This window comes from Mobula birostris, chromosome 32 (genome assembly GCF_030028105.1).
Source record: "Mobula birostris isolate sMobBir1 chromosome 32, sMobBir1.hap1, whole genome shotgun sequence".
NCBI lineage: Eukaryota > Metazoa > Chordata > Chondrichthyes > Myliobatiformes > Myliobatidae > Mobula > Mobula birostris.
The window spans coordinates 15,997,076-16,141,254 of record NC_092401.1 but is presented as its reverse complement, the minus strand read 5'-3'; the positions used below and the strand labels follow the sequence as shown (position 1 = coordinate 16,141,254).

Genomic DNA, 144,179 nt, shown 5'->3' with positions numbered 1-144,179 from the left:
AAAACGTTGTCTCATTTTTACTGTGTACTGTACCAGCAGTAATGGTTGAAATGACAATAAAATGTGACTTGACTTGACTTGACTTGACACCCTGGACCCTAGCACCTGACAAGCAAGATCACTCCGCTTGGCGGGTGAAGCATGTTACTGTGAAATCAATCTCACGTTCGGGGGCCTCCTCCATGGTGGTTGTAGGCGTTGACGCTGCGACTGTGGGAAGTGGCTCTGACAGCTGTGGACACCTTTCTTCTTCTGCCTTTGTCTTCTTCTCATTTGTGCAGTTTGGTCTTGGGAAGGTGCGTTTAGTTCACTGGAGTATTCTCTTATCAATCCTTCTATTGCTCCCTTTATGATCTGATCTCTCTTCTTGGTTTATCATCCACAACATCGCCTGATGAATCCTCTATTGACTCCTTTCTGTTTGGCCTTCCATTCAGCCCGCTGGGGCTTAGTCTTTGCATCTACTTTTTGTCTCCTACTTGAACTTCATGCAATAACCTTAATGCACACAGAATAGATTCTGGTTCTTTATACTCACAGTTGGACCACTGATTTTGTCATTTACACGTTTTCTCCGAGCAGCATGGTCCTTCCTTGGTCCAATATGCTTTCTAACCAGAGGCACAGAGGTTGGCACCAATACATGTTTGTCATCTGTTGGGCAATGATTCATGGTGTACAGCATGTAGACTGTTTTGGCATCATCCAGTACCTTTCCTAATTTGCTTTCATGTGGTTTCATTACAGGGGATGTGGCATGCAAATAGTGGATGGGTCTCCAATCAAGTTGTAGTTGTCACAGCCAATCATGTCCCCATAATGCTGGTCCTTCTGTTTTTACCACATACACGCCCAATGTGGCTTGTTGTTGTTACGAATGACATTCCCACAGGAGTTATTCTTTCTCCAGTATAAGTTCTTAGTTGGATATCTGCAGACTTCAGTTTAGTAGCCTTGTGATGCCATTCAAACTTATTTTGTGGAATTACTGAAACAGCTGAACCAGTGTCTAATTCTATTTTAATTAATTTGCCGCTCACTGCTGGTGTAAGCCATATTGCTTCTATATTGTTAATTTTCCCACTGTAAACCTCAAGGCTACGCAGTCCTATGTCATTTTCATCATTATCAGATTTTTCATCAACAGTGTGCAGATCAGTGCTCTTTTTGAAATTGCAGCTTGACTTTTTAGTTTTTTGTCTTCTCTGTGCAGTCTATTTATTTTTGTCTGCCTGACATACTCTTTGTATGTGTCCTACTTTGTTGCATTTTCTGCAAGTTTCACCTTGAATCCTGCATTTGTTTGGTGTATATGAGCCTCGCCACATGGTAATACAATTTGTTTGTCTAGTCTGGCTTCTCTTTAGACACTGCAGTTTTATTCATGCTCACTTTCAATCCTGACTCCAACTCAATTGCGTCTTTGTCTGAGGTTGCCATTGAAACAACAATTTCAACTGCTCCTTTAAATATAAGTTGTGCTTCAGTTAGGAGTCATTTCTGAATGCTTTCTTTTAAGTTTCCATAAAATAAATGATTTCTTAATGCAACTTTAAGCCCATTACCGAACTGGCAATGCTCAGCTGGTCTCTTCAAATCAGCCACATATGCTGAAAATCTTTTCATTTTTCGATTCTGCTTATGAAACCTAATGCGTTCTGCAATCAACAATGGCTTCAGCTCTAAGTGTTCCTGCACTACTTTGGCAATATCAGCAAAGCTAGTTTCTGCTGGTTTAGCCGGAGCCATCAAACTTCAAAGCAATCTGTAAGCCTTTAAACCCAATACTCTTAGCAAAATTGGTACTTATTTCTCATTGACTATTTTTGTTGCTTCAAAATATTGTTGAATAAGCTCAGTATACATATTCCAGTTATCTTTTGTGTAAGGAAATGTGTCAATTTTTCCAGTGTAGCCAGTCATTTCAACCTTTTTTTGATTACCAATGTCCCCTCTAATTTCTAATGACCAGTGTGTGCAAAAATCTTGTGTTGTGCAATTTTTTTGTCCAGTGACAACAACATGTGCGCACTGGATAATTTCTTCAATAAGAAGAGTATAAATAAGCCAGTTCTAACATTTACACTCATTGCAAACGCCATGTTGGCAACACCGTCCACATCAGAAACCAAAAAAGGAAATGTGTTTGTGTACGATTGTGAAGTATACTTAACATGCCAACGAGGTAGTGGGCGACAACCTTTTGTGCACAGTTTAAATTCCTTTGTGCTCTTGTATGCACACGCGCACACACCTTAAGGGAACATTGCTCGGTACTGTACTCACACTTTATTAACCATGCATTCCCCTGTTCACTGTCTTTTTAAAAAAAAAATCAGTCATGTATTCCCTTCTGAAGATTAAGTGCTGCACTACTTTAAAAAAACACTTGACTGTGTCTGCATGTGCTGGGCTGTATTTTTTTCACTCACTGTTGCTCTTGCTGCTTCAGACATGCTACGCTTTAACAGGCCAGTTGCCATCTCAGGTTTGTTTTTGAAATACCTCATCCCCAGTGTTATGTTTTGTAACTTTTAAATATTAAATTAATTCAAAGGAAAACATGGCAGTCCAGGAATGTGTGTCTAATGTCAAGTTTACTTTAAGTGAGGTGCACACAGATCACGTGGTAGCGTGATAACATATGCAAATAAAATATTTTTACATATAACCTGTAAGTAATTATTTAAACAAATAAGAATACTTAATCAAAGAATATGCTTACCACATTACTGAAATATTACTTAAATATTAAATACGGAACAATTTCCACAAAGAATTCCAAAAGATTTATCAGGCAAAATTTTCTCCTAAGCAAACCATGCTGACTTTGGCTGTTTTATCATGTATCTTCAAGTACCCCGAAACCACGTTCTTAATAATTGACTCCAACACCTTCCCAACTACTGAGGTCAGGCTAACTGGCCCATAATTTCCTTTTTTTCTGCCTCCCTCCCTTCTTGAAGAGTGGAATGACATTTGCAATATCCGTTCCTCTGGAACCATGCCAGGATCTATTGATTCTCGAAAGGTGCCCCCACACCCACTTCAGCTACCTTTCCCAGAACTGTGGGGTGTAGCACGTCTGGTTCTGGTGACTTACCTACTTTCAGACCTTTCAGTTTCCCAAGCACTTCCTCCCTAATAATACCAACTGCACTCACTTCTGCCCCCTGACACTTACAAACTCCTGACATACTGCTAGTGTCTTCCCCAGTAAAAACTGGTGAAAAATACTTATTCATTTCATCTGTTCTTTCCTTGTCCCTCATTACTACCTCTCCAGCACTATTTTCCAGCTTTCGCCTCTAGTTTTGCTCTTTATACATCTGAAAATAACTTTTGGCATCCTCTTTGATATTATTGGCTAGCTTTCCTTCATATTTCGTCTCCCCACCCCCTATGACTTTTTTTTTTTAGTTGCCTTCTGTTGGTGTTTGTGTGCATTACTCAAAATTTCCAGCATCTGCAGAACCTCTTGTGTCACCGAGAGACTGAGTGTGTTGATTTTGTTGAGTTAAGGTCTGTTGCAGTTTCCAAATGCCAGGGTAGGATGTGGAATGCATTAATCATGCAAGTGGTACTACACAAGCATTAAAGGAATTCTTCTACACCCTCTACCTTGATCTGCAAACTCCTTGGCCAGTCTTCAATTACTTGGAGTAATCTTCAGCTAAGTGGTAGAAGTCATCATCAATGGTGAGATCAAGCATCACCTACACACCAGCGGCTTGCTCACTACTGTCCAGTCTGGGCTTCGCACAGATCTCTCGGCTCCAGACCTCATACAGCTGAAACGTGGACCAAAGGCAACAGCCCTTGAGACCAAGGCAGCAGCTAACCACCTGTAATGTCATAAAGTTGGAAGTCAATGGGCATGGTGTGAGCAGAATTATCTGCAGCTTAATGTGAAAAAGGCTAAGGAGCTGGTGGTAGACCTGAGGAGAGCTAAGGTACCGGTGACCCCTGTTTCCATCCAGGGGGTCAGTGTGGACATGGCGGAGGATTACAAATACCTGGGGATACGAATTGACAATAAACTGGACTGGTCAAAGAACACTGAGGCTGTCTACAAGAAGGGTCAGAGCCATCTCTATTTCCTGAGGAGACTGAGGTCCTTTAACATCTGCTGGACGATGCTGAGGATGTTCTACGAGTCTGTGGTGGCCAGTGCTATCATGTTTGCTGTTGTGTACTGGGGCAGCAGGCTGAGGGTGGCAGACACCAACAGAATCAACAAACTCATTCATAAGACCAGTGATGTTGTGGGGATGGAACTGGACTCTCTCACGGTGGTGTCTGAAAAGAGGATGCTGTCTAAGTTGCATGCCATCTTGGTCAATGTCCCCCATCCACTACATAATGTACTGGGTGGGCACAGGAGTACATTCAGCCAGAGACTCATTCCTCCAAGATGCAGCACAGAGTGTCATAGGAAGTCATTCCTGCCTGTGGCCATCAAACTTTACAACTCCTCCCTTGGAGGGTCAGACACCCTGAGCCAATAGGCTGGTCCTGGACTTATTTCATAATTTACTGGCATAATTTACATATTACTATTTAAATATTTATGGTTCTATTACTATTTATTATTTATGGAGCAACTGTAATGAAAACCAATTTCCCCCGGGATTAATAAAGTATGACTATGACTATTAAAAGGAACATACCAGAGTCATACCTCACACACGGAGAAAGAGGCTGCGATTGTCAGATTGATCATCATTACAAGTGTCCACGGCCCCTCTTCCTTCAGCTGATGACTTTCCTTGCATTATATGGTCAGAAGCAGGGACATTCACAGACAATGGTTCAAGTTTCAATTCCATTGCAACTCTGCAGATGAAGGAGCATGTGGAGGAACAGTCTTGCACAATATTCAGACATGCACTGATAGGTGACAATCTCGCATGGGTAGATAATGTTCTTGCCACAAAAATACCAGGCAGTGGCCGTCTCCAACAAGAGGGAGTCAAACCACTCCCATTGAAAACAATGAAAGCGTTGCTTTCAGTGACTTCCACACTATCAATATCGTGGCCAGGTCATTGACCAATATTGAACCAGCTACTTTGGCTGCAAGAACGGAAATTTTTCTCTTGTCAGAGCTAGAAGACCCACATCTTCCCTTCTGACATCAGATTTCTGAACGATCCATGAACACTACCCCACGATTCCCCTTTTCCACTGTTTGCTTATAGTCATAGACTTATAGAAAAGTACAGGCCCGTTGGCCATTCTAGTCCACACCAAACCATTTAAACTGCCTCTTCCCATTGACCTGTCCTCCATGCCCCTATCATCCATGTACCTATCCAAACTTTGCTTAAACGTTGAAATCGAGCTCTCATGCACCATTTGTGCTGGCAGCTAATTCCACACTCTCATGACCCTCTGAGTGAAGAAGTTTCCCCCTTATGTTCCACTTAAACTTTTCTCCTTTCACCCTTAACCCATAACCTCTGGTTGTAGTCCCACCCAACCTCAGTGGAAAAAGCCTGCTTCCACTTATGCTACCTATATCCCTCATAATTTTGTGTACCTCTATCAAATCTCCTCTCAATCCTCTATATTCTAAGGAACAAACTCCTAACTTACTCAATCTTTCCTTATAACTCAGGTCTTCTAGACCTGGCAATATCCTTGTAAATTTTTTCAGTACTCTTTCAATCTTATTTACATCTTTCCTGTAGATAGGTGACCAAAACTGCATGCAATACTCCAAATTAGGCCTCACCAACATCTTATACCATTTTCAGCATAACATCCCATCTTCTGTTCTCAGTACATAGATTTATGAAGGCCAATGTGCCAAAAACTTTCTTCATGACTCTATCTACCCGTGATGCCACTTTCAATAACTTATGGACCTGTTTTCACAGATCTCTTTGTCTATCACACTCCTCTATGTCCTACTGTTCACTGTGTAAGACCTACTCAGGTTGGTCCTACCAAAGTGCAAAACCTCAAAATTGTCTGCATTAAATTCCATCTGCCATTTTTCAGCCTATTTATCCAGCTGATCCAGATCTATCTGCGAGTCACAATAGCTTTCCTCACTCTTCACTACACACCCAATCTTGGTGCCACCCACAAATTTGCTGATCCAGTTAACCACATTACCATCTGGATCATTGATATAGATGAAAAAACAACAGCGGACACAGCACTGATCCCTGCCGCATTCCACTAGTCACAGGCCTCCAGTCGGAGAGACAGCCATGTACTACCACTCTCTGGCTTCTTCCACAGATTCAATGTGCTGTCCAATCTACTACCTCATCCTGAATGTCAAGCGGCTGAGCCTTCTTGACCAACCTCCCATGCGAGACGTTGTCAAATGCCTTGCTAAAGTCCACTTAGACAACATCCACTGCCCTGCCTTCATCCACTTTCCTGGCAACTTCCTCAAAAAACTCAAGATTGGTTGGACATGATGTACCGTGTATGTATATTATGTATGTATATATGTATGTATGTATGTTTGTATGTACTGTATATATGTATGCATGTATGTTTGTATCCATCTATGTATCTCAAACACGAGAAAATTGCGATGAAGGGTCTCAGCTCGAAACATTGACAGTTTATTCTTTGCGTAGATGCTGCCTGGGCTGCTAAGTTCGTCCTGCACTTTGTGTGTGTAACTATGTATACATTTATTGGTGTTCGTCCATCGTCAACGTCGATGAGGACCTCGACACCATTATTAACCAGGTGAGGGTAGCCGACAGAATCAAGGCAGCTGGAGATGGGAGTAGGCGCAGTGGATGACCAGGACGCCTTCTGTGCCTTGTCCTGCTCTACACATTCCACGACGCTTGCAGAGACCGCCTTCTTGACCGTTGAACCTTCCACTGGTCTCGTCCGCTCAATCCGCCGGAGTCTGTCTTCACATGCTGGGATAGACAACTCCCTATCTCACCGAGGGTTTGAGACCCGTCGGCTGCCCTCACCTGGTTTAGCCAGCTTGTCAAAGCCGTTGCCCGGGGTGTGGCCGTTGTCGCATGCAAACAGCTACGGGGAGCCGCAGGTGAGAGCTGAGTGCCAGGTGGGGACAAAAGATGGACTAACCGCCCTGAAAAGGACGCGACATGTTCCCCCACCAGAGGTGCTACCCCTCCCTGACACCCCGTACACCCCATAAATGTATCCATTTATTAGTGTAACCTAAAATAATCTTTTATATGTATTGCACTGTAAAGCAATGATTACTGATGGACACGGATACTGCCCTTGCCAGTCAATTTAAAACAAAAGCTTTATGAAGCTTTCATTATGTGGCTGGGCCCCTGAAATACTTGTCCCTGGTCTATTAGATGGATCTGGAAGAGAGCTGTCCACTGTCACTGGTTTTCACAGAGGAAATAGACGTTCAGCAAAAGGATAGGTGTCTAGTGCAGGTCTCCATAACTAAAGAGAAGGCACTGAATAAGGTCTTGGTGCATTTAAACATAGAACACAGAACAGTTCAGCATAACCCACTCTGTCGTGCCAATCTTTTAACCCACTCCAAGACCAATCTAACCTTTCCCTCATACATGGCCTGTAACCCTGCGTTCTTCTTTCATTGGAAGGTGGATAGATCTCCAGAACCAGAGGGAATTTATCCCAGGCTGCCATGTGAGCGAAGCAAAGAGATTATTTGAGTCTGGCTGAGATTGTTAAATCTTCTCTGACCCGAAGTGTGGTTCCAGAGGTCTGGACGACACCAAACGCGGGCCTGCTTTTCAGGAACATAGGAGAGAAAGACTTGATAACTATAAACCTATGTGTCTGGCAACAGTGGTAGGAAGTATACTGGAAAGTGCTGAGGGAGAGGGTTAATGATCAATTGGAAAAGCAGGGATTAACCAGAGGAAGCCAGCATAGCTTTATCAGGTATAAATCCTGTCTGACCAATCTGATTGAATTCTTTGAAGAGTAACAATGCCTATCAATGAGAGTAGGGCAGCATATGTGATTTATATGAATTTTAGTAAAGCCTTTGACAAGGTTCCTCATAAGATCTAGGTTAAAGAATCTTGGCCTCGAAGGATTCATGGCAAGTAAGCAAATTGGATGTAAAATTCAGAGATAGAGGGGGTCACAGTTTGGTACAGAATCTGCACTGTGGCAGACAGGGGAAATGGACAAGAGGTCGTTAAAGTAGTCCACGTATCACCGACAGCAGTTTACCTGCATAGACATTCAATGGTCACTTTTTTAGGTACACCTGAACTCGTTAATGCAAATATCTAATCAGCCAGTTATGTGGCAGCAACTCAGTGCATCAAATCATGCAGATATGGTCAAGAGGTTCAGCTGTTATCAGGATTGGAGAAAAAAATGTGCTCCAAGTGACTTTGACAGTGGAATAATTGTTGGTGCCAGACAAGGTGGTTTGAATATCTCAGACACTGCTGATTTCCTGGGATTTTCATGCTCAACAGTCTCTAGATTTTAAAGAGAATGGTGCAAAAAGACAAAACCATCCAGTGAGTGTCATTACTGAGGGCAAAATGTTCTCCAAATGAGAGATGTCAGAGGTGAATAGCCAGATTGGTTCAAACTGAGAGGAAGGTGACAGTAGCTTTGATAATTATGACAGTGGTGTGCAGAAGAACATCTCTGAATGCACAACACATCGTACCTGGACGTGGATGGGCTACAGCAGCAACGGTCCACGAACATGCACTTAGTGGCCACTTCAGTTTGCACAGGAGGTACCTAATAAAGTGGTCACCTGAGTTTATACAGAAGGGAGCCAGAGAAAGGCCAGTAATATGCAGGATCCCACCCTCCCTGCTCATGGACTGTTTGTTTGACTACTCAGCATCCACACCAAGAACATCAGACTCAAAAACAGTTACTTCCCCCAAGCCATCAGGTTGATCAACACCTCCACCCAGTAACCCACCTCACCACTCCCCGCCTCCAGCACTGCATACACATCACCTAGCGTCACTTTGTGTACGTAATATCACTCTATGTATAGAACTGCTACTTGTACATTCTGTTTTATAGGATTGGTTTTGTATTTATATTTGCTGTGTTTTTAGAAGTTGTGCTCTTTATGCTTTTTGTGCTTTTCTGATGCTGCACTGGATTGAGAGTAACACACATTTCATTCTCCATCACACTCATGTATTGAAGATTGTCAATAAACAATCTTGAATCGAAGGTCGTTTTCACGATTGGATGTGACCAGTGATGTTCTGCAGGGCTCAGTAATGGGACTCTTGCTGTTTGTAATACATAAGAATAACTTAAGTGTGTGGGAGACGCATCAGCAAGCTCACACGTACCAAAGATTAGTGGAGTTGTTGATAGTGTGCAGGGTGCACTATGATATAGGTGTCTTGATGACATGGTAGGTGGCGTAACAAAGCAAGGGCACACAGCATGAATGGTGAGATCCTCAGGAGCATTGTGGAATGGAGGTACCCTGCAGTACGTCCTCAGGTCCTTGAAGGTGGCAACACAGACAATTTGGTTAGGAAGGGACATAGCATCCACATCTTCATTAGACAGAGCACCAAATATAGAAGTAGAGAAATGATGCACCAACTTTATTGTATATTTGTCAGACTTCAGCTGCGGTAACACATACAGTTCTGGTCAGCGTGCTGGAGGAAAGGTGTGACAGCACTGCAGAGGGTGCTAAGGAGAACCACCATTGTGTTACCAGGAATGGAGAAGTTCATTTCTGAGGAGATACTGGAGAAGATGGGTCTGTTCTCCCTGGAATGGAGGAGGTAAAGAGGTGACCTGATTAAGATACATAAAATTATGAGGGATAGACTGTAGATGGGACAGACTTCAGGAAAGTCTTTCTCTTGTCAGAATTAATAATGCTAGAGCATATAGATTATGGGTAAGGGGAAAGAGATTTAGAGGGGTTCAGAGTGGTCAGTACCTGGAATGCACCACTGGAGAGAGTGGTGGAAGCAGAGTTGCTCTGGCACAGAGGATTATGGACCAAGGTTTGGGAGATGGGATTAATAGAGGTAAGTGTGGCTGAGTTGAGCTGAGTGGCCCGTTACTGTACTGTATCCCTCTGTGTGCCTCCTCGTGTTGTGTATTCTGGACATCCAGTTTCTCTCTGGCATGCCAGGTGACCTATGGGGAAGGTTAGAAGCGAGACGGGGCTTTTAATAATAGGATTAACCACAATGCCCAAACATGGAGAAGAGCACCAAGTGGTAGAGATGCTGCCTCAGAGTTTTAGAGTCCTGGGTTCAATCCCAACCATGGGTGTTCTCTCTGTGGAGTTTGCACGTTCTCCCTGTGACTAATGGATACATCAGTGCCCCCACCTAAATCACAAGGCCATGAATATTGTTAGGTTAACTCATCACTGTAAGCTCCCCCTGGTGTGTGGCTAAAGAGTAGAATCTGGGGAAAGTGGATGAGAATGCAAAATGGCTGAAGTAAGTGGATAGATGCAGACTAGATGGGCCAAAGGTCAGCTGCTTCCACATTGAGTCTCTCACTGTGACTTCGTGGCCCGGAACAAAGAGTAACAAATGCTGGAGGACAACTGGAAGTACAGCACTGGGATCTGAGGTGAATGAGATTGGACTGGAGAAGGGGATCGATGCAGAGGCTGAAGGATCGATGTAGCGAAGGAGCGGAACTGTGAGGTCGGGGAGGGAGAGAAATGAATGGAGTGAATGGTTGAGAGAAATGAAAAGGTCTGCTTCCCTTGTGAGGTCATTAAATCTCCTTCACTGTTGTAGTTCTTGAGTGTAACACTTTAGCCATTGAATCTCCACAACCTCTGTCCAAGACTCAAAGATGGTCCCACAGGAGCTATGGAATAGTGCTTCCCACTTTGCCCCAAGAAAGACTCCAGGGCAGTCGGCAAGCTTGGCAAAGTTCAGTCTGTTCTACTCCTATCCAGGAATCTGGACCAAGTCTTCCACAGACCCCGAGGACAGACAGTAAAACATTTCAGGAGGCTGGCAATGCATGAAATGTTTTGTGAAGCCCACCATAAACCGTGCTGCAGAAGTGGAACACTGATTATATCCCTACTTATTTATTAGGGCACAGAGGGAGACCATTCAGCCCATTGGGTCTTTGCTGGCTCCCAAGGAGAGGTCCCATCAATCACATTCTCTTTCTCTTTATTTTTCCATAATCCTGGAGCAGCTCACCAAATCTCCTTTTGCCAGTTACCAGAATCAGAAACAGGTTTAATATCACTGGCATATATTGTTGTTTTGTGGCAGCAGTACATAATAAAAATTTATAATTGACAATAGGAATATATAGTATATAATAATAGGTGGAAGAGAAGAAACTTCCAGAAACGTTGAGCGTGTGTACCTCCTCTTTGAGGGTAGCAATGAGAAGACAGCACGTGCTAGGTGATGATGGATGTTGCCTTTTGAAGATGTCCTGGATGCTGGGGAGGCTAGTACCCATGATGGAGCTGACTAAGTTTACAACTTTCTGCAGCTTTTTCCAGTGCTGTGCAGTGGCCCCTCCATACCAGACAGTGACGCAACCAGTAAGAATGTTCCCCACAGTACATCTGTAGAAATTTGCAAGAGTATTTGTTGGCATACCAAGTCAACTAAAACGCCTAATGAAATATAGCCGCTGTCACGCCTTCTTTGTAATTGAATCGGTATGTTGGGCCCAGGATGGGCTTTCAGAGATGTTGACACCTAGAAACTTGAAGCTGCTCACTCATTGCACCACTGATCCCTCGATGAGGACTGGTGTGTGTTCCCACTTCTCCTTCCTGAAATACAGGATCAATTCCTTGATCTTACTGACACTGAGTGAAAGTTCTTGTTGTGGGACCACGCAACCAGCTGATCTACCTCACTTCTGTACACCACCTCATCACCATCTGAAATTCTGCCAACGATAGTTATTGTCATTGGCAGATTTAGAGATGACGTTGAGCTGTGCCCAGCCACACAGCCGAGGGTGTAGAAAAACACGCATCACACATCCTTGAAGTGTGCCAGTGTTGATTGTCAGTGAGGAGATGTTACTTTTGATCCACGCAGACTGTAGTCTCCCGGTGAGGAAGTCAAGGATCCAGTTGCAGAGTGGGGTACAGAGACCCAGGTTTTGGAGCTTGCTCTTTGTGTTGAACGCAGAGCTGTAAGTAGTAAACAGTAGCTTGGCATACGTATTTCTATTTTCCAGGTGACCCAAGGTGGAGTGGAGAGTGATATGCAAATTACAGTGGGTCCAGGTCATTGCTTAGGCAGGAGTTGGCCAAACTCTCAAAGCACACTTCATCACTGTAGGTGTGAGTGCCATGGGCAAAAATCATTGAGGCAGCTCACCTTTCTCTTCTTGGCACGGGGATGATTGTTGACCTTTTGAAGCAGGTGGGAACCTCCAACTGCAGGTTGAAGATGTCCCTAAACACTCCCTCCAGTTGTTAGGCACAGGTTTTCAGTGCCCTACTAGGTACCCCATCAGGGCCTGAGGCCTGGCAAGGGTTCACCCCCTTGAGAGATGTTCTGACGTTGGCCTCCGAGACAGAGATCACAGGGTCACCAGATTCCGCAGGGACTCGCTCAGGTGTAGCTTTATTCTCCCTTTCAAAGCGTGCACAAAAGGTGTTGAGCTCATCTGGGAATGAAACATCACTGCCATCCATGATGTTAGGTTTTGCTTTGTAGGAAGTAATGACCTACAAACCCTGGCAAAGCTGATGTGCATTTATTCTGTCTCTAACTTCAGTAAGAACTGTTTTTTTTTGCTCTTAAATTAGTCTGCTGTAGTTGTACCTGGACTTCTTGTATTGTTCTGGATCACTGGTCTTGAATGCCTCAGACCTAGCTCTCAGTAGACTACGAATTTCCTCGTTCATCCATGGCTTTTGGTTTGGGCATGTCTGGTATGTTCTCAAAGACACACACTCATCCGCACAGATCTTGTTGAAGTTGGTGACGACTGTGGCATATTCATTCAGATTCAAAGATAAATCCCTGAATGTTGCCCAGCCCACTGACAAAAAGCAGTTCTGCAAGCCTCCCTCACTGGTGCTGCAGTCTTTAGACTCTGCCTACACATTGGGAGTTACTGACACTTGGGGCAACTTACAGAAGCCAATCCAACCTCCAGAATGTCATTGAGAAGTAACTGGTACACCTGCAGGGAGAACATGCAGACTCCACACAGAGAGCACTGTGCCATGCTGCTGCAGCAAGGACTGTTAGGAGATCTGCGAAACATATCCAGTTCACCAACTTTGCCCTCAAGGTACCAGTTTCAAAACTTTAATGAAACTAGAGCGACGTGGAGGGGACAGGAGAAGGAGGAGTGCGGGGGAGAGTAGTGAGGGGATGAGGTATAGGGAGGAATGGGAGGGAATTGAAGGGGAGAGGGGTGAGAAGGAACAGGATGGGAGTTAAGTGAGGAGGAGTGAGGGGAAGAAGAGGAGAGGAGGAAGGGTAAGGAAGCTTTGGGGAAGTGAGGGGGAGGGGAAAGAGGAATGAGGGGACCTAGAGAGGAGTGAGGGGGATAGGAGTGAGGAGGGAGAAGTGAGGGGGAGAGGTGTGGGGGGAGAGGAGTGAGGGGAAGAGGAGTGAGGGGGAGAGGAGTGGGGGGATGGGAGTGAGGGGGATGGGAGTGAGGGGGATGGGAGTGAGGGGAGAGGAGTGAGAGGGAGAGGAGTGAGGGGGATAAGATTGAGGGGAAGGGAGTGAGGAGAGAGGAGTGTGGGGGATAGGATTGAGAGGAAGGGAGTGAGGAGAGAGGAGTGTGGGGGATAGGAGTGAGGGGGATGGGAGTGAGGGAGATGGGAGTGAGGGGAGAGAAGTGAGGGGGAGAGGAGTGAAGGAGATGGGAATGAGGGGAGAGAAGTGAGGGGGAGAGGAGTGGGGGGAGAGGAGTGAGGGGGAGAGGTGTGGGGGAGAGGAGTGAGGGGAGAGGAATGGGGGAGACGAGTGAGGGGGGGAGTGAGAAAGGTTTCATGAGGTGGATGATATTGAGGAGAGTTTGAGTGACGTGAGGAGGCAGAGGTTTAACCGAGCCACTCTCCCCAGAACCTCACTGTGGGAGATTATAGAACACTGTGTTACTGTTTAACATTAATTTTCTGTCTCAGGACCTGTAACTTCCCAATGCTGTGATTGTTCTTTAGTTACACCTTTGCACCAATATAGCTGGTGAAGCTGTGTGTTCCTGTAGGTTATTTCCTGTGGAAAGAATGAGAGAAGGTGTCGTGTTTGCTCCTGGTGTGGCTGATTCATTGTTTTCACTCTTTCCCAACTCCACACTTTATTTGCCCGTCCCCAGTGATGCTAGGGAAAATGGGGCTGAGTCACCACCATGACCCAATCAGTCTCGCGAGTGAAGGTGCTACACAGCGCTGTTAGGGAGGGAGGGAGTCCCGGCATTTAGACCCAGTGATGGTGAAGGAGCAGCAATACGATTCCAGGTTAGAATGGTGTGTCCCAGGTGTCCACTGGTGGTAGGGATGGAGATTCAGGAGGTGCTGTTCGAACAGAATGGTTGAGTACTGTAATACATTCTGTGGTCTGTAGATACTGCAGCCACAGTGTGCCAGTGGTGGAGGGAGTGAATATTCAAGGTGGTGGATGGGACATTCATCAAGTGGCCTGCTTTGTCCCAGGTCAGCATAGAGTCAGAGAGAGTTAGAGAGAGTTAGAGAGAGAGAGAGAGAGAGAGGTAGCACAGAATCAGGCCCTTTGTGTGATACCCCATCTCAGCGATATCTTGTTCAATGGATACTCCATCTTAAAAATACAGGTTGACGACCCCATGTCCGAAATTCCAAAACATGCAAACCTCTAATATCTGAATTTTTTTGAGCGCTGACATGACGTCACGGTGCTGGGAAGGTTCCCAGGTGATGCCCAGGTCTCTGCACACAACTGCTCTGAGAAGTGACCTCACATTTGTAATGAACAGAAGTTAACGAAAAATAGAAAAGTGCTGCATAAAGTGAAAAATGAAGTTCTCGATTGTGTGTTGAAAGAGTGGATACAACAGTGTCAGAGTGAACATTTGCCACTTAGTGGCATCCGTCAGTCTTGCGAGACCATGGATCTGCGCCTGGAAAGTCTTCACTCTCCAAGGTGCAGGCCTGGGCAAGGTTGTACAGAAGACCAGCAGTTGCCCACGCTGCAAGTCTCCCCTCGCCACAATACCAATGTTGTCCAAGGGAAGGGCATTAGGACCCATACAGCTTGGCACCAGTGTCGTCGCAGAGCACTCTGTGATTAAGTGTCTTGCTCAAGGACACAACACGTTGCCTCGGCTGGGGTTCGAACTCACGACCTTCAGGTCGCTAGTCCAATGCCTTAACCACTTGTTGATCAAGAACCAAGCAGAGATCTATCACAAAGAACTGAAAATTGAAGGTAACTGTGAATATTCAGGAGGCTTTCTGCAGAAATTTAAGAAAAGGCATGGCATTAAATTTTTAAATATTTGTCGTGATCAGGCATTTGCTCATCACAAAGTGGCAGAGAAATTCATTGATGAGTTTGCCAAGATGCCGCTGATGGAAATCTAACGCACTGAACAGCTGCATCAGTACATATGTGTATATGTGTACATATGTACACATCAGTACATATGTGTGATGAGCAAATGGAAGACAAAGACTCCTTACTGGTAGCACATACATTCAGACTTGGAAATAGAAACATAGAAAATAGGTGCAGGAGTAGGAGGCCATTCGGCCCTTCGAGCCTGCACTGCTATTCAGTATGATCATGGCTGATCATCCAACTCAGAACCCTGTACCAGCCTTCCCTCCATACCCACTTGATCCCTTTAGTCACAAGGGCCATGTCTAACTCCCTCTTAACTATAGCCAATGAACTGGCCTCAACTGTTTCCTGTGGCAGAGAATTCCACAGATTCACCACTCTCTGTGTGAAGAAGTTTTTCCTAATCTCGGTCCTAAAAGGCTTCCCCTTTATCCTCAAACTGTGACCCCTCGTTCTGGGCTTTCCCAACATCGGGAACAATCTTCCTGCATCTAGCCTGTCCAATCCCTTTAGGATTTTATACGTTTCAATCAGATCCCCCCTCAATCTTCTAAATTCCAACGAGTATAAGCCTAGTTCATCCAGTCTTTCATCATATGAAAGTCCTGCCATCCCAGGAATCAATCTGGTGAACCTTCTTTGTACTCCCTCTATGGCAAGAATGTCTTTCCTCAGATTAGGGGACCAAAACTGCACACAATACTCCAGGTGTGATCTCACCAAGGCCTTGTACAACTGCAGTAGTACCCCCCTGCTCCTGTACTTGAATCCTCTTGCTATAAATGCCAGCATACCATTCGCCTTTTTCACTACCTGCTGTACCTGCATGCCCACTTTCAATGACTGGTGTATAATGACACCCAGGTCTCGTTGCACCTCCCCTTTTCCTAATCGGCCACCATTCAGATAATAATCTGTTTTCCTGTTTTTGCCACCAAAGTGGATAACTTCACATTTATCCACATTAAATTGCATCTGCCATGAATTTGCCCACTCACCTAACCTATCCAAGTCACCCTGCATCCTCTGAACATCCTCCTCACAGCTAACACTGCCGCCCAGCTTCGTGTCATCCGCAAACTTGGAGATGCTGCATTTAATTCCCTCATCCAAGTCATTAATATATATTGTAAACAACTGGGATGGCATCAGCAAGCTATCTCAATATATATTCCAAAATCTGCAAAAATCTGATATCTTAAACATTTCTGACCCCAAGCTCTGAGGTTAAGGGGCACTCAACCCAAGGAATCATATTTGAGGGGTGGTATGTCTCAGGGATACTCTGCCTCACAGATACTCCATGCACGTAAGGAGACACACTGACATGAACATCACCAGGGAACCTGCCGAGGATTTATAACAATTGATTCCTGGGATGACAGGGCTTTCATATGAGGAAAGACTGGATCGACTAGGCCTTATACTCGTTGGAATTTAGAAGATTGAGGGGGGGATCTTATTGAAACGTATAAAATCCTAAAGGGATTGGACAGGCTAGATGCAGGAAGATTGTTCCCGATGTTGGGGAAGTCCAGAACAAGGGGTCACAGTTTGAGGATAAAGGGGAAGCCTTTTAGGACCGAGATTAGGAAAAACTTCACACAGAGAGTGGTGAATCTGTGGAATTCTCTGCCACAGGAAACAGTTGAGGCCAGTTCATTGGCTATATTTAAGAGGGAGTTAGATATGGCCCTTGTGGCTAAAGGGATCAGGGAGTATGGAGGGAAGGCTGGTACAGGGTTCTGAGTTGGATGATCAGCCATGATCATACTGAATGGCGGTGCAGGCTCAAAGGGCCGAATAGCCTACTCCTGCACCTATTTTCTATGTTTCTAATTCAACAACTTCATGTTACTTTAAACAAAAAACAACAGAAAATGCTGGAAGTGCTCAGCAGATCAGGTGATGTCTATAGGATGAGAAACAAGTCAAGGTCAGAGGGTCGCTTGCCTCAATAGGGAGCACTGTTTGGGACCCTGAATGGAGATGAGGGCAGAGGTGAATGGGCAGGTATAGCACTCCTACTGCTTGCAGGGATAAGTGCTGGGAGGGAGATTAGTGGACAGGGATGAATGGACAAGGGAATAATGGAGGGAGCGATCCCTGTGGAAAGCAGGGAGCAACATTCCCTTCTAATTTTTTTTAACAACTGCACGGTCCAATCGTTGCTCTGAGCAGGAAATTTTTACGTGACCTGAAAACTGTGTGACATTTTGATAAAACTTCATATAAAATAAAAGTTTAGCTGTGCAGCAGCAAAGTTTATGTGTGCAGGAGCATTTCAATTACTGCATGACCAGGCCCCCATGCAATTTACAGGGAACAGTGATGAAGAGTTAGGGGGAGGTATAGATGGGTTTGGTGGTAGGATGTGCAGAATGATGTGTTGGATGCAGAGCCTCACAGGGTGGTAAGTGAGGACAGGAGGAACTTTATCTTTGTTAAGGCGATGGAAGATGAATTGAGCATGGATTTCTGGGAAAATGTGTAGCTGAGGGCAGCACCAGTAATGGAGGAAGGGAAACCCCATTTTTCAAAGAAGAGGGACATCTCTGTTGTACTGGGATAGAAAACCCTCAAACTGGGAACAGATATGGTGCATATGAAGGAACTAAGGAAAGGGAATATCAGTTTTACAGGTGACAAGGTGGGAAGAGGTATCGTCAAGATAGCCATGGGAATCAGTTAGGTTATAAAAAGTATCAGTAGACAGATTGAGAAAGAGGAGGGCGGTATCAGAAATGGACTGAGTGAATTTGAGAGCAGAATGGGAGTTAGAGGCAATTTTATTGAACTTGACGAGGTCAGAATGGGTATTTCAATAATGCAGTCGTCAATGTAGCGCAGAAAGAGTTAGAGAGCATTACCAGGGGAGTCTTGGAACATGGAATGGCTCCATGTAGCCAATGAAAAGGAAAGCATAGTTGGAGGCCACATGGATGCCCATGACTACACTTTTGAGTTTGGGGAAGTTGGAGAAGTCGAAATAGAAATTGTTGGGGGTGAGGACAACTTCTGCCTGATGGTGGAGGGTGGTGGTAGAGGAGAACTGATCGTGTCTTTCGTCAGGGAAGAAGCAGAGAGCTTTAAAGCCGTCTTCATGGGGGATAGTATAGTATAGAGACTGGACATCCATGGTGAAAATGAGGTGATCAGAGCCAGGGAATTGAAAGTTGTTGAGGACATTGAGAGCACGTGAAGTATCATGGATGTAGGTGGGAAGGATCTGAACCTACCAAACCCACAAAGGAAAGGGTAAAATAGAGTCAGGTTACACAGATACGAGTTCAATGGGCTGGAACAAGCAGGAGCAATGGGCCTACCTGGACAATTATGTTTATGGATCTTAGGTAGGGGGTAGAAATGAATAGTACGGGGCAAGCGAACAATGAGGTTGGTGGCTGGGGATTGAAGATCTGTAGAGATAATAAGGTTGGTGATGGTGTTGGAGACAATGTGCTAATAGTCCTGAGAGGACTCCTTTCCAAGGGGTAAGCAAGAGAAGGTGTCTGAGAGTTGCTGCCTGGTTTCAGCAAGGTAGAGATCAGTCTTGCAGTGTCTGCTTGCCACTTACATTAAGAACTGAAGACTGGACATTTATGACAAGAGGCTGAACAAAGAATGTCTGTCTGTCTAGGCACCATATCCGATGCGGACTTTGGTGACCATGGTTTTCCATAAGGATCTAGAACAAAGAAATATTGGTTGGAAATTTAACTCACTCAGAAATAACTTAACTACCACCCCATGAGGCTCCGCATCCGACATATCATCCTTTGCAACTTCGGCCATCTCCATAGAGATCTTACTACCAAAAATATTTTTACCATCCCCTCCTCTGCTTTCTGAAGGGATTGCTCCCTCTGTGATTCCCTTTTTCATTTGTCCCTCCCGGCACTTATCCCTGCAAGGAGCTGAAGTGCTCCACATGCCCATTCACCTCCTCTCTTGCCTAATTCAGGGCCCAAAGAGTCATCACTTCACCTGTAAATCTGCCAGGGTCCACTACTGTGTCCAGTGCTCCCGATGAGGCCTCCTCTACTTTGGTGAGACCCGTTTTAAATTGAAGGGAAGCTTTGTTAAGCACCTCCTCTCCATCCTCCAAAAGTCGAACATTCCGGAGGCCAGACATTTTAATTCCAATTCCCATTCCTGTTCCGACATGTTGGTCCATGATCCATAATCTCCTCTTGTGCCAAGTTGAGGCCACTCGCAGGGTTGAGGGGCATCACTTTATATTCCATCTGGGTAGCCATCAACCTGATAGTGCGAATATCGATTTCTCCTTCCAGTAAAAAGAAGAATCCCTCCCCCCTCCCCTCTTCTTCTATTCCCCAACTCTGGCCTCTTTCCTCTTTTCACCTGCCTATCACGTCCCCTTGGTTCCCTTTCTCCCATAGTCCTCTCTTATCATATTTCTTCCTCTCCAGCCCACATAGCTTTACCTATCACCTTCTAACTATCCTCATTCCCCTCCCACCGACTTTTTTTATTCTTGCATCTTCCCCCTTCTTTCCGGTCCTGAAGAAAGGTTTGAGCCTGAAACATTGACTGTTTATTCATTTCCATAGATGCTGCCTGACTTGCTGAGTTCTTCCAGCATTTTGTATGTGTTGCTTACCCAAAAATAGCTTTGATCTCTAGCAGTGTCAGCTGCTGTGTTAGAAAGCTGAGCTTGGCAAAAAAGGCCCACCCCTGGCCCTGAACAGTGAATCACTCCTCAACACTACCTGCCCCTCCAACTATCTTGGTATTGTCCGCAAACTTGCCACAAAACCCTGAATTCTACCATCCAAGCCATTGACATAGAGCACCACTAGTTACCAGCAGTCAACCAGAAAGGCCCCCTACTCTTTGCCTCCAGTCAATCAGCTAATGTTCTATCCATTCTAATATCTTTCCTGTAATACTATGGGCTCTATCTTGTTTAGCAGCCTCTTGTACTACACCTTGTCAAAGGACATCTGAAAATCCAAGGAAACAGTATCCTCTGACTCTTCTTTGTCTAATCTACCTGTTACTGCCTCAAAGAATTAAAACAGATATGTCAAGCATAATTTCCTCTGAAGGAAACCATCCTGACTTTGGCCTATTATATCATGTGCCTCCAAGGACCAACCACTCTTAAGGTTGTATAATGCATACATACTTTGATAATAAATATACTTTGAACTTTGAAATACCTCAAAACCTTATCCTCAGTATTGGGCTCTGACATCTTCCCAAACACTGCAGTCAGGCTGACGGGCCACTGATTTCCTTTAATTTTCTGCCCCCCCCCCCTTCTTAAAGGAGGGTCTGTGCTGGATGATGAGCCTGGCTGGCAGACCAACCTTTCTGTGGGTGAACAGTTATGGAACAGTGACTGCAACTCTTTTAGTTTTAAGATAGCTGTAGATAAAAGTTAAGTACGGACCTTGCGGGAGAATATTAAATTGGAGTAGGGCAAATTACGAAAGCACTAGGCAGGAACTAGGGGGTGTTAATTGGGAACAGCTGGTTTTGAGCAAGCCCACATCTGACACGTGGAGGATGTTTAAAGACCAATTGTACAGAGCACAGAACAGGTATGCTCCAGTCAGAAGCAAGGATGGTAAGGTAAGAGAACCTTAGATGTCAAGGGAGGTGGTGAAAAAGGAGAAGTACAGTATGTAAATCTGATGAAGCAAGAATCAAACAGAACCCTTGGAGGTTATAATGAAGCCAGAAAAGAACTCGAGAAGGTAGTGAGGAAAGCCAGGACAGGCCACGAGAAGGGCGAGGCAATTAGGATAAAGGGAATCCCAAGGCATTCCTTACATATATCAGGAGCAAAAGGATAACTAGGGAGAGGGTAGGACCACTCAAGGACAAAGGGGTGAACATTTGCTTGGATGCAGAGGATGTGTGCGAGGTCCTAATGAGTATCTGACATCAGTATTTACCAAGGAGAAGGAGAAGGAGGACAGGGAGATCAATATTAATATCCTAGGCATTTCAAAGTTAAGGACAAAGTAGTGTTGGTGTTCCTTAAAGTGCATTAAGATGGATAAGTCCCCAGGGCCTGATGGGATATCCCCCAGGTCATTGAGAAAGGCAAGTGGAGAGATTTCTGGATCCTTGACCAATATCTTTGTGTCCTCTCTCACCACAGGCAAGGCCCTGGAGGACTGGCGAGTAGCTAATGTTGTTCCATTGTTCAAGAAAAGGACCAAGGATAATCATGGAAACTAAAGTCTGATGAGTCTTGTGCCAGTGGCAGAGAAGTTGCTGAGGAGAATTCTTAGGGATGGGATTTATGACCATTTGCAAAGCCATGGCCTAATTAGGGAGAGCCAGCACAGATTTGAGTGGGGCAAGTTATGCCTTACTAACTTGATTGAATTTTTGATGAACTGTTGAAGGTGACTGATGAACGGATGGATTTTAGTAAGGTGGCTGACAAGGTCCCTCATGGGAAGCTCATCCATAAAGTGCATGGGATCATGGTAAATTGGCTGATTGGATACTGAACCTGCTTGCTCATAGAAGACAGAGGGTAGTGGATGAAAGGACTTATTCTAGCTTGAGGACTGTGATTAGTGGTGTTCTGCAGGGATCTCTGTTGCTTGCGATGTATGTAAATGACCTGGATGAAAATGTAGGTGGGTGGCTTATTCAGTTTATTAATGATACAAAGATTGGTAGTCTTGTGGAAAGAGTGGATGGCTGGCCGAGAATACAGAGGGATAGAAATCAATTGCAGACATGGGCAGAGAACTGGCAGATGCAGTTTAACCCAGCCAAACGTGAAGTGTTGTGCCTAAGTCTCTGGCTATCCATCCCATGGGATGATGATGGCTCCTTTCAGTCAGTTAGTTGGGTGGTACCCCACTCCTCAGAAAGGAACAGTGTTTGCATGAGTAGGGGGTTTCACAGGTCCAGACCCACCCTCTCGACATCCCCTCCCAGATCCAGTGGCATGGTGGAGTCCAAGACGGCTGGGGGAAGTTCTATTGCAGTGAATGGCCAGACCAAGCTCCGATGCAAGAGATGCCCTTTCCGCGCTTTACGGCATGTGTTTACTAGATGGCTGTTGACCCTACGAGAGGGTTCACTCGCCCTTTGACAGGTCTTGTTTTTCATCCTGCAGGGTGTCTAGCCACCCTCCTCACCAGGCAAGCCTGTTGGGGGAGCCGGTTTAGTCGTCGACCACTCGACCATGCGACAGGTAGTACTGGGTTACACGGTACTAGTAGCACTCAGATGAGTGACCTGACCAGATGTACCTAAGCAGGTCAAATGTAAAGAGATAGCACACTGCTCAGGGCAAGATCCTTCACAGCGTTGAGGAGCATTGAGATCTTGGGGTCTGAGTTCATAGTTCCGTGAAAGTGGCTACACAGGCTGACAGTATGGTTAAGAAGATATATGGCATGCTTGTCTTTATTAGTTGAGACATTGAGTTCAAGCGTGAGGAAACTATATTGCAGCTTTATAAAACCCTAGTTAGGCTGCATCTAGAGCATTGATCCAGTTCTGGTCACGTCACTATAGGAAAGTGTCAAAGCTTTGGAGAGGGTGCAATCTGAACTAGAGAGCATGTGTTAGAACAAGAGGTTGGACAAATGTGGGTTGTTGTCTCTGGAGCCTTGGAGACTGAGGGGAGATCTGAAAGAGGTACCGTTTTATGTTCTATGTTCCATGTGCTAAATACTGCACTTCCTCTTTCTCAGTTTCCAGCTCACCTAGAAGCAGAACAATTATTCCCTTGCTGACTGCAGCGGCGTCCTCCTTGCTAAAGATGAACATCATGCCCTCAGGTGACTGGATTCAATGAGGCTGAGCCCTCGGTTGGTCAGGGTCGACCTTGGATACTGTGCCCTAGCTGTCCAGATGCTCAAGCCTGGGCAGTACAATATGGAGAGCAAGCTGTTGTCCATGTAACAAGCTCCCCCTCGCCATGAATCCGATGAACCCAAGTGAACGGCAGAGACAGATGCAGTTTGGTACCAGAAGTGTGGCAGGAGTTTGGCATTGATCTCAATGTAGGACTGCCTTAGGGAATCCATCTCCGGATTTTTCCCTTGGAGTTTACCCCTGAAGCCTCCCCAGGAGTGGGTATAGCCACAAGGCAGCGGAGGTTTGAGATCAGAGTTTTCCTTCTCCTAGAAAAACTGCCAACCACAGCTGATGAGCCCCATCTGCGCAAAGCGAATGGTTTTAAGGTACGGTAAACTGCATTTGCCCCTTCTCTTGTCGGTAGAAATGGTCCCACCAGGCTTAGTAGCTAAGCCACACGTGAAGGCCAGGGCCTGGATTTGGTTGTCGGGGGATACTTGAGTCACATGCCATTGGCAGCATTTAGTAGGTAGTGGGAAGTTGTCCTCATTATCGCCCCGGCTATAACAAATTGAAAAACCAATTAAGGAACCTCAAAGGATTCAATAGACCTCAGATTATCCAATACAAAGGGTTAATTTCTGTCCATGTGAGATATGTTGAAGTGAAATTTAGTTTTAAGTTGTGGATTTATTCTTAAACTAGACCGCATCTGCCCAGAATGATTACACATAGAACAGGGCTGGATTTCACCCCAGGGACTAGAGCTGAATGTCAGTGTAACAAGCGGCCTTCTGCAGTAGATTGAAGTAATTTGGCAAATCATGTCCTTGGGGTGCAGTCCAACCCTGTTTCGATAACTTTATGCAAATTTTTGTTGTTCCTGTCATCAGTGCTGTTGAAATTTGCTGGGTTATTTCAATGTGTTCTGCTTTCAGGACAAAATATTTTTGTTTAAATGTCATTTAAATTTTGTAAAAGATTTTGTTTGAATGGAAGGCCATTCTTCATTGAGATTTTATTAAATTGCACAGGAAGGGATGTTGAAAACAGTGTCTAGGCTTGGTGGGAGGGCAGTGTCTGGTGCTTCCTTCCCTTTACCAGCCAGCTCTCTGGTCTGTAGTGGGAGCTGATCTCTGCCAGTACAGTGGGAGGGAAGAGTGCTGGGCTACAATGAATTGCAGTGCCACTTCAGAGAGCTGTCAAAATTTCCAGTGAATCCAGGTAAAAAGCCGGCCTCGGACAAGTTCAGGATCAGGCTATGATATGTTCCCTTCCCTCCAAATATCCTGATGGCATTTTCTGTCTGAATTTGTACATGCTTAGCAGCCAGTTGTGGGGCTGGTGCATTTTCAGGTGTCAGAGCGAGACGATGCGAGGCCCCTTCAACTGGGTACAAAGTGCTTTCTGCACATTTACATTGTGCTAAACACCTGGATCAACATGCAAGAAACAACACATCTTGATGCCTTCCCCATCATTTTGGGGGATTTTAACCAGGCCAGCTGGATAAAGTCACTGAATAATTACTAACAACAAATCACTTGTGGTACCAGAGGAAATAACACAGTGGACCACTGTTACACTAAGATCAAGAGTGCCTACTGTGCCATCCCACGCCCACACTGATCACCTGGCTGTACTTCTACTCCCTGAGTATAGACAGAGACTGAAGACTGCAACACCAGTAGTGAGGACCAAGAAGGTATGGATGAGGAGGCACAGGAGTACCTACAGGAAGACTTTGAATCAGTGGACTCAATTGTGTTCAGGGAGTCATCTTTGAGTTGGGTGAGTATGCCATAACTGTCACCGACTTTATTAAAGCCTGCGTGGATGAGTGTGTGCCAATGAAACTTACCGTACATTCCCAAACCAAATGCTATGGATGAACCAGGAGGTTCGAAGTCTGTCGAGGGCTAGATCTGTGGCATTTAAGTCTGGCGATCCAGGTCCATATGCGAAAACCAGGTATGACTTGCAGAAGGCTTTTCCAAGAGCTGAGAAACAATTCCGGGAGAGGTTAGAGGCGACATCGGATGCATGGCAACTCTGGCAGACTTTGAAGGCCATGACTTCCTACAGAGCAAAACTCAACATCATGAATGGCAGCAATGCTTCACTGCCAGACGAGCTCAATGCCTTTTATGCACGCTTTGAAAGGGAGAATAAAAACCACAGCTGTGATGATCCCCCGTAGCACCTGATGACCCTGTGATCTCCATCTCGGAGGCCGACACCAAGTTGTCTTTCAAAAAGGCGGCAGGACCCGATAGAAGTTCCTGGTATGGCTCTGAAAACTTGTGCCAACCAACTGGCGGGGGTACTCAAAGACATTTTTGACTCTCTCTGCTACAGTCAGACGTTCCCACCTGCTTCAGAAAGGCAACAAGGGCCCAAGAGGAGCAGCGTGAGTTGCCTCAATGATTATTGTCCAGTAGTGCTCACATCTATGGTGATGAAATACTTTGAGAGGCTGGCCACGGCTGGAATCAACACCAGTCTCAGGAAGGACCTGGACCAACTGCGATTTACCTATTGCCACAATTGGTCTGCAGCAGACGGATTCTCAACGGCTCTCCACGTAGTCTTGGATCACTTGGACATTGCAAATACCTATGACTGGATGCTGTTTATTGACTATAGCTCAGCATTTAACCCCATCATTCATACAGTCCTGATCGAAAAGCTAAAGAACCTAGGCCTCTGTACCTCCCTCTGCAACTGGATTCTTGACTTCCTAACTGAAAGATCACAATCTCTGCGGATTGGAAACAAGATCTCCACTTGGCTGACAATCAACAATGGCGCACCACAGGGTTGTTTGCATAGTCCACTATTCTACTCTCTCTACACCCATAACTGTGTGGCTAGGATAGCTCAAGTGCCATCTATAAATTTGCTGATGTTGGCAGAATTTCAGATGATGATGAAAGGGCATCCAGGAGTGAGATATGCCAACTAGTGGAGTGGTGTCGTAGCAACAACCTGGCACTCAATGTCAGCAAGACCAAAGAATTAATTGTGGACTTCAGGAAGGGAAAGACAAGGGAACACAAACCAATCTTCATAGAGGGACCAGAAGTGGAGATAGGGAGAAATTTCAAGTTCCTGGGTGTCAATATCTCCGAGGACCTCACCTGGATGCAACATATTGATGCAGCTATAAAGAAGGCAAGGCTAAGTCTATATTTCATTAGCAGTTTGAGGAGATCTGGTTTGTCAACTAAAACACTCAAAACTTCTACAAATGTACAGTGGAGAGCATTCTGACTGGCTACATCACTGTCTAGTTTGGGGGGGGGTCAGGGATGGGGTACTTCTGCACAAGTTTGAAATAAGTTGCAGAAAGTTGTAAAATTAGCTAGCTCCATCATGTGTACTAGCCTTCGTTGTATCCAAGACATCTGCAAGGAGTATAAGGAAGGCTATGTACATCAGTAGGGAGCCCCACCACCCAGGACATGCCCTCTTCACACTGTTACCATTGGGAAGGAGATACAGAAGCCTGAAGGCACACACTCAGTGATTCAGGAACAGCTTCTTCCCCTCTACCATCTGATTCCTAAATGGACATTGAATCCTTGGACACTACCTCACTTTTAATTTATTTCAGTTTTTTTGCACCACATTTTAGCTTAATTATCGATATACTTAATGTAACTCAGATTTTTTCAGTATATTTATTTATCATGTATTTCATTGTACTGCTGTAAATTAATAAATTTCATGACATATGCCGGTGATATTGAATCTGATTCTGATCCGATGTAAATTGTGCCTGACGGTGATTACAAGTAGAAAAAGCATTTTGAACTCAGTTTTTGAGTTTGAACATCTTTTATTTTCTCCAATCTTTCATTAAGATGCTGTACAGCCAATGGTTAAGAGGCTAAATTGATTTTTAAAGTACAGCGGCCATCCAGAGGTCAGGAGCCTGAGGAGATGTAGCTCACTCAGGTTCTCTAGCTGAGTAGTAAAGGCAACGACTCGTGGCAGTTTGGTGCTTTGAGTATCGGCCAATTGGCCTCCAGAATTGATTGGTGAAAATGCAGACGAAGTCCACCAGGATGTTGCTGGGTTGGAAAGCATTGCATATAAATAATGGTTGCACAAACTTTGCAATGCTTACTCTTGAGCTTTGGAGGCTGGGGAGAGAGCTGAGAAACAACTGCAAGATTTTGAAAGGCATGATTGGAGCCCTTTACCCAGAGTGGAGATGTCAACTACTGGAGGGTACAGTGTTACGGTGACTGGGGGAAAGTTTGAAGCAAGTGAAACAAGTTTTGTTGTAACACAGAGAGTGGTAGGTATCTGAAATTCACTGCCAGAGAAGGTCAAGGATGAGATATGACAGTGATGTTTAAGAGTAGTTTCTACAGTTGCATAAACAGGCAGGGAATGAAGGGATATGGATATGTGGGCAGATGGGATTTATTTAAAATCATCATGGTAGGTGCATATATTTTGAGCCGAAGAATCTGTTCCTTTGTTGCACTGTTCTATGTTCCACCTGTGTTCTACAGACCATTGAAATGCTTTCTCCTGGCTGGTTCAAGCTTCTTGAAGGTTACTGAAGCAGGACCTATCTGGTCAAGTGTAGAGTGTTCCATCACCCTCCTAGACCTGTACCTGGAGGTATCAGCGGATAAGCTAATAGAATCAGAATCAGGTTTAATATTATTGGCATATGTCGTGATATTTGTTAACTTAGTGACAGCAGTATAATGCAATACATGATTATATATAGGCATCCGTTAGTCTCATGAGACCATGGATTTGCGCTTGGAAGGTTTCCAGGGCGCAGGCCTGGGCAAGGTTGTATGGGAGACCAGCAGTTGCCCATGCTGCAAGTCTCCCCGCTCCACACCACCGATGTTGTCCAAGGGAAGGGCATTAGGACCGATACAGCTTGGCACTGGTGTCATCACAGAGCAATGTGTGGTTAAGTGCCTTGCTCAAGGACACACACACTGCCTCAGCCAAGGCTCGAACTAGCGAACTTCAAATCACTAGACGAACGCCTTAACCACTTGGCCACGCGCCAACATGATAATATAGAAAAAAAGTTATATATATATGTACTAAATAGTTAAAAATAGTGCAAAAGCAGAAATAGTAAACGTGAGGTAGTGTTCACGGGCTCAATGTCCATTTAGGAATTGGATGGCAGAGGGGAAGAAACTGTTCCTAAATCACTGAGTGTGTGCCTTCAGTTTTCTGTACCTCCTTCCGGATGGTAACAATGAGAAGAGGACATGTCCCGGGTGATGGGGGTGCTTAATAATTGACGCCACCTTTCTGAGGTGCCATTCTTAGAGGATACCTTGAACAATATGGAGGCTAATACCCAAGTTGGAGCTGACTAATCTTACAACTTTCAATTCCGTACAGTAGCACCCCCCTCCCCCCACCAGACAGCGGTGAAAACTGTCAAAATGCTCTCCAAGGTACATCTGGAGAAATTTTCAAGTGTCTTAGGTGACAAACCAAATCTCCTCAAACCCCTAATAAAATATATCCACTGTCTTACTTACTTCATAGCTGCATCAATATGCTAGGTCCTCCATGATCTTGACACCCAGAAACTTGAAATTGCAAACTCTCTCCACTTCTGGTCCCTCTATGAGGATTGGTCTGCGCTTTCCTTGCACTACCCTTTCAGAAGTTTACTATCAACTCTTTGGTCTTACTGGCGTGGCGTGCAAGTTTTTTGCTGCGACACCACTCAACTAGCTGGTGTATCTCACTCCTGTACACCCTCTTGTCTCCATCTGAGTTTCTGCCAGCGATGGTCGTATCATCAGCAAATTTATAGATGGCTTTTGAGCTATACCTAGCCGAACAGTCGTGGGTATAGAGAAAATGGAGCAGTGAACTAAGCAAACACCTCTGAGGTGCACCAGTGTTGATCGTCAGTAAGGAGGAGATATTAGTACCGACACAGATTTGAAGTTGAGGATCCAATTGCAGAGGAAGGCACAGAGGCCCAGGTTCTGTCGCTTATTGATCAAGACCATAGGAATGATGGTGTTACATGCTGAACTATAGTCAACAAACAGTACCCTGACATGGGTTTGTGTTGTCCAGGTAGTCTAAACCCATGTGAAGAGCCATTGAAATTGTGTCTGCCATAGACCTATTGTTGCAATTGGCAAATTGCAGTGGGTCCAGGTCCTTGCTGAGGCAGGAGTTGATTCTAGCCATGACCAATCTCTCGAAGCATTTCATCATCTTAGGAATGAGTGCTATTGGACGATAGTCATTAAGGCAGCTCACGCTATTCTTCTTAGACACTGGTATAATTGTTGCCCTTTGAAGCAGGTGGGAAGTTCGGACCACAGTAATGAGAGGTTGAAGATGCCCTTGAATACACCCACCTGCCAGTTGGTTGGCTCAAGTTTTCAGAGCCTTACGAGGCACTCCATCAGGGCCTGCCACCTTGCGAGGGTTCACCCTCCTGAAAGACAGCCTGACATCACCCTCTGAGACAGAGATCACAGGGTCACTGGGTGCAGCAGGGATCTTCACAGCTGTAGTTATGTCCTCCCTTTCAAAGCGGGCATGGAAGTCGTTGAGTTCATCTGGTAGTGAAGCATCGCTGCCATTCATGCTATTGGGTTTTGCTTTATAGGAAGTAATGTCTGCAAACCCTGCCAGAGTTGATGTGCATCCAGTGTTGCCTCCAACCTCGCTCGGAATTGTTACTTCACTCTTGAAGTAGCACTCCGCAAGTCATACCCTGGTTTCTTGTACACAGCTGGGTCACCAGTCTTAAACGTCACTGATGTAGCCCTCAGCAGACTATCAATCTCTTGGTTTATCTGTGGTTTAACTGCAAGGTATTCCAGGTCTGGTGAACAAAATTGGCATGTACTGACACACTAGTGCACCATGAGGAGTTGATCATGAGGCATACACCTCCACCTCTGCTTTTGAGACACTCGACAGTCCTATCCTGATGCAACTGTATATAGTGAACCCGTCAATCTGATTTGCTGCACCTGGTATGGAAGGGGTTAACCAGGATTCCAAGTACCCAGAATCTATCTTGCTTCTGCAGGCAATGATGGTGTGGGGCTGCTCGAGAGAAGTTTCTGGTGGATGCTGATGTCCAGGATATTGATGAAGAACTCGGCCATGATAATGCTATTGAATGTGATTGGTGCTTGGACTCTCTCTCTTTGATTGGCTAGATTGTCATGAACATTATGTGGCAAATGTCTCAACGTTGTTGAGGCAGGAGGAGAAGATGGCAGCGCGACGCAGCTCGCAGCGGCCACTCTGGTGGTGATGTTGTTATTTGTCAAGTAGGGTGCCGTGTACAATCCTGATTTGATGGAGATGGACGTTAGAGCGTGGAGGAACATCTGGTGAAACTTCTGAAATGCCTGCTTCGTTGCTGCTGCTACTGTGTGGTCCAGAATCTCCAGAAGAGTAGGTCCCGAGTCCTCGGCTTTGCTTGTTGCTCGGCGGCCGGGGCGGGGTCGAAGCGCTTGGCAGAGGATGGTGCTCGGAGAGGCTGTGTCGGAGGGGCTGGTCGGAGGCTCGAAGGTTTCGGACGGACTCAGAATCCGCTGTGGTCGGGTGCTTCCAATGGTGCTGCATTGGCAAGTTGGCGGTGTTTGGAGGTTCACGGCAGGGAGAGTTTCTCCCTTCTGCCGCCTGCGTGAGATGATGAGACTATCGGGACTTTGAGACTTTATTTACCGTGCCCATGGTCTGCTCTTATCAAATTCTAGTATTGCTTTGCACTGTTGTAACTATATGTTATAATTATGTGGTTTTGTCAGTTTTAGTCTTGGTTTGTCCTGTGTTTTCTTGTGATATCACTCTGGAGGAACATTGTATCATTTTTTAATGCATACATTTCTAAGTGACAATAAACGAGGACTGAGTGTCCTCATAATCTAATCTAATCTAAAAAAAATGCTGCATTGCAGGCGTGGACTGCCTCGTAAGACTATAGACCATAAGACAAGGGAACAGAATGAGGTTATTTGGTCCATCGAGTCTGCTTTGCTACTCAGACAAGGCCGATTTAATTTTCCTCTCAACCCCATTCTCCTGCATTCTCCCTGTAATCTTTGATATCCCCAGCCAATCAAGAACCTATCAACCTCTTCTTTTAATACATCCGATGACTTGGTCTCCATAGCCATCTGTGGCAATGAATCCCACACAGGTTCACTACCCTCTCACTGAAGAAATTCGTCCTCTTATCTGTTTTGAAGGGGCATCCTTTCATTCTGAGGCTGTGCTCTCTGGTCCTGGACTCGCCCACTATTGAAGACATCCTCTCCCAGTCCACGCTATTCAGGCTTTTCAATGTGCAGTAGGTTGCAATGAGATTCATTCAATGAGTTTTAATGAGAATACACTTCAATTGCACAAAACAACAAATTTCATCATGTTAAAGGCATCCGTTAGTCTTGCGAGACCATAGATCTGCGCCTGGAAAGTCTTCACTCTCCAGGGCGCAGGCCTGAGCAAGGTTGTATGGAAGACCAACAGTTGCCCATGCTGCAAGTCTCCCCTCTCCAGGACACTGATGTTGCCCAAGGGAAGGGCATTAGGACCCACACAGCTTGGCACCAGTGTCGTCGCAGAGCAATGTGTGATTAAGTGCCTTGCTCAAGGACACAACACCTTCCCTCAGCTGGGGCTTGAACTCATGACCTTCAGGTCGCTAGTCCAATGCCTTAGCCACTTGGCCATGTGCTCATCACGTGTGCCATTAATAATAAACTAAATTCTGACTCCCCCATTCTTTCTGAACTTGGAATTGAGGTTACAATCACAACAGTGGTTATCGTATTACCTGGTAGAACAGGGTTGAAGGGTACAGTGGCCTCTGTCTGTTTGTAGTTTCTTTGCAGATAATTGAAATAAAACTGGTAGGCTACAGATGTAACATAGAGAACATTCTGACTGGCTGCATCACCATCTGGAATGCTGCTGGTGGTGAGGGCGGCTACTGTGCAGGATCAAAGTAAACTGCAGAGTCTAGTAAAGTTAGTCATCTCCATCATGGGTATCAGACTCTGCAGTAACCAAGACATCCTCGCGGAGCCGTGCCTCAAAAAGGTGGCATCCATTACTAAGGACCCCCCCACCCCCACCAAAACCAAGACATACACTCTTCTCATTGTTACCATCAGGAAGGAGGTACAGAAGCCGGAAGGCACACACTCAGTGATTCAGGAACAGCTTCTTCCCCTCTGCCATCCGATTCCTAAATGGACATTGAACCCGTGAACACTAGGAGACCTGCTGAAGGGTTTTGGCTCAAAATGTCGACTGTACTTTTTTCCATAGATGCTGCCTGGCCTGCTGAGTTGCACCAGCATTTTGTGTGTGTTGCTCGGATTTCCAGCATCTGCAGATATTCTCTTGTCTGTGACCTCGTTGCTTTTTTAAAATTTCTGTTTTAGCACTACTTACTTTAACTATTTAATATACATATATATATACTTACTGTAATTCAGTTGTTTTGTGTTTTATCATGTACTGCATTGTTCTGCTGCTGCAAAGTTAACAAATTCACAACATATGCCGGTGATATTAAAACTGATTCTAATTCTTTATGAATAATAAGGCTGATGCAAGAGATTCTGCAGATACTAGAAATCTTGAGCAACACACACAAAATATTAAGTCCTGATTAAGGGTCTTAGCCTGAAATTTCGACTGTGAATTTTCCTCTATAAATGCTGACCTGCTGAGTTCCTCCAGCATCTTGCATGTTTTGCTCAAATTAATAGATTGGTAAGGCACAGTTCCATCTTTAACATTCTCCTGAACATTAATGCTTCCTGTGGCCTTTACTGTATACAACAGCCTCAGACAGTCCCGAATATCGCTTATACAGTTAGACAGTCGTGGAAACAGGCCCTTCAGCCCAACTCTCTATTCTGACCCAGGTGCTTTCCTGAGCTAGTCCCATTTACCTGCATTTGGCCCTTGTCTCTCTAAACCAGGGGTTCCCAACCTGGGGTCCATGAACCCCTTGGTTAATGATAGGGGCCTGGAGTGGAAAAAAAGATTGAGAACTCCTGTGCCTCCTCTAAACCCTTCCTCTCTATGTGTCTATCATATCTTTTGAACATTGTAATAGTATCCAGCTTCACCACTTCCTCTGGCAGTTTATTCCATACACCTACCACCCTCTGTGCAAAAAATCTGCCCCTTTAAATCTTATTCCTACTACTTTAAACCTGTATTTTCTAGATCCACACTCCCCTGCCCTAGGGAGCAAGTCTGTGACCATTTACCTTAACTACACCCCTCATGATTTTATCAACAGCTATAAGATAGAAAGCTTGGATCTTTGAGCTCTGCTACCTTGCAGTTATAACCACTCATAGGGAATGCTTTGGGAGTAAACCCCGAGGATAAATCCGGACCTGGAGTCCCTAAGGCAGTTCCACGTTGAGTACAATGCTGATGGACATCTCTTGTGACACCACTGGTGCCAAACTGTGTCGGTCTCTGCTGTTTCTTTGGATTCACCAGCTGCGTGGAGAGGGGAAGCTTGCTGCATGGGCAACAGCTTGCTCTCCATGTCTCACTGCCCCGACTTACAGATCACATAGACAGGTGGGCTGCCACATGCATGGTTGACCTCGACCTCGACCAACGGAGGGCTTTCATGCGGGAGGAGAGGATGGCGGCGCGACACAGCTTGCAGCAGCCACTCCGGTGAATGGTATCTGTGATTTGTCAAGTAGGGTGCCGCGCACAATCCTGATTTGATGGAGACAGACGTGAGAGCATGGAGGAATATCTGTGAAACTTCTGAAATGCCTGCTTCGCTGTCGCTGCTACTGTGTGATCCAGAATCTCCGGAGGGGAAGGCCCCGAGTCCTTGGCTTTGCTTGTTGCTTGGCGGCCGGGGCGGGGTCGAAGTGTTCAGCAAAGACGGTGCTCGGTGCTCGGTGTCGGAGGGCTGGTCGGAGGCTCGAAGTTTTCGGACGGACTTGGAGTCGGCTGCAGTTGGGTGTTCCCAATGCATTGGCAAGTTTTCTGCGCTTGGAGTTCATGGCAGGGAGAGTTTCTCCCTTCTACCATCTCCGTGAGATGATGGGGCCATCGGGACTTGAGACTTTTTTACCGTACCCATGGTCTGCTCTTTATCAAATTACGGTATCGCTTTGCATTGTTGTAACTATATGTTATAATTATGTGGTTTTGTCAGTTTTGGTCTTGGTTTGTCCTGTGTTTCTGTAATATCATACTGGAGGAACATTGTATCATTTTTAATGCATGCATTTCTAAATGACAATAAACGAGGACTGAGTGTCCTCATAATCTAATCTAATTTTGTCAATGGCTGTAACATCTCCCCACTAGCTCCAAGAAAACCAACTCAGCTGATCCAATCTCTCCTTGTAACTCAAGCTCTCCAGTTCCAGCAACATCCTTCAGAATCTCTTCTGCAACGTCCCTAGTGAAAGCACACCTTTCCGAGAAGTGGATGATCCCAGAATGGCACACAGTACTCCAAGTGCAGTCTCCCCACAACTCGTACAGCTGTAACATGATGCCCTGGAATGAAATGAACTGTTTGGATGTTGGGTTCTGAGAAGGGAGATAAGGTGGATCTGCACTCGGCTCTGTGACCCTATGAAAATGGGTGTGAGTGCCTCAGCCTTTCTCACCTGCTGGGCCCCTCATCGCAGAGGCTGCGGATCGTCTCGGACTGTCCTTCACCCACTAGCTGTTTACGTACAATTGACCCTGACGGTGTGATAATTCTGCAGAGTTCAGAACTGATCCACTGACTGTGACAGTGCTTGGCTCTGTTTGTCATGCACTGGCTTTGCTGTTCGCAGTGCAGCTGCATCGTGTCACGTTTAAATGTGCCTGCGCTGCACCCACTGGTTGATCCCTGGTTGCCGGCAGTGACAGAGTGAGGTCACAGACCCTGGTGGCGACATCTCTGCTGCTGCTGGGGCTCCACTCCACCTTGGGGTGGGGGGCTGGGGAGTTGTCACCCACCATGATCCCCCCTGTCTACCCATTTAATATGTTTGCAGCTTCACTCAGCACAACATGTCCCTGTGGAGACATGCCTTTGTCCCCACTAATGTGGTGTAGTGAGCAACCTGCCAAAGCTGTCACGGTACATGTGCCTGCCACAGCTGGAGTTGTGAGGATTACAAAGCATTCAATCATTAATGATGGGTTATATGTAAAATACATTAATTGCATACGCCATCATGCTACCGCGTGATACGTGCTCGCCTTGCTTAAAGTAAAAGACACAGTTACATCCGAGTTTTGACTCTCATGTCTACTTTGATTTAGTTTAATGTTTTGAAGTTACAAAACATTGGCGACAAGGTGTTTTTTTAAACGGACCCGAGACAGCTAGAGACCTGTTGAAGTGCAGCGAGACACTCAAAGTAAATTAAAACACAGCGAGGAAAGTTGAGTTACACAAGCATGCATTCTTTGGAGGGGAAGACATGATTGAGTTTTTAAAAAAAACCATAAACAGAAGAATTCATGGCTTTGTAAAGGCTGAGTACTGGGTATAATAATCAATGGCTGGCTACATCAGAATGATTGGCAAGTTTGATTACACAACAGGTAATTGGGTCATGTATACTGAGCTATTGGAACAGTATTTTGAAGCAAATGAAATGGCCAATGAGAAATGAGTGCCAATTTTGCTAACTGCATTGGGTTAAAGGCATACAATTTGCTTCAAAGTTTGGCTGCTCCAGCCAAACCATGAGAAATGAGCTTTGCTGCCATTGTGAAAGTAATGCCGGAACAATTAGAAGTGAAGCCATTGCTGACTGCAGAATGCTTAAGGTTTCATAAGTGGAATCAAAAAGAAAGGGAAACCATCTCAGCATACATGGCTGAATTGAAGAGACTGTCTGAGCCTTGTCAGTTTGGCAATGATCTTAATGCTGCACTGGGAGATTGTTTAGTTTGTGGAACCTTAAAAGGAAGCATTCAAAAACAGCTCCTAACATCTTACATTCAAATGAGCGGTGGAAATTGATGTTTCAATGGAAACTGCAACCAGAGACACAATTGAGCTGCAGTCAGGAATGAAAGTAAGCGTGAATAAAATTGCAGCGTCTAAACGGAAGTCTGTCTGGCCAAACAAATTATGTTACCAGGGCTCACGTATACCAAACAAACGCTGATTTAAAGATGAAACGCAAAAAATGCAGCAAAGTAGGACACATACAAAGGGTATGTTGGGCAGACAAAAATAAAGAGACTGCTCAGGGAAGAGAAAAAGATAAAAAATAAAGAAACTGTTTCAAGAAGGGCATGAATCTGCAAGCTGTTGATGAAAAATCTGATAATGATGAGAGTGACCAAGGACTGTGTAGCCTTGAGATTTACAGTTGGAAAATTAACAATAGACAAGCAATATGGCTCACACCTGAAGTGAATGGCAAATTAATTAAACTGGAATTGGACACTAGTTCAGCTGTTTCAGTCATTCCACAAAATGAGTTTGAGAGGCATTTTAAAGGTACCAAACTGAAGCCTGCAGATATTGAACTAAGAACTTAAACCAGGGAAATGATAACTCCTGTGAGAATGACATTTGTGAGTGAAATACGACGACCAACAAGCCACATTGAGCTGCTATGTGGTAAAATCAGGAGGACCAACATTGTGGGGATGTGATTGGCTGGAACAACTGCAACTTGATTGGAGGTCCATCCAGAATTTGCATGCCACATCCAATGAAGCCAATTGAAAGTGAGTTAAGAAATGTACTGGGTGATGCCTCAATGGTCTCCATGCTGAATACCATGAACTGTAACCTCACAGAGGACAAACAGATATCGGTGTCAACCTCTGTGCCTGTGGTTGGAAAGCATATTGGACCAAGGAAGGACAATGCTGCTCAGAAGAAACATGATAGTTATGAAAGCTATGGTTTGGCTGCAACAGCTTTTGCAAGCAACATTTCTGAGAAAGCTTCTGATATGTTAATCAGGCAGTTACTTGCTAAATGTAGCTATGTTTCAAGTTGGACGAGAGTTCAAGGAGCTTCAGGAAAGTTGCAGACATTTGGCTTTTGCAAGTATAAAGAATCAGAATCTACTTTGCATGTATTAATGTTATTGCATGAACTTCAAGTGGATGACAAGAGGTTGCTTGTAGAAGTAGACGCAAAGACCGAAGCTCAGCTGGAAGAATGGAAGACCAAAAAGAAAGAAGTCAATGGAAATACAAAAATAGAGGAGTTGTGAGGTGATGTTGTTGATGAGGAAACCAAGAGGAGAGATCAGATCATAAAGGGAGCAATAGAAGGATTGATAAGGGAATACTCCAGTGAATGAAATGCACCTTCCCAAGATCAAGATGCACAAAGTAGACGAAGAAAAGGGAAGAAGAAGAAAGGTGGCTCCCGCTGTCGGAACCACTTCCTGCAGTCTCATAGTCAACTCCTACAACCACCACAGAGGAGGGTCTGGAACCTGAGATTGCACAGCCACAACTCTCACCGGCCAAGCAGAGTGATTCCCCTTGTCAGTCAGGAAAGCCGTTATCCAACAAGAGTAAGAAAGCTTCCACAGTGATTAAATTTTTAGGTCTGAATGGGACAATCTAAAATTTGCGATGCTGTGGACTTCTGTATATAGTCATTGTACAGTACTACATAATATATGTGTGCAGAGTTGAGTTGCATTCTCTTTTGAGTTGGAGTTTATAGCTAAGCAGCTGGAGTGTTGTGCATTTAATATTTCAATAATATTTGAGGGCTCTTGTGTGTGTATATATAATATGGTTTGATTAAGCTTTCTTGTTTAAATAATTCGTTAAGGATTATATGCATAAATATGTTAATTGCATGTCATTACACTATCACATGTTACGTGCATGCCTCGCTTAAAGTAAAAGATGAGGTTACAGCTACATTTTGGGCTCTCGTGTGTTCTTTGAATGAGGTTAATGGTTTGAAGTTACAGAACATAGCCCACCCCTCTTTACATTAGCAGCAGAGCAGTAGAAACTTTGAGCAGTTTCAAACTCCTGGGAGTGCACATTATGAACACAGTCTACGCAATCAAGAGAGCTCATCAGTGCCTCTACTTTCTGAGGTGGCTGAGGAGAGCTGGATTATCAATACTCACAACCTTCTGCAGATGCTCAGTATGCTCATCCTGAAATGTTGCATCATTGCATGGTACAAAAACAGCACTGTGGCACGTCATAATGCTCTACAATGGGCAGTCAATAGCGCCCAATGCATCACTGGCACTCGCCTACCCACCATTGAGGATATATATACAGAAAGATGCCTGAAAAAGGTGGGTAATATCATGAAGGATTCCATTCACCCTACTCATGGACTACTTGTCCCAATCCCATCAGGAAGGGAGCTGCATAGCATCTATACCAGGACCAACCGACTTAAAAGCCATTACTTCCCCAAACAGTAAGGCTGATCAACACCTCCACCCACTAAGCCAGCCAGCCAACACCACTTTATCATTTCCTGTCAGGGCCACCTTAAGTACAGACAGTCATCACTTTATGGACATTCAATCAGAATCAAGTTCGAAGTCACCAGCATATGTCATGAAATGTGTTATCTTAGCAGCAGTACAATGCAATACATGCTAATATAGGAAAAAAGGTAAATCGATTACAGTAAGTATATATGTGTATTAAATAGTTAAATTAAAAATAGTGAAGAAACTGCAATAATAAAACATGAGGTAGTATTCATGGGTTCAATGTCCGTTTAGGAATCGGATGGCAGAGGGGAAGAAGCTGTTCCTGAATCGTTGAGTGTGTGCCTTCAGGCTTCTGTACCTCCTTCCTGATGGTAACAGTGAGGAGAAGGCATGTCCTGGGTGATGGGGGTCCTTAATAATGGACGCTGCCTTTCTGAGGCACTGCTCCTTGAAGATGTCTTGGATACTATGGAGGCTATGTTATAAGATCAATCTATGTATATAAGATACCCTATATATTTATATTTATTATGATTTTTATTATTGTGCTCTTTATCTTATTTTATTTGTGCTGCCTCGGATCTCTTGTGAACTGAAAATGGCATTAAACTATCTTGAGTCTGGACAATTCAACAAATGTTCAATTTTTTCTATGTATTATAATTCTTAAAAACATACATAAATATTCATTCAAAAACATCAACTTTGAGAAAGTACCAACAATATTCTTGTACCTGAAGCAGTAACTCTGTCTCCACAGATGTTGCCCTACCTGCTGAGGACGCCCTGCATTTTCTGTTTTTAACATTAACAGTGACAAAATCTCCCATCAGCTGATGTACTAATTCCAGTATTTCTGTGGGATGCCTGTGCAGTGCAAGTGAATGAAATTCCACTTGATTTAGGAATCCACTTCGGAGACACAAGAAATTTTGCAGATGCTGGCAATCTGGAGCAACATGCATAAAGTGTTGAAGGAACTCAGCAAGTCAGACAACATCTATGGATGGAAATAAACAGTTGATGTTTCAGGGTGGTGTCTTTATCAGTCCTGAAAAGGGGGCCCAAAATGTCAAATGTTTATTTCCCTCTATAGATGCTGTTTGACCTCCTGAGTTCCTCCAGTATTTTGAGTGTTGCTTAGGGAATCCATTTTGTGAGTTTGTTATTGATCTTCAGCTGCAGGCCTGCCTCTGACCAGCAGGTGGAGCAGTTGGATGTACATCTTTTACCTCACTAACAGTTAAAATTCATCGAGGATGTGCACCCATGGGAAAACACGTTTACATTTCGCTAACAAATCAGGTTTGTGCCATTTCACAAACTGATTAACATCTGACGGACATCTGAAAGTGACCTGGCAACTTCACCGTTGCAACTTTAAATTAAATTGCAAAGGCGGGTTTTTAATGAGTCCCCTGGAGGCTTGAATCCAATTTGGATGTAGGAAAGCCCTTTGATTCCACTCTTATCCATCTCTCTCCAGCAATTTCCACGCAACTGGAATCCGACCATCTAATCATTCCTGTTGGATATATCACCTGAAAGAAAATACTTCATGAAATGAAAAAAATCCCAGTGCAGCATTTTCCAGTAAGCGACACCAAACAAAAAACCTAGAAAATAGAACAATATAGTACAGCACAGTACAGGCCCTTCGGCCCACGATATTGTGCTAACCTTTTAACCTACTCACATTCAACCTACACAGCCCATAACCTCCAATTGTCCTACATCCACTTTAGAAAGGTGTACCAGCATTTCCGGCAGTGCATTCCAGGCACCCGCCATTCTCTGCGTAAAATGCCAGCCTCTGAGATTTCCCCAGAACTTCCCTCTGTCTACTTTTAATGCATATCTTCTAGTATTGGCCTTGCTACAGTGGGAAAAAAGGGGCCTCCTGACCATTCTGTCAATTCCTCTCATAATCTTATACCCGTCTATCAGGTCGCCTCTCATCCTCTGTCACCCCAAAGAGAAAAGCCCTAGCTCACTCAATCTTTCCTCATAAGACACGTTCTCCAGTCCAGGCAGCATCCTAGTAAATCTCCTCTGCACCCTCTCTAAAGCTTCCACATCCTTCCTATAATGAGGCAACCCAGAAAAGAACACAAGTACGGTCTAACCAGGAGTTTATAGAGCTGCAACACCACCTGGTGGTTCTTGAACTCAGTCCCCTGTTACGTACCCCGTAACTGGGTTGCCAAACCAGCAGAAATGGATCACTCAGTTGGAGTCTGGATTACTAGAACTAAGAAAGTTTTATTAAAGAAACAAGCAACACAGTAATCGAAAGGATAATAAATGCAACAGTTCAGCAATGATAAACACACATGTACACAGAATTAAGATAACAGCATCAATCAAGCTCTATCGTTGTCTAGGGGTAAATGACCAAATTTCAAAGTGACACAAAAGTTCAGTCCAATTTAGTTCAGTTTGCAGTAATCGTTGCCATGGCGATGGACAACGTGGAGGGAGGGAGAGAGAGAGAACGGGAACGACTGATCATTCAGACACGGCTTCCACTCACAGACCGGCGATATGGCTCACAAGCAGCTTTTTGGGCAGGTCCTTGGTGATGTCACCTGAGGTCACCGACTGTGACCCCTCCTCCAGATGCGGTCGATCCTCTGCAGTGAACCTGGCACCCAAGCAAGGGCGGACACACACCGGGTTCCCGCTGATCGTACCTTTCCACCCTGTGCGTTGTCCGGTACTTCCCACCGACTTGTGAGAGGCGCACCGCTTCCAGGGTCTCGTTACCTCGGGTGTCGTGTGTGTCCTGCCTTAGCGAACCTGTCCCTTTTTATCCCCCTGCTGGGGTATCGCCTGTCCATCACTTCAAACAGTTCAGGGTTCAAAGGGGGAGCCACTCTTGGCAATACCCAGACTGATGGCTCCTTCATTAACATCTCCACATGCTGCTTCATTGTTCCTTATCTCTCCCTCCCCTGAGGACAGGTGGCAGACCAACTGCTGATGCCACTGATGCTAACCCAGGCCAGCAAACATCTTAATTTTATGTGTATTCTCGTCACACCCCCAACAAATGAGGGCCAGCAAACCATATGGTTTCTTAACCACCCTATCAACATGCAAGGCTATGTTGGATGATCAATGGACTTGGACACCACATTCCTTCTGCTCCTCCACACTGCTAAGAATCCTACCATTAACGTTGTACTCTGCCTTCAAGTTCGATCTTTGAAAGTATACAACTTGACACTTTTCTGGATTGAACTCTACCCTCATTCGCTCAACCCTGCATCCTGTCTATATCCTGTTGTATTCGCTGACAACCTTCTATACTCTCCACCACCTTCATTTCATCTGCAAACTGAATAATCCACGCCTCCACTTCCTCATCTGAAGTTCAAAGCACAAAGCACAAAGCAACTTTATTAACAATGTACAAATACGTCACCACATACAACCCAGAGATTCATTTTCTTGTGGGTATATTCAATAAATCCACAGAATAATAACTATAACAGAATCAATAGGAGACTGCACCAATGTGTTCAACTAGTGTGAAAAAGATAACAAATTGTGCAAATACAAAAAGAAAAATAAATAATTAAGTAAATAAATACACAATAAATATTTCCTTTGGTTCAAGAGCCTGATGGTTGAGAGCCTGATAGCAAACCTAAAAATGATCCGGCCTAAACCCTACCAGTTTGCTGGTTTTGCTACCAGAGGTGAAAATACTCATGACGTGGTTTATAGTAGAATACAAGGCACAGAGAAAGAATTTCCCCAGCACACATCGGACTCTCAGATTGCTTATCTGTTATGCTGGTTCCAGCGTGTTTGAGAAACCACTGATCAACTCAGAGGGTTACAGACTACACGTCTGCCCTGCGTGTCAGTGACCAGGACGCCTCACTCCTCAACAGGCTGAATGTCTTTTACGCCGGGTTTGATGCGCAGGACAAAGTGCAGGCAAGGAAGGCACCCCTTCCCCCGGGGGAGCAGACCGTACGTCTTGCTGAAGCTGAGGGTGGGGAAGACCCTGGCCAGAGTCAACCCACGCAAAGCTGCATGGCCCAATAATATACCAGGTTGGGTTCTGAAAGACTGCACATCGAAGCTGATGGAGGTGCTGATGGATATATTCAACCTTTCTCTGGAACAGTCCATTGTCCCTCGTTCCAGTGCCAAAGGAGGGAGGAGAAGATGGCGGCACGCCGCAGTGCGCGCGACCGTTCTGAATGAATATCGATATGTGTAACTAGGGGTGCTGTGCACAATCCGGATTTGACGGAGACAGCTGTGAAGTGCAGAGGAACATCTGGATTAACTTCTGAAATGCCCACTTCGCTGCCGCTACTACTGTGCGATCGAGAATCTCCGGAGACGAAGGCCCCAAATCCTCGGCTTTGCGTATCACCTGTTGCCGGGGCCAGGGTCGAAACACTCGGCAGAGATGGTGCTCGGTGCTCAGTGTTGGGAGGTGGTCGGAGGCTCGGAGTTTTTCGGACGGACTCGGAGTCGGACTGTGGTCGGATGCTTCTGGGATGCTGCATTGGCAAGCTGGCGGTGCTGGAGGTTCACCGTCTGTGTGAGATGATGGGACTTTCGAGAGACTTTGAGACTTTTACTGTGCCATGGCCTGTTCTTATCAAATTACGGCATTGCTTTGCACTATATGTTATAATTATGTGGTTTTTGTTAGTTTTTAAGTCAGCTTGTCATGTGTTTTCGAGATATCATTCTGGAAAAACATTTTTATCATTTCTTAATGCATGCATTACTAAATGACAATAAAAGGGGACTGCGTGTCCTCATAATCATAATAAGAAGGTGATAATAACCTTCCTAAATGACAACATCCAGTGGCATTAAAATCAGCCATTATGAAATGCTTTAAGTGGCTGGTCATGAGGCACATCGAATCGGTCCACTGACAATGCCATAGCTTCTACCCTCCACTCTGTCCTGTCCCACCTGGCAAATGGATCTCATATGCCAGGCTGCTGTTTATAGACTTCATTTCAGCATTTAATACTATCATACTCCAGAAGATGGTGGTGAAACTGTCCTTGGTGGGTCTCAAAAGCTCCCTATGTACTGGAAACAACAGGAATTCTGCAGATGCTGGAAATTCAAGCAACACACATCAAAGTTGCTGGTGAACGCAGCAGGCCAGGCAGCATCTGTAGGAAGAGGTGCAGTCGACGTTTCAGGCCGAGACCCTTTGTCAGGACTAACTGAAGGAAGAGTGAGTAAGGGATTTGAAAGTTGGAGGGGGAGGGGGAGATCCAAAATGATAGGAGAAGACAGGAGGGGGAGGGATAGAGCCAAGAGCTGGACAGGTGATAGGCAAAAGGGGATACGAGAGGATCATGGGACAGGAAGTCCGGGAAGAAAGACAAGGAGGCGGGGGGGGGGAACCCAGAGGATGGGCAAGAGGTATATTCAGAGGGACAGGGAGAAAAAGGAGAGTGAGAGAAAGAATGTGTGCATAAAAATAAGTAACAGATGGGGTACGAAGGGGAGGTGGGGCCTAGCGGAAGTTAGAGAAGTCGATGTTCATGCCATCGGGTTGAAGGCTACCCAGACGGAATATAAGGTGTTGTTCCTCCAACCTGAGTGTGGCTTTATCTTTACAGTAGAGGAGGCCATGGATAAACATGTCAGAATGGGAATGGGATGTGGAATTAAAATGTGTGGCCACTGGGAGATCCTGCTTTCTCTGGCGGACAGAGCGTAGATGTTCAGCAAAGCGGTCTCCCAGTCTGCGTTGGGTCTCGCCAATATATAAAAGGCCGTATCGGGAGCACCGGACGCAGTATATCACCCCAGTCGACTCACAGGTGAAGTGTTGCCTCACCTGGAAGGACTGTTTGGGGCCCTGAATGGTGGTAAGGGAGGAAGTGTAAGGGCATGTGTAGCACTTGTTCTGCTTACACGGATAAGTGCCAGGAGGGAGATCAGTGGGGAGGGATGGGGGCGACGAATGGACAAGGGAGTTGTGTAGGGAGCGATCCCTGTGGAATGCAGAGAGATGGGGGGAGGGAAAGATGTGCTTAGTGGTGGGATCCTGTTGGAGGTGGCGGAAGTTACGGAGAATAATATGTTGGACCCGGAGGCTGGTGGGGTGGTAGGTGAGGACCAGGGGAACTCTATTCCTAGTGGGGTGGCGGAAGGATGGAGTGAGAGCAGATGTACGTGAAATGGGGGAGATGCGTTTAAGAGCAGAGTTGATAGTGGAGGAAGGGAAGCCCTTTTCTTTAAGAAAGGAAGACATCTCCCTCGTCCTAGAATGAAAAGCCTCATCCTGAGAGCAGATGCGGCAGAGACGGAGGAATGTACTGGATCCTGGATTTCTTAACAGTAAGGCCACAGTTAGTCCGTGAGGGCAGCAATGTCCCTCGTGCCAATCTGCTGAGCATCGACACTCCCCACGGCTGTGTGCTTAGCCCGCTGCTGACGTGTGACTGTGTCGCAGGATCCAGCACAAACTGTGTCATCAAGTTTGCGGTTGACACAACAGTGACGACGAGCGGAGAGAGGAAGGGGAGTGATCGGTGGGAGAAGACCAAGGAGATCATTGTGGACTTCAGAAGGTGCAAATGAACCATTCCCGCCTGCGAATACATGGCTCAGCCGTAGAGAGTTAAGTGCACCAACTTCCTGGCGTTCACATTATGGATGACCTCAGCTGGTTTTTCAATATCACCTCCTGCAACAAGAAGGCACAGATTGAGGCAAATGCAGCATCTTACGTTTTTGCTGTCCAACAGGGTCTTGTGATCCTAGAGAAATTTTCCCTTTTGGATAGAGGCGAAGGTGATGATTCCTCATGGAAGTGCAGCTTAAGACTGGGCCATGACTCCATGACTGGCAAGGGAGGGAGAAATTGTGAATTCAGTAACTGGGGAGGCAGCAGAGACTTTTGTGAATATAGATATGACTCCAGGCTGTTAAGTTTCATTTCAGGAACTAGAGGCAAAGGTTTCAGTGCATCTGAAGGGGGGAGTGAAGAACTAGAAGTGTGGTCCACATTGGTACCAACAGCATAGATAGGAGGAGGGGTAAAGTCTCCCAACTTCAGGGCAGGGAGCTAAGAAAGAAGTGAAAAAGTAGGAATTGAAATCAGACAGCTCTAGGGATACTCCCTGCATCACCTGTATGTACAGAAGTAGGATGGTAGAGCACATGGGTGTGTGGTGGGAGGAGTAGGGAGGCTGTAGATGGATGAGACCAGGTCAGTTTCTAGGGCAGCTTGGAGACATACAAGCCAGCTGGTTACACCTCAGTAGGATTAGGTCCAATATTCACAGAGGGTGCATTATCTGGGTTTTTTGGGGGGGATTTAAAAAAGATTAGTGTGTGCACGTGGCCAAGTGGTTAAGGCATTGGACTAGCTGCCTGAAGGTCGTGAGTTTGAGCCCCAGCCGAGGGAACGTGTTGTGTCCCTGAGCAAGGCACTTAATCACACATTGCTCTGCGACGACACTGGCGCCAAGCTGTATGGGTCCTCATGCCCTTCCCTTGGATGACATTGGTGTCATAGAGAGGGGAGACTTGCAGCATGGGCAACTGCTGGTCTTCCATACAACCTTGCCCAGGCCTGCGCCCTGGAGAGTGAAGACTTTCCAGGCGCAGATCCATGGTCTCGCAAGACTAACGGATGCCTTTATTTATTTAAAAAGATTAGCTTTATTTGTCACACGTACATCAAAAATATTGGAACATATAGTGAGATGCATTGTTTGTGTCAACAGCTAACACAGTGCAAGGATAGGCTGGGCAGTTCACAAGAGTTGCCATGATTTGGGCACCAGCCTAGCCTGCCCACAACTTCTGAACTCCAACCTGTATGCCTGAAACATGGGTGAAAATCAGTATGGGAACCCGAAGACAATCAAAAGGGTGTTGGAAGTTAAGAATCCAATCACAAACAAGGGAAAACCTGCAGATGCTGGACAATCCAAGCAAGACACACAAAATACTGGAGGAACTCAGTAGGCCAGGCTTTATCTCTTGGAAAGAAGTACAGTCGATGCTTTGGGCCAAAACTCTTCGGCAGGACTGGAGCAAAAATGCTGAGGAGTAGGTTTAAAAGGTGGAGGGAGGGGAGAGAGAAACACCAGGTGATCGGTGAAATCTGAAGTGGGAGGGATGAAGTAAAGAGCTGGGAAGTTGATTGGTGAAAGAGATCCAGGGCTGGAGAAGGGGGAGACTGACAAAAGAGGCCAGAATATGATGGAAGAAAGAAGGGGAGGAGCACCAGAGGGAGGCGCTGGGCGGGCAAGGAGATAAGGCGAGAGAGGGAAAAGGTGATGGGGAAAGGTGAAGGGGGGGAGCATTTCAAGTGCATGAAATCGATGATCATGTCATCAGGATGTTAGGAATGTTGTGAGTAAAATGCAGAAACCAAGGCAGGTAACAAGGTTGGAGAATAGAGGTGTTAAAACATGTATCCAAAGGCACATTATTGAAATGACAAATTAACTGCATGGATGAGCTCAAAGGGCACTATCTCAAAGCCTTTACAGAAACATAACTGCAGGATCTCTAAAACTGGAGGGGAAGTATTTAGTACTTTTACTGTTTATGATGGACAGCCAAAAAGAACTAATATAATTTTTATTTCATTTTCTGTTGAAAGCTCCTTAACCAGTTACAGATGCTGCCTGGCCTACTGAATGTTTACAGCGTTTTCTGTTTCTATTTAGGAAAAGAAAATGAGCCAGGGAGTGATTGAATTCGGGGTGACTGGCACAGTGGTTGGAGCGGATTTTGGCTCAGCGGCTTGTAATGAGGAGCTTGAATTAATCTCGAGGGAGCTACACAGCAGCTGGGGACGGAGGAGATCAGTTGAAGTTGTTAAAGCCTGGGAGCGGTAACAGCGATGTAGAGCCGTGGCTCTTTGTGGTTGGGCCAGGACAGGCTGTTGGAGGTGATCACTCCACAAGCTGGCTTTTCGGATCAATTTGTCCATGTAGATTCACCTTAAAGCTGTGCCCTCTAGATTTGGACTCCCCTACCCTTGGAAAAGATCTTAGCCATTCACATTATCTAGGCCTTCATGATTTTATTAACCTCCAGAATGGGGGCTCCCAATTTTTTTATGCCATGGAGCCTTACCATTAACCAAGACGTCAATGGATCCCAAGTTGGGGACCCCTGCTCTTGAAGGACAACCCTCATCTTCCCATGCTTCAGGGGAAAATAGACCCAGTCTCTCCTTGTAATTCAAGTCCTCAAGTTCCAATAACATCCTGTGAATCATTTATGCACCCTTTCCAACCTAATAGCATTCTTCCTACAGCCAGACAATCAGAACTGCTAATAATGCTCCGAGTACGAGAAAACGGAGAATAAAACTGCATCTGCGTGAATCCCTGCAGCATGTGGTGACCCTATGACCCCTGTCTCGGAAACCGCATCAGAACATCTTTCGAGAGGAAGAATGCTCGTGCGGAGTCAGGCCCTGATGGGATTCTGAAAACCTGCGCCAACCAACTGGAGGGAGTGTTCAAGGACATCTTCAATCTCTCACTGCTGCAGTCCAGTCAAGGGTTCACACCTGCTTCAAAAGACGACAATCATACCAGTGCCCAGTTACTATCACCCAGTGACACTCACATTTACTATGATGAAGTGCTATGATGACAGGTAGTAGGATTGGGCTCCCTCACCTCTGCCCCTCTGACTCTGAACACAGGTGCCCCTCAGGGCTGTGTCCTAAGCCCCCTCCTTTACTCTCTGTACACCCATGACTGTGTCACCACCCACAGCTCCAATCTGCTAATGATACTACATTGATTGGCCTTATCTCAAATACTAATGAGGCAGCCTACAGAGAGGAAGTCATCACCCTGACACAGTGGTGTCAAGAGAACAACCTCTCCCCCAGTGTCACAAAAACAAAGGTGCTGGTTGTGGACTACAGAAGGAATGGAAACAAGCTAACTCCTATTGACATCAATGGATCTGGGGTTGAGTGGTTGAACAGCTTTAAGTTTCTGGGCATACACATCACCAAGGATCTCACGTGGTCTGTACATACCAGCTGTGTGGTGAAAGAGGCACAACAGCGACTCTTTCACCCTAGATGGTTGAAGAAGTTTGGCATGAGTCCCCAAATACTAAGGACTTTCTACAGTGTCACAATTGTGATCATCCTGACTCGCTGCATCACTGCCTGGTGTGGGAACTGTACCTCCCTCAGTCGCAGGACTCTGCAGAGAGTGGTGCGGACAGCCCAGCGCATCTGTAGATGTGAACCTCCCACTATAGAGGACATTTACAGAGACAGGAGTATAAAAAGGACCCGAAGGAGTATTGGGGACCTGAATCACCCCAACTACAAACTGCTCCAACTGCTACCATTCAGGAAACATTAAAGCCAGGACTAACAGGCTCCAGGACAGCTTCTTCCACCAGGCCATCAAACTGATTAATTCACACTGACACAATTGTATTTCTATGCAATATTGACAGTCCTGTTGTACATACTATTTATCACAAATTACTATAAATTGCACATTGCACATTTAGACGGAGACATAAGATTTTTTACTCCTCATGTAGGTGAAGGATGTAAGAAATAAAGTCAATTCATTTCAACTCAATTTGAGAGATTGGTCATGGCTAGGATCAACTCCTGCCTAAGCAAGCACGTGGACCTACTGCAACAGTAGATCTACAGAGGATGCACTCTCGTTGGTTCTCCACTCACCTTAGATGACCTGACAACTGTAATGCCTATGTCAGGCTGCTAATTACTGACTACAGCTCAGCATTCAACACAATCACACCCTCAGTTCAGAATCAGAATCAGGTTTATTATCATCGGCACGTGTCGTGAAATTTGTTAACTTAGCAGCAGCAGTTCAATGCAATACATAATATAGAAGCATAACTAAATTGCAGTATATGTATATTGATTAGATTAAAAATTGTGCAAAAACAGAAACAAGATATATTAAAAAAAATGAGTTAGTGTTCACGGGTTCAATGTCTATTTAGGAATCAGGTGGCAGAGGGGAAGAAGCTGTTCCTGAATTGCTGAGTGTGTGTCTTCAGGCTTCTGTACCTCCTACCTGGTGGTAACAGTGAGAAAAGGGCATGCCCTGGGTGCTGGAGGTCCTTAATAATGGATGCTGCCTTTCTGAGACACTGCTCCTTGAAGATATCCTGGGTACTTTGTAGGCTAGTTCCCAAGATGGAGCTGACTAAATTTACGACCCTTTGCAGCTTCTTTTGGTCTTTTGCAGTAGTGCCCCCCCCCCCCCCCATACCAGACAGTGATGCAGCCTGTCAGCATGCTCTCCATCTATAGAAGTCTTTGAGTGTTCTTGTTGACATACCAAATCTCTTCAAACTCCTAGTGAAGTATAATTGCTGTTTTGCCTTCTTTATAGCTGTACCAATATGTTGGGACCAGGTTAGGTCCTCAGAGATCTTGACACCCAGGAACTTGAAACTGCTCACTCTCTCCTCTTCTGATCCCTCTATGAGGATTGGTACGTATTCCTTCATCTTATCCTTCCTGAAGTCCACAATCAGCTCTTTCGTCTTACTGACGTTGAGTGCAAGGTTTTGCTGCAGCACCCTCCACTAGTTGGTATATCTTGCTCCTGTACGCCCATTCGTCTCCATCTGAGGTTCTACCAACAATGGTTCTATCATCAGCAAATTTGTAGCTGGTATTTGAGCTATGCCTAGCTACACAGTCATGGGTATAGAGAGAGTAGAGCAGTGGGCTAAGCACACACCCCTGAGGTGCACCAGTGTTGATTGTCAGCAAGGAAGAGATATTATCACCAATCCACACAGATTGTGGTCTTCTGGTTAGGAAGTTGAGGATCCAATTGCAGAGGGAGGTACAGAGGCTCAGGTTCTGTAACTTAGCAATCAGGATTGTGGGAATGATGGTATTAAATGCTGAGCTAAAGTTGATGAACGGCACCCTGACGTAGGCGTTTGTGTTGTCCAGGTGGTCTAAGTCCATGTGAAGAGTCATTGAGATTGCATCTGCCGTTGACCTATTGTGGCGATAGGCAAATTGCAATGGGTCCAGGTCCTTGCTAAGGCAGGTGTTCAGTCTAGTCATGAGCATTTCATCACTGTTGATGTGAGTGTTAACGGGCGATAGTCATTAAGGCAGCTCACATTATTCTTCTTAGACACTGGTATAATTGCTGCCTTTTTGAAGCAAGTGGGAACTTCTGCATAGCAGTGAGAGGTTCTAATCAATAAGCTCCAAAACCTGGGCTTCTGTGCATCCCTCTGCAGCTGTATCCTTGACTTCCTCACCAGGCAATCACAGATTGGAAGTAACATTTCCTCCTTGCTGACAATCAACACTGGCACACCTCACAGCTCTACTCTCTCTATACCCATGACTGTGTGGCTAGGCACAGAACCAACACCATCTATAAATCTTCTGGCGACACAACTACTTTTGGCATAATTTCAAATGGTGATCAGCTGGTTGAGTGGTGTAGTAGCAACAACCTTGCACTCAATATTCGTAAGACCAAGGAATTGATTGTGGACTTCAGGAAGGGGAAGTTGGGGGTACACATACCATTCCTCATTGGGGATCAGAAGTGGAAAGGGTGAGCAGTTTCAAGTTCCTAGGTGTCATAATCTCTGTGGATCTATCCTGGGCTCAACATATTGATGCAATTACAAGGAAGGCAGTTATATTTCATTTGGAGTTTGAAGAAAATTGCTATGTCACTAAAACATTTAAAAAGTTCTATAAATGTACTGTGGAGAGCATTCTTACTTGTTGCATTACCGTCTGCTGTGGAAGAACCATTGCACAGGATTGGAAAAAGCTGTAGAAAGTTGTAAACTCTGCCAGTTCTGTCATGGGCACTAGCCTCTCCAGCATTGAGGACACCCTCAAAAGGGTGGCATCCATTATTAAGGGCTCCTATCATCCAGGACGTACCCTCTTCTCATTGCTACCATCCAGGAGGAGGTACAGGAGCCTGAAGACAAACACTCAACCTTTCAGGAACAACTTCTTCCCCTCTACCATCAGATTTCTGCTTGGACAATGAACACTAACTTGTATTTTTTCTTTTTTTTTTGCACTGCTTATTTAATTTAATCTTTTTCCTATATACTTATTATTTTTACTATTATGTACTGCTGTAAAATAACAAATTTCATGACGTTCTGTATGTAATAGTTCAATAGTGCTTGATTAGATTATGAAGACATGCAGTCCTCTTTTATTGTCATTTAGTAATGCATGCATTAAGAAATGATACAATATTTCCTCTGGTGTGATATCACAAAGCACAGGACAGACCAATACTGGAAAAACTAACAAAACCATATAATTATAACATATAGTTACAACAGTGCAACAATACCATAACTTGATGAAGAACAGTCCATGGCACAGTAAAAAGTTCAAAGTCTCTCAAATGTCCCACATCTCATGCAGACGGGAGAAGGAATGAAACTCTCCCTGCCATGCCCGACCACAGTCCAACTCTGAGTCGTCCGAAAACTTCGAGCCTCCGATCAGCCCTCCGACACTGAGTACCGAGCACCATCTCTATCCAAACGATTCGACCTCAATCTCAGTCGCCAGCAGCAGGCAAAGCCGAGGATTTTGGGGCCTTCCCTCCGGAAGATTCTCAATCGCCCAGTAACAGCAGCAGCGAACCCGCGTTTCAGAAATTTCTCCAGATGCTCTTCTGTGCTTTCATGTCTGTCTCCATTAAATCAGAATTGTCCACGGCCCCTATTTAACGGATACGATATCATTTTCACCAGAGGGCGCAGCGCGCGCGGGGTGCGCTGCTATCTCCTCCTCCTGCCCTCTTGTGAGTAGGCATTCTTGTGAGTTAAATGTAAAAATAAGTGAACTGCATATGTCATGATGCTCACATGCGATATGTGAATACTTGCTTAAAGTAAACATGAAGTTAGACTCAGATTTTGGATTCCCATGTCTTCCTTTGAATTAGTTTAATGTTTTTAACTTACAAAACCTAACAACATGCCAGATTCTGATTCTGATTTTGAACTGATGAACCAGTCCTGTTATTTTCCAAAACTAATTTGAAACTGATTATAGTTCTAAAGTGCTCTCTCACTGACACTTCAACCACTTATCGAGTCTCATTTCCCAACAGGAGGTCGAGTTTTGCTCTCTCTTTAATAAGTACATGTATATTACTTGACAAAACCTTTAACAAATCTAAATATAAACAGGGGAATCAGAATTTTACCAGTAGAGTGGAGTGTGAATGGCTGGTATGCAAGGCAGTGTATTAAATAACTGATGAGGAATATGCTCCTTTAGCTTTAGTGCTGAGAGAAAAAAATACAGCATTATCTTCATGTAAATTGCCCTCTGGAAAAGAGAGACAAAAGTTTACGGTCAATTCAAAAATACTCTTATTCAGAAACCAGAAAAGGGAAGCTATAAATGCTGAAAAGGGAAACGAGAAATACAAGGGGAGTGTGTCAGATCAGGGAATTAATATCAAAGAGACTGGGAATGGCTAGCATTTAAAGAGATGATACATAACCTCCAACAAATGTACATTCTTTTAAGGTGGGGGCTCCCAACCCAGGATCCACAGACCCTGTTTAATGTCTATGGCATAACAAAAGGTTGTGAACCATTGCTTTAAGGTGAAAAAACAACACAATTGAGGTACATAAACACAAAATACTCTGCAGACGCTGGGGTCAAAGCAACACCCACAACACGCTGGAGGAACTCAGCAGGTCGGGCAGCATCCGTGGAAACGATCAGTCAACGTTTCGGGCCGGAACCTTTCGTCAGGACTGAAGAGGGAGGGGGCAGAGGCCCTATAAAGAAGGTGGGGGGAGGGTGGGAAGGAGAAAGCTGGTAGGTGCCAGGTGAAAAACCAGTAAGGGGAAAGATAAAGGGTTGGGGGAGGGGAAGCAGGGAGGGGATAGGCAGGAAGGGTGAAGAAGGAATAGGGGAAAGCACAATGGGTGGTAGAAGGAGGTGGAACCATGAGGGGCGTAGTAGGCAGCTGGGGAAGGGGGCAGAGTGAAACTGGGATGGGGGAAGGGAGGGAGGGAATTACTGGAAGTTGGAGAATTCAATGTTCATGCCAAGGAGCTGGAGACTACCTAGACGGTATATGAAGTATTGCTCCTCCAACCTGAGTTTAGCCTCATCATGGCAGTAGAGGAGGCCATGTATGGACATATCTGAATGGGAGCGGGAAGCAGAGTTGAAGTGGGTGGCTACCGGGAGATCCTGTCTGTTGTGGCGGACGGAGCGGAGGTGCTCGACGAAGCGGTCCCCCAATCTGCGTCGGGTTTCACCGATGTAGAGGATGCAATAGATGACCCCAACAGACACACAAGTGAAGTGTTGCCTCACCTGGAAGGACTGTTTGGGGCCCTGAATGGTGGCAAGAGAGGAGGTGTAGGGACAGGTGTAGCACTTACGCTTACAGGGTTAAGTGGCGGGTGGGAGATCCGTGGGGAGGGACGTGTGGACCAGGGGGTCGCGGAGGGAATGATCTCTGAGGAAAGCGGAGAGAGGAGGAGAAGGGAGACGGAGATACTTTTATCACGGACAACAAATAAGTGGTAAAGGAGTTGAACGACACAGTCCCAGAATATGGAGTCAGACATTTTGACATGGTTTGCGGAGCCGAAGGAGAACTCGGACACTGAACTCATGACTAAATTTCCCACATTTTTGGACATTGAAGAAGCTTTGGGTTTAGTGCAAAGAGGTAGGTTAGCAAACGGGGGGGGGGGGTAATGTTCCTTGATCGCCGACTCCGGAACACCCTCCCGACGTCCCTTTGGTCGAGCTGACTGTCAATCACAAGGCTGGCCAATGGATGCGGAGGGCAAGGTAAATGATTGGCCATTGAAGGGCAGTGGCGCTTCACCTGCCTGTCCAGGTGAATCGTCGACAGTTTGTCGACATCCGACCGGCGGAGGACTGACCTGCTTCTCTCGACTGCCCGTGGGACCACTGCACCGCGCTCTCTGCGTGAGAGGCAACGGGCTGCTGGATCAACGCAGCGCCGAGGGGCCGGGCCTGAGACTCAGTGACCGTCACGGAGCAGACATCCGACGAATCGTTTTGACCTGCCGCACACCCTGGGGAAGGTAGTATAATATTTTACAAAATGATTGGAAGTTCGGTCAGAAATCGGCTCTTCATTTTAAGTAGCGTTTGACAGTTCACTATGCGTCGCCAGCAAGCTGTAACCAAAGGGCTAATGGAAAAAGTAAATAACGTGTTGCTGGTAAGGGGTTGTGTGTTAAATGGAAATAATATTTCCAAAACAGGTCCAAAGTGAATGAGCTCAAATAAATTAACATTGGAAGTTCTTTTTAACAAGTTTTGGTGTAGCTAATTGGATTGAATCTCCTTCGATCCCCAGGACCCTATGACCTGTAACAAAAACTTCAGAAAAGGCATCCCTAAAATTCCATGAATTTTAGAATTGCGCCCACAGGTTAGAAAGGGGTAAATGTAACCCTTGCGTTCAAAGTAGTAAGGAGGGAAAAAAAGCTCTGAGGAATATAGGCAAATGAACCCTAATCAAAGGCAAAGTTTTGGAACCTAGTTTTGAAGAAATAGTAGCAGGACAGTTAGAAACTGACTTCAGAACGGAACAGAGTCGGCGTGGGTTAATGAAAGCTAATTTGTTTATTTTCAGGTTGATATAAAGGTGAGGCGTATTTTCATGAGGCATTTGATGTGAGATTATTAAACAAATTGGGACAGAATCTGAATGAGGTCTATTGTCACTGGCATACAGTGGGTTGCGAAATTTGTTGTTTTGTGGCAACAGCACAGGGCAAGGCATACAAATGACTTAAGTTACAATGAATAAAAAGGAATAACAAAGATAGTGTCCATGGGTTCACAGACATTTTGAAAATCTGACGGCAAAGAGGAAGAAGCTGTTCCTAAAACAGAGTGAGTCATCAGGCTATTGGACCTTGCCACCCGATGGTAGTATCATGAAGAAGGCACAGTGAAGGTCTTTAATGATGGGTGTAATATACTGGTTTGGATTGTTAATCGACAAAAACTGAGTAAAAATAATTATATTACCTTTTGTTGGGCGGGTGGGATTAATGGGGTGCCTGAAGGATTGGTGCCAGGGCTCCATCTCTCACAATCTGGTCAGTGATTGGACGGGGGGGTTTGAATATAATCTATCCAAATGCACTGATGGCCCACAGCAATACGGCCGTGTGGTTGGACGGGTGGACGTAGGGCGTCTTCAGGGGATATAGTTCAAAGAAATGAAGTGGTGAAGCATTGGAATAAGACATGAAAATAGAGCAAGGCAGCATGGAAGTAGACGTCTTGTCCCAATTAGTCCATGCCCACCAAAGTGTCCATCTGGCTGGTCCCAATTTCAAGATTCATCTAACATAATTTCTCATGCACAAGGCCATGCTGCCTCCTCATCAGACTCTGGCAATCCAAATGCTGATAGGTCTTGACCCTCAAACACCTCTAGTAACGAATCCCCTTTAGTAACAGCACCACTGAGGCCTGTAGTTCTCTGGCTTGTCCTTGCTATCTTTCTTAAACAACGGAGCAATATTGGCCATGTTCCACTCTTTGGGAATTTCACCAATGTCTAAACAATGAACAAACATCTTCACAAGGACCTCCACAGTTTCTTCTCTAGCCTCCTACAAAGTCTGAGGATGTAGTCGGTCAGGCCCCGAGGATTTATTCATCTTAATATTCTGTATAGCCGCCAATACCCTGTTCATGTTAACATGCTTGTTCTCCAAAACAACTCCACTTGTTTCCCTTATCTATTAAGCAAGCACAATTTTCTCCTCAATAAACACCGAGGAGAAATACTTATTTAAAGTGGCACCCATCTCCCATTGTTCAAGACATAGGCAACCCTACCAATCTCCAAGGGCACCTGCTCTTTCCTGAGACACCATTTTACTCTTAATATAGCTGAGAGATCAACCACTTTCTTAAAATATCTTTCTTTGCTAGATTGGAGGTTGCTGGTTTTTAGATAGACCTGGATGTTCAGTTGCTGGTGTGCTCAAGCTCAGAGATTAAAAGATTTCTGCACTTTGAAGGATGTAGGTTTAGTGCAGAAAGTAGTGCCGATGAAATGATCAACAGCCATCTTGTTGAGCGATCGACTAGGTAAGCGGGCCAAATGGCCTACGTCAGCTTCTGTCGCTTTTATATTCCCATGCATCTGTGAGGGACTGTCAGTAATAATGACTCAGCAATGTGTTTCCAAGTCGGGGCCATGTGTGAGTTGATGGTGATAAATCAAAAGAGACCAGAGAATGGAGCCTTTAACACTGTCAGGTCCTTTTAACGTTGTTGTGTTATAGTCTATAACTGTGCCAAAGCGTGTATCTGAAAGGCCCTAAGGGCACCCCTTATACTGGTGCTGTCTGTCATAATGTTGGGAGACCAATGTGCTGCTCCTTTCCCGATAGCCTGATGCTCCAGTTGCAGTAATTCTGTTGGGGGCCCTCTCTCTCCTGGTCCTGTCTCCATATCCCTGTTGTGATCCATCTCTATACAGGTCTTGTCCTGGTTGCCTGTTTGCAACCACATGCGAACCTGCCCACTCCTTTGCGTTCCTGAGAATTAGTCGGTGGAATATTATTGTGGAGACTCTGCGAGCTCCCCTGTGAGTAGTCCAATGCATCCGCCTGAACCCTTGGGTTAAATATACACAGCTGTTAACAAGCATGCTTTGATCTGGAGCAGTTCTGGATCTGTGCTGCACCAGAGTAATTAGGACCATGATGGGTCCTTTCACCCTTCATGGCATTCAACAGCACTACAACCATTCACCTACACAAAAACCAGCCTCCCTGCAATGAATATGTGCTACCAGGCTCAGGAAAAGCTTTTATTGTTTTCGATGGACCCCGTATACGATAAGATATAGGAACAGAAGTAGGCCATTCAGCCCATCGAGTCTGCTCTGCTGTTCAGTCATGGGCTGATCCAATTCTTCCAGTCATCCCCACCCCCCTGCTTTCACCCCATACCCTTGCTAATCAAGAACCTATTTATCTCTGCCTTAAATACACCCGATGACTTGGCTACCACAGCTGCTCATGGCAACATATTCCACAGATTTACCACCCTCTGACTAAAGTAATTTCTCCGCATCTCTGTTCTAAAAGGATGTCCTTCAATCCTGAAGTCATGCCCTCTTGTCCTAGAATCCCCTACCATGGGAAATAATTTTGCCATTTCTTATCTGTTCAGGCCTTTTAACATTCAGAACGTTTCTATGAAATCCCCCCTCATTCTCCTGAACTCCAGGGAATACAGCACAAGAGCTGCCAGATGTTCCTCATACAGTAACCCTTTCATTCCTGGAATCATTCTCGTGAATTTGCTCTGAACTCTCTCCAATGTCAGTATATCTTTTCTGCGCACAATACTTCAAGTGTGGTCTCACGAATGCCTTATAGAGCCTCACCAAATCCCTGCTCTATTCTATACCTCTAGAAATGAATGCCAACATTATATTCACCTTCTTCACAACCAGCTCAACCTGGAGGTTAACCTTTAGAGTATCTTCACAGGGACTCCCAAGTCCCTTTGCATCTCTGCATTTTTAATTCTCCCCATCTAAATAATAGTCTGCCCATTTATTTCTTCCACCAAAGTGCATGACCATACACTTTCCAGCATTGTATTTCATTTGCCACTTCTACTTTATGTGAAAAAGATGGACTTGTGATTTCTCAATCTATCTAACTATGACCCTTGAACCTTATTGTCTGTTGCCCCACTGCACGTTCTCTGTACCTGTAACACCATATTCTGCATTATGTTGTTTCTTCTTGCTTTGTACTTCCTTGGCGTACTTGATGGAATGATCTGGACAGTATGTAAACAAAGCTTTTCACTGTATCCTAGTGACATCAATGTTGTCCTGTCCTTTTCCCATATCATTGAGACGACTGGATGTCAGATTTGAATGCAGTGATTGAACACCTACAGCCTTCTTTGGAAGGGCACTGAAGAATCCCCACCTTTTGAGTGGAGCATTTTTTCCACATCTCAGTCATAAATAGTCTCTTTTTTTTTTTTATTCCCACTGGTCCTGGACTCCTCAATCAGTAGAAACGTCTTCCCCACGCCTACCAGTGATATCCTTTAAGAATGTTCCATTTTTCGAACAGGAATACCTCTCAATGTTCTAAGCTTCGGCGAATACAGACCTTGTCCACTCAGTCTTCCCTCACAGAGTAATCCTCCTATTCCAGGAATCTATTGAATCCTTCCTGCTATCACCCATTGTGTAAAGGTGATCAAAACCAAACTCACAAGGCCATCTGTGGGCTCAGTGAAGCTGTGCATGGTTCGTAATTCCTGTCATCAAATTCACCCGCAATTAAAGCCAACTCAGTTTCCTACCCCTCAATAGTCCGAGTGATGTGTACGCAGAGGAAAGAGGGAAGTGGCTAACTGAGAAATGTTTCAACTTTAGAATTAACCCTCATGGCCCTGGATGTCTTGCACCAATGGATATCAGATTCACATTCAGAATCGGACTGTTTATTACAGACATATGTCATGAAATTTGTAGTTTTGCAGCAGCCATTCAGTGCAATACCTAATAATTACTACAGGCAATAAGACAAAATGGAAAAGTGAATAAGTGGTGTGAAATAGGTTGTCATTGATGGGGGGGAGCGGGTGTCATGGGCATAAGCTCCGACTACCTTTTAAATGCATCTCAAATAGCCTCTGACAACCAAGTCCAGCTCCTGATCTCGTGGCTTAGTTACTAAGCCTAGCAGAACTGTTTCTACTGAACGGAAGGAAAGGCCAGGGCGGGGTTACTGGCACATTAAAACCAATCACATCGGGCAGATGGGGCACATCATCCATGGTTGACAACTCATCTAGGAGAAGAAAAACTCTGATCTCAAATCTCCATTGCCTTGTGGCTGTCCTCTTGGGGAAGGTCTCTGGGGTAAGGTCTGAGGTACAAATCTGGAGCTGGAGCCTAAGTTGAGTTCAAAGCTGACTGGTAACTATGGCTGGCGCCAAACTGTATTAGTCACTGCCGTCCTCTGGATTCATCAGCTGTGTGGAGAGGGGGAGCCTGCTACATGGGCATCAGCTTGCTCACTATACTGCCATGGTTTGCGTACTGATTATGTGGGCTTCCATGGTTGATCCTGGCTAATGGAGGGCCCAAGTATTGCGACAGGGATTCGAAATGGTGAGGTAGTGTTCGTGGGTTCATTCCAGTGATGTCTCTCACGGTGGAGATGCCTACATATGTGTAACGGGAGGTTTAGGAATGACTGGCTTTTCAATTCCCTGCTGCATCATAGCAATTCACAATCCAAGAGAGATCATTCTGCCAGTCAACAGCCATGCTAATCAAAACAGAGCTGTTAGGAACAATTGGCTCAGTCACTGTGTAGAATCGAGTCGGTATATCAAAAGTTAAGAGGAAAGGCAGGAGAATGGGGTTGGGAGGGAAAATAAATTAGCCATGATGGAACGGCAGAGCAAATTCAAAGGTCTGAATGATCTAATTCTGCTCCTATGTCTTAAGGTCTTAAGTATTCCTCTAGGGTGTTCTTGTGACAGCGTACTCGTAAATCATAAGGCAAGAGATTCGACTAAAAGCATTACTTATAACATCTTTCCTGAAGCAAATTGTCATGAAGTGTTAATAGGTGAACAACCAAAATCTTTCCCCCGGGGTGGTTGTTGTTGTTGAGTGCCACCCCCTCACGGTGACCCTGTGGATAATGTAGTTGTCCACAGGGTTTTCGTGGCAAGATATGGAAATTGATCGCTGAGCTTTTATTCTGCGCAGATACTGCTGCTGCCCGGGTTGGGACCCGGCTGGATTTGAAATCAGGACCATCTGCCTTGAAGTCCGGTGCTGATGTCACTACACCATTGGCTGGCCAGGTCCCTAGGGTAGGGGAATCCAAAATTGGAGGGCATAGGTTTAAAGTTAATTGGGGAAAGATTTAAAGAGGACCTTGGTGGGGAGACAACCTTTTCAGTTAGAAGGCAGTGAGTATATAAAACTGATTGCTAGAAGAAGTGGTAGAAGGCTGGTACTTCTTCTTCTGTTTCTGGCTGTTTAGACGCATCTAGGCGTATTACAGCCCTCCGCAGGATGTATAATTAATTATAGAACTTCAAGGAACTCAAATTCTCGAATACAACCTAGTCTCACGTATAAACAATGATAGACTCTTCAATCAGATGTTGGTTCTCTTGATGGCCAAACGAAGATTTAATAGAAAACCAAAATAAATTTAAGCCAGATAGCCTCTTGAACAGCATGCTTCTTTCAATTTTGTGTCGATTACAGCTCAGCAAAACACGCTGGACTGTCTCTGGACTACCACAGTCACATAATCCAGTAGCATGTTTTCCTATTATCTTTAAATAATAGTTTAGCCCACAATGCCCCAACTTAAGTCTTATAAATTTCACCATATCTCTACGACTTAAAAGGTAACAGTCTGAGACCTTTTTAACTAGTGGGTGACTAGAAAAATAATGCCTGCCCCTTAATTCATTTTTCCAATCCTCCTGCCACTTCTTCTCTATACCTTTTTTAATCCTACTTCTCAATTCTGCTCTGCCTAGGGGAACTCTAATTTCTACTTGCCTGCTCTGTAAGGGAGACTTTGCAATGCCATCCACAATTTCATTTCCCTCCACCCCAGCATGCCCAGGTATCCATGAAAATCTAACTGCACAACCCATCTTCTCTACTCTAAACAACAGTAAGAGAATCTCAATAACTATGTCAGGACGAGCTTTTGATTTACTCCCTTTTATAGACTCTAAGGCAGCAGCAGAATTTGAACAGATGATAACCCTACGTGGTCGAGAGTCTTCTATCCACCATAAGGCCCAGAGGATTGCTAATAATTCTGTTGCAAAGACAGAAACACCATCTGAAACCCGGTGACCAATCTTAACTCCAAGTTGAGACACATACATCCCAAATCCTGCCCTACTGCTCTCTGGGTCCACTGAGCCATCAGTAAAAATCTTCAGATAAGATCCCCATTTATTATTTAAATAGTCATTTGTGGTCAACGCTGATGAAATTGCACTGCTTCCTTGAAGCCAAGAAAGGAGGAATAGGTCTACTTCTGGTTCTGGAAAGAGCCAAAAAGGGACGGGTGGCAAGCAAATTTGGTCAACTATGTCTTCCTCAGTCAGTTTCAATTTCATAGCCCAGTTATTAACCAAATCTAAAAATGAGGATCTTTTAATTTTACTTTGGTGCTCCAACTTCCCCTGCAAAGGACACTTTGATGGACAGCTGTCCATTTAGTTTTACCCAATACTGCAGGCCCAACTGAATTCGTCTTAGATGCAGAGGCATTTCTCCCATCTCCACACATAACGCTGGGACTGATGTTGTTCTAAAAGCTCCACAACAGAGTCTAAGTGCTTTGGAGGCTGGTACATTTATATTTCAAGGGCATTTGGACAAGTACATTGATGCGAAAGGTATGGGCCAAACACAGGTAAATAGAATTATCTTAGATGGTTATCATGGACAAGTTGGGCTGAAGAGTCTGTTTTAATGCGACAACTAAGGAGAGGATATCGTAACAGTATGCAAAAAGGATTCCAAAGTTCTTGGAGTCATGCACGCAACCATAGCATTTGCTCATTGTAGAGGTGTTCTTGCTCAGATTTCATCATCCTGCTTGTGATTTTGAAGGACTCAGAAGCAGTGTTGCAATTACTGTTAAGTAATGTACGACAAATGAGGAACTGACTGACAGTTCTCCCTAGCTGCTCTGGGAGGGCAATTGCTGCATGAGTATCTGCACACTTCCATACCTCGACTGAGAGAGGCTTTGCTGGGCTGCAGTTAGTGTGCAGGTTGACTTCTGTTGTAACTGTAAGGCGCTGAAGCTCTGCAACCCATCTTGTGACAGTGCTCCCACAGCCCAAAGGTAAGGCATTCCAGATTCTGACCCAGTGACGGTGAAGGATTGTTCATTTAGATAAGAGCCTGGGTGGTGTGTGATCTGGAGGGGAATTTGCAGGTGGCGGTGTTCCCATCTGGCTCTGCCCTCGTCCTTAGTGGTAGAGGCAGAGGGTTTGGGATTTGCTGTTGGAGTAGCCTGTGAGTAACTCCAGAGTATTTTGTGCACTCCCTTCGACCTACGGGTTCCACATACTGTGGAGGTGTAGCTGTGAGTTCAGGGTGTGGAGGGCGGGGGGTGCGGGGGTGTGGTGTGGGCAGGGGGAGCAGGTAACTGGACCAGGCCATAAATGCTGTGACTACAAAACTAAATATCTCCTTCTGTGTACAGTCTAGAATGTGAAGAGTGTTTAAGCAGAGCGGTGTACAGTGGACTGTGAGGGGAGAGTGGTGTGTAAATGGAGCTGTGTACAGTGGGGTGTGAAGTGAACATGTGAATGGTGCAACATAGAGTGCAGTATGAAGGGAGTGTGCAAACAGTGGTGCAGAGTGCAATATGAAGGAAGTGCAACAATATCTCCACCACAATCTCCAACAGCACAGGTGCCCCACAAGGCTGTGTGCTTAGCTCCCTGCTGTACACGCTTTAGACTCGTGACTGTGGTTAAGCACAGCTCTAATGCCATATTCAAGTCTGCTGATGACACCATTGTCATTGGCCAAACCAAAGGTGGTGACGAATCAACATACAGGAGGCAGATTGAAAATCTGGCTGAGTGGTGCCACAACACCCTCTTGGTCTATGTCAGCAAGGCTAAGGAGCTGATTATTGACATCAGGAGAGGGAAACCAGAGGTCCTTGAGTGGTGGATCAGAGGTGGAGAGGGTCAGCAACTTGACATTCCTCAGTGTCATTATTTAGGAGGACCTGCCCTGGACCCAGCACATTAGATTAGATTATGAAGACACTCAGTCCTCGTTTATTGTCATTTAGAAATGTATGCATTAAAAAACGACGCAATGTTCCTCCAGTATGATATCACAAGACAGACCAAGACTAAAACTGGCAAAAACCACATAATTATAACATATAGTTACAACAGTGCAAAGCAATACCGTAATTTGATAAGAGCAGACCATGGGCACGGTAAAAAAAAAGTCTCAAAGTCCTGATAGCCCCATCATCTCACGCAGACGGTGGAAGGGAGAAACTCTCTCCCTTCCAGCTTCCAGCGCCACAAACTTACCGATGCAGCATCCTGGAAGCACCCGACTACAGTCCGACTCTGAGTCCATCCGAAAGCTTCGAGCCTCCGACACTGAGCACCATCCCTGGTGAGCGCTTCGACCCCGTCCCGGCCACTGAGCAACAAGCAAAGCCGAAGATTTGGGGCCTTCCCCTCTGGAGATTTCTGATGTAAGTGCAATTATGAAAAAAATACAGCAGCACCTCCATTTCTTCAGGAGTTTGCGACATTTAAACCTTTTTGACAAACCTCCATTGATGTTGAGTAGAGAGTATATTGACTGGCTGCATCGCAGCCTGGTATGGAAACACCAATGCCCTTGAATAGAAAACCCTACAATATGTAGAGGGTATGGCCCAGTCCATTGTGGGTAAAGCCCTCCCCACCATTGAGCACATCTACAGGAAATGCTGTTGCAGGAAAGCAGCATCCATCATCAGAGACTCCCACCACCTAGGACATGCTCTCTTCTAGCTGCTGCCATCAGGAAGAAAGTACAGGAGCCTCAGGACTCATACCACTGGGTTCAGGAGCAGTTATTGCATCTCAACCATCAGGCTCTTGAACCAAAGGGATAACATCACTCATCTTCACTTGTCCCATCACTGAATTTCACTTGTCCCATCACTGAATTTCACTTGAACCAAAGGGATAACATCACTCATCTTCACTTGTCCCATAACTTATAGAATTGCTTTCTGGAACTCTTTATGTTGTGTTCTTGATATTTATTTATTACTTCTTTCTTTTTGTATCTGCACAGTTTGTTGTCTTTTGCACACTGGTTGAATGCCCAAATTGGTGTGGTCTTTCATTGATTCTGTTATGGTTATTATCTTACGGATTTATTGAGTATGCCCGCAAAACAATGAATCCCATGGTTTATTATTAAAGTACATATATATCACTTCTGTTTACATGCTGTAGATGCTAGTGATGAAGCTGCAGGAGCAGTGTTATTTCAAAGAGATGAGGGTGATGAAGTTGATCGTCCTGTAGCTTATTTTTCTAAAAAATGTAATGCCCATCAAAGAAATTATTCAACAATAGAAAAGGAATTATCTCTAGTTTAGACTTTATAATATTTTGAAGTGTATATTAGTACTACTCATAAACCACTCACAGTTTATACTGATCATAATCTGTTAGTGTTTTTGAGTAAAATGAAAAACAAAAATAGATTATTAAATTGGAGTTTAATGTTGCAAGAGTATAATATTTTGATCATTCATATTAAAGGTAAAGATAATGTCCGATTGTCTATCTAGATGTTAAATGTACAATGTAAATTTTTTTGGAGTGGTATTTTAACGTTTGTAACCCTCCTACTGTATATTAATTCTTAAAGTGCTGAAAGATAATACTGTGTATATTGTGTATGTTGTGAATTTTATACCTTTGTATTTGTTTTTAAATAGTTAATTGTTAAAATTTTGTTCTTAAAAGACCAAAATTTTTTTTGGAGGAAGGTGTTACATACCTTTTTTTGTTGGAGGTCACCTGATGTAATTTTCCCACCGATGTGAGGTCACATGATGACCTGTTCTCAACAGGTATATAAAAGGGAGACCCCAGTGACGCAGTTTTTGGTTTTCCAGCTAGAACGTTAGCCAGAGACTCTGCTCTGTTGCGTGTTTTTTTATGACGCAGTTTCATTTTTAAAATGGAGTTTTACGTTCTCTTGTACGGTACAATAGTGCTGGACTGGCAGTTTACCAATTTCTGCCAGATTTGTTGATTTACCTTTTCAGTAGTATTGGAGAGTGAAGACTTTATCAAAGTACAGGCCCTGAAGGATTACGAGAAGTTGGTATAGTTCGGCAGTTTAATAAAGGATCGACCTTGAGTCTTCATTGAAGAAGTAACAACCTGCATTAAGGATAACTCCTGCCAAAAGATCAAGGTAGTTCATGCAGGATTTGCTCGCCAGAAGAAAGGTCAGTTGCTTTTAAGCCGTTTATTTCCTTCGTCGTGAATCCTTTGGACAGAACCAGCAGGAAAGTCGCGTCTATGAAGAAATCCTTCTCCCGAGAAGTCTCTCCTAATTGACTGTATAAATCTCTTGGACTTTCAAATTTACCATTTTAAGAACTGTGTTTGACTTTACCGCTTTAAGAACTGTTTTCACATTTATCACTTTAAGAACTAGCACTGAGTGACAGTTTGTGGAATGGCCACATAGCAGTTAATTTCTGGTTAAGGTTTTCGTTTTTTTTTATTATTTATCAGTGTTTAATAAATGTTTGGTTGTTTTTATATAACCTGACTCAATTGATATTCATTGTTGCCGGTTACTTAACAGTAGCCAATGAACATGAGCTGTTTACAGTTTTCGGTTCACAACCCTTAAACTTTCCCCATTGCACACTGCTCCATATAAACAGCCCATTCACACTCCCTTCTGCACACTACTCTCTTATAATCATATCATCTAGTCATGAAGCACAGAGTCCCTTCAGCCCACTGAACCCATTCTAGCTATCAACCAGCAGCTACACAAATTCAACATGAACCCCACTTTATTCTTCCCACATCCCTACCAACTCCCTTGGACCCTAACCTTCACCAACACAACAGGGGCCATTTATAGTCAGCAATTAACCTGCCTTCCTGCACGCTTTGAGATTTGGCAGGAAGCCAGAACACAATGAGACATTGACAAGATACAGAGCAGGGCTGAGAAGAGGCAGATGGAGTTCGATCTGCAAAAGTGTGAAGTGATACACTTTGGAGAGAGATACAGCGGGATTAGCTTTAAAGAGGCTGCAGAGGAGATTTACCAGGATGCTGCCTGAATCAGAGAACATATCTTATGAGGAAATGTTGAGCAAGCCATGGCTTTTCTCTTTGGAGGTAAGGGCCCTGAACAGCACCTCCAAGGGAGACAATGCTTCACCTGTGAATCTGTTGGGGTCATCTATTGTGTCCAGTGCTCCTGATGCAGCCTCCTCTACATTGGTCTTAAATCGGGGAACTGCTTTGTCGAGCATCTCCGCAACACCCACCACAAGTGGGATTTCCCATTTAAATTCCAATTCCTATTCCCATTCCGACATGTTGATCCATGGCTTCTTGAGTCAAGATGATGCCACCCTCAGGGTGGAGGAGCAACACCTTATATTCTGTCTAATGGCTTGAATATCGATTTTTCCATCCAGTAAACAAATTTTCCCCCCAACTCCTTCCTCTATTCCCCACTTCTTCTCATCTGCCTATTGCTCTCTCCGAAGGTCCTCTCCTCCTATTGTCCACTCTCCTCTCCTATCAGATTCCTTCTTCTCCAGCCCTTGACCTTTCCCAACCACCTGGCTTCACCCATCACCTTTCAGCTAGTGTCTTTCTCCCTCCCCCCACCTTTTTATTCTGGCATCTTCCCCTGTCCTTCTCAGTCCTGAAGATGGGCCTCAGCCCAAAATTTTGACGATGTAACCCACTACACACTGTTCCAATTACGCACTTTGTGTGAACATAAGTGGCAGCATCTAAGCAGTTAAGTTAAAATATTCCCATCCTCATCTGGGATGCAATCTATTCCATGTGGTAGCCAACAACAGCAGAATACCTATTTGTTTAAAAACTAAAGTTAGATCAGTTCAAGCCCTACAATACCAGAATGGAAACACTAAAAATAACAATAACCAGCACCAACTTAATTCAAATATTCCCAACCTCATTCATGGTGCAGTCTATTTCCTCAGTGCCCAATGGTCCCAAAACACCTCCACAGTGCCCATAGACACAGTGCTCTTTTTCCAGCACAAAAACAGCGCTGGCAGATTAACTGGAAGTCAACTCATGCAGAGCCCTCAGCTACCCACCTCCGCTTCTTTAATACATTGTGCTGTGCTCATTCCCTCCACGCACCGCACCATACACCACTGTTTACAAAGTTCAAAGTACATATATGTCACTGTATGTACGGCGGGCTGCGTGAAGAAATAATGAAAATGTTTTTTCAAAGTCAGGAGATTTGAGCACAGGTTGACTACATATTATAGTTTTAAATTTATCAAATGCTCCTTGACAAGGCTCTGTCCAAACAAACTTTTTGTTTTTCTTCAAGAGATTAGTTAACAGAAGAGCAATGTTCACAAAATTCTTACAAATTTTTCTATAATATCCTACCATACGCAAGAATCTTCTGAGAGTTTTCTTAGCAGTTGGAGTGGGCACTTCTAAAATTGCCTGAACTTTTGCTTGAACAGAAGCTAATTTTCCTTGATCCATAACATAACCCAGGTAAGTCACTGTGACATGACCAAATTCACTTTTAGCTAAGTTAATAGTTAAGTTAGCTTTTGAAAGTCTCTCAAATAGTTTCTCCACCGCAGTAATATGTGCTTTCCACGTATTATTTTCTGTAACTAAATCATCAATATAGGCATCTGTATCTCTTAATCCATGAATCAATCTATTAATCATCCTTTGAAAAGTACCTGGTGCATTCTTCATCCCAAATGAAGGAGCGCGCCGCGCGTGCACAGCCCTCCGGTGAAAAATGATATCGTATCTGTTAAATAGGGGCCATGGACAATTCTGATTTGATGGAGATGGACGTGAAAGCACAGAGGAACATCTGGAGAAATTTCTGAAACGCTCATTCGCTGCTGTCGTTACTGCGCGATTGGGAATCTTCCAGAGGGAAGGCCTCAAAATCCCTGGCTTTGCCTGCTTTTGGCAACCGAGATTGAGGTCTAATCATTCAGACAGAGATGGCGCTCATTACTCGGTGTCGGAGAGCTGAATCAGAGGTCGAAATTTTCGGTTGACTCAGAGTCGGACTGTGGTTGGCATGGCAGGGAGAGTTTTTCTTCCTTCTCCCATCTGCGTGAGATGTGGGACATTTGAGAGACTTTGAACTTTTTACTGTGCTCATGGACTTCTTCATCAAGTTATGGTATTGTTGCACTGTTGTAACTATGTTATAATTATTTGGTTTTGTTAGTTTATTCAGTCTTGGTCTGTCCTGTGTTTTGTGATATCACACCAGAGGAAATATAGTATCATTTCTTAATGCATGCATTACTAAATGACAATAAAAGAGGACTGCGTGTCTTCATAATCTAAAATGGAAGAACATTACATTCATATAACCCAGATGAAGTTACAAATGCAGAAATCTCTCTACCTCTATCCGTCAATGGAACACACCAATAACCTTTTAACAAATCAGTCTTTGTAAGGAATTTGGCTTGTCCAACTTTATCCACACAATCATCTACCCCAGGGATTGGAAGTGCATCAGTTTTTGCCACAGCATTCACCTTCCTATAATCTGTACAAAACCTAATACTATTGTCTGGTTTAGGCACCATATCACAAGGTGAACTCCAATTCGAATTAGAAGGTCTAATAATATTATTCTCTAACATAAACTTAATTTCTTGTTCAGCAAGTTCACATTTTTCCCTGTTCATGCGATACGGATGTTGTTTTATGGGTTTTGCAACATCTCCAACATCTACATCATGTGAAGCTACGGTGGTTCTTCTAGGAATGTCTGGAAATAAATTCCTATATTTAAAAATTAACTGTTTCATCTGCTCTCTCTGCTCTGGCTGTAAATGAGCTAATTTCTCATCAATATTTTTTTGAATTTGGTAACCTGGCTGAAATAATGTTGGGTTTAAAATGAGTTTCAGATGAAGCATCCATTAAGTTTTTATAAAGATTAGACTCATTATAGACCACAACAGTCATAGTAGCAGCTTCTTTCTCATAATATGATTTTATCATATTTATATGACACAGTTGTGTTGGCTTTCTTCGATCTGGGGTTTTTATCACGTAATCCACATCATTTACTTTAGATTTAATCTCATAAGGACCATGAAATTTAGCTTGTAACGGGTTCGTTTGCACCGGGAAAAGAACCAACACCTTATCTCCAGGCTTAAATGACCTCATTCTAGCTTCCTTATCATACCAAGTCTTCATCTTCTCTTGAGCCAATTTTAAATTTTCCTTGGCCAAGCTACAAGGTTTATATAATCTTTCTTTAAATTTCAAAATATAATCCAGCAAATTAGTGTGTACCTCTTTATTAATCCACTGTTCTTTCAGCAAGGCCAAAGGTACTCGAACTCTATGCCCAAACACGTTCAAAAGGACTAAAACCTAATGATTCCTGTATTGTGTCCCTTACTGCAAAAAGTAGTAAATGTATGCCTTCATCCCAGTCCTTTTCATTTTCCACACAATATGTCCCAATCATAGTTTATAGGGTAGAATGGCATCTCTCCAAGGCTCCTTGTGATTCTGGTTGATAGGCTGAGGAAATAGTCTGTTTTGCTCCCAGTTTATAAACTATCTGCTGAAACAATCCAGACATAAAATTACTACCTTGATCCGATTGTATTTCCCTAGGCAACCTAAAATAAGTAAAGAATTTTATAAGAGCCTTTGTCCCAGTTTTGGCTGTTATATTCCTAAGAGGTACTGCCTCTGGAAACCTAGATGCTGTGCACATAATAGTCAGCAAATATTGATGTCCAGTTTTAGTTTTTGACAATGGGCCTACACAATCTATACTGATTTTGGAAAACGGCTCACCGAATGCTGGAATCGGTTGCAGTGGGGCCACTGGAGTAACTTGATTAGGTTTACCCACAATTTGACATGTATGACATGTTCTGCAAAATGTCACTACATCTTTCCTTAAACTAGGGCCAGTAAAAAATATTTAAAAACCTTGTTCATAGTTTTCTTTACACCTAGATAACCACCCAAAGGTATACTATGAGCCATAGTTAAAATCTCATTTCGATAAACTTTAGGAACTACTACCTGGTGATTAAATTCCCATTCCTCACTAGCAGGAATTATAGGCGATCTCCACTTTCTCATTAATATTCCCTTTTCAAAATAATATCCTACTGCCACCTTCTTAACTTCACTATCTGGAAGAGCTTGTTCCTTTAATTTAACTATCTCAGGATCTCTATCCTGCTCTGCTATCATCTCCTTCCGAGATAAAGACAAATCTTCATGGTCAGACTTACTACCAAAATCCTGATCAAATAATGTAGGTAAGAAAGTTTCTGACACATCCTCAAAATTCGCATCCCAAGTTGAACAGACATGGGTAACAACCTCATCCTGTACAACAGACTTTTTAGCCATAGCTCAGGTTACAACACAGGAAGAATCTGTGTTAGAATCCATCTGTGGTTCCTCAGAATTAGGATTTATTGTCAAGTGCACTTTAGGAAAAACTTGTCCACCTGCTAAGTCATTCCCTAACAAAAGAGAAACATCGTTCACAGGTAAACTGGATTGTAGTCATACTTTAACAACCCCTGCAACTAATTCTGACCTTAAATTTACTCTACGTAAATGTACTGGCATAAGGGCACGCCCAACTCCTCTTTACCTCATCAATGTCAGACTCATCACTAAATTTTAGCACACTGTCTAATATAGTGATTGAGAAGCTCCAGTATCTCTAAGTATTTTCATTGGTACAGGATTGGATCCCTCTTTCAAGGATACAAATCCTTCGGTTATAAAATGTTCATATCCCCTTTTAACTTGGTCAGACTCTAACAAAACTTCATTAGTATTTATCAAACTTTATGAATTTACAGGTGTTTCAATATGCTGCACACAAGCATCTGGGGCTGCTTCCTTCTCTTTCTTTTTCAATCGAAAACAGTGAGCTATTACATGTCCAGGTTTCTTACAATAATTACAAATAACACCAAAATGTCTTTCCTTCACATGACTCCCTTCATCCTTACCTTTCTCACTAACTTCAGATTTAATTTCTGGTTTACTTTGACTCTGTGCTATTTTTCCTTTCAAAAGTTCTACTCGGAGAAAATTTATTCTTATGAATTAAAGTATACTTATCAACTAATTTAGCAGTCTCCTGCAATGTAGCAGTGTCCCTTTCATTTAAGTATGTCCTCACTTCAACGGGAATGCTCCTTTTAAATTCCTCCAGTAAAATCAACTCTTTTAATTTATTATACTCCCCATTCACATTTTTGGAGGAAACCCATCAGAAACACACAGATTTCTCGTAGGCAGATACCACACAAGTTTTTTCCACAGATTTCTTCAAATTTCTGAATCTTTCTGTATACGCTTCCGGAACCAACTCATATGCCTTCACTATATGCTGTTTAACAATATCATAATCCATTGCTTGCTCAGCATTTAAACTGTGTAAACTTGTTGTGCCTTGCCTTTAATTACACTTTGTAACATCACTGACTATTGCTCTTTCGGCCACCCTAAACTCAGAGCAACAGTTTCAAAATGCTGGAAATATTTGTCTGCTTCAGCTTCATTAAATGGAGGAGCTAAAATAAGCTCATGACTAGCAATAAACTGTTTCTTAGAACCAGAAGACCGATCTTCGGACTTTAATTTCTCCATTTCTAGCTCAAATTTCCTCTGGTTTTCAGCTTCTCTTTCTTTAAATTCCCTTATTTTATGGGCCTCTCTAGCCTCAAATTCCTTCTGTTTATTTTCAGCTTCTCATTGACTTCTTTCCAAATCAGCTTCTAATTGCTTTAATTTTATTTGTTCAAGATGTAACTGCATTTCCAGATTACTCATTGGAAACCTATCTAATACTTCTTCATCAAACTTTTCATAACTTATATAATACTCAGCAATTTTTCTTTGAATTAAGGCCTTTATTGTATCCTTCGTAATTCCTTTAAGGTTCAACCTTTTAGCAATTTCTGATACCTCACGTTTTCTTGCTTTCGCTAATTCCTCCGGGTCAGGCAAAGCCATAAAGTCGTCAATATTCATTGCTGCCGAATACCACGCACACGCCAATCAAAATAAAAAAAAAATCGGTATTTCCGTTGTCCAAATCAGAATGGAAATTAAACAAGCACTTAAGCTCAAAATTTGGAACAAAATCAAGGACGAGCTCCTACAATATATGTGACGTAACTGGCAACAATGAATATCAATTGAGTCAGGTTATATAAAAACAACCAAACATTTATTAAACTCTGATAAATAATAAAAAAAAAGAAAACTTAACTGGAAATTAACTGCTATGCGGCCATTCCACAAACCACCACTCTATGCTAGTTCTTAAAGCGATAAATGCGAAAACAGTTCTTAAAGCGGTAAAGTCAAACACAGTTCTTAAAATGATAAATTCGAAAGGCCAAGAGATTTATACAGTCAATTAGGAGAGACTTCTCTGGAGAAGGATTTCTTCATAGACGCGACTTTCCTGCTGGTTCTGCCCAAAGTATTCATGACGAAAGAAATAAAATGGCTTAAATGCGACTGACCTTTCTTCGGGCAAGCAAATCCTGCATGAGCTACCTCCTCTTTTGGCAGGAGTTATCTTCGATACAGGTTGCTACTTCGTCAACGAAGACTCAGTAAGGTTGATCCTTTATTAAACTGCTGAACGATACCAATTTCTCTTAATCCTTCAGGTCCTGTACTTCGATAAGGTCTTTACTCTCCAATACTACTGAAAAGGTAAATCAACAAATCTGTCAGAAATGGGTAAACTGCCAGTCCAGCACTATTGTACCTTACAATAGAACATAAAAACTCCGTTTTAAAAATGAAACCATCATAAAAAAACACACACAATGGAGCGGAGTCTCTGGCTAACATTCTAGCTGGAAAACCAAAAACTGCGTCACTGGGGTCTCCCTTTTATATACCTGTTGAGAACAGGTCATCATGTGACCTCACATCGGCTGGAAAATTACATCAGGTGACCTCCAACAAAAAAAAAAATTACATCATGGTCATAAGACAGTCACAAGATATCCATGAGGTATGTAACACTACGCAGAACAGTCCATGTTCCCAGCCTTCCCCAGTAATGCTGTCCAACTCTTCCTCTGCTGCATTGACACTGCATTGATACTGCATTGCTGCTGCTGCGTGCACCTCTGCTAAGCTCGACATTTTCATCAACTCTGCCTCCAACTTCCACCCTACCCTAAATTCACTTGGTCCATTTCCAACACCTCTCTCTCTTTTCTTGATCTGACTCCATCTCTGCAGGCAACTGTCTTTTATAAGCTTGCTGATTCACACAGTTATCTTGACTATACCTCTTCCCACCCAAGTTTCCTGTTTTTTAAAAAAAAAAATGTGACTCTCCTTAATCAGTTCCTTTGTCTCCACTGCATTTATTCCCAGGATGTGGCTTGCCTTTCCAGGACATCCTTCAAAAGAACAAGATTTCCCTTCCTCTGACTTTTGCTTCCCTCACCCGCATCTCCATTTCATCAACATCCACACTCGCCCTATCTTTCCACCGGCTTAACAGCGACAGAGTTCCTCTTGTCCTTACTTACCAGCCATGAGCCATCATGTCATTCTCTGCAGCTTCTGCTGTAGCCAACAAGATCCTACCACCAAACATACCTTTACCTCCTCCCCTCTCTCCGCTTTCCACAGGGATCGCTCCCTCTCTGATTCCCTTGTCCATTCATCCCTCCCGGCACTTATCCCTGCAAATGGCAAAAGTGCTACACCTGCCTATTCACCTCATCCCACACCTCCATTCACCTCATCCCACACCTCAATTCAGGGCTCCAGACGGTCCTTCCAGGTGAGGCAACACTTCACCTGCGAACCTGCTGGGGTTGTCTATTGTGTCCAGTCCTCCTGATGCGGCCTCCTCTACATTGGTGAGACCCATCGTAAACTGGGGGATTGCTTCGTCGAGCATCTCCACTCCATCTGCCAAAAGTAGAACTTCCCGGTGACCAAATCTTTTAATTCCGATTCCCATTCCTGTTCTGACCTGTTGGTCCATGGCCTTGTCTTGTGCCATGATGAGGCCACCCTCAGAGTGGAGAAATAACATCTTGTATTTCATCTGGGGAGCCTCCAGCCTGATGGTATGAATATTGATTTCTCCTTCTGGGGGGTGGGGGAATTCTTTCCCCCTAACCTCTTCTATTCCCCACTCTGGCCTCTTATGACTTCTCACCTACCTATCACCTCCCCCTGGATTCCCTTCTTCTTCCCTTTCTCCTTTGGTCCACTCTCCTCTCTTATCAGATTCCTTCATCTCCAGCCCTTGATCTTTCCTACCCACCTGGCTTCACCTATCACCTTTTAGCTAGTCCTCCTTCCCCCTTGCCCCACTTTTCTATTCTGACATCTTCCCCTTCCTTTCTAGTCCTGAAGAAGGGTCTTGGCCTGAAACATCAACTGTTTATTCACTTCTATAGAAGCTGCTGTGTTCCTCCAGTGTTTTGTGTGTTGCTCTGGATTTCCAGCATCCAGAATTTCATCTGTTTATGAGCATTATATAGTGGTTAGTTCTAGAAAGGCTTTTGGATACAGCTGCTGGCCCTTCCCTTTACCATGGTGTCCTGTTTACCTCTCCATCTAGTATTCAGGATGATGTCCATCTGCCCTCTGTCCATCGCTCTCCATACTCCCTGGTATTGCTACTGTAATGAGCCAGTTCCAAAGTGTGTGCCTGACATTACTCGGCTGTGAATGAGGTCCCAAGCATGCTGCTGACATGCTTTGTGTGTCTTCTCTCACCAGATGCTGCCAGTACTGGATCAGGTCTTCACCCTGGACCACAGCAAGATATGGATCTACCTGCGGAGTGTGATCATCACCCTGCTCCTAGTCTTCTTCATCAAGACCGTCTGGAACCTTGCCGCTCTTCTCATTAACTTCTATCAGAATAGCAAGAAGCTGGCATGCTTCGACAGCCCCCCAAAGCGCAGCTGGCTCATGGGACACCTTGGAATGGTAGGGAATTAGGTGCTTGTGGTGTCTCGGAATACCAAAGATCTTCCAAAGCCACGGTGGACGTTCATCGTTCCCCTTTACCACCAGGGACCAATCAATACGGCACTGCGGGGGGAGAGGAGGAGACTACACATTGGAAATAATTTGGAAGATGTGTAGCTCAGGTGGTAGATGGTTGAATTGAGCTGTTCTCTGATCTTGGCAATTAACTTGCAATTGTTCCGTCATCATATGAGGAGAGATTATCAGAGTGCCATTGATTGTGGCGTGTTCTCCGAATGTTTGGCCTTTATATGCTTATCAATCAGCTGATTGGTTGCCATTTCGGAAACTCAATTGTGATGTGGGGAGGAAATCTCATTGCTGATTGGTAGTGCAGCAAACTTCATGGTCTGGAACTCTATCTGTATTGGCTCATAAATAGGATTGAGGTTCACATGTTTGTTTATGGAATTGTTTGTGGAAAACCATACTCCTGGGAATTCCCTTGCATGCCGTGTGTTTGCTTGCGCCATGACCTTCAATGATGCCAGTCAAATTTGTACCCCTCTCAATCTTCGTGGGTAGAGACTAGGGAGGGTTGGTCCTGCTGTTTTAGAGCCAGTTGATGTTTCTAGATCCTTGTGGATCACTTTCTCCCAGTCTGACTGACATAATATTTGCTGCAGTCCCCACATTGGATTTTGTAGATGATATTGGTCTTGTCTGATCACTTGGTTCATTCTTTTGGACTGCAAAGTAGTCTCTGCAATGTTGCTATTGGCTTATGTGCGACTACAATTCTATGTTCTTGCAGCAGTCAGGCCGTCATTGGTGAGATATTTTGAATATGTGGAGGGACAACCCTCTTGGTTGCTTCTTGGTTAGTGCATTGTGGAACTCATAGGAATCTTCATATGAAGTTTGATGGGTATCCATTTCATGTGAATACTTTAAAGAGATGTTTCTTCTCTTTATTCTTTAGTTTTTCCCTGCTGCAATGTGTCTCCGCTCTTCAGAACAAATGGTGGAAGATGAAGCAAAGATAGCATGTGCAAACTTGCAGCATTCTGTTTAAGTTTAATGGCACGCTTTCCAAACAGCTGAAAAGGGACACCAACAGGTTTGTCCACCTCTGGGTTTATAGTGGAGTCTGTCATGCAAAAATTAGAAAGATGGTGTTGCCAGTTATAAACCCTAAAATTTGGGTCTATTACATTGATGATACCTTTGTCATAGTCAAGCACAGTGAAACTGGAAGAACTTAAGAACTAATCGACATTGCATTCGATGATATTGAATTAACGATGGAAACAGAAACTGAGAGGGAAACTAGCATTCTTGGACATGCTTGTCAGCACAAACGTAGGTGGCACTTTGGAAATTTCCACTTATTGTAAAAGAACACATAACGATCAGATTCTAAATTATCACAACAACCACCCAAACGTACAGAAGAAGACCTGTATCAAAACTTTGTTCCCAAGAGCGGAGACACTCCACAGCACGGCCGAACTAAAGGGTAAAGAGGAGAAACGTCTCTTTAAGGTATTCACATGAAATGGATACTCACGTAACTTCATCCGAACACGTCTATGAGGTCAACAATGCACCAGTCAAGAAGCAACCAGACACGCTGTCCTTCCATACATTTGAAATGTCTCGGAAATGATGGCCTGATTGCTCCAAGAACATAGAATTTCAGTCGCACATAAGCCAACAGCAATGTTGAAGAGAGTATTTTGTAGACCAAAAGAATAAACCAAGCTATTCAACAAGACTAACGTGGTCTACAAAATTCAATGCGGGGATTTTGGCCAAATTGGGGGGGGAAAACTATCCACACAATCCATGAACATCAATTGGCTGTAAAGTGGCATGACCAACTCCCCGTAGTCTCCACCTATGAAGGTAGAGGGGGACACAAATTTGACTGGGCGTCAGTGTCATCACACGAGCAAAAGCAGGCAAGGGAATACCTAGAAGCATGGTTCTTTACAAGCATTTCTGTAAACAAGCGTATAGACCTTGATCCTATTTAGCAGCCAATGTGAGCAAAATTTCAGACCACAACACATGAAGTTTGCCACAAAACCAATCAGCAACGAGATTTCCTCTCGACATCACAATTGAGTTTCTGAAATGATGACCAATCAACTGACTGATAAGTTTATAAAGGCCAAGCGTTCGTAGGACACATCACAATTAACAGCACGCTGATGATGTCTCCTTGTATGGTGATGAAATATTCGTAAGTAAATTGCCAAGATTGGTCTTGGGTACTGACACACTGAACAAAGTGGCTGATTAGGGCAGCTGGGAGTCCCTCTGGGTGCAGGCTGGGATCACTGATTGAAGAATAGTTACCTCTTTGGGATGGTGTGAGTGGGGGCAATGTGTCTCTGAGCTTCATTCCCTGGGATTGCTCCAAAATTAGGATGGGTGAGGCACCTCCAGGAAAAGGCAGAAATGGGAAAAACTCATTCATTCTGGAAGTCAACCTGAGGGAATTCCACCTTTGGGATCCCCAAGAGAGTACAGAGCTGGTTAATGCCATAGTCAATGTTGACTTCTGGATATTTTAATTGAGATTATGATTGAGTATGAGTTTCCTAATTGATTCAGGATAAATATCTATTAAATTCTTAATGTTTCTCCTCTCGCCATTCATTTGGGATAGGCTTGTTTGACAAGAGGAGAGGTTTGAAAGGAATGATGCAGGGAGGGAGGGACTGATGGAGTGGTAGGGGAAGAATAAGGAGGAAGAGAAAGGGGAAGGTGGAGGAATTCCCCAGCCCACACATTCCACGTAATGACTGGGACTTTCGTACTATAAAAGGACGAAGGGCTAGAGTTGTTTGTCAAATGTGTTCAGGGAAGTTTCCTTAATCAGTGTGTATATATATATATATATATTTAGTGATCATAATTCCATTAATTTCAAGATAATTATGGAGAAGGGTAGTACTGGCCCTTGGGCTAAGATTCTAAGTTGGGGAGAGGTCAGTTTTGATGACATCAGAAGGGATTTGGCGGGTGTGGATTGGGATAGATTGTTTTCTGGGAAAGGGATGCTTGTTAAGTGGTAGTCGCTTGAAGAGTGTAGACTTTCTATGTGCCCATTGGAATAAATGGGACGGCTAGCAAGTTTTTGAGGGAAGGAATCGCATTTCAGGTATGGGCAGCAAAGAACAAATGAGGCCGTTGAGGAGCGCAAGAAATGCAAAAGAACACTTGTAAAGGAAATTAGGAGGGCAAAAAGAAGGCATGAAGGTGCTCTGGCAGACAGGTGAATGCAAATCCTAAGGGATTCTGTAGATTATTTTAAGAGCACAAGGATAGCAAAGGACAAAATTGGTCCAGATGAAGATCACGGTGGTCATCTGTGCATGGAGCTGAAAGAGATGGGGGAGATCTGAAATGGAGTTTAGGTATCTATATTTTGGAAATGGACACAGTCTTTATAACTGAGACAAAACCATAGTGAAGTCATGGACTGTGTACAGATTACAGAAGAGGAGGTGCTTGCTGTCTTGAGATAAATAAGGGTGGATTAGGCCTGACAAAATGTCCACTTGGACCTCGTAGGCGGTGAGTGTAGAAATTGCGTGGGCCTTGGCAGAGGTATGTAAATATTTAATAGGTTGTGACTTTATTCCCTAGCGTGTAGGAGAATTTGGGGAGATTTATAGAAGGGCATGCAGGTTTTTCCCATTGAGATTGGGTGAGACTAGAATGAGAGGTCGGAGGGTAAGGGTAAAAGGTGAAATGTTTAAGGGGAACCTGAAAGCAGACTTTTTTTTTTTTAACTCGGAGGATGTTGCGAGTGTAGAACTAGCTGCCAGCAGTAGTGAGGGATGGCAGAAGTGATGATGCAATTTTGATTGCATTATTGAAGAGATGTGTGTGTGTAAGCACATGGATAGGAGGGCTGTGGAGGTGTCAGGTTTAACCCTTACTTTGATCTTTTGCAATAATGGAAGTCTGCTTTGGGTTGTACTGTGGTAACTGATTGACCCTGCTCTGTCTCTCACACCCAGCGAAAAGTTTGAGAGGGGTTACCTTGCACAGAGGTCCACTGTGTCAGAAGTTCAAAGTGAGCGTGATATTGGGGGTCGCTGCTGGGACATAGGTGGGGAAAGATGAGGGCTCTGGACTCTTCAGGTCCTGATCTTCACACAGATGACTGCAGCTGACCAGTGTGTGCTGTCTGTTAACTCTGGGTAGCTGTTGTACACCAAGCTCCATGCAAGCTTCATAGGGCAAGGTCTTGGTTCTTTAGTTTGGGGTTATGACATCATGGAAACGTGGCTGATGGAAAAGCGGGACTGGCGGCTCACTGTTCCACGGTGTAGATTCTTTAGGCATGATAGAAGTGAAGGGGAGGGAACATTTCCCTCAAGCTAGAGAGAGTCCAGGAAAGGTTTACAAAGATGTTACCAGGCCTGAAGGAGATTTGTAGAGAAAGGCTGGGCAGAATCAATATCAGGTTTACCACTGACATATGTTGTGAAATTTGTTGTTTTGTGGCAGCAGTACAGTGCAAGACATAAAAGTTACTATAAGTTGCAATAATTAAACAGATAAAGGAAGAAAAGTGCAGGGAAAGGAAGGAAAGAGGAATAACGAAGTAGTGCACATGGACCACTGAGAAATCTGATGGCAGAGGGGAAGAAGCTGTTGCTAAGTCATTGAGTGGGGGTCTTCAGGCTCCTTTGCCTCTTCCTTGATGGTAGTAATGAGAAAAGGGCAGGCAAGGACTTCATTTATTGGACCATAGGAGAATGAGGGGTGAGTTTATGGAGATGTGTAAAGTCATGAGGGCTTAAGTACAGTAAATACACACAGACTTTTTCCCTGGGTTGACTAACCAAGGACTGTAAAACACAGGTTTAAAGTGAGTGGGGAGAGATTTGATAGGAACTTGAGGGGCAGATTTTTCACCCAGAGGGTTGTCAGTATATGGAACTGGCTGCTAGCGGGAATGCTTGAGACAGGCACATTAATAACATTTAAAAGATACTTGAACAGGTGCATGGATAGGAAGGGTTTAGAGACTTGTGGCTCAAATGCAGGCAAATGGGACTGATTTGTGGTGACCATTGCCTGGGTGGCGGAGCGGGGCTGAAGGGCCTGTTTTCATGCTATGCCTCCCAATGTCTGTGTGCTCTCCAGCCTCTGCACAATTTGCTGCTTGCTGTGTCCTGCTTCTAATGTGTGTACGTTTATTCTTTTGGAGGAAGGTTAATCCCAATGAGGAAGGATTGCAAACCATTGGACAGCTGGTGTTAAAGTTCCCACTCACCATGAAGACCCGGTTTGGACCCCTGTTACACTTAATCCATCTGTTTCACCCCGATTACATTAAACCTGTCTTCCTGGCATCAGGTATTCCAGCACGTGGGGCAGCTGGTTATTTAGTGGGGGGATTTAGATAATTATTGTTCTGCAGTGTGTTTGACTGAAGGCATTAAAGGTAAATGATGCCTCCAAAATAGAAACAGAAAATAATGGAAACACTCAGCAGGTCAGACGACATCTGTGGAGCGAGAAGCAGGGTCATGAGTTTGTGTTGAAGAGCTTTGATCAGCACTGGGGAGGAGAATGGAGTTGGTAGATGGGTGGTATGTGATTGGATGAAAGCAGTGTTGCTGTGGGGCAAGTGATAAATGTAACCCTGCCGATGCATTAGTGGGTCAGTTAGAGAGGGAAAACAACAAGAACAACGTCTGTGAGATGGGGACATTTTGAGAGTGAAGACAAAGGGAGACGGTAGGGTGCCAGGCACAGGGCTGTGGAACATGCCCACATTCAGGCTGTGCCAGCGGAGAGGGTGGGGAGGGGGAATGAAGGGGACACTGTCCCTGTACAGAGAGAAGCGGGGATATATTTCAGGCCAAAGACCCTTCATTAGATCTGGGCTGTGCCGAAAGGTCCGTGACCTTAAATCCCTATGTTTCCCACTCCACAGATACTGCCTGACCTGCTGAGAGCTTCCAGAATTATCTCCCTTTCTTTCAGATTCCCGGCGTCTGCAGATTTTTGGATTTCCTAAGGTCTATCAGTGTGTCCTAAGATTACCAGCAGACCAGTGCTCAGTCCAGTCCACAAAGCCAGTGACAGTGGTACTTCTGGCCCCATGCAAAAGTCAGCTGAACTTGCACAAGGGCGTTGAGCCAAGAATAGAGTGAGCAGAAGGCACAGCCAGTGGCCAGGTGGATCAGTGAATGAGTTGCTGGGTTTACAGAGATGTGTGCTGTGGCTGTTGTGAAACTGGGACATATATCCACTGATGGGACCTAACAGACTGAAGGAAGTCAGAGCTCAATGTACCAGGGCAAGGATTTTGTGTTGGATTTCAGAACTCATCCAATGTCCATCTATGGGCTCCTTGTACAGTCCCAGACTTTGATTCTGTCACCTCACCACCTGACCCCATATTCACCTCTCTCCCAACTCATTTAAACCCTTTGTAGACCCTCAAGTAAACCCTTTGTAGCTGGAAGCCCCTCTCCTGTGGAGTGACTTTATACTGGTGTACAGTGAATATTTACAGAGAGGGAGGTGATGATCTCTCTCTGTCCGACTAGGACGAGAAAGAACAGCAGGTTGGGGCGCCGTCACACCACGGGCTTTCAATGCCCAGTGTTGTCGGTCCCTTCTCCTGTCTGTGTTGAAGGTGCAGATGTGGGGTGTTGTGTACTCCAGCTGTGAGGAAGATGACGTGTCCTGTCCCCCCTCGTCCAATGACTGAGGCCCTACCGGTTGGTTTTCAGAGGATGGCTGTTGAACTGAGGGCCAGTGTAAGGGAGACGCGGTGACCACAGTCTGTATACGTTGTGCGTGTCTCCAATGCTGCTGATTCCTTCCGATGTGAACTGTGTTCCCGCTCCGTTGTCATTGTCCTATTGTGAAAGCAGCCTGCGCTGGCACGTGCCGTTCATTGTACACCTGGGGAATGTGGAGCATTGTCTGGTCGTGACATTTGTTACCTGAGGAGTGGATCAGACCAGGAAAGTAGAGCAAGATCTCACCGAACTTCCCGCTGCCATAAAGACCTCTGCATCACTCATTTTGCTCTTTCTTCTTCCTATTTTTTGATTTTTTTTCTCAGATCTTTTGTCCTACCGACCCTCTTCTCCCCACTTCCTTGTTGCAGTCTTTCCTTCAATCTGCCTCTCCCCTTCACTTCTCCGTGGGAAACTGCTGTGTCCATGCATTTACCCCAACATCTTCATCTAGCCTGTGATCTTCAGCTTAAAAACAGCTAGAGTAACTTTCTGGATGAACATGATCTTGGTCTAGCTTCCGATTACACCTCTGCCCACCACTCATCTCTGTCACATCAGTATGGTCTTCCTAGACAGTGCGGTCCCTGCTGATGCCCGAAGCACCTTTCTCCTCCTCACCTGCATAATCATCCCATAATCACTGAAGTGGCAATGGCCTCTTATTGGCCTCAAAAAAACCTGTTTTACCATCATTTTGGTTCTTTAAAGATGAGAATTAAACTCCACGATGCCACAGATATTTTTAGTTAATGAACTGGTCAAAGTACAGGCTTGGAATTTGTTTCTCAAGAGAAAAGCCAAATTCCAAATAGCTCTGATGACCTTTTGTTACTGGAAATAACTTGGCACACTTTATCTCATGATGCAAGGATGGAGAGAGCTGATACCACTCCCACCTGACCGCCCTGGCTGGAGTAGTTTGTTCACTGTGGATGGCTTCCTGTCACTTTCCTCAGCCTAAAGCAGCTGCCCCCCGCCCCCATTGAAGGGATGAGAGGACGTTGGTCTGAGTCAGACTGGATCCACTGCTCAGTGGGGGCTATCAGTGTCTGCAGCCTCTGGGATGCTCCAGTTCTCTGGAGCCTGTGCGTGGCGGAGCCTGTCATTCTGATTCCCCACTCACTGTCTGTCAGCAAGTTCACCTGGATGTGTCATCAATCTCCCTCCTCCTCCAGGCCACTCCTGTGCGTTAGAAGGGAAAGGTTCTGACAGATGAACTTGGAACCCATAAGACATAGGAGCAGATTTAGGCCACCTGGCCCATCGAGTCTGATCCCACATTCAATCATGGCTGATCCCTTTTTCCTCCTCCTCAACCCCAGTTCCTTGCCTTCTCCCTGTAACCTTTGATGCCATGTCTAATCAAAAACCTATCAATCTCTGCCTTAAATACACCCAACAACCTGGCCTCCACAGCTGCATGTGAGAACATATTCCACAAATTCACCACCCTTTGACTTAAGAAATTTCTCTGCATCTCTGTTTTGAAAGGGTGTCCCTGTTCCCTCTTGTCCTAGACCCCCCTACCATGGGAACCATCCTTTCCACACCTACTCTGTCTAGGCCTTTCAACATTCAAAAGGTTTCAATGAGATTCCCTCTCATCCTTCTGAATTCCTGCGAGTACAGACCCAGAGCCATCAAACATTCCTTGTATGATAACCCTTTCATTCCTTGAATCATCCTTGTGAACCTCCTCTGGACCCTCTCCAATGTCAGCACAACCCCTTGTACCTGCTTCTCCATTCATTCAGATCAGAACCAATCTTGCACCTCAACATCACTCTCTTGTTTTCATATCCGGGGATCTTCCCATCTCTGTCTTGAATATATTCATTAATTCAGCATTCAGTATCTCAGATAGACAACTGCAAGGTTTTGCCACAGTGTGGGTGAAGTAGTTTCCTCTCTCCCCAAATGGGTCGGTCTCCTACCCTGAGACCATGCTTCCACCCCCACCTCTCTCCACGCATCCCAGCCAGGGGAAACACTAACTCCACATTGGCCCTTTCGAACCCTGTTACAACTCTGTGTATTAGCTCTGAGCACTCACAATGTGAGATTCACGCCTCAGCTGCTGGCTGAATAAGGAATCTGTACATTTCTCTGTTCTGACTGAGCTCCCACTAACAGCCAAGAAAATGAACTCTCAACACCCCCATAAAATGCTGGAGGAAGTCAAGAAGTCAGGCAGCACCCATGGAGGGAAATGAACAGCCAATTAGACCTGCTGAAGAGACTCTGCTCAACGTCAATTGTTCATACCCCTCCATAGATGCTGCTTGACTTGCTGAGTTCCTCCAGCGTTTTGTGTGCATTGGTCAAGATTTCCAGCATCTGCAGGACCTCTTGTGTCTCAACAGCCCTATGTTTGTTTCATATGCATTTAAGTAGGCAGCATCTCTCAATTGTACTAATTTGAAAAGTAATCCCATTATCCAGCTCACTCCTGAGAGTTTTGAACTGATTTGTTCCTGCTCTCACTCCGTATCCCTATATTAATCCCAGGTTAGCCCAATGACCAGGAATGAAAACTGTTCTCTCAGGGTGAGGTGGGATTGGGTCAAGGAGACCTCAGCATCATAACCACTATGTCCCTGGGTGCCGTGTAGCTCCAGCCCCAGTCTGCCTTTCTTATTCCATTTCCTACATTAAACATTAAATCCACTTTCCACCAAAAGATGCCTGTATGTTTGACAAATCGTTCTGTGCTCCACGAAAATCTCTGCCCCTCTGTGTTAGCTTTAACCTGCCTCATGATTGTTACTGTGTGTCTAGTGATTAAATAGGTTTCCCATTCACTTGTCGGTGAGCGTTGTCATTATGCTGGGTTACAAGCAACATCTCCACCCCCAGGACAGTGACCAGGCAGGTATGGAGACTAATTCAAATACCCTCAACATTGAATGGAAGAAGTACAGTCTGCCTGCTCAGTCATTCAATAAGATCATGGCTGAAATGGTATTTCATGGCCACTACACTGCACCTACCCTGAATCCCATAATTTTCTTAATATTCCAAAATTCATCAATACCTTTCTTCTAAATATTCAGCAACTCGGCCTCCACAGTCTTCTTGGGTAGATAGTTCCAAAGTCTGCTACCCTCTGAGTGAAGTAGTTTCCATTCTTCCCTGTCCTGAATAGCTGACCCGTACTTTGAGACCATGATACCCGAGACAGTGTAAGCAGTCACGGCACGAGCAAACATGCAGCATGCAAGAGAATCCATACAAGCATGGCTTTCTGCAAACAATTCTGTAAACAGACATGTCGACCTCGATTGTTAAGTACATAAAGGCCAAGCATTTGGAGGACACACCGCCAATGAACACTGCACAGGTGATGTCTCCTCGTTTGGTGATGAAATGTTTAGCAAATGGACTTCCAAGATTGGAGAACAACTCAACTCCTCCATCAATCACCCAAGCTACACGTTTTACGAGTTATTTCCAGAGTAAACCTCAACTCTGTAGCTAAACTGGCAGGACTTGTAGAACATGCTGAAGTCTATAAATAGACAGCTCATTTATTGAGAGTTAGTGAGGAGTAGTAGTGTATGAGTTTGGGAACAGGTAGAAGCCTTGTACCTATCCTCCTTCTCAGAACCTGCTTATTCCAGTTCCCAGGTTCTGATCATGGGTGGCCTTTCCTAACCTTGGATCAGCATTTTCTAGTCCCAGTCGTGTTTTTTTGCTGTGGTTTGGTCTTTTCAGCTGCTTTGTGCTTCCTGCTGTGCATTCTCTTCTTCGGTTGGCAGGAGCTAATCAAGGCCAATGTTCTCCCGATCTGTGTTTGCACCTCCGAACCTGGTACATACTTTTCATTGTCATGTGATTATTGACAGCTTGCTGAGGCTTATTTCCTGGTGGCTATTCCGCAATTTCAGAGAAACAAGTTTTATTCTGAAATAACAGGTGTGCTGTGTTGATTTTTTTTCCTATTTTCTTTCTTCCTGAAGCACCTCATCATAATTGAGATAGCCTGAGATAGTGTCTAATTTATGAACATTACACTGCGCTATTACGCTACTTGCTGTTGATGTTTCACTCTGCAGTGATCAGTCTCTGGGGGATAATGAAGGGTTTAACATGCTTGTGAATTGTAATTCTTTGGTTAATTTCTTTCTTTGCTCTCATTGGCTTTGTTCCATTAGATTCGCAGTTCAGAGGAGGGGCTGAACCTGGTTAATGAAATCGTCAAACGTCATGTGACCTGTTGTGTCACCTGGTTTGGACCCATTCATCCAATAGTGAGGGTCTTTCATCCATCGTACATCAAGTGTATCCTGTTTCAATCAGGTAGAGCAGCTTGACACCGGAAATCATTGGTTTTTTCTTTTCAGTACAGGTTCAGTATCTCTTCTCCGAAATTCCAGAAACCTCCGAAATCGAATTTTTTTTGAGCGCTGACATGACGTCACAAATGGAAAACCCCACAGGACACTGGGAAGTTCCCAGGCAATGGGCAGCTCACAGATGGTTCTGAGAAGTGACCTTGTATATGTAATGAACAAAAGTTAATGAAAAATAGGGAAATCTCTGCACGAAATGAAAGCTGAAGATCTCGATTGTGTGTTGAAAGAGTAGATTTGTCGGCTCAGAATGAGCATGTGCCACTGATTATGAAACAAAGACCCATCAGGCTGAACTGAAAATTGAAGGAACTTGTGAATATTCAGTAGGCTGGTTGCAGAAACTTAAGAAAGGGCCAGCAAAGAAGTTAACTGAGTTTGCCAAAATAGTTGCTGGTGAGTAGAGCTACTCGGACTTGATGATTCAGTCCCTATGGTAAGTCGGCACTCTTGATGTTGGCCGTGGGCTTGGAGAGGTGACAAGGAGGAAGGGTAGGTACGTCATCGGGGTCTTCAGGTGGGCACCCTCCTTCTTTAACGTTTCGTTGATAAGCCCATGACATCTCTGGAAGGCTCAACGGTGCTACCTGGTGTCCCAGATCCACCCTCCTCAGTTCCATACTCTCCTGTCTTCATCTTGCAGCCCATTTGTTGTCTTTCCTTTTAATCCAAGTCCAATTGCTGCTTTCTTCTGCTGCATTTGACAAGGATTTGATTGCTTGTTGGAGGGAGTGACCCCTCACCCCCATCTTCTTCAATAGACTGGTCGTAGATGTAGCAACGAATCCCCTGCATCCCACTTCTGCAGGGAAAATCTTGGTCGTCCAGCCATTCTGGGCAGCTTCAGTTGCCAGTTCAGAGTACTTGGTCTTTTTCCTCTCATAAGCTTCTTCGACACTATCTTCCCATGGTACTGTCAATTCCACATCATATGCCAGCTTGGCTGCTGTGGACCACAGGACCATGTCTGGCCGGAATGCTGTAGCCGCAATGTTTGGGGGAAACACAAGCATTTTTTTCCAAGCCCACATCCATTTTCCAATCCCGAGCAACCTGCAGAATGCTTACGTCTTTTGATGTTATATGGTGCTCTGGAGGTTGGCCTGCTGGTACAAATCGTGTGATGTGGACATTTCCTGCCAATGTTTGTGGGAGAGCATTTGTGGTGATTCGCCTCTGTTCCAAGATTGATGCCAGCTGTCTGAGAACTTGGTTATGCCGCCAAGTGTACCACCCCTGGGTGAGGCTCATGGTGCATCCTGTTAAAATGTGCCTTAGTGATCCAAGTGCTCGACAAAGAAAGCAAGCAGGATCTTCTCCCCACCACTGGTTCAGGTTTTGGTAGGAGGTCATAAGTGGCTCTGATGACAAAACTTAGCTGAGATCCCTCCATCTCCCAGATGTCATGCCAGCTAAGTTCCCTCTCTTCCAGGCTCTCCCAATTAGTCCATTGGCCCTGCTTGGCCATTGAGACGGCCCCAGCATGTCGCTCTGCCTCCTCCTGTCTTCTCAACTCCTCCACTACGAGCCGTCTCTTCTGCACTGATGTTGCCTTGTGCCACTGAGGAGCCTTTGGGACGAGCCCGAGCCCGGCTCTCCCATGTTGGACTTGGCCAACTACATCCCTGAAGCGAAAAGCAGACTTAGCACTCTGAACGGTTTCAGATGGGGTCCATGTCCTCCCCGTTGCCACACGGGGGCGGGGGGGGGGGGATCATGACCAATTTTGCTTTGGTGCATTTGAATTCTTCCACAAGACTTGCAATTGGTAATTCCAATTTGCCGTTCCCGTACAGTCCAACAGGACTTAAGCATCGCAGAAGTCCAAACCACTGTTTGGACTTGTGTGCTGATCATTCTTTCAAGCTTTTCAACCTTGCTGATGGGGATTTCATACATTGTTAATGGCCACATGAGTCTTGGGAGTATGCCGAACTGGAAGCACCACAGCTTGAGTTTTCCTGGCAGCAAGGTCTTGTTGATGCAAGCTATGTACGTGATGGTATCCTCTTTTAGTTGTTTAAGCTGCTCAGTGTCTTTGAGCTTGGCATCATACCATCGGCCCAAGCTCTTCACTGGCATTCCTGAAACAGTTGGTGTTCCGTCAATATGAAATCTTTACACACTGCATCAGTCCACGTGTGATAAACAAGTAAAAGACAAAGACTGCTTACCAGTTGCACTTAAATTCAGTTGGAAATGATCTATCTCATTATTTATTCTGAAATCTGAAACACTTCTTGCCCCAAGCATTTTGGATAAGGGGTACTTATCCTGGACTGTGTCATTATTCCTGTCCGGAATTATAGGAGTGTAAATCTCATTTCAGGTCCTAAACCTTCCCCAGTTTTGATGAAAAGTGATCAATCTGAAACATCGACCTGGTTTCTTTCTCTAATGACCTAGAAACTAGAAACATAGAAAAACTACAGCGCAATACAGGCCCTTCAGCCCACAATGCTGTGCCAAACATGTACTTACTTTAGAAATCAATTCTGGATACCCATAGCCCTCTATTTTTTTAAGCTCCATGTATCTGTCCAGGAGTCTTTTAAGAAAAAATCCTATCGTATCTGCCTCCACCACCATTGCCGGCAGCCCATTCTACGCAATCACCACTCTCTGTGCAATAAAAAAAACTTACCCCTGACATCCCCTCTGTACCTACTTCCAAGTGCCTTCAAACTGTGCCCTCTTGTGATAGGCATTTCAGCCCTGGGAAAAAGCCCCTGACTATCCACACGATCAATGCCTCTCATCTTATACACCTCTATCAGGTCACCTCTCATCCTCTGTTGCTCCAAGGAGAAAATGCCAAGTTCACTCAGCCTATTCTCGTAAGGCATGCTCCAGGCAACGTCCTTGTAAATCTTCTCTGCACCCTTTGTATAGTTTCCACATCCTTCCAGTAGTGAGGTGACCAGAAATGAGCACAGTGGGGTCTGACCAGGGTCCTATACAGCTGTAATCTTACCTCTCGGCTCTTAAACTCAATCCCATGGTTGATAAAGGCCAATGCACCGTATGCCTTCTTAACTACAGAGTCAACCTGTGCAGTAGCTTTGAGTGTCCTATGGACTTGGACCCCAAGATCCTTCTGATCCTTCACACTGACAAGAGTCTTACCATTAATACTATATTCTACCATCATATTTGACCTACCAAAATGAACCACCTCACACTTATCTGGGTTGAGCTCCATCTGCCACTTCTCAGCCCAGTTTTGCATCCTATCGATGTTCCGCTGTAACCTCTGACAGCCCTCCATACTATCCACAACACCCCCAACCTTTGTATCATCAGCAAATATACTAACCCATCCCTCCACTTCCTCATACAGGTCATTTATAAAAATTACGAAGAGTAAGGGTCCCAGAACAGATCCCTGAGGCACACCACTGGTCACCGACATCCATGCAGAATATGACCTGTCTACAATCTTTGCCTTCTGTGGGCAAGCCAATTCTGGATCCATAAAGCAAGGTCCCCTTGGACCCATGCCTCCTTACTTTCTCAATAAGCTCTGCATGGGGTACTTCATCAAATGCCGTGCTGAAATCCATATACACTACATCTATTGCTCTACCTTCATCAACGTGTTTAGTCATGTCTCAAAAAATTCAATCAGGCTCATAAGGAACGACCTACCTTTGACAAAGCCATGCTGAGTATTCCTAATCATATTATGCCTCTCCAAATGTTCATAAATCCTGCCTCTCAGGATCTTCTCCATCAACTTACCAACCGCTGAAGTAAGACTCACTGGTCTATAATTTCCTGGGCTATCTCTACTCCCTTTCCTGAATAAGGGAACAACATCTGCAACCCTCCAATCCTCTGGAACCTCCCCCATCCCCATTGATGATGCAAGGATCATTGCCAGAGGCTCAGCAATCTCCTCCCTCGCCTCCCACAGTAGCCTGAGGTACATCTTGTCCAGTCCCAGTGACTTATCCAACTTTCCAGAAGCTCCAGCACATCCTCTTTCTTGATGTCTATATATTCAAGCTTTTCAGTCCACTGTAAGTCATCCCTACAATCGCCAAGATCCTTTTCCATAGTGACTACTGAAGCAAAGTATTCATTAAGTACCTCAACTATCTCCTCAGGTTCAATACACGCTTTTCCACTGTCACACTTGATTAGTCCTATTTTCTCACATCTTATCCTCTTGCTCTTCACATACTTGTAAAATGCCTTGGGGTTTTCTTTAATCTTGCTCGCCAAGGCCTTCTCATGGCCCCTTCTGACTCTCCTAATTTCATTCTTAAGCTCCTTCCTGTTAGTCTTATAATTTTCTAGATCTCTATCATTACCTAGTTCTGAAAAGCTTTCCTTTTCTTCTTGACTAGGTTTTCAACTGCCTTTGTACACCATGGTTCCTGTACCCTACCATGCTTTCCCTGTCTCATTGGAACGTACCTATGCAGAACTCCACACAAATACCCCCTGAACATTTGCTACATTTCTGCCGTACATTTCCCTGAGAACATGTTCCCAATTTATGCTTCCAAGTTCCTGACTGATAGCTTCATATTTCCCTTTACTCCAATTAAACGCTTTCCTAACTTGTTTGTTTCTCCAATGTTATGGTAAAGGAGATAGAATTGTGATCACTTTCCAAAATAATATCCCAGTGAGACTTGACTCCTGACCAGGTTCATTTCCGAATACCAGATCAAGAACAACCTTTCCTCTTGTAGGCTTATCTACATATTGTGTGAGGAAACCTTCTTGAACACACCTAATGAACTCCACCCCATCTAAACCCCTTGCTCTAGGGAGATGCCAATCAATATTTGGGAAATTAAAATGTCCCACCATGACAACCCTGTTATTATTGCACCTTTCCAGAATCTGTCTCCCTGTCTGCTCCTTGTTATCCCTGTTGCTACTGGGTGGTCTATATAAAAAAAAAACACCCAGTAGAATTATTGTTTCAAACTTTCAGCCATAGAGACTCAGTAGGCAATCCCTCCATGACTTCCTCCTTTTCTGCAGCCGTGACACTATCTCTGATCAACAGTGCCGTGCCCCCACCTCTTTTGCCTCCCTCCCTGTCCATCCTGAAACATCTAAAGCCTGGCACTCTTAAGTAACCATTCCTGTCCCTGAGCCATTCAAGTCTCTGTAATGGCCACAAATTATAGCACCAAGTACTGATTCACACTCTAAACTCATCCACTTTGTTCATGATACCCCTTACATTAAAATAGGCACATCTCAGATCATCGGTCTGAGCATATCCCTTCTGTATCACCTGCCTATCCTCCCAATATGTACCACAAGCTCTGGCTGTTCACCTTCCCACTGAAGGACATCATGGATGCGACCAGAAACATCCTGGATCTTGACACCTGGGAGGCAAACTACCATAGGCATTTCTTTACTGGGTCCACAGAATCGCCTGTCTGACCTTCTAACTAAAGAGTCCCCTATTATTGTGGCCTGCTTCCTTTCCCTACCCTTCTGAGCCACAGGGCCAGACTCTGTGCCTGAGGCGCGGCCACTGTGGCTTCCCCCGGTTAGGCTGCCCCCCCCCAACAGTACTCAAACAGGAGTACTTATTGTTCAGGGGGACAGCCACAGGGGTACTCTCTCGTATCTGACTCCTGCCCTTCCCTCTGCTCTCGAGTGTCCCCAGATGTCTGGTTTTCATTCAGATCTCTGACATCTGCAGTATTTTATTTCTCAGTTCCGGATTCTTCTTGGGGCAGTCAGAGATTGCTGAGCCCTCTGAATTTTTTTTTTCTGAACGCTCTCTTCAAACATTCAACTAGAATGTCTTCATAATCAAGCTCTTCCCCTGGGACTGTGCAATAATTTTCTCCTCAAATATCTGACCACTATTTGAGCACTGCATTTGCACTGAACCTCTTTGATAATGAAATGCATCTCTCAACTACTCGCTGTGTGCAGGATGATGTGGAAGGGAAGATTTTCTCCCCTGTCGGTAACTCTGTTCTCTCTTGCCTCAGTATTGATCCCCAAACGCCGCCATGGCAAAGTTTACAGAGAGAGATGCCGAGCAATGGTCTGGCCCATCCTTCCACATGGCATGCTCTTGCTCTGTATTGTCCTGTGTAACATGCGTAGGAGGTTACAGAACGTGAATGTGTAATGTAAGCCATCCAGAGTAAATATCTGATCTCTAGTCTCAAAGTAAAGCTTGCAGGATTTGATCTGACATGTAAAGTATTTATGGCCCGAAATCAAATCAAGTGCGGCATAGTTATGATTTGGCAATTCTACAGAATGACCTCCTTAAGGTTGTTATAGTCGAGGATAGTAATGGGGACAAACTCCCACCACCTATTAAATGCTCCCAGTGGTGTGCGTCTCAAATAGCCTCTGACAACCAAGTCCATCTCCTGTCCTTCACATGTGGCTTAGGCACTAAGCCTGGTGGAATTGTTTCTGCTGACAGGGGGTGAAGGCGGGTTATTGGTGCCTTAAAATCAGACGCTCTGGGCAGATGGGGCTCATCAGCCGTATTTGGCAGCTCATGTAGGAGAAGGAGACTCTGATTTCAAACCTCTGCAGGCTTGTGATTATATCCACTCATGGGGGAAGGCTTTGGGAGTAAATCCTGAGGGAAAAATCTGGATTTGAATTCCTTAAGGCAGCCCTAAGTTGAGTTCGACGCTGACTGGCAACTCCAGTACTGCCATTGGTGCCAAACTGTATTGTTTTCTGCCGTGAATTTGGATTCATCAGCTGCGTGGAGAGGCTGAACCTGCTACATGGCCAGAAGTTTGCTCTCCATATTGTACTGCCCTGGCTTGTGTATCACATAGACAGCTGGGTCGCAATGTCCGTGGTTGACCCTGACCAACAGAGGGACTCTCAGAAAATGCTACACAGACTGTAGATCTTGGGACACGTTGGATTTATGTCTGTCACACCGAAGACAGTGAGCATTTCTCCACACTTCCATTAGTCTTGCCTTGAATCCTTTCATCGTCCTATTTACTGCCACTGCACCATCTCTGATTGCAGGAACAACCCTAGCTTCTTCCTGAAGCCCACCCCAGGAATCCCTTCTGCACCTGGTCTCCAGGACTGTCATGTCCCTCCCAGTCCAGCTGCCTGCAACTGAGCTATTTTAGTCGCCTAATACCCTGCCGTGTTTGCAGTGCTGTGTACGTATTCACAGTGGCCCGTGTCCCTGCAGTCCACCCAGAATTGTACCCTTCTTCACTCTTCAGAACGTGTCACCACCTCCACTCCCTTTTTATTATGTGCCGTAGAAGATGTTGGATTGGAAGTGCAACTGGAGACGCACTTGCAAAGGTTGACTTGGATGTGGGGTAGATATTGACAAGAGTTTTGAGGATCAGAATAAATACGATGGTCGAAAGCCCAACCAAACCTATTGAACTACCTTCTCCGAAACTAAACGAAATTAGTTAATGGAAATTTGCCAAGAAAAATTGATTAGGTTGTTGACAATAAGATTATCTCAAATGTCTGCTATTTCAGTAGCTTAATTCACTGTTTATCTTCAGAAGGTAAGAACAATACTTAGCAGGTCAGGCAGATCTGCGAGGAGAGAAATGGGTAATGTTCCACATGGAAGAGCTTTACCAATTTCTCTTTTTATTTCAGTATCTTTATTTTTGATTATTTTCATTCATTTGTCTCTCTGATAGGCCAGGGTGTTCCCAGCTCTGAAGAATACTGCCAGGGTAGGGTTGGCTGTGTTGGGGTGTATGGGAATGTTTCCCAACCCTCTGTGGATGTGAGCCTCTGAACGAGTAGCTGAAAGTGGCTGGATGCATCAACACGCCAGGCACCCTGCAGAGAAACACCGGTTAACCTGTGGATGTGTGGTAAACATGAATCAAGTGATTACTGCATTAAACTAAATATAAGACATGGGAGGAAGTAGGTCACTTGCTCCATCAAGTCTGTTCCACCATTCCATCATGGATGATTTATTATCCCTTTCAACTCCACTCTCCCCATGAATTTTGGTGCCCTGATTAACCAAGAACCTATCAACCTCCACTTTAAATAAACTGAATGATTTGCCTCCACAGCTGTCTGTGGCAATGAATTCCACAGATTCACCACCCTTTGGCAAAATAAATTCCTCTTCATCTCCGTTCTATAAGCATGACCCTCAATTCTGAGGTTGTGTCCTCTGGTCCTCAATTCTCCTTCTGAAGGATGCAAACACTTCACATTTATTCTATCTTGGCCTTTCAGCATTTAATAGGTTTCAATGAGATCCCCAGTCATTCTTCTAAATTTCAGCGAGTACAAGCCTAGAGCCATCAAACACTCCGCAGACTTCAACCTTTTCATTCCCAGATTCATTCTGGTGAAAATCCTGTGGACCCTCCCCAGTGTCAGCATATCTTTTCTTAACTAAGGGGCCCAACACTCCCAAGTGCGGTCTAACCACTACCTTATGAAGTCTCAGCATCACATTCTTGCTCTTGTATTCTATTCCCTTGAAATGATTGCTAACATTGCATTTGTCTTCCTTACCAGTAACGACCTGCAAGTTAACCATTGGGGGATCCTACTCGAGGGCTCCCAAGTCCATTTGCACCTCTGATTTTTTAACTTTCTCCCCATTTAGAAAATAGTCTATGTATTTATTCTGTTTAACAAAGTGAATGACAATACACTTCCCTGCACTGTATTCCATCTGCTACTTCTTTGCCTATTCTCCCAATCCCTCTAAGTTCTTTTGGAGACTCCCTTCTTTGACAACATTATTTGCCCTCTGCCTATCTCTGTATTGTCTGCAAACTTGAGCACAAAGCCATCAAATCCACCATTCAAATCATTGACATATAACGTGAAAGGAAGTGGTCCCAGTACAGACCCCTGCTGAACCCTACTAGTCACCAGCAACCAACAAGAACAGGCCCCCTTTATTATGATTCTCTGCCTCCAACCAGTCAGCCAATCTTATATTTGTGCCAGTATCTTCCCTGTATCACCATGGGCTGTTATCTTGTTGAGCAGTCTCATGTGTGGCACCTTGACAATGGCCTTCTGAAAATCCAAGTAAACAACACCCACTGACTCTCCTTTGTCTATCCTGCCTGTTATTTCCTCAAAGAATTCTGACAGATTTATCAGGGAAAACTTTCCATGCTGACTTTGGCCTACTTTATCATGTGCCTCCAAGTTCCCCAAAACATCATCCTTAACAATGAACTCCAACGTCTTCCTAACCACTGAAGTCAGGCAAACTACCATATCATTTCCTTTCTTATGCCTCCTTCCCTTCTTAAAGAGTGGAGTGACATTTGTAATTTTCCACTACTCCGGAACCATTTCAGAATTTAGTGATTCCGGAAAGGTGAAATTTCTTTGGCTACCTTTTTTTTTTCGATAACCCTGAGGTGCAGTCCATCTGGTCCAGGTGACCTATCTACCTTCAGACCTTTCAGCTTCCCATGCAGCTTCTCCTTAACAATAGCAACTACACTCCCTACTGCCCCTGACACACTCGGATTTCTGGCATACTGCTGGTGTCTTCCACAGTGAAGACTAATGCAAAACATTTAATAAGTTCATCTGCCATTTCTTAGTTCCCTCATGAGTACCTCTCAGGTGTTGTTTTCCACCAGTCCAATATCCACTCTCACCTCGTTTACCCTTTTCATATCTGAAAAAAATATTTTGTATTGTCTTTGATATTTTTGGCTAGCTTACTTTCACATTTCATCGTTTCTCTCTGTATGTTTCTTTAATTGCCTTTTTAAAAACCCTTCCAATCCTCTAACTTCCCACTATCTTTTGCTATATTACATGCCTACCTTTTTGCTTTAATACATTCAGCCACACTGGTTCATCCTCTCTAGAATATTTTCTTCATCTTTGGGATGTACTAATTCTGCGCCTTCCAAATTTCCCCTGAAACTGTAGCCACTGCTGTTCTACCGATACCTCGGCTAGTGTCTGTTCCTCTCTCCTGCCTCTCTAATTCCCTTTACCCCACTGTCATATCGATACATCTGACTTTATCTCTCTCTCTCAAACTGCAGAATGAATTTGATCATTGCCTCTTAAGTGTCCCTTCACCTTGAGCACCCTGATTAAATCTGGTTTACACAACGCACAATCCAGGATTGCCCTCTCCCTAGTGGGCTCAATCACAAGCTGCTCTATAAAGCCATCTTGTAGGCACTCTACAAATTCTCTCTTGGGACCTAGCACCAACCTGATATTCTTTTCTCCTGTCTCCCTGCATATTGAAATCCCCCATGACCTTTGTAACATTGCCCTTTTGACATGCCTTTTCTATTTCCCTTTGTAATTTATATACTACATCCAGACCACTGTTCAGGTGGTTGTATATAACTCCCATCATGGCCTTTTTAACCTTGCAGTTAAACCCACAAAGATGCTACACCACCTGCTCCTATGTTACATCCTAAGGATTTGATTCCACTTTTTACCAACAGAGTCACCCCATTTCCTCTGCCTACTTGTCTGCCCTTTTGATACAATGTGTATCCTTGGATGTTAAACTCCCAACTATAATATTCTTTGGGCCATTACTCAGCACATGCCAAGGCTGTCAATCTCTAACTGTGTTTGAGATCTGTACCTTATTCTGTATACTACATGCATTCAAATATAACGTCTTCAGTCCTGCATTTGTCACCCTTTTCAATTTTGCCCTCGTCTTGCACTGCAACTCATCCTACTAACTGCAATTTTGCACTATTATCTGCCTGTCCTTCCTCGCAGTCTCATGACACACTGCATCTAGTTGTGTGCCAACTGCCCCATTTTCAGCCTTATCACTCTCGTTCCCAACTCCCCTTCTTAGTTTATCCCCCCGCCCCACAGCTCTAACAAATCTGCCCACAAAAATATTGCTTCTCCTTGTGCTCAGGTGTAACCTGCCCTTTTTGTACAGATCATACCTTCCCCAGAAGAGATCCCAATGATCCAGAAATCTAAAAGGTAAAGATCTGTTGCAAAAGGCAACATCTGAGGTGAGAGGGTTAAGGTTTAACTGATACAGTACTAAGCCTCTTCACCGTTTGGTTCATTGAACGCTGGTTCAGGAATGAAAGAAACATTGGCCTGTTTATTGCAGGTTCTGAACTGGGAATGAATGCCTGGGTTCCTACAGGGATTATAGATCGAGTTGCTCATGCGCTGTGTCATTCTGCGAGACTGGCATTGTGCCATCTCATTTGTCACCGTATTTGGGCTTTCAAGAGCAAGCACCCAGTGCAGGTCCCATGGTTAGGTATGCTTCTGAGCTTTACAGAAGGAACCATCCAGCCTGTGGATCTGCCTCCTCCTGATTCCACACTCCTGCCTGCCTTCTGCCCACACTTCTCTGAAAGCTGAAATTGAATCCACTTCCATCAGACAGTGTACTCCAGATGCTAAACACTCACTGTATAAAAATAATTTCTTCATCTTGCTTTTTGATCCTTGACCCTACCACCAATTGCAGCAGTTTCCTTGCCTGTTCTGTCAGGCCCCATGTCTCCTCTCCAACTTCTCTGCTCTGCGGAGGGCAATTCCAGCCTCACAACGAGAATTCCTCATTCCAGGAATTAGAGTAAACTTCTACTGCATTCTCTCTGGGATATTCACATTCTTCTTGAATTCGAGGGAATAGAATTGGATGCAATAACTGGGCTAAGGCCAAGGAAATGTTCTGTGTAAGCTATGACCAGCAGAAGATTACACTGATCAATGCTGGGATCAAGTCGCTGAAATTGGTAAACATCTTGTCCTTTGTGAATTAAAACTCAGTAGGCAAAATGGGAACAAGCTCTTTCCAATTCCATTTCCCATGAACAGTTGGACCAATTTTGGACCCTTGTCCTATTTAATCCCCTCAAGGATCCTTACACAACTTTCTCTGTGCCCCAGCCCCAAAATAGCCAATGTATCTCCCAAAATATCCCAGGACCCGAGGCAGTTGTTCTCAGAAGCATTTCAACTCTGGGTAGGTGTGATGCCAAGGATTTGATGTCTTGTTCCCAGCTGCTGTTGCTCCTCCACATCCTAACTTGTGAGCACTAGTTCTGTACAAACAGGATCCTCCTGTGCTCTTGTACTCCTGATACTGTCCTGCAGCTCTTAAACCCCAGAGATTCCGTACAATCTCAAAGTCCACCTTCTGTCCCTGCCTTAGGCTTTGTAGCCAAGACTATATAATAAAAGGATGTGAGTGGGATGAGGTATCCTGTGAGACCTTTACCTCATTGTGGGGCTGGACTAAGAGTAAAAGATCTGGGACGCTAGGAATGGCTCAGCAGTAAGGAGCTGGACTGTTGTGCAAGATATTGTTCTCACCATTCTGCCCACTTCAGATGAATCAGCCAATCACATACTCATCTGCAGTACAAAACCCACTTTCCTGTCACTTCGACTGTTCCCGTCTGTCTCACTTCCCCCTCTTTGGCAGGAGTGATCATCACACGAGTCTTGTGTAAAGGAAAGACCCTCCGTAATGTTCGGCCATTGCGTTCAGTGGGATAGATTCTGAGCAGTTGAGATCAACTTGAGTCATCCTTGGGAAAGTAAGGTGTCTATGATTTGTGGATGGCAATTATCACCGACTTGGGAATGCTGCAGGACAGTGCTCAAGGCACAATGGCCTGTTAGGGTCAGGGCATGGGCTGTTCTCTAGTGATTGTATGGTGCCTCTTGCAAAGGCTCAAAGACAATGAAGCACCAAGACCTGAAAAACCTTGTGCAATGGGCTGACAACCTGCCAGGAATGACTTCTGGCGAAGGGTCTTTGATCTGAAGAATTAACTTTGTTTCTCTCTCCACAGACACTTACCAACCTGCGGTGTATTTCTGGCACCTTCCGTTATTGTTTTAAATTTCCAGTGTCTGTAGTTGTCTGCTTTTGTCTCTCATAAGACGGTATAAAGCCACATACTGTGTATGTCCTGTTGTCCTCGCCATATCACCCATTACCTTTGCTAAATTCCCCACTGTCAACATCTTTTGATGACTGTGGGTCACCCACCATTGGTTAGAAGCCAAACTGGACCAGCTCTAGAATGCCAAGTGCAGCTCAGAGGCTGGTTACCTTCTGGGTGATTTGATCCCTTATACCACGAGGCCACTTCTTAAGCCACGAGCCTGAATTTTCCATTGGTGGAATTTTGGCAGCATATCCAACCATCCAAACCAAAGCAGCACATTTGCTGGGCCAATTGTCTCCCCCATTGGTTCACCATGGCTGCAGAGAATATCAGGGATGTAACACAGCTCTGCTCCCTCCAAACCCATGACCCCTCCCGCCTCACTACAACTGGTGCCAACAGCAGCCAAGATGCCGTCTCTTTCCAGACACACATTGTTCTCATAGCTTGGTGCTCCTTGTGGAAGAGTCCAAACCCTATTGGTGCTTCAGGGTCAGGAAGGGCAATGACCCATAGCCTCTGACTGCCTGTGAGGAGGGTCTTGGTGGCGTTCTGTCATTCATGGTGATGCTAATGGGGAGCTGCCTCTTGGCTGACATTGACTCTTCTCTATGCAATGAACATTTCTTCAATCTAACTGTTTAATTTTAATTATCATATTCTTTGCAGTTTAACAATCGATTTTCTGTTTGTATTTTAAGTAGCCTTTAAATACTTATTCATAACAGAGAAGCTTCCAGAATGAGTATTTTCTCATTGGCTGATTTTTACTAGAGCATTGAATAAGTATATTCTAACTGGATTATTCTTATCTATGGAATTTTTCTTAGCTCTGTGGTATAAAAGTAGCTGTACGGTGGCAGGTGTCATCTTTCTTTCCTCCTTTAGTTTCTCTCTCCGGGTAGGAGACCTCTGCACCTGTTCCTTCCATGTTCCCTTTGTTCTCTCAACTCTTAATAAAACAATCCTGAAGCAGCAAGTTTTATGACTCGTTCTGGACCTCTAAAACAACCTCAGATTTACATACCAGAATCCAACAAACTTGGACCGATTTTTCTCAGTATTAGTGTCCTTCCTTTGAGCTGCAGGATCTGCTGTTTTGGGCATTCTAAAGTCTGGTTTCACTTCGTCTTTCAGCTTCCATTGCCCTAAAGGATGAACTCTTCTATGGTTTCCTCAGACCTTGGCTGGGTAAGCAGTAGCCACTTTGTGGCACCCTCATGTTCACTTGCGCGATGCAAAGGTGGGGATATCACGGTACTAGGAACGGGCTGTTCCAGACACTTGGTCTGATCCAGCCCAGGTGGGAAGTAGACTTGGCTGGAGGTCCCTTACAGTGTGGGAAGTATTTTACTGGGGGAATTGTTTGAGACAGGCCTGGTTAACCTTCACCAAAGCCCAGCTCACCTTTATGTGATGAGGTTGTAGTGTTATTGTTCTGGGCACAGGTACTCAAACGCAGTCAAGGTAGGCGACTGCCCACACCATTGCAACCCATGGGGACAGCAGATCAGGGATGGTGCTGGTTGCTTCCTGGAAACCTCATCAGGTGCAACCCTTCCACTCTCCACCCTCACCATCTTCTCACTGCTGGCTCTTCCTCCTTTCAAAAAACACCTTTTTGTTATCTGCTGCTACACTCCTGGTGAGTTATCCCCACTGCCCTTGCAGACAGGACAACTCTAACAAATCTCCAGGCTTTAAAGAGTGGCTGTTAGCTTCCTTGACCACTACTCCTCCTGCTGGTTCCCCTGCCCCACACTTCCCACGGCTCTCCTCACCTCCCTCGCGTGGTTCCATGCTCCATCTTCCTCTCCTACCAGATCTCACCATCTCAGCAGGTCAGGCAGCCTCCGGAGAGGGGAATAAACTGTCAACGTTCCAGGCCAAGCCCTTCTTCTAGAAGGATCAACTGTTTATTTCCCCCTCCATAGATGCTGTGTGTTACTTAAGATTTCCAGCATCTGTAGAATCTTTTGTCTTTATGATTTCACCGTTTGCAGCCCTGTAATCTTCACCTATCCCCTCCCAGCCTATGTCACTACCTCCACTCCCTTCCCCTCCCCTCTGCCAATCACCCTTCCTCACCCGGATTCACCAATTCCCTGCTAGCTCTTGTCCAGCGCCCCTTTACACTTTGCCACCATCTTCCAGTCCTGATGAAGGATTTGGACATGGAACTCTGCTCGTGTCCCTCCGCAGATGCCCCTGACGCATCCAAGTTCCCGCAGCAGTTTGCCATTCCAGGTTCCGGCACCTGCAGTCTCTTGTGCAAAACGACAGTCTGCAAGTATCTCTGAGTGACTGAGGCAGCGTCTGCTGGGTTTGGAGCAGAAGGAATTGCTGCAGTTTTGGGTCAAACCCTGCATCATCCAAAGTCTGTGTGCAGTCTCTTGTGCCCCTATCTCTGCTTTTGGTTTTGCTGTTTTTAGTTCTTTTGGTTCCGCTACCATTTTCACTGTTAGTTTCTGTAATTCTTGGTATTACTGCAATTCTCGCTATAACTGTGCGGCTGTAATCCTCGGTGCAGACTTGACTCTGTAACTCTTGGAATGACTGCGCTGCTCTCATTCTCGTTGTAAATCTTGGCCCTGCTCTCTGAAAGTATCCAGTGCTTTTATCTGCCCGACTCACCCAACCAACTCAGCAGCGATCTGCACCGCCCCATTGAATGATCTGATGACCCAATGATAGTTCATGGGGCAGGGCCTGGATCAGGAGCGACCTATCACCCCACTCACTCCAGGAGTCATAGTGTTAGGGATGATGTAGGGTAGGGAAATGGTCTGTGTGGGTGGGGGTGTTCTGACTGGGGAAACGGTGGGTGGGGTGGGTGTCCCAGGCTCTGGGAGCAGTGGACACCTTTGGGTGGGATGGTCAGTATGGTTGGACTGGGGTGAGGCTCTGGACAAATGACAGTGACCCACCCCCACCCACCCGGATGGTAGTGCAATGAGGACTTGCTGTTCCCTCTGACCTGTCCCTGTCCCTCCTCCCACAGGCGAGGGGCTGCTCATCAGCCAAGGGGAGAGATGGGCTCGTCATCGCCGGCTGCTCACCCCTGCCTTCCACTTTGACATCCTGAAGCCCTACGTCAAAATCTTCAACCAGTCTGTTAACATCCTGCACGTGAGTCCCAGGCCGGTGATGGGGTGGGGAGGAGGTGGCAACATGGCAGGGATGGATATGGGATGAAGGTGGAGGCGAGGGATGTAATGCGAACACACTGTGTGGGTTTGATTCATTACCTTGGTGTGAGGTTACCTGCAGCCCAGCCACAGAGGTGAATAGTGGAGAAAGAGAGAGTGTATCAGCGTATATGTGTGTGTATCAGTGTCTGTTTATTTTTTTTTACCTCTCTCCCCCACCTCTCTCCCCTCCCCTTTATCTGTGTTTACCTGTATATGTATCAGTGTCTGTTTGTATATCTCTCTTTGTCACTCCCTTATGCCTTTATCTGTGTCTCTGTACACCTGTATGTGTATCAGTGTCTGGTTGTCTATATATCTCTCTCTGACTCTCTGCCTGTCTCCGTCTCTCTCTCATACCTTTATCTGTGTCTCTGTACACTTGTGTGTCAGACTGTTCAAACGTTTTCCCCTCCTTCACACAAACGCTTGAGAATCCCAATCTCTCCTCGTGAGATACTGGAAGTCTGGAAATCGGCAACTTAAAGTGGGAGGACTTACCTGCATTTGGAATGGCAAGGATAGATCTTGTGTGTGGAAAATCTCCTCCGATGAATGTGATTGTGTTCGGGACATCAGTGAGGATTGTGAGGGCAGAGATGTCGTCTTTATGGAGTTTTTATGGTCTTTGATGAGGTTTGACATTGCAGGCTGGTTTGAAAGATGAGATCACATAGGCTCCATGGTGAGCTAGGCAAGCGGATATAAAATTTGCTTGGTGGTAGGAGGCAAAGGATGGTGGTAGAAGCTTGTTTTTCCAGGTCGGAGATCTGTGAGCAGTGATGTGCCACAGGTAACAGAGCAGGGCCACTGTGCTGTGTCATGTGTTTTAACTATATGGATGAGAATGCGAGTCATATGATTAGGAAATTTATGGATGGCATTGATGGTGTGGTAGATGTTGATGATGGTTGTCTAAGGTTACAAAAGGATTTGGATCAACTAGGAAAGTGGGCCAAATAAAAGCTGATGGAATCTAACTTAGACACGTTGGAAGTGATGCATTTTGATAAATTAAACCAGTGCACAGCAACTATACACAGTAGAACATAGAGGGAATGGCTGGGCTCCAGGGAGTGTTATAGAACAAGACCCAGGAGTAATAGTGCACTGTTCCTTGAAAACAATGACTCAGGTTGACAGGGTGGTAAAAATGGCAATTGGCATTTGGCTTGTCTTCACTGAATGAGGCACTGAGTACAAGAGTTGGGATGTCATGTTACAGTTGTACAAAGTGTTGGCAAGACCGCACCTATAGGCAGATCTAGTCGCTATACCAGAGGTAGGATGTCATTAAGCTAGAGTCGGTACAAAAAAATCCACAAGGATGTTGCTGAGATTGGCGGAATTGGAAAGGAGGGTCTATGATTGTTTTCCATGGATTGAAGGAGGCTGACAGGTGACCTTTCGGAGGTGTATAAAGTCATAAAGAGCATGGATAAGGGTGAATGATCCCTAGGCCAGGAGATACTAAACTTGGAGAGTTTGACTTAATGGTGAGAAGGGAAAGGTTTAAAGGGGAACTGAAGGGCAACTTCTTTACACAGAGGGTTGTTGGTGTATGGAACGAACTGCCAGGGGAAGTAATTGAGGCAGGCACATTAACAACATTTAAAACACATTTGGACAGTGGATAGGGAAGGTTTAGGGAGATGTGGGCCAAATGCAGGCAAATAGAACTGACTATCTCAGGAGGCACCTTGGTCAGCACAGATGAGTTAGGCTGAAGAGCCTGTTTGTATCCCTTGTGCACAACTACAGCCAGCTCTGTCCTGTATTTAATATTTAAATAATATGAGTATATATTGTTCAATATTGCATTTTAATATCTATCTTGGATATTATATATATCAAACAATATATGATTTGATTAAACATTCTTGTTCTTTAAAATCTTTCATTATGGACTATATGTATAAATATGTGAACTACATATGTCATCATGCTACCACGTGATGCGTGTGCACCTCACTTAAAGTAAACTCAAAGTTAGACCCACATTCCTGGACGCCTGTGTTTTCCTTTGAATTAGTTTAACGTTTGAAGTTACAAAAGGCAACTGGGTCAGTTTGAATGCCAACACAAGCCAACATTGAAATAACCAGCTGCAATTCTCTGTCCTGTGCACTGCGAATGATCGCATGCGTTCTGCCTGTCCCATTCTTGCCTACTCACCAGCTTGCCCGTAGTCCCCAGCTGCCTCTTTACAATGCCCTCCCTACTCGGCATCACCCTGCCACCCCAGTTTAGTCACCAGACTGGGTTGTATAATGTCAGGTCCTGCAGTCAGACTGATGTGGATCAGGAGCAGCTGAAGTTTGACCTGAGAGAGCACATAGCTGTCCATCCACTCCCCTCCAGCTTCCACCTGTCGGTCCCATGGGTAGCTGCTATTGCCTACAGGAGGCTATGTGGGCTGTACCTTAGGAACTGCTTCAGTAGGTACTCTGCATCTCAACTCTAGTCAGCACACTGCTCTGCTGCCTTCGTGATCCAGCTCTGGGCTGGTGTGCCCTCCTCCGTGGATCGGTGTGCCCCCTGGGCTGCGAGCCAATGGTCTCTGTTTTGTTTCAGAACAAGTGGTTCCGGCTGTTATCGGGAGGGGTGCCCTCCCTGGAGATGTTTGACCACGTCAGCCTGATGACCCTGGACAGTTTACTGAAATGTACCTTCAGTTTTGATAGCAACTGCCAGCTGTGAGCAGGGGTGTGGGCGTTGGGGAGGGAGGTGAGGGTGGGATGTGGGGAGTGGGGTGAGTGGGAGTGGGGTAAGGATGGGGAGTGGGGTGGATGAGGGTAGGAGTAAGGGAGGGGTGTTGGTGTCGGGGTGATGGAGTGTGTGTTGGGGATGATCCGGGGGTACATGTGGGTTGGGTTGGTGAGATGGTGAAATTGGGGTGGGAATTTGTTTGGGTGGGGGTGGGGTGGTCCGGTGGGGATGGGATGTGGGGCTGTGCAGTCATCAGCAATGAGTCCCAGCGGACATCAGTAGTGGGACCTCTCGTTGCCACACTGAGTCTCTGGGCTATGGGAGTTGGGTGGCAGAGACTGGTTCGACAACCCGAACCTCCCCACCATTGGCATCTCCAAACGTACACATCCTCAGTGTGTGGCGAGTGGTTACTCCCCATAATGGACTCCATCCCAGAGTGTACCTGGGAATGAGTTTATCATCGTGACATGGAAACCTGTGCTGTCCATGCCATCCATACAAATAATTTCATATATTAGTATATTGAGGTAGTGCAAGGGAAAATCAATAACAGAATGCAGGATAATGTGTTCCACTTGCAGAGAAAGCACAGTGCAGACAGATAACAAGGTGTAAAGTCATGAGATGTACAAAGCACTTGTTCACAGTAAGATCCCATAAGATTCTGACCAAATAATCAGTAATTCTTAATGAGTTTGATTGAGAAGTAAATCCTGGTCACTGCCTTGGTGACAATGTTCCCTCATCACTTGGAGACACATTCAGAATCAGTATGAGGTTAACCAGCAGTGACATTGCTGTGAAATCTGTCGCATTGTCAGCGGCTGTAGCCTTGTGTTCCTGTTCCATCTGGGAGAGGCAAGGGGAGAGATCCTGCAGGAGAGGAGATGGGGCTGGGTGTTTCTCCAGGAACCTATCACCTTCACCCCTCGTTCATCACCCTGTATCTCCTGCTCCTCCTGCTGCCCCGCAGGCAGTCGAGCGACTACATTAGAGCCATCTATGAGCTGAGTACGTTGGTGGTGAAGAGGGAGCGGTGCCTGCCACATCACATCAACCTCATTTACAAGTTCACGGCTGACAGCAAGCGGTTTGACAGCGCCTGCAACCTGGTGCACTCCTACTCGATGGGCGTGGTCCAGCGTCGCCGGGAGATCCTGAAGGATCAGGAGACGGAGACCTGGCTTAAATCCAAGCGTGGCAAGGTTGTGGATTTCCTGGACATCCTGCTGCTGTCAAAGGTGAGGCCTGGGCCGCTGCAACTGACTTGTCTCAGCTTCTACGCACACCCGGGGGTCGAGGGTGTTTCTGAGCTATTGCATTCCTTCCAGAGGAAAGCATGTTACAAAGGGAACTCCAACTGGTGGGAGTCTAACTGCTATTTTGCCATTCATAAGACTATAAGATATAGGAGCAAAATTAGGCCATTTGGCCCATTGAGTCTGCTCTCCCTTTCAATTGGGGCTGAATTTGTCAAGCACTTTCTCCTGCCTGCTCTCCATAACCCTTAGCCCCTTTACCAATCATGAATCTATCAATCTCTACTTTAAATGTACCAAATGACCAGTCCTCCACAGATTTTCATCCCTTTAGCTGAAGAAACTTCTCCTCATCTGTGTTTTAAAGGGAGGTTCCTTTATTCCAAGGCCACATCCTCAGATCCTAGACTCTGCTTCTCATGGACACATCCTCTTCATGTCAACTATATCCCGTATTCATTATGTTTTAATGAAGTCCCCCCCCATTGATCCTCCTGAACCCCACTGAGTGCAGGCCCAGAAACATCAAATGCTGCTCAATCTCCCCGAATCCTTCACCACCAACATCCACCATCACCATCAGATATAAACTCGCTCCACAGCTACTCCAGCTACAAGAGCAGCTCTGAGGATGGGATATCTCTCTATAGATGAGCAGTGGAAAACCTATTGATTGGCCGCATTAAGGCCTGGTATGGGAACAACAATGACTTTGAATGGAAAATTCTACAAAAGCTAGTGGGTTTGGCCCAGTACATTATGGGGAAAGCCCTCCCAACCATTGAACCATTTACATGAAACGCTGCTGTAGGAAAGCAGCATCCATCACCCTCACCACCCAGGCTGTGCTCTTTTCTCGCTGCTGCCACCAGGCAGAAGGTAGGAATGCCTGAGGTCTCACCCCAACATGTCCAAGAACAGTTACCACCCTTAACTGTCAGGCTCTTGAACAAAGGAGGATAATTACACTCATCTATTGAGATGTTCCCACAACCAACAATCCCACGCTAAGGTATCTTTGTCTTGGTATTTCAGGCTCTCGTTATTTATTGCTTTTTATTTATAGTTGCATTTCAGCTGTTTGTTGTCTCCTCTGCTCTTGCTTTCATTGATCCTGCTTACAGTTACTATTCTATAGATTTACTGAGTATGCGCACACTAAAAAGAATTTTAGAGTTGTATGTGGTGATCTGTATGTACTCTGATGATAAATCTTATTTTAAAACTTCGATCCTCCTGTGAGTGACTCACTTCCTTTTTCCCCAAACACACGAGCGGTGTGGTGGAGCACTCTCTGCTATCAGCACAGAGTGGCTGGAGTGTGCCGTGTCAACACTATCACCAACAGCATCTGCTCCGTCACCACCTCTCGAATCCATGGCCTCTGCCACTGAGGAACACAGAGGCAGCAGATTATTATTATTAGTTTATAATTGCCACGTGTACCAAGACGCAATGAAAAGCCTGTCTTGCAGACTGTTCATGCAGATCTGGTCGTTACACAGTGTATTGAGGTAGAGAAAGGTCAAACAATAACATTGCAGAGAAAATACAGAGCAGGTAAACAATAAAGTACAAGATCTGAAGACTTTAACACATTGGAGCAGAAGTACTCCAGTCAACCCATCAAGTCTGATGCAGAATTGAGAGGAATTTATTACCCTTCTCACTCCCATTTCCTGCCTTCTCCCCCTAACAGTTGACACCCTGACTAATCAATAACCGATCAACTTCTGCATTAAATATACCCAATGATTTGGCCTCCACAGATTCCCCACCCTCTGGCTAAAGAAATTCCTCCACGTTTCTGTTCTAAGGGAATGTCCTGCTATCCTGAGGCCGCACACTCTGATCCCAGACTCCCTACTTAGGGTACATCCTCTCCACGCCCACTCTATCTAGGCCCTTCAATATTTGATAAGTTTCAAAAGATCCCCTCTCATTCTTCTAAATGAGTACAGGCCCAAAGCCGTCAATCACTCTTCTTACATTAACCCTTTCATTCCTGGGATAACCCTTGTAGATCCTCTCCAATGCCAGCACATCCTTTATGAGATAACCAGGTAGATTGTGAGGTCAAGATTCCATCTTATTGTACAAGATGTCTGTTAATACTCTAACAACAGCTGCCCTTGAACCAGGTGGTACCGCACCACCACTAGTGGGGTTTTAATTACTCTTTTCATGATAGGAGAGGGAGTGAGGGTGGGAAGAGAAGAGAGAGGAGTATTTGGGACATTGGAGCTAAAGCCAGGTCAGGCGTGATTAGTGAGTGCCATGAAGGGTCAGGGGACTGGGATAGTAGGGGTGGGTATTAAGGTGGGAAATGGCGTAATTCTGCTCCTGGGATAGGAAGTTCCAGAAGGAAGGACAGATCTGGTGGAAATGCTTTTGCTATTTGCAGGATGAGAATGGCCAAGGTCTGACGGATGAGGAGATCCAGTCGGAGGCTGACACCTTCATGTTTGAGGGTGAGTACCTGGTCACGCCCGTGGGGTCCTCCTCAGTTCCAGCCGGGGTCTGGAATCGGCAGGCTGAGGCACCAACCAAAGTGAGGACTACATGGTCACCACTCCATTCATCACCTTGTAACACCACAAAGTGCCTCAGAGCATCAGAGGGGACCAGGCTGCAGGAGACCTGCACAATCCCACCAACAGCAAGTTAAGAATCGGCTTACATCCAGTTTTCTGGGTTGGTGGGGGAGGTGGGTGTGATGCACTGTTGACAGAACCTGTGCTCCTCTTTCCACACACCAGTGGTCCTCAGATGTTTAAGGTGTGGCAGGGACCTTTTGTTTTTGTCTGACGCTGGACTGCAGGGTCCCAGGATCAGTGGGAACCGCACCTTATCACAGTGTGTGTCTGGGCTGTTGTAGACATAGAACATGTAATGATAGAGCTCAGGAACAGGTCATTTGGCCCAACATGGCTGTGCTGACCATGTTGGAAATCTAAAGTGATCCCATCTCTAATCCAGGCAGCATCCTTGCAAATCTCTCCAAAGCTTCCACATCCTTCCTATAATGAGACAATCAGAACTGCACACAATATTCTGAATGTGGCCCGAACAAAGTTTTATACGGATGCAGAACGACTTCTTAATTTTCGTATTCAACACTCCAACTGATGACTCTATCCTGAGCCGGTGATATCGCTCCTGGTGGTCTCTAGGGTGGAATGGAGGGCAGGGTAGTGATGGAGGCAGTGTTGTTTTGCTGGCTGTGGGACTTTGTGAGTGTAAAGCCCAAGATCACTCGTATCTTCTTTGCCCACCCACTATACAACTCCCAGGCCTGTTTGGAAGGGGCTGGAGCCTCTGGAACAGCTGGACAGGGCATCTGTATATCTAACCACAAACACTGGGTTGTTTATCAGTGCAGTAATGCTGAAGTCCTGGGATTCCCCCATCTGCGGTTAGCCGGAATGGGACAATTGGACATGGGGTCCTATGGGAGATTGGGCATGGAGGGAGTCTACAGCTGGCCTTTTAGAAATGTTGGCTAGAGCCTGACACCCCTCCCAGCCACTGTGATCGTTGTCTTGTTTGTCTCCCTACCTGTCCGTCCCTGAGGAAGGGGCCCTAGCTGTGATCTGGACTGGTGGGATGGGCTGAGGGCTCGGATTGCTGCCTGACCCCCAGACACTTGAACCTGTGGAGACCTGCTGTAAGCAGGTCGGAGTGTTCATGATTTCCTGAGCTGCCGCTCTTCCCCCAGGTCACGATACGACAGCGAGTGGAATCTCATGGGTGCTGTACAACCTGGCCAGGCACCCGGAGTACCAGAGCCAGTGCAGGGAGGAGATTGAGCTGCTGCTGAAGGACAGGGACGTTGAGGAGCTGGAGTGGTGAGTGATTGAATCCTGTCTTACTGAGCAAGGTGGCGATTGGTCAGGTTTTCACATGTTCTCCTATTCCAAGCACACTCCATTGGGATAGCTCAATGATAGGGTTTCACAATCAATTTGACCCTTGCCTCGGTTCAATTCTGATGCTTTAATCTAGGTCAGGGACTCAGGAAATAGGCACAGAACTTGTTGCTTTGTGGTCATTTTATGAAGCGCTAATGGAACTAAGAGTTGGAAATGAACAGTGATAGAGGTCCACTGATTTAAAGGAGATAGAAGCAAAAAGACAAAAGCTTCTTTTAAACTGTATAGATAGGAAAAATTTGATTCAAATTCACAGCAAAGAGCCAGCCAATTAGAAAGCCTGTATTCAATTAATGCAGCGCCAGAGAAGCTTCCAGAATCATACAAATGTAGCCACTGAACAACTGCATATACATACGGTGGGCACTAGGAAGCATACAAAGCAGTTACGTGTAAGTAATTATATAAAATACAAACAGACAATTAGTTGTTAAGCTGCAAAGAAAATATCGAATAGTTGGATCCAACACCTCCCTTTGTGAAGTGAGGTTATTTGGAGAATGAAAATTTGGAGGTGGGATCATTGCAGGTAGATAAATTTCATTGATTTGAGGGTTATGGGGAACTGGCATGGGAGGGTGGGATGAAGGTGCCTGGTTCAGATCTGCCAAGAGCATATCGAATAGTGGGCAGGTTTAAGGGGCCCAGTGGCCTAATGTTGCTCAATTTTCCATGATGTTGTGTTCACTAGAACTACAATATTAACTCAGTTCTTCTGTCTGCTAGCACAGCCTAACAGCTCTGTACTTCACATCTTTTACATCCCTTCATCTGTGTTCTCATTCTCCAAATAACCCCATTTCACAGTTTTGTTGAAGAGGGGCTATATTCTCCATCCTAACTACCCCCATTCACCCCTCACTAGATAAGCTTGCTTATATCTTATCTTCAGGACAACTCTAGACTCTCTAGACTCAGCCTGCTAGAGAGATTCCCTCTGTCCTGTCCACCCTCTCCATCACCTTCTGCAGCCAGACGATAATATTTCCTCCCTCCTCACGTCGACTTGAGCCCTTCACCAGTTTCTCTCTCCACAGACACTGTTGAGCATTCCTAGCATTTTCTGTCTTTGTTTTAGGATTCTGTGTCTGAAGCTTTGCTTTTAATTTCATTTAATATTTCAAGTCAATGATACATCAAAATCTTTAAATGGAGGGTCTTTGATATGAACTATTGATTCGCTGTCTGCTCCCTCCACTCCCTCTTCTTTCTTTTAACTCTCTCCCCATCCCTTGCCCACCTCAATGTCCCCCTCTTTTTTTTGTCTCCCTCCCCCGAGGCTGTCTGTCTGAGGAGCGGAGTCTCCCTGTACTCATAGCCACCCTCTTTCCACAGGGACGACCTCTCGCTGATGCCCTTTACCACCATGTGCATCAAGGAGTCTCTGCGGCTCCACCCTCCGGTCACCACCGTCGCTCGCTGCTGCACCGAGGACATCAAGCTCCCTGACGCCAGGGTCATTCCCAAGGGTGAGGGGTCAGCTTCTGGGGCTGTGAGGGTTAGATGCCGGGGGGGGGGGGGTGGGGTGGGGTTGTGGATGCTGGGCCATTGTCCCTGTGCTCTCGGGTCTTCCTCCACCAGGTGATGGGGATAATCTGACCTGTGCTCCTGTGGGAGTTGAGGCCCAGAATCCATGTTCCTGGCCCTGTGTGGTGTTGTGTGGGGAGGAACCAATATTGGATGCTTGTGGGTTGACCCGTGACCTTCTGCCCCGTGAATTTCATACACACCACCCTGTCCCAGCCCATTCTGGACCTCAGAGGCACTTGTCACATTGGCCCATGATATCTGAGGTTGTCCGGATTGGCAGAATCAGGGTGACTCACCAGTAGATCCAGATTACGATCTCTGTAGAAACCCAGTCTGGTGCTGATGTGGACTGTGGACACGCCATGTTGAGGTGAACCCCAAGCAAGTGTGTTGATATGGACCATGAGTGTGCGTGTTGGGATGGACCCTGAGTGCATATGTTGATGGAGCGGAGAGGATGTAACGAGTGCGACAGACAAACATCTCGTGTGTTTTGCTGAAGATTTCCAGCATCTGCAGAATCTCCGACGTAATGTGTGCACTTGTTTTACAGGGAACACCTGCCTGATCAGCATTTATGGAACCCACCACAACCCTGCAGTCTGGCCAGATCCTGAGGTAGGAGATTCTCGTGGAGATGCACAACGCAGAAACAGGCCATTTTTCCCACCACATCCCTTCTGACCATCAGCTTCATGATCCCATGTAACAGAACTTATGACATAGACTGGCAATTCACATGCACGTCTAGACACAATTCAAACACTGAGAATCTCTGCTGCCTTTACACCCGCAGACAGTTCCAGATTCTAACCTACTTTTGAGTGAAAGTGTTCTCCCTCGGATCTAATTAATCTCTCAACCTTTAGTCTAATTTATTGCCCTCCGGATTTCGGCACTTCCACTCTGGGGAAAGGTTTCCAATGATACTGAAACTCCAGTAATACCCTTTGGAAATCGCAAGGATTGAGTATCTGGCTTACTAGGTGTGGATGTCTGCACTCCCTTCAACACCCGAGGATCTGGGGTTTCCAAGCACCCTGAGGGTTGCTGCACCCTCCTCCTGCACTCCTTTGAAATGCTGTTCTCATTCCTTTGCTCCCTTTTAACTTATCAAGAGCACCGGAAAATTGATCATACTGCTGTGCAACGTCTACAACAATGTGAATTAAAAATGTAGGAGAGTATTCAGTGAAGTACTAAATAACGGTCCAAAAAAAAAAAATCTGCCAGTCTGACACCAGTGAAGTCTCCAGTGGGTCAGATGAACAGTAACTACCTGTTTCTGCCTTTCATAATCTTGAACACCTCAGTCAGATTCTTCCCCACCCCACCCATCCCAGGGGGGAAAAACCTCAGAACTGAAACACTCCATCCTGGTGAGACACTGCAGATGTAAATCCAGAGCGACACACACAAAACTCAATGGAGGATGTTCGATGAGGGGTCTTAGCGTGAAACGTTGACTGTCCATTTCCCTCCATAGATGCTGCCTAACTCCTTGAATTCCTCGAGAGTTTTACGTGTGTTGCTCCTGGTCACTCTCCTCTGCAGCCTTCCAGAGTGCTCATAACCTTCCGACAGTGTGTCAACAAAACTGCACACCAGTATTTATAAACTTGTGCCATGATCCTCAACACCCACACCTGTATTTTCGGCCCAGCTAATAAAGTAAGGCAGGAGTCCTGAATGCTTCCTTTACCACACAGTCTGTCTGAGCCCGCACTTTAAGAGATGAATAAAGTTTACATTGAATTCCTTGTTTCTCAGTATTCCCCACATTTCCATATTTCCTTATACATTGGAGGGAGGCCATTTGGCCCATTGAGTGTAGACAATTCCATTTCTCACACATTTTTCCTGTAACGTATTCTACCCATAGTTGATCCTTCCCTCCAGATCCTATCAGCCCTACACATCAGGGATAACTTTAAATTGACCTACCAAGCTGCATGTATTTGGTGTGGAGGGGGCTCCATACAATTGGAAAAGGGAGGAAACTGGAAATTCTGCAGGGGAGCCCAGATTGTCATGGGGAGAGCATGCAGACTCCACATAGACAGCACTGAAGGATAGGATTGAACTCAGGTGCCTGGAGCTGTGAGGCAAAGCAGTTCCTTGTGTAAGTCCTACCAAGAGGCATCAAAATTAAATTGCATCTACCAGTGTCCTGCTCATCCTGCCCGCTGATCAATATCACAACTGTCCTTACTCTCAGCAATGTGACTGACTCTGGTGTCACATACGACCTTCCTCACCAGACCACCTCTACTGATATCAAAATCAATAATGTATAAAACCAGCAACAATGATCCCTGTGTAGATCACTGGTCACTAGCTTCCAGTCACATGGGCTGTTGGGAATCTTGGAGTCCTTGTCCTGAAATGGAAGTATGACCACTCTCCATGGTTGGAAGTGATGTGGTTGAGGCCAAACTCCCTCCTTTGAGCAGCTCTTCAACACTTGCAGATACATCTGAAGGGGGGAGCCCAGTGTGGGACTGCACTTCCTACTGGGAAAGGAGAAGCCATCACTTGCCCCTCTCCCACTGGGTCCTTCATGGGGAGGAGAGAGCTGGGGATCACAACACAATGTGTAACTGATTGGTGTTCGACCCTCCAGGTATACAATCCATTTCGCTTTGACTCTGAAAACGCAGACAAGAGAGCTCCGTATGCCTTCATCCCGTTCTCTGCCGGTCCAAGGTGAGGTAACGTCCAGGGCTCCCAGATTTACATCATCTTGTTTCCCTTGATATTTCTTCCCTGTATGTCTAGGCATGGGGGAGGCAGAGTCACTCAGGGATACCAGACCCCAGCAAGACTCCATTTTCATCCCAGTACAAAGCCAACACCAGGGTGCTAGTGTCCATCCTGCACTGGGAGGGTGCATGAGCCTGCTCCAGCTATCTCACAGCTCCCACCCCCTATTCCAATCTCCTGGTTTTGTCTCCTTCTTCCTCACGGGTCAAAGGGAGCCAAGTATGGCCCACCTCCATCCCACCAGGGACTTCCACAAATGGGCTTAGCTCTGTCCAGACTGTCTGCAGGAAGGTAAATATCCTTGGGGTGGGAAGGTAAGTCAGGAGGCTGAGGGAGGCTTGAGAGATCTGAGGACAGGGATGGAAGATGGAGAGGTTAGGAGGGATGAGGGAAGATGTGGTGAGACTGGTGGGGAAGGGGATGATATGGGGGAAGAGGAGTGGGGAGGTGTTATTTGAGGAGGGACATTGGATGGTCAGGGAAAACAAGAGGCAGGAGGAGGAGGAATGGGAAGAGCAGGGAGTGGGGCTGATATAACATCTCTGGCCCACAGCCCAGGGCCTAGTCCAGGGCCTGGCCCAGGTCCAGGGTCAATGTCACAACCTGCTTCCTTCTGAGGGATAGTGCTGATGTGCCAGGGGTTAGAGGTCAAAGACTGTGGCTGAAGGGCAGTGTCAACTGCCCTCCCATTGGCCAACATCCTGGTCACACCTGGGCATTCACAACCCACTGCCAGTTCCTGCCTCTCAAAGGGGCAAAAGCAAAATGCTGCAGATGCTGGTGGTATGAAACAGAAACCTGGAAATACTAGGTGGGGCAGGTTGCCTCTAGAGGAGAAGAGAATAGCTGAAGGGGACAATTTGAATTCAGAATTGGCTTGCCCATAGAAGGTAGATGGCAGTGGTGGAGGGAGAATGCATGGCTGTGAAACTGGTGCAGGGAACAATTTGTGTACAGATTATTGGGATCTCTTCTGGGGAAGATATGACCTGTACAAAAGGGACAGATTACACCTGAATCCGAGGAGGATAGGAAGCAGAGTGATGGGGCTGAGGATGGGGCAGCTGGTTTACAAGCAGAGGCAGTGTGCAGTGAGACTGTCAGGAAGGGCAGGCAGATGATAGTTCAAAATTGCAGTCAATGGGATGAGTTGCAGTGTAAAAGGGGGATAAAATCCAAGGGTGACATTTACAGGACTGGAGCTGTTATATTTGAAATATGAAGATAAACTAGCCAACAATATCAAAGAAAATACCAAAAGTTTTTTCAGATGTATAAAGAGCAAACGAGAGGTGGAGAGCTGGGAATAAATATTGGAACACTGGAAAATGGCAGTAGATAGTAATAGAGGACAAGGCAATGATGGATGACTGAATAAGTATTTGTAAGTACTTTGCATTGGTCTTCGCAGTGGAAGATGCTTGCAGTATGCTGGAAATTTGAGTGTCTGGAAGCAGAAGTGAGAGTAGTTGCTATTACTAGGGAGAAGATGCTTGAGAAACTGAAAGGTCCTGAAGGTAGAGAAATCACCTGGACCAGATGGACTGCACCCCAGGATTCTGAAAGAGGTAGCTGAAGAGATTGTGGAGGCATTAGTAATGATCTTTCAAGGATCAACAGATTTTGGCATGATTCTAGAGATCTGGAAAATTGCAAATGTCATTCTATTTTTCAAGAAGGGAGGGAGGCAGAACAAGGGAAATTACAGGCCAGTTAGCCAGTCCTCAGTGGTTGGGAATATGTTGGAGTCGATTGTTAAAGATGTGTTTCGGGGTACATGTCAGGTAAAAGTCAGCATGGTTTCCTTAAGGGAAATCTTGCCTGACAAATCTGTTGGCATTCTTTCAGGAATAAATGAGCAGGCTCGACAAATCAGGTTCAGTAGATGTTGTGTATTTGGATTTGCAGAAGGCTTTTGACAAGGTACCACACATGAGGCTGTTTAATGAGATAAGAGCCCATGTTATTACAAGAAAGATACTAGTATGGATAGAACATGGGCTAATTGGCGGGAGGCAAAGAGCAGGAATAAATGGAGCCTATTCTGGTTGGCTGCTGGTGACTATTTGTGTTCTACAGAGGCTGGTGTTGTGACCACTTATTTTTATGTTCTATTGATGGCTTTTTTTGCCAAGTTTGTGGATGATACAAAGAGATATGGAGGGGCAGGTGGTATCAAGGAAGTGGGGTGCTGTTGAAAGCCTGGATAGTGTGGATGTTGAGAAGATGTTTCCTGTCGTGGGGGAGTCCAGGAACAGAGGACACAGCCTCAGAATAGAGGGATGTCTGTTTTAAATGGAGATGAGGAGACATTTCTTTAGCCAGAGGATGGTAAATCTGTGGAATTCATTGCCACAAACAGCTGTGCAGACCAGTTCATTGGATGTATTCTGCTCTTGTGTCTTGTGTTATTCTGGTAGTTGGTCTGTGGCTACTGGTATTCCGCAGGTATCCTTACTGGAACCTCTGTTTGTACTAATAATCTGGGTGAGCATACTGATGGCTGGGTTAGCAAGTTCACAGATGGCCCAAAGGTTAGTGGAGTGGTGGACAGGGCTGTCAAAGGATATGTGACATAAAGAACATTTACAGTTATGGGTGGAGAAATGGCAGATAGAGTATAATTGGGGCACATGTGAGACGTTCTACTTTGGGAGATCAGTTTCAAGGAGGAAGTACACAGTTAATGATTGGACCATTAACAGCACTAATATAGAGGGATAGGGGCTGAAGTCAACAGCTTCCTGAAGACAGCTACACAAGTAGATAAGATATTAAAGGATGCATGCATGCCTTTGATGGTTGAAGCACTGAAAATATAAGTGAGGAAAAGGATGAGCTGCCTTGACTCAGGCAAGCTCCATGCTGTCTAAGTACCCAGTCACATGTCTGCTCTGCAGGAACTGCATCGGCCAGAACTTTGCTTTTGCTGAGATGAAGGTGACCGTCGCACTGACCCTGTATCGGTTTGAGCTGGAACTGGACACTTCCCAGAAAGTGCGCAGGAAACCGGAGCTGATTCTTCGGACTGAGGAGGGGATCTGGCTTAAAATGAAGCAACTACCGGGTCGAGAAGTCCGGGAACAATCCCAGCAGGCGGTGGAATGAAAACAGCAGGAGGGAAGGGGAGAAGTTATTTCATTACTTTAATTGCCGAGAGTGGAAATGTGAGATGCAGGTGAAAAGGGGAATTCTTCTTTGTTACTCAGAGGATTACTTGTGATGGTGGGTGAAATGTTACCAATGTGGTATAACTCTCTTGGAGAATTCTATCTTCAGGGTCTGGGGCCTGGACTGTCCTGACGACCCCTTCCCTCTCCCCTCCCCCCCCCCCCCCCACCTTATGATCACTGACTGGCATTCTTTAATAATTGTGAAATAAAATAATTTTTTTTAGTGTTTCAATGATTTGAACAATATTCCATTAATGTTGAATGGTTCTCTTCAACACTCTGAGAGAACAATTTCATCTTTGGTCTTGGCTTGAGTTCTGACCAAAGAAGTGTTAGCCAGGGGTTCCACTGACCACACTCACAACACAACTGAATTCACAGAAATACGCGTAGTAGGTGGCCAAGCTGGGAGATCAAAGTAGTGGGCCTGGTGCGGAGTATCAGGTTGAGAAGATGCAGAAGTAGTGGTACCCAACCCATCCTTGGTGACACACACAGTTTATGCATGACATGTGCATGGACATGTTTTCTGACAGGTTGCATTGCTTCACTTACCACTGCAGGCTTCAGTAACATTTACTTGATGATTAGCAGGTCCTTACATGCTCTGCTCACATCAGTGGAACAGTCTTTAGCCTAGTTCTGCAGGTACAGGCAAAGCTGTCAGCACCTGTATGTAACCTGCAGCTACAGTTGTTGTGTTTTACCCCACTGCCATTTTGGACCAGATTTGGCACCTTCAGTACCTCCTACAGGCAGTTAACAATTAAGTGTTTACTCCAAAACTTACTTCATTCAGTTGCTGACACAGCTGGAGAAACCTGGGGTCAATGTTTAATCCGCAACCATGACCAACCCAGATGATGTCAAAAGACAAGTTCTATTTAGAACTGCAATCAGTTATTGCTGATGTTCCCAAAGTTGACAAGCTTATCATCTTGGTGACATCAATGCAACAGTAGGCTCTGACAACACATGCTAGGATGGGGTCAGCGGCAATGGTCTTCTGCTACTCCAGACGTGCCAAACATGAATTGTTGATAACCAACACTGTCATCTGCCTTCCCACCCGTAACAGAACTTTATGCATGCATTCCTGCTCTAAGCACTGGCATCTAATTGACTATGACATCATCAGGAAGAGGAACAGGTAGGACAGAAGGGTAACAAAATCTGTGTGCAGTTCTGAGTGCTGGGCAGACAACCATCTCATTGTTTCTGAACTGAACATTCACATCCAGCCCAAGAGATGGCCACAAGGAACGAGAGCCCAATGTTGGCTGAACTTTTCCAAGCTGAAGAGCACCAACATAAAGCAGACTTTTGTTGACACTCAGGACGATGCTTAACCTCCACTCTTCTGGACAATTAGAATGCAGAAACCTATCAATCCATGCCAAGATGAGGCCACCCTTGAAGTGGAGGAGCAACACCTTAAATTCAGTCTCAGCAGCCTCCAATGTGATGGCATGAATATTGATTTCTCCATCTGTAAAATGATTCTCTCTCTCTCCCTCCCTTCTGCTTCTATTTCCCATTCTGGCCTTTTACCTCTCCGCACCTGCCTATCACTAGCCCCCGTAAGAGTATTTTCTGCACAGAGAGAGGCCAGCAAAACCTCTACAATTATGGTTACGGATCCTGCAACTCACCTGGGTCGTAGGAGCACTGTACAGATGAGCACTGCACCAGATGCCTCCATCTCTCATGGTTGCGAGCAAGTGCCTGGGTTGCAACAAAGCACTCTCCGGCCCACTCTGCAATGTTACTTGCCCATTGCTTCCTCTGTCTGCCCCTTTTTCTTTTCTCCTGCACCGTTCCCTGAAGAATGGTCTTTAAAAGTCCACTTGATCTTGTTATGTGGCCATACCATCTCAAGTTCCTCTTCTTTAATGTGGACAGTAAATCTTTCTACTGTCTTGTGCTGGGTGATGGTTTTTTGTACTTCCATCATTTGAGACATATTCTGCATAGGCCTGGATCTTCTTTTGTAGTTCTGCTGTCAAAGTCCGTGATTCGCATGCCGACAAGAAAATGGAGAGCACAAGTGCATGCAGAAGTTTCAATTTGGATCTGAGAGTGATGTTACTGTCTCCCCAGATTGGTTTTAGTTTAGCCAGCATTGTGGTTGTTTGGACTGTCCTTGGACTTCAGGCTTGAATCTTCTTGGTTGATGATGGCGCCAAGATATTTGAACCATTTGACAGTCTCTAGTTCTTGTCCACTGACTGTGATTTTTGTCCTGACTGGCCTCTCACTGTTTCTCATCAGCTTGGCTTTCTCTACACTGATCTCCATGCCATATCTGGTAGATGTATTGTCCAGACGGTTCACAAGGCATGGCAGTTCATCCTCACTTCCTGCCAGCCCACCAACCTCATGGCAAACCTGAGGTTGGTTGTGATCTGTCCTCTGATACTGACTGTGCTGATATGGTCTTCCAGGGCATCTATCATTATTTTCTCCATGAAAATATTAAACAGTATTGGTGAAAGGAGGCAGCCTTGTCAGACTCCAGCTGATGTGTGGAACCACTCTCTGACTGTGCCTTGAACAAGTACCACACTTCTAACTTTGGTGTAGAGCTGCTTGATGGTTTGCATCAGCTTCTGGCCCATGTTGTAGCTCTTCATTGTGGCCCAGAGCGCACCATGCCACACCCTATTGAATGCCTTCTTGAAGTCTATGAACACGGGGGAAATGTCTTGGTGATGTTGGTTGTATTTCTTGCACAATACTCAGAGGTTGAAGATCTGTTCTATTGTACTTCCACTTCTGAATCTAGCCTACTCTTCAATGATTATTTCTTCTGCCTGTGGCTTCAGTTTATTCAAGATGATTTTCAACTTCACTTTGCTTGCGTAGCTGTATAGTTCTAGCACTGCTGTAAGTTGCCTTTCTTGAGGAGAGTGATGATTAGTGATTTTATCCAGGGTGTTGGCCATTCCCTGGTCTGCCTGATTTTGTTGCAGATATTGGTGAGGATGCCTATCACTGTCTTTCTCCCATGTTTTATCAGCTCAGCTGGGATATTGTCTATTCCTGCAGTTTTCCCATTCCTCAGCAATCCTGCTTCTACTTCTTCTAGCAGAATTGGAAAGTTATTGTCGTTTGATAAGGGCTGGCTTGCAGGTATGCTGGGGTCTCCTTGGGTCTGATGGTTGTAAAAGTCTGAACAATACTCAGTCCATTTGTTGAGAATGCCTTCATCTTCTATAAGGCAGTTATCTTCATTGTCTTGATGGTGCTGATTCGTGACTGTTTAGTGAGGTCCTTCACAATTTGAAATGCTTGCCTGCTGCTGTTCTTATTCAGCCTTCTTCTATCTCTGTACACCGTCTCTTAATCCATTCTTCCTTGGCCTTGATCATGTTTTTCCTGATCTTTTTGCTGATCTCTCTAGACGTTACAGCTCCTGTTGTTGTGTTCCTAGTTTTCTTCAGGTCTCTTCTAGTGTCACACATTTCTAGGATCTCCTCTGTTACCCAAGGGTTGGGTTTTTTGGTGATGTTTTCCAAGTATCTCATTGGCTGTTTCTGTCATCACATTATTGAACTTAGCTGTGAATGTTTCAGCATCTTTGTCAAGCATCAGCGGTGGTGCAGACTTTCCGCCACCTGTAGCTTTGAAGGATTCAGTGGTAGACGGGTCTTTCAGTCTGTCCAAGTTGAGTTTCATTCTGATGTTCTTGGGCTTTTAACTTTCTTCAGCCTGATTCTAAAGTTCATTATCACCAGATAGTGGTCACTACCAATATCAGTGCCTGAGAATATCCTTGTGCTCTCTTGATCCCAGACCGAAACCACTTCTGCACCAGTATGTAATCTGGCTATGATGTGTTCCATAAAGACATGTCAGGACCATCATCATGAGGCCTTGTGCTCTCCAAGAGTGTTCACTAGCATTATGTCGTTGTAGTTGGCGAACTCAAGTAGGCGCAATCCTCGCTCGTTGGTTATGACATTCCAGCCTTTCAGCGTGCCTACACCAACTTGGCATTCCAGTCCCCCTGGAATGACCCTTTTGTCAACCTTGTCAATAATTGCCTGGAGTTAGGTGTAGAATTCCTCCACTTGGTCATCTTCATAGTCAGTTGTTGGTGCGTAAGCCTGTATCACTGTGATGTTGAAAGGTGTTGCTCTAAGGCAGATGGAAATAAACCTACTAGATATTGGGTGGCACCCAAGTACTGAGTTCTTAATGCTCTTGTTGATGACAAATCCTACGCCATTGGCATGTTTGTCAAATTTCTCCACTTTAGTACAGTATATGGCTTTCCTCAGTAAGATGTTCACCAAGGTTTTTTCACCTGACTTCTGAGTCCCATTATGTGCCAGGTTTACCTCTCTATTCATATGTGAGCTCCTGCAGTTTCTCTGCTTGGGCAAGTGTTCCACGTTCCATGTGGCTAATGAGATGTAGTCTCTCCCACTTAGCACCTCCGCCCTGGTGTGCAATGGATGGCGCGGTCCTTGGTGACCCAGGTGGTGACCGATCCGTTATGGAGTCTGTTGCTGTATCCATATGCCACGTGCCTTGGGTTGGTGCGGGCTGGTAGCGCCCATCCTTTTCCAGGCTAAACCACAGCCAATGTCCTCCAACTAAGTCTGGAACACATGGCCGTTGTAGTTCTTTGGGGAACTCATCCGCTCTAGCCAGTGACTTTGTTGACGAGGTCCTCTGCCCAGTGGTGCCCTGTTAACGCCACCCCTCATGTCATTTAGCCCACCAGCTGAAGCGGTATACTGGGGTGTGCTACTTGGAGGCAGATGCAAGAGATTTAGGAAATGAATAAGGACTAGTGGTGCCTAAGCACCTGGCTAGATAGGTGGGCTTACATTGTGCCCTACACCTATCTCTGACACTGCTCTACCAGCTCCTGGTATTTGGCTTTCACCCACTCAACTGCTTCCTCAATCCATCTTCCCAAGGCACTGTCAGCTCTACCATGACCACTTGCTTCAAGGTTTCTGACAGAATGACCATGTTAGGCCTCAGAGATGATAATGTGATGAAGTCAGGGAACTTTAATTGCTGGCCAAGATTGACTTTCAGTTACCAGTCAGATGCTGTGGTGAGCTAGCCTGTTGGGGATCTGTGTTTGGTCTCCAGCTTTGACGAAGCCTATGGGCTTTCTCTTTTGGCAGATATGTTTCTAATGGCCCAGGAGACACCTTCTTCCACTGCCTTGAGCACCCGGTCATGCCACCAGCAGAGACAGCCTTCTCCCAGGGCTTTTGGGCCGCTACAGAGGAAGTGCTCCAGGATCTCTTTGTCAGAGCAGAGAGGACATGATGGTGCCTCACCTTTGCCCAAGCAAAAAAGGTTTGCTGGACTAGGCAGGACATCATACACAGCCTAGATTATGAACTTGTTGCACTGAGGTTCTGCCTGGCAGATGCTGGACCAGGAGATCTTTCGCTTCACTACCCCCTCCCACCTTGTCCAAGCTCCCTGCTGCCCCATTCATATCATTCTGATGTTCTGCACTTCCTTAACAGTTGCTCACACTTCTTCCTAAACCACCATCTCTGTCCTGGACCCTATCAAAGTGGGCTGAAGCGATGCTGCCTAGCCCCACTGACCAGCCAACACTGTCCCTACAAGATCTCGGTGCTTCAGCCATCTCCACTGCATCCTTGGCCTTCCATTTCTCACCTACCTGGACCTCAGTGCCTCCTGATGAGACTTTGGGGTCGCTGGAATCTCTGTACTGCAGCTATTCTCTTGTATGGGAAACCCTGAACTCATTCAGGCTGCAGAGGGAAGCTGCAGTTTACTCCTTGTTCCGTACAGAAGCTGCTCTTGCTATATGGGAGGCCCAGTCATCTTTGAAGGTAGCCATTGATCTTTCTTTCCCACTTCTAATTCCTTGTTGGTCTCCTGGATAGCAGCCACATCTCTTTGGCTGCAGCAAAGACTTTCCCCAGGCTCTAAAATAATGCATCAGCCAGTTCCAGGGAAATCATACGTCCAGCCAAACATCAGACTCAATGGTCAAGGACTCAACCCAGTGAATAAGTTCACATATCTTGGTAGTAGAATGTCTCAGAACATCATCATGATGAAGTAAATGCCAGGACTGCCAAAGCAAGCATAGCCTTCAGCAGATTTCATACCATCGTCTGGAACAGAAGAGGCGCAAGTTTTCAGATGAAGCTGAATATGTATGGGGCTATAGTACTTCCCACTGTTATATGCCTGTGAAACAGACAGTGTAGCAACTAACTGCCAAGAAGCTGAACTACTTCCACACAGTCTGCCTCAAAAAGTTCTTCAAAACTTAAGTGGCAAAACAGAATGCCTAACACTGAGGTACTTACCAAGGTTGGTCCGCCTAGTATCTACACCATCCCAGTTATGCTGAGCAGGCTATGCAGGTTGTACTCCAGACCATTGGTTGCCCAAGAGACTGCCTTTCGGTGAACTACAGAAAGCGTTCCCATGGAGGCCAAAGCAAACACTATAAAGACACCTTGAAAACTTCACTAAAAGCCTTTAGCATCAACCCATACGCATGGGACAATATTGCCCAGCATCGGGTTGAGTAGCGCTCCTCCCTCCATAAGGGTGCAGTGACACGAGGCAGAATGGATAATTCCAGCAGACACGTGGACTGCCAGGAAAGCCCAAGGCCAGCAATGCTCAACCCAACATAGCTGCCTCTTTTTTCCACATAGCCAAAGGACTTTTCGAGCATGGATTTACCTCTCCAGCCACCCACATTCCAGACCAGCCCCTACAAATCACAGATGGCTAAAGAAGTTTTCATTGTTGCACAACAGATGAATGAATGCAATATGGGCCACAGGCTTCTGCATGGAGTGGGTTATCACAACAGCTACATACATCCTGGTGGAAGTGAGGCAGCAAATAGTCTTTAATACTCCTAATGGTCTCTGTGACTTCCTTCCCCTCTTCATAGCAGCCACCTCCTCTCCCCACACTCAGTGTTAATGAAATGTTAATGCTCGACCCAATGAGCTCCTTCAGCACGTTGTATGTCGCTCCATCTTCAATCCTCATTGATATCAAGTGAAGTTACACGAAGGGCACACGTAGGATCAGTAGAATTTAATATCATTATACTTTGAATATTCACAGCATCACAAAAGGATAAGACTGCTCTCGTTAGTCAACAATATATTGGTTCATTGTCCAACATTATAAATAAACCTGTTATTTATTTCATCAAATTAAAAGTCCACAAAAATGCACAAAATTACCTAATGCCCATCATTGACCAGTGCAGTGTTTGGTAATGTTAGAAAAGATAAACTGAAAGTCAAATCATTAGTGTGGGAATGTGGGAGGTGAAAGGAATTCAGTGATGGGCAGGTTAGAGCTGGTGTCTGTCTCTCCCCATTCCCCACAGCCTTTGACTGGAGACCATTGGTGACCAGCACCTACTTCCCCACCAAGGGGAGGAATGGCCCTTCGTACCTCAGACTAATGCCCTCACAATGCCCTGGCTAGCCATCTCACCTTCTGTCTGACCCCTAGTGTACACCCCACTGTCACCTAATTGCAGCCAAACCCAATTTGGGCATCACCACTTTATCCAGCCAGCAATCTTTGGCAGAAAACCGAGTGAAAGATTCCCTCAACCAACACACATAAAAGTTGCTGGTGAATGCAGCAGGCCAGGCAGCATCTTTAGGAAGAGGTACAGTCGACGTTTCGGGCCGAGACCCTTCGTCAGGACTAACTGAAAGAAGAGCTAGTAAGAGATTTGAAAATGGGAGGGGGAGGGGAGATCCAAAATGATAGGAGAAGACAGAAGGGGGAGGGATGGAGCCAAGGGCTGGACAAAGATTCCCTAAATCTGCACACCAGAAAACACAATGATTTGCATTTTATATCTTCCTGTCTGGTTTGGGAGCTACTTGAATGAACTGGGAGTGACTTGCAAAATACTGTACAGGAGCTATCCACTGCTGTGTGGTTGGAATCCTCATTGGCCACTCACACTACAGAGAAGCACTCACAGTGAGGAGGTGTCTGTGAGTTCACAAGTTTCAGTCTAACAGGATGGATGGAGGTGGCGAATAGGATAGTGCTTCGGTTACAGACCTAAACATTTTCTCCAAGGACAAGATGGTGCAGAAACAGCAAGGACAACTGAGGCTCAGGTACAGAGCACCTCCCTCTGCTCTGCTCATGTATGGGAGAGAATCCTTTCCCTGAACTGCCAGCCAGTACAGAAGCAGAAGGAGATTGTGAGCTGGCAGCTTGGTTTTGAATTTACAGCCCCTAGTAATTGATACCGGATTCCCACAGGCAGTGGTAATCCAAGAAAAACAGGTGAGAGTTAATCTATAATATCATTAACCTGGTAGTGTTTGAAGCAACACCAAGAGTCAGAGAGCAGGTGAGAGCACGGTACTTGAAGTGTTGGAACAATCATTTACCACAAAAATTAAACATTTCCATCACATGATAAATGAAGATTATAGAATTATTACCAGACCCAGCCAGATTATACGAGTACCCAAGGAAGGCAGGAGGAACAAGACATTCAAAGCCCCATTGAACCCAGGACGTGAAATGAAACTCCTGCCAGGCTTTAGCTTGAGCCATTATAGGCTACATGGTGCTAATTAGGCGAGGTCTGGGTGTGCATTTTTGAACCACTTGCTTTACAACCTTTTCTTCGTTTTAGTTTGTGAGTCCTCTCCAGCTGCCTGAGACATCCTGGAGTGCTTGAAGTAGCTGCAGAGAGGCACAGATCGGTCACAACCACAGGATTAAACACTCGGGAGATCTTTTGCCTTCATCGCAATCTGTACAGGCAGGAATAAATGTGCAGGCATGACTGACATTTAAATTCAGAAAGGTAGGAAAAGAGAATGAATGAGAGTGAGAGAGAGAGAAAAAAAGAGTGAGCAATAATGAGAAATAATTGATAGTATAGTAAATCACTTTTCCTTTGGCAGTGTGGCAAAAGCGAAAATAATTCTGAAAAATCAGTGAGTGACTCAATCAAGATCCAACCACACAATAGACCAAGTGTGATTCAGTAATATCAGACACTGGCCTTTTGCCCAGGAGTCCAAAATGGTCATCAACCATCTTCTTGAACTCATCTAACACTAATCATAATTTATTCTTCCTGCATTCTCATCAACACCAGGATTCTATCACTCATTTACAGTAAATACTAATGTTCAGTGACCAATTAACCTACCAACTGCTTGTCTTTGGGATGCTGCAGGATACCAGAGCACCCAGAGGAAATCCACACAGTCACAGGGAGGATGTGCATATTGCACGTGGATAGCACCGGAGGTTGGGATTGAACCTGGGTCTTTGGTGCTGCAATCCTTACTGCTGCACCAGTCTTTCAGCGAGGACATCGACTCACTGCTTGAACTGTGCTCAAGCTGTTTTACTTCATCTCCTGGAGAGCTGCTCATGGCCCACGCTACATGGGGGGAGTTACAGTGGGCTGTCAACAAGCCTGTGCCAACCGTACCTAGTATGATTTTCATACTCAGCCTCCATTCTATGTACAGGTTCGTGCACCAAAATCCCGGAGAGCACAGGAGTGAGGAAATGACTTCAAACACGTGTCCCTTGAACTTTGCCCTCTCCAGAAACAAAATTAGAAATCTTCAGGAGTGAGCAGTATGCTTCCTGTAAGGACAAAACCAATTCAGCAGGTCAGTTCCCAAGGAAACAGGAATGCTACGAATAACTGCAAAGTCCACGCACTGCAGTTGGCTGTGCCATCCATACCCTACATGCTCCTCAGTAATAGCTCTGATCATAATGAATGAGGAGGGAGGAGGTGTAAAATAAAGAACAAAACTCATTCACAGACTGCTTGGAAAGATATCCCTAGTTCAATTGCATGATTTTGTAGATTCCTTTGTTTTGCTAAGTTATTGAACTGCGAGTTGGAGGGCAGGGTTAATGTGCAGCGTACGGCTCCACGTTTAAGCTTCACTGTCAGGTGGAGATGGGGATTCCAGGTTACTAGAGCCAGGTTTACGGTTCCTTACACTGCTCTCTTCATCCTGCAGAGAAAGAGAAAGATTAAAATATAGTCTTGATCAAGAATTCCATGCCCCAATACTGGACCATGGTTTCTGCTATATTGATATCGTTGGATTAGACTGTATAATGATTATTTTCTTTGCAGTTTAACAATTTATGCCTGCTAGTATTTTATATAACTACCTATATATATGTAACTGTTTAGTATGCTTCCTCATGGTTATAATATGCATATGCAATTGTTCAGTGTAGTTATATATAATCACCTAGTGGTTATGGTTCTGTGCATCTATCTGGAAGCTTCTCTTGGTATTGTGTTATTTGAATAAGGTCTATCAAATTGGTTAACTCTTATCTACAATTTGATAGGAATATTTCTTACAGTGCCTTGTAAAAGTATTTAGCTTCCAACCCTTTGTTTACACAAACAAGTATTATAACCAGGGACTTTGATCAATTTAACTGGAATTTTTATTTGTAAATCACATGCTCCTTTCCCCCCCCACAATAGCACCCCCAAAACAGGGAAAATTGTAAAGTGTGAAAAACTAAAAAGTCAGAAGTTCATAAATATTTAATTCCCTTTGCTAAGTACTTAGTTGAACCACCTCTCACAGCTATTGCAGACAGTAGTCTATTAGGCTGTCTCTATTAGCTTTGCAAAATGTAATGGGGCAAGATTTGCCCATTCCTCTTTGCAAGATTGCTCAAACTGTGCCAGGTTAGTTGGGGAGCAGTGATGGACAGCAATGTTGAGGTCTTGCCAAAGATGTTCGATTGAGTTAAGGTCAGGACTCTGACTGGGCCACTCAACGACGTCAATTTTTTTCATTTGAAGCCACTCCACGGCTTCTCTGGCAGTGTTCTTTGAGTCACTGTCCTGCTAAAGACATACATCCTTGCCAGGTTAAGCTATCTGGAAGAGGCTAGCAGGTTTTTTTATCCAGAATCTCTCAGTATTTACCAGCATTCACCTTCCCATTAATCCCGACCAGAAATTCTGGCCCTGTTGCTGAAACATCCCTATAGCATGATACTACCTTCATTATATTTTACAGTAGGGATGGTATTACCTGGCCGATGTGTAGTATTGGATTTATACCACACGCACCACTTAAGAGTTAAGGAAATAAAGTTCCACTTTAGTCTCATGTGACCACAAGACATACTTCCACATCTTTACAGAATCTTGTAAGTGAAACAATGCAAAATCTTTATGGGCAAGGATTTTTTTTTTTAGCCAGGGTTTCCTCCTTGCCACTCTTCCATAAGTACCCCTTCTGTACAAGACTTTAAAATTGTGGAGCCATGAACTTCATCTTCATTGCAGCCACTGACTTTTGCAGCTCACTCAGAGTGACTGTTGGTCTCATAGTACCCTCCTTTACAAATACTGTTCTTCTCCACTGACCAAGTTCAGAGAGGTGGCCTGACCTAGGCAGTGTGGTTATGGTTTTATATTTTCCACTTTTTCACGACGGACTCACTGAGCTCCAAGGTATGTTCAGTGCCTTTGAGATAATCTTGTACCCTTCCCCAGATTTGTGTTTCTCTATTATCATTTCCCTGAATTGCCCTGCTCTTTTGTCTTCATTTTGGTTTGGTCTGTTGAAAATCTACCAGATCGTTCGACCTTACAGAAAGAGTGAGTATTTATTCAGCTGACCTTTAATTTTCTACATCAACAAATTGGGTAAGTTGGTAAGATAATATACAATATTGCACGAGGGAAATTGGCATAGTAATTACAATGAGGATGAATACTTTTTCAGCCTCACAACTTTGGTTTTTAACTTTTAGTAATTCGTTGACATGTTTTAGAATTTATCTTTTGATTTGACATGATGCACAATGCTTTATAGATTAGCTGAAAAAATCCTACTTTAATATATTTTAAATTGAGAAATGAGGTATTAAAATGTGAAAACAGCTGTTCAGGTTGAATACTTCTTCAAGGCACTATATCTGTGATATAAGAAGAGCTGAACACGTGGCCCTGCTATCCTTGCTATTTATTATTTAGTATTTATTCTTTCCCTTCCGTCCCTCTTTGTTTTAGACTCCTGCTACTGTCCGTTTCCAATTCGTTGTTCTACTAGTGCTGATTAAAACGGCCATGAAGCAACAGTTTTATACCTTTTTCTTGACTTCTGAAAAAACAAGAGAATCCAACACTGTCCTGAACTGATTAACTTGTTTACACTCACTGTTCTGTTTACAAGCCTGATAACATTAATTCTGAAATGTTCCATCTTTACTACAGCCAACTGAACGGTGCAGAGTAGGTCTGTTGATGGAAGTTTGATTTAGTGCCAGATAAACAGTAACTGACTGACGTTTTGATGGTCTTGTTATGGGACAAGAGCAGACCACAATGTTTCGCAGAAATGAACAGTGCCACACTAAACATTAGTCTAAGTAATGAAAAAAGGAAGTTAAATATTGATTAAATCTAAATGCCAATCTCGATCTATTAATTGTGACAATTAATAACAATATAACAATTAACACAACTACAAGATAAAATCACTTATCCTCTGTCCAGCTTACATCATTTGCTCACGCTGCCTTTGTATCTATGAATGTTAGCAAGCAGAAAAATGGTTCCTGCTTTGTAGCAACACTTGATGTGCTGGACAGCACTCTTGCCATTCCTGTTGGTCTTTTCCAAGCAGATCCAAGGTGGATTCTGCTCCTTATTATCATTTCAGAGGAATCTGTTCTGGGTTCAACTTGTGACTCCCATTACAAAGAAGGCACCTTCTATTTTCGATGAAGTTTACAAAGATTCAGCATGTCATCTAAAACTTCCATAGATGCATAGTGGAGATACTGGAAACAGACTGGCTGTAATACAACCTGCTATGGAAATGCCAACTCCTTTCAATGGAAAATCCTACAAAAAGTCCACCCATCAGAGGTAAAGCCCTCACCACCACCGAGCACATCTACATGGAGGGCTATTGCAGGAAAGCGGCATTCATTATCAAGGACCCCCACCACCCAAGCCATGCTCTCTCCTCTCTGCTGTCATCAGGAAGGTGGTACAGGAGTCTCAGAACCCACATCCCAGGTTCAGAAACAACTATTACCCACAACTAGCAGACTCCTAAATCACAGTGGATAACTTCACTCACCCCAGCACTGAAATGATTCTACAACCTACTGACTCACTTTCAAGGACTCTACAACCCATGTTCTCAATATTTATTATTATTATTTTGTTATTTTCTTTCTCACAATTTCTATTTGCCAATTTCCTGTCTTTTGCATATTGGTTTGTATGCAGTTTTTTCATCGATTATATTTTATTTCTTTCTATTTACTGTAAATGCCTGCAAGAAAATGAATCTCAAGGTAGTATATGGTGTCGTATATTCACTTTGATAATACATTTACTTTATTTTACCCCTGGACCCTGGGGTTTTACAGTCGCTGGTCTGTGTATGTGAGGAGAGTGACGGTGGTGTGGGGCAGTGTGTTAATTGGCCCATGATGTGTAAAAGCACCATTAAATCTTGTGCCCCTCAATTGTCTTTCAAACTGAGACCAAAATACTTGCTGGATCCTGGAACCTCTTCTCTGCGTGGCCTGATGCTTCTTATAACATGGACATTTAAAGCCAACCGCTTTAACAAGCTGTGGGTTGGGTTGTCAGGGCGGGTATGGCTCAGGTTTCCAACACCAGTCATTGACTTTACAGGCAAGACTCTGCTGAGGAGGTTGATAAATCTGTTGGCTTGTGAGTAGCACCCAGCTCAGCGTGGGTTTATTCCATAAATAGCCGATCTTTCTTTAGGGTTTGGGAACTGTGGGGGTAGAGATGCTTTGGGCTCTTCTCTCTTTGTTTTAGTCTTCTTCAATACATGGTACGGACAACTCTCCATACCATGGGTATGAACACAACAGAGCAATTCCAACTTAAAGAAAGAAAAAGAGAAATAAACAATAGATATTGGAGAATTTGGGTTAAGATAGACAGCAGCACTGACTTTTATATGGAAAACTACTACTTGATTCACTTTATCAATGGGTGAAAGGAAGGTCGATGTAGATGACAATGCAAGGTGATTTACCAAGTTTAATACGAAGGCTGATTAGGAAACTCAAGCCACAATGGGATACTGGCATTCGTCAATCAAGGTATTTGGTACAGGAGCAGGGAGGTTATACTAACTTTATAAAACATTGGTTAGAGATCAACTGGAGTACTGTATGCAGTTCTGGTCACCACACTACAGGAAGTGTGTGCGAGCACTGGAGATGTTTCAGAGCACGCTTACCAGGATCACGCTCAGGATGGAGCTGTTCAGTTATGAGGAGAGACTAGGTCCATGTTTTCTGGAGGGGAGGTGGTTCAATAGGTACATGACTGTAATATGTAAAATTAGAGATATAGAAACATAGAACACCTACAGCACAATACAGGCCCTTTGGCCCTCGATGCTGTATCGAACGTGTACTTACTTTAGAAATTACCCAGGGTTACCCATAGCCCTCTATTTTTCTAAGCTCCATGTACCTATCCAGGAGTCTCTTAAAAGACCCTATCATATCTGCCTCCACCACCACCGCCGGCAGCCTCTTCCACGCACTCACCACTCTCTGCATAAAAAACTTACCCCTGACATCTCCTCTGTACCTACTTCTAAGCACATTAAAACTGTGCCCTCTTGTGTTAGCCATTTCAGCCCTGGGAAAAAGCCTCTGACTATCCACACGATCAATGCCTCTCATCATCTTATACACCTCTATCAGGTCACTTCTCATCCTCCATCGCTCCAAGGAGAAAAGACTGAGTTCACTCAACCTATTCTCAGAGGGCATGTTCCTCAATCCAGGCAAGATATAGATAATGTACACTGCAGAAAACTTTTCCTTTCATCACAGGCAAATAAAACTAGAGGATATAGATTTAGGGTTGGGAGAAAAGATTTAGAGGTGACCTGAGAGGGGCCTTCTTCACCCAAAGAGTGGTGAGCATCTAAAATACACTATCTGAGAGAGTGCATAACCTCCCTGCTCTTGTACTAAATGCCCTGATTAATGAAGGCCAGTATCCCAGAGTCGCTGACAGCACCTAAGTGCCCAGGTATTACAAGCTATGGGCCAAGTGCTGAGGGGTAGGGTTAACATGGATGGGTGTCCTCTGGTTAGCGTGGATGTGGTGGGATGAATAGCCTACAGTATGACTGTGACTGTGAAAGAACAGATCAATGGAGCACGATGAGAAATATTATCGTTGCCACAAATACAGGGGTCCATGGGTTGTCACTACACAGGAATGTTTAACCCCTGATCTGGAGAAATGAATGGAGAGATTCTATTTATGGACAAGTTGAGAACTAGGGAGGACAGATTTAAGATGAGGGGTCAACCTGGGCTGGGAGAGCGTCATGGTTCAGTACTTACAGGAAGAGTGCTGGAAAAAGATTTAATTGTTCTGGGCAAAGATTAGTTGTATACAGAGCCAGTGTAAGCTCAATGCAACAAATGGCTTCCACGCTGTAAGAGTTCTATGATTGTATCCAAATTTGACTTTTTTCTTAATTAGAAATTTCAAACGTGTTCCATAAAATGATGACTTTTGAATTTTCATACAACTTGTAGTTGTCATGAGATTTTAAAATAAAACAAAGTTCAGATCAAGTAAGAGTTAATGTGAACACACACAAAATGCTGGAGGAACTCAGCAGGCCAGACAGCATTATTGGAAAAGAGTAAACAGTCGATGATTCAGGCCGAGATCCTTCATCCGGATTGGAAAGGAAGGGGAGAAGACAATGTCTCACCTAATCTCCTTCCCTGCCCATCACCTCCATCTGGTGCGCTCCTCTCCTTCAGCATTCCCCATTGCTGTTTCCCTCTCTCACCCAATCTCCTTACCTGTCAATCACCTCTCGCCAATGTCCCTCCCCTTTCCCTTTCTTCCATGGTCTTCTGTCCTCTCCTAACAGATTCCCCCTTCTCTAGCCCTTTTATCTATTTCACCAAACAACTTCCCAGCTCCTTAGTTCACACCTCCCCCTCTTCTGGTTTCACTATCAGCTGCCATCTTGTACTTCTTCCTGCCCTCCCCCTATCTTTCTACTCTGACTTTTCCCCTTCCTTTCCAGTTGACGAAGGGTCTCAGCCCAAAACATCCACTGTTTACTCTTTTCCATAGCTGCTGCCTGGCCTGCTGAATTCCTCCAGCGTTTTGTGTGTGTTACTTTGGATCTGCAGCATTTGCAGATTTTCTCGTGTTTGAAGAGTTAATGGGAATGGCTGAACAGTTTAGAAGCGCTGATGTTCCTAACGTGCCACCTCTCAGTTGAGTGCCCAGTGCTGGAGAAGCATCACTTCTTGGGAAGAGTTTCCATTCCAAAACCAATGCGCAACACCTACAGGGAAAAAAATACGGCAAGTGTGAGAGTTGTATTTTCACCTACCAGTTCCATGTTCCATTCTGTAGCGGGATGATCTTGTTCTGAATATTCCTGATCATCTAGATCTTCATTCCCATACTGTTCCTCTTGGTCTTCATCATCATCCCTCATTGCATCCACTGCATCATCTTCATACTCAGTCAGATAATCTGACTCTTCTGCCAGGATCAGCAAAGAAAACACAATATAAGACCATTGGTGTAGTATTATGCATTTGACCCATTGAGTCTGCTCTGCCATTCCACCGTGGCTAAACTATTATCCTTCTCATCCACATACTCCTGCCTTCGCTGCCTCATAGCCTTTGATACCCTTATTAATCGAGAACCTATCATCCTCTGCTTTAAATGTACCCAATGACTTGACCTCCACAGCAGTCTGTGGCAATGAATTCCATAGATTCACCAGCCTCTGGCTAAAGAAATTCCTTGTTATCGCTGTTCTAAAGGGATGTCCTTGTGTTCTGAGGCTGTGCCCTCCTAGTCTTAGACTCACCCACCATAGGAAACATTTTCTCCACATAGTTTTACATAGTAAGGGAATTAAGGGTTATAGGGAAAAGGCAGGTAGATGGAGCTGAGTTTACGGACAGATCAGCCATGATCTTATTGAATGGCGGGGCAGGCTCGATGGACCAGATGGCCGACTCCTGCTCCTATTTCTTATGCCCTTATGTAATTCACTCTATCTAGACTTTTCAATATTCAATAGGTTTCAATTTGACTCCTCATTTTTCTAAACACCAGCGAGTACAAGGTTCAAAAGTTCAAAGTAAGTTTATTAAAGTACATTTGTACATACATCTTACCATACACAACACTGAGATTTATTTTTTGTAGGCATTCTCGATAAACCCATAGTAGAGTCAATGAAAGACTGCACAGACTTGGGTGTTCAACCAGTGTGAAAAATACAACAAACTGTGCAAAAATATGGAGAGCATCAGATGAAGAGTCCTTGAAAGGGAGTCCGTAGGATGTGGGAACATTTCAGCGATGGGGCAAGTAAAGTTGAATGAAGTTATCCCCTTTAGCTCAAGAACTTGATGGTTGAGTGAAGTTATCCACTCTGATTTACGAGCCTTCTCGTTGAGGGGTAATAGTTTTTCCTGAACCTGGTGGTGGTGTGGGTCCTAAGGCTCCCATAGCTTCTTCCTAATGGCAACAGAGAGAAGACAGCATGGCCTGGGTGGTGGGGCTCCTGATGATGGATGCTGCTTTTATGTGACAACACTTCATGTAGATGTACTTGATGGTGGGGAGGGCTTTAGCCATGATGGACTGGGCTGTATCCACAACTTTTTGCAGGAGTTTCCATTCACGGACACTGGTGTTTCCATACCAGGCTGTGATGCTGCCAGTCAATATACTCTCCACAGTTGTCGAAGTTTTAGAAGTCATGCCGAATATCTGGAAACTCTGAAGGAAGTAGAGGCACTGTTGTGCTTTCTTTGTAATTGCACTATGTGCTGGCTCAAGGACAGGTTCTCCTAAATGATCCTCTTCACCTGTGATGAGGACTGGCTCATGGACCTCCAGCTTCCTCCTCCTGAAGTCAATAATCAGCTTCTGGGTCTTGCTGACATTGAGTAAGAGGCTATTGTGGCACCACTTAGCCAGATTTTCAATCTCCCTCCTATATGCTGATTTGTCACCACCTTTGATTCAGCCTATGACAATGGTATTGTCAACAACTTGAATGTGGCAATGGAGCTATGTTTAGCCACACAGTCATAAGTGCAAAATGAGTAGAGCAGGGGACTAAACACATAGTACCTATGCTGATGGAGATTATGGAAATGTTGTTACCAATCTGAACTGAATGGAGTCTGTAAGTGAGGAACTCCAGGATCCAATTATGCAAGGACGTATTGAGGCCAAGATCTTGAAGCTTGATTAGTTTTGAGGGGATGATGGCTTTGAATGTTGAACAGTATGTGATAAAGAGTATGCTGAAGCATACATCCATGTGTTCCAGGGTTGAGTGAAGAGTCAATGAGATGGCGTCTGCTATGGACCTGTTGCTCTAATAGGGAAACTGGAGTGGATCCAAGTTGTTTCTCAGGCAAGAACTGATATGTTTCATCACCAAATTCTCAAAACTCTTCATCACTGTGGCCACTGGATGATAGTTATTGAGGCAGGTAACCACATTCTTCTTAGACACCTGTACAAGTGAAGTCTACTTAAAGCAGGTAGGTACCTCAGACAACTGAAGCAAGAGGTTAAAGATCTCAGTAAACCCTCCAGTCAGTTGATCAATCTTTAGTATGTGGCCAGGTAGCCCGGCTGAGCAGAATGCTTCTCGTGGGTTCGCCTCCCTGAAGGCTGCTTGCACGTCAGCCTCAGAGACTGAAATCATAGGATCACTTGGGACTGAGGGAGCTTGCGATGGTTCCTCCATCTTTTGATGGTCAAAGCAAGAAGGCAATGAACTCATCTGGAAGTGAGGTCCTCTGGTTGCCTATCTAGCTTGATCTTTACTTTATAAAAAGATGATAGCATTGAAGCCCTGTCTCAACTGTCGAGCACTCTTTGTTGATTGAGTTTTGTCCAGAATTGCTACTTCACCTGTGAGACGTCTTTCTGAAGATCGTACACAGACCTCTTATAACTTTCTTGGTCACTGGACTTGAATGCCTCTGGCCCTCAACAGATTGCGAATCTCTGAATGACTCACTTATCTACAACTGTTTTAATAAAGTTTGTGACATCAGATCCACAGATGAGTCCTTGAAGATGGCCCAGTGCACCGACTCAAAGCAATCCTGTAGCTGCTCACATCAAAGTTGCTGGTGAACGCAGCAGGCCAGGCAGCATCTCTAGGAAGAGGTGCAGTCGACGTTTCAGGCCGAGATCCTTCGTCAGCCTGCTTCTTTGTCTCTCATGACCACCTCTTTATTGTCCTAATCCCTGGAGCTTTGCTCTTTAGCCATTGCCTGTAAGCAGGTAGGAGAAGCACAGCCAAGTGATCAGATTTACCAAAATGCAGTCTGGGCATGGAATGGTAGGTATTCCTTATCATAGTATAACAGTGGGACATCTGGTGCTACACATTATATGCTGAATATAATTGGACAGGGTTTTCTTATTCCTGACTATGATTTGACATGCATCCGGATGGACTGTTTCTTGTTTGGAGACAGCATCACGCAGAGTCTCAAGCACTTGATTATAGTTGACTGCTGGTGCTACGTAAATGGTGGTCAAGATTATGGAGAACTCCCTGGGTAAATAGAACGGACTGCATTTGACCATTAGGTGTTCAAGTTTGGGGGAAAACGAGTTCGACAAAACCGCCATATCGGAGAGTTTACAATGAAACTTTTTTTCCAGTCCTGGTGAAGGGTCTCGGCCTAAAACATCATCTGTTTATTCATCTCCATACATGCTGTCTGACCTGCTGTGTTCCTCCAGCATTTTATGTGCTTTACCTCCTCTTTTTGCCTTTTCTGAATCAGTAGTTCAGTCCATCCTGAAAATCGAGCAGCCTTCGGGTCTGATCACAGTATCTGGAATGCTGGGAGTAAGTCATGTCTCAATTACACACAGTGCACAACAATCTCTCATTTCTCTCTGATACAGCAATCTTCTCTTCAGGTCCTCAGTTTTACTCTCCGGCGACTACACATTTGCTAATAAGATGCTTGGTAGAGGGGATCTCACTCCTCTGTGTTTCAGCTTGGCTTGGAGTCCCTCCTCCTGCCTCGCTACCTGCATGATCCACTGAGTCCTTCAGAAGATCGTGAAATCTATAATTCATTAAGTCGATTCAAAAATGCATTGCTTAATGGGCAATTACATGCTGCAGATTACAGTGAGAGTAATCAATAAGGGGTATATTGGAAGTATTGTACGGAGCCCCCTGAATCTTTCCGTGGTTCACCGGTGCCAGCTTGCTTATAAAAAGAGTCATCAAACACCCCTTATATGTTCACCCTTTCATTCCCGGGACCATTGTCATGAACCTCCTCTGGACCATCTCCAACATCAGCACATCCTTTCTTAAAGGGCCCAAAACTACTCACTATACTCCAAGTGCAGTCTGACCATTGGCTTATAAAGCCTCAGCGTTACATCCTAGTGCTTTTGAAATTAATTCCATTTGCCTTCCATACCACCAACCCAACCTGCAAACTAACCATTAGGGAATCCATGATATAAACTGATGGGTCACTACAGATCCAATTTATGATCATCATGGTTACAGGTGGCAGCCCATAAATAGGCAGAGCTCACAACTGTTGACCAGTCCAACAGAAGAGCTGAAAGTGAACACCCATCAGTGAGCAATTAGTCCCAGTCTCCAGCTGATGAACACAGCTTGTTGCTGTTCAGAGAACTAAGCATGTTACTGCAAAGAAAATATTGCGGATGTTCCAGCAGGCCTTTGTTCGGGTCTGCAGGCAGGCAATTAATGGAAAATATGGTGAAATTTTACTTTGAAATTTAAATAAAATAGACCAGAAATAAAATCTCTGTCAAGTAGATCTGGAAAGCGTCTAGCTTACCGTCTGCCATGTTGTAGCTCTTTGGAGGTTCGATGCGAGACACTATCTCAGCGAGGTCAGTGAATGCAGCGTTTGAGGACATAAAGGCCTGTGGAAGAAAGAGTTTTTCAGTAAATGGTTTCAGTTTTTCATCTTGGGATCCGCTTTATGTCTGACAGAGGACAGGCAATCTCACACCAGTCACCAGCTGTGGGACTTTTCCAACAGGAGTAAACGTATTTTAATTCATGGTGAGTAGTACAATCCAACAGAAAGACATTCTCATAAACACTGACACACCTATAATCAGAAAATAGGCAGCAGGCAGTTTTGCAGTAGAATATCTCACAGCACTCACCAGGATCAAAAGAAAAGACCATTTTGTAGTGAGCCACACAGGAATATAACAAGAACAATGACTAAAGCTTGACCAAAGAGATAAGTTTTAAAGAACTTCTTAACAAACAAAAGTGATAGATGTTTAGAGAAGGAATTGCTAAGCAAGATGTAGAAAGTGAATATACAGCTTCCAGTGCTGAAATAATTCATATTATAGAGAGGTGGTGGAGAGCCCTCTTGGAAATATGGAGATCACAAAGGTGGGGAGGGCAGGACAGAGGTATATAATCATGGTTTTGTCTGTTTATTCATTTTTGAGTTCTTATTTGTAATTGCCCTTTAGAAATTGGCAGTGAGTCATTCTTTTGAACTGCTGTAGTCATTCTAGTGAAGGTAACTTCACAGTACTAACAAGAGATTTCTAGAATTTAGACCCAGCAATGTGGCTGGCAATTCATTCCAGGTCAGGATATGCAACTTGGGAGGAGTTAGCATTCCTTTTGCCTTAGTATCTAGCACTTGGTGGTAGAACTTGTAGGTAGAGAGGTATTGTTGAAATAGTCTGGGTAGTTTGTGGATTGGAAGCACAGAGGCCTCTGTGGGGGAATTGAATTGTTAGAATGATGGATGATGTACCAAGCAAGCAGGGTGCTTCGAGTCAAGGGTGTGAAAGAGCTGAGCATCTTAAGAACTGTTGCCCTGCGCTCATCCAGGCAAGTCATTCCATCACAGTCTACAGTGGGAAGAGTTTATGATGTCATGATGTATGTTATTCCTCAAGGAAACCTAACTCTGGCCTGACGAATTTGTGCGGTTGATAAAGCACTTGATGATAGCTGGGTCTAAAAACACTGCTCTGAGGAATTCCTGCAGTAGTGCCCTGGTGACTGACAACCACACCTACCTCCCTTTGTGTGAGTATGGCTTCCACCTGAGTGTGATTCCTTTGATGGCCATTGAATTACGGGCTCCTTAATGTCACACTTGAGCAAATACTGATATGAAGCCAAGGCGGGTCCCTCTGACCTAGCCTTGGAATTCAGCTTTCCGGCCAGAAGTGGCAATGAGCTTCTGGTTCTGTGTGGTGGTGAGTAGGTTACTGGTGAGTCACTGCATGGTGACAGCACTGTTGACATCCTTACAGAGGACCACCTGAAGAGTGATACCACTTTCTCATGTTGAGGTACTGCTCAATCTGGAGTTGAGAAAGGTTAGTGAGGAGACATGTGACAGAACTAGGTACACCACTGCTGCAGCTCCCACGTGCACACTACTACTGGTACACCATTCACATAATAAAACTCACATTTGCTCACCTTTCTGCATATACATATACACGCACACATATACAACCAGTGCACCACTCACCCACGCAGAGAGACTGTGTGACCAGACCCACTGTGCTAGGTAAAGGAAAAGTCAGGCAGGCTCCTGTAGGCTTGGAAACTGAATTGATAGCTGGCTGGGGGTTCATGTCCAAATAGCACTGGAGTGGAATAGGACAGGAGAAGGAGATGTTCCCTGTCAGTCACCAGTCCGTAGCTTAGCTCCATAGACACTAGCTGAGTCACTTCGTGTCTTCTGTAGTTCCAGAATGAGTGCCAGGCTTTGGATAAACCTGCTTCCTGCACTAATCACTTTGATCATAATTGGAACATTATCCTAACATAGAGAATCAGGGATATATTTCTTGAGGATTACTAGTACTGGCTGCATTCAATGCTTTGTCATTGTGAGAGAACAGGTTGCCTTACTGTCTAAAATAAAAACACAAGATACTGGAAATACATCAAGTCAGGCAGCATTCATTTCAGTGAAGCCTTCTTTCACCTGAAAAATTAACTATTTTCTTTTTCTACAGATGCCGTCTGACTCATTGAGTGCTTCCAGTTTTTAATTCAGATTTCTGGCATCTGCAGTATTTTGATTATCAATACTGTTGTCTCGGTGCCTTCACCAGCTCGAAAAATGGAGACAGAGAATCAAGAAGGGACAGAATAAAACACAAAGAGGACGCAGACGGTAATCAGCTGAGAATGGAGCCATATTCTCCACATCAGCCTTCCTGGCTGAACTAAGTACAGTTGGTGAAATCCTGTGAGATATGGCCACTCAATGGCTATTAAAAGTTAGCAGCATTTTCTCAGCTGCAGTTCTAGCTCCACTGTTGTTTTCAGTGCAAGAGAGATACTATTTATAGTATTCTGCACAGTAGGTTTTACAGCAGTAAACAAACACCAATCTGCTGAGCCAACAAGAGTTTCAGCCAAAAGCAAGCCAACAGAAGCTAACAAGGTGAATCAGCTGCATCACTGTCAATAGGGAGTGTTTTTAAGGCAAGCTTAAGCACTGGGAAGAGTACTCACGTTCTTCTTCTTGATTTCATAATAGTCAACGGACTTCCTGTCCTTCAGCATCTTGTCGATAATATCCCCCCTGCTCCAGTTACCGAACACAACCTTCCCGTACTGGTATCCGAGATCCTGTAGGCAGTCAGGAGACAGGCTGTAGGAGGACAACACCAGGCACCAAAACAGTACACAGTCACTGAGTAACACAGCAGGAAGGAGCTGCCATTCATGGGGAGACATTCCTTCTTTATTGGTGTCCAGTTAGAGTAGTGAGAATGGATCATAGGTTAGTGTGGCACTCTTCATGCAAGATATGTGGGAAATCTGGGAGACTTGAGCATCCTTAATTGCTACAACTGAGAGAAATGCATCTAGACGTAGCTCCTTACAGAACGTGTTAGGGAACAGGAGGTACAGCTGGATGGCCTGACCATTGCAAGTGAGGCTTCCCTTCCCTCCCATACGATAGCCCAAGACATAAAGCTGACAAAGTGAATCCAAAATACTATAAACCAGGGGTTCTCAACCTGGCGTTCATGGATCCCTTGGTTAATGGTAGAAGTCCATAACATAAAGAAGATTGGAAACCCTTGCTATAGACCACCCCAGTAAATAAGTTTCAGTTAACAGTGCTGTTCATCAGTAGTGATCTGATGATAAACCATTCCTCGGTTTCAGAAAAACACAGGTTTCTCAATGTTTAAAGGCAGCTGTAGATCTTCCTGGCTTCCATTATTTTTCAATATCCCCTCAGAATTTCAGCTGCCTTGGACCCTGGAGATCTGATTTAAGGAAACTGAAATTCTGGGAAGAGAAACATGTCAATGAACTGTGTGCATAGGACTGAAGCTGTGGGTACGAAACATTATATTTAGTGTGGATGGCGGCGTTGTCATCGAATTAAACAGCATAGGGCCATTGATCTGCTCAACATGGAAGCTGTCACTTGTTGAGTTTAGCGCCAGATTTGAAAACAGAATGGTGCCTGTCGGGGACTTTCACTGGAGTTTGAGCTCATTTAAGTTATTAGACACTTGGCAAGGGCCAATAAAAAAAAGTGGAGTGGACCAAGGATAGATTTGGGAGCTGAGACTTTGGCTCAGGAGGCTTCAGTGAGAAGAGGCAGAGGCTAGGTTGAGACTTTGTCACATTTCTTTCTTTCTTTATTAGTACCTTGTTAGACATGTGAGAATGGATCTCAGGTGAGTGGCACATTCTTCATGCAAGGTATGTGAAATTGGGAGATCGCAAGTGTCCTTAATGGGTACATCTGAGAGAAATGCATCGAGGTGCAGCTCCTTACAGACCGTGTCTGGGAACAGGAGGTACAGCTGGATGGCCTGCAGCTCATCTGGGAGAATGAGGTGATAACAGGTAAGAGCTTCAAGGAGGTGGCTAAGTTGCAGGAGGCAGGTAGTTGGGTGACTGCTAGGAGAGGGAAAGGAAATAGATAATGCAGAATACCCCTGGTGCTGTTCCCCTCAGTAATAAGTATTACAGCTTTGGATATGTTGGGGGGCGGGGGTGAGTGTAATAAATTAACAGAAGAAAACCTCAGCAGTCAGGTCTCTGCCACGGAGTCAGACTCTGTGACTCAGAAGGAAACTGGGGAGAAGAGGTGAGCTGTGGTGACAGGGGATTCAATAGGGGAACAGAGAAGAGGTTCTGTGGATGAGAATAAGATTCCTGAATGTTATGTTGCATCCCAGGTGTCAGTGACATCTTAGATCAAGTCCATAGCATTCCTAAGGGTGAGGGTAAGCAGCCAGAGTTTATGGTCATCAATTACATAGACAGGGAGGTCCTGCAAAGTGAGTTCAGAGAATTAGGTGCTAAATTAAAGTACAGGACCTCCAGGGTCCCGGGATTGCTACCCCATGCCACTTGCTAGTGAGGCTAGAAATAGGAAGATAATGCAGTTTAGCACGTGGCTAAGGAGAATGGTGCAAGAGGGAGAGCTTCAGATAATTGGACCATTGGGCCATTGGAGATCATTGTGGACTTCAGGCATGCCAGGAGTCACACTCACGTCCCCATATACATCAACGGAACTGTAGTGGAGCGTGTATCAAGCTTCAAATTCCTTGGTGTCCATATTTCCCAGGATCTCACCTGGTCCCTGAACTCCTCCATCCTGATCAAAAAGACGCAACAGCGCCTTTATTTCCTGTGGAGCATGAAGAAAGCTCACCCCTGTCCCAGGATATTGATGGACTTTTACCGCCGTACCATTGAGAGCATACTCACCAACTGCATACTTTATACTTTATTGTTGCCAAACAATTGGTACTAGAACGTACAATCATCACAGTGATATTTGATTCTGCGCTTCACACTTCCTGGATTACAAATATTAAATATTAAAAATAGTTAAAATTAGTAAATATTAAAAATTTAAATTATAAATC

General features: G+C 44.9%; 2 protein-coding genes across 10 annotated transcripts in view; one reads left to right on the top strand and one right to left on the bottom strand.

The window, feature by feature from the left end:
• The first annotated feature begins 54,556 nt into the window (after window positions 1-54,556).
• On the top strand, window positions 54,557-118,397 carry LOC140191292 (ultra-long-chain fatty acid omega-hydroxylase-like). 4 transcript variants are annotated; one of them, XM_072248567.1, is made up of 14 exons: window positions 62,566-62,668; window positions 73,304-73,349; window positions 75,396-75,608; window positions 80,831-80,975; window positions 100,746-100,799; window positions 102,610-102,737; window positions 105,371-105,492; window positions 106,482-106,749; window positions 109,172-109,238; window positions 110,486-110,615; window positions 112,035-112,168; window positions 112,783-112,847; window positions 114,853-114,935; window positions 117,893-118,397. In XM_072248567.1, the coding sequence occupies exons 3-14, from the start codon at window positions 75,396-75,398 to the stop codon at window positions 118,098-118,100; spliced, it is 1,617 nt and encodes a 538-aa protein (XP_072104668.1). In that variant the 5' UTR covers window positions 62,566-62,668; window positions 73,304-73,349; the 3' UTR covers window positions 118,101-118,397. The 4 variants fall into 4 exon arrangements, with proteins under 4 accessions (XP_072104667.1, XP_072104665.1, XP_072104666.1 ...); XM_072248566.1 differs by lacking the exons at window positions 62,566-62,668; window positions 73,304-73,349; window positions 80,831-80,975 and adding exons at window positions 54,557-54,832; window positions 86,533-86,677; XM_072248564.1 differs by lacking the exons at window positions 62,566-62,668; window positions 73,304-73,349 and adding an exon at window positions 54,558-54,832.
• An 8,520-nt stretch (window positions 118,398-126,917) lies between these two features.
• pnpla6 (patatin-like phospholipase domain containing 6) overlaps window positions 126,918-144,179 on the bottom strand; it is a 196,591-nt gene continuing 179,329 nt past the window's right edge. For all 6 annotated transcript variants that reach the window (XM_072248096.1, XM_072248099.1, XM_072248098.1 and 3 more), the window contains 4 exons: window positions 141,787-141,903; window positions 139,103-139,190; window positions 134,596-134,750; window positions 126,918-128,184 (listed from right to left, as the gene is read on the bottom strand). In XM_072248096.1, the coding sequence (XP_072104197.1) occupies window positions 128,104-128,184; window positions 134,596-134,750; window positions 139,103-139,190; window positions 141,787-141,903 (441 nt within the window). In that variant the 3' untranslated portion in view covers window positions 126,918-128,103. The remainder of the gene's footprint in view (window positions 128,185-134,595; window positions 134,751-139,102; window positions 139,191-141,786; window positions 141,904-144,179) is intronic.

What these genes read in the sequence shown, in the direction of transcription:
- LOC140191292 (XM_072248566.1), top strand. Translation starts at nt 75,396, where the DNA reads ATGCTGCCAGTACTGGATCAGGTCTTCACCCTGGACCACAGCAAGATA. An exon ending in GTGTATCCTGTTTCAATCAG is followed by an intron (nt 86,678 to 100,745) that starts GTAGAGCAGCTT and finishes TTCGTCTTTCAG; the next exon opens with CTTCCATTGCCCTAAAGGAT. An exon ending in AGTCTGTTAACATCCTGCAC is followed by an intron (nt 102,738 to 105,370) that starts GTGAGTCCCAGG and finishes GTTTTGTTTCAG; the next exon opens with AACAAGTGGTTCCGGCTGTT.